Below are 144,179 nucleotides of genomic sequence, written 5' to 3'. Positions count from 1 at the left end.
CGAGGGAGGCAGTCAGATTCCAGAGGGAGATCCAGGGAGAAGTGAGACGCACAGCTCACTTTCAGGGCGACAGAGGGTAGGTACACCATTGAGAAACTAAGTTCCCGCAAGGATCCTTGGGTCCACTGGTTTTTATGCTGCTTGTCTGATTAGACCCAGGTGCGCTGATAGCAGATTGTCTCCGGCTGCGGCGACGCGTGGGCACGGTCTGTGCGGCAAGCGCGGGGGCGTGTCCTGTGGAGCTCACGGCAGAGCCTCTCGGTGCTCCCGCAGATGAGGGAGAAACAGACTGCGTGTGCGCCGTAACAGGGTGTATATTGTAGCGTCCCGGAAGAGTTAGTGCTGCAAGGGGTTCTGGGTATTTGTTCTGTTGTGTTTATGTTGTGTTACGGTGCGGATGTTCTCCCGAAATGTGTGTGTCATTCTTGTTTGGTGTGGGTTCACAGTGTAACTAAAAATCAATTGCAATTAATCGCAGATACATATATTTTTTAGTCATAACAATTAACATAATTTTAAAGTTTTTATTACCATAACTGGACAATTTGTTTGCCTTAATGAAATAATTTTACATTACGATTTTTTTTAAACAGCTCAACACAAAAAGGACATAAAAGTCCCTAATTTTGCAACAAGACATTTTGGATTCATATTTTTTTATTTTCTTTGCTCATATCCAGTGTTGGGCGTTACTGTAACGCTGTTATTTTAGGTGGTAACTAGTAATCTAACGCGTTATTTTTTATATTCAATAACTCAGTTACCGTTACTACATGATGCGTTACTGCGTTATTTTACGTTATTTTTTATGTAGAATCGACTAGAAACAGAAGATCTGAGTGTGTTTTATTGGAGCGCTGCCGTGTCGTCCTTCTGTGTCACAAGGAAAAGAAAAGGCGTGCTTTGTGTGGGTGGGGGCCGGGTGGGGGCTCCCAGACCGTAGTTGAGGGTCGCAGGGGAGACGTTCCTACAGGGCCTATGTACTTCGGGCTAACAACCTTCACTTTACCTGGAAGTGGGTCTTTACTGCTGAGGGTGAATGACGAGGCCGGCGTTTTTTTGCAACTTTGTGACTTTATTGGACGCAGCCATCCACCAAGCTAGAGCACCTGCAAGCACTCACTGTTGCCGCTCCCTCACCTCCTTCGCCCACTCACTCACTGACGTCACTCACCTCACATGCTGTCATATTTTAAAGGGCCACACACACACACACATACGCTGCTACTCATAACAACTAACAAAACATCATGGCAAAGCCAGAAGTCGAGTTTCTTAACATGGAGACATTCTCAATACTTTTCTTTTGTCGAGCACAAAGAAAATAACATTTTAGTTAAATGTAAGTTGTGTCTTGGAACAAAGATCCTATCTACTTAAAGTTAAAGTGCCATTATGTTGCAGCTATTTAAAATAGTTTTGTCATATTGTTCTGGCCTGAAACAAATTGGCCCTTTGACACATGTCTTTGTATTTGTGTGTTGTATGTAGACCACATTGCTTTCTGAGTTCAGTGATGCAAATGCATGTCAAGTTGATCAACAGATTGTATTATTCTCCAGTGCAATAACAGTACTGAAATGAAGGTTAAAAGGGCATTAATGGGAGCCTTAAAAAAAAAAGAAGTAACTAAATAGTTACTTTTCACAGTAACGCATTACTTTTTGGTGTAAGTAACTGAGTTAGTAACTGAGTTACTTTTGAAATAAAGTAAGTAGTAACTGTAACTAGTTACTGGTTTTCAGTAACTAACTCTCAATCACGGTGGCAGAGGGTTTAGTGCGTCTGCCTCACAATACGAAGGTCCTGGGTTCGATCCTGCGCTCGGGATCTTTCTGTGTGGAGTTTGCATGTTCTCCCCGTGACTGTGTGGGTTCCCTCCGGGTACTCCGGCTTCCTCCCACTTCCAAAAACATGCACCTGGGGATAGGTTGATTGGCAACACTAAATTGGCCCTAGTGTGTGAATGTGAGTGTGAATATTGTCTGTCTATCTATGTTGATAAGGTGGCGACTTGTCCAGGGTGTACCCCGCCTTCCGCCTGATTGTAGCTGAGATAGGCTCCAGCGCCCCCCCGTGACCCCGAAGGGAATAAGCGGTAGAAAATGGATGGATGTATAACTCTCAATCAACATTCAGGCCAAAACAAAATACTAGGACTGGCCATGATTAAAACATCACGATTAATCACAGTTTGTTCATAGTTAACTCAAATTAATCGCAGATGAATGTAATTTTTTATTATAATAAGTGCACCTTAGACAGATAATTTTAAAGTTTTTATTACCGTTACTGGACAATTAGTATGCTTTACTGAAATATATTTAAACATTGTTTTTTTAAACAGCTAAACACAAAAAGGACGTAAAAAAAAAAAGGCTTTCAATGACAATAAAAAAAAATGACCTGCAGTGCGTTGGTGTTTTGCCATATTTTGTAGGAATACAGGAGTTTGTGTTCCTGTTGTAAGAGCACTTGCTTTCAGAAGAGGAGCTAAACTTCCATGTTTAGATACCAGTTTCATCCATTAATAACACAAAATGGGTAATGGAAATTGTGATATTTCTACCTGAAAGAATGCTTCTGATATTCTGTACGTTACATGTTTTACAAGTTAATTGTATTTTTATCTCTGCATTACAATGTTTTAACCTTCTCTATTTATTAATAAAATGTAATAGCACGGTGGTTAGTACGTGTGCCTCACAATACGAAGGTCCTGGGTTCGATCCTGAGCTCGGCTCTTTCTGTGTGGAGTTTCCATGTTCTCCCCGTGATTGCGTGGATTCCCTCCGGGTACTCCGGCTTCCTCCCACCTCCAAAGAGAAGCACCTGGGGACAGGTTGATTGGCAACCCTAAATTGGCCCTAGTGAATGAATCTGAGTGTGAATGTTGTCTATCTATCTGTGTTGGCCCTGTGATGTGGTGGAGACTTGTCCAGGGTGTACGCCGCCTTCCGCCCATGTGCAGCTGGGAAAGGCTCCAGCACCCCCCACGACCCCATAAGGGACAAGCGGTAGAAAATGGATGGATGGATGCATTCCACCTGCTAAGCATTCTGTAATTGAGGACTATCAAGCAGAACAGGTTATAAAAGAATGTTGACTTTATTTCAATCTGCCATAAAACCTTTATTTAGGTAGAAATATCACAGAATTACATTACAAAACATCATTGACAAAGCATGATCATATCGTGAGCAGATTTTTCATTGTTTTGTTATTCAGACCATATGTGCCCCATAGCGCTATTATTGTGAAGCCAGAAGTACGTGATTGGTATGAGAAGGTGTCTGGACATGTTTTGCTGAAAATTTCTGATAAAAATGACTCTAGACTTCCTCTCTACCATCTTTTTTCTGTCGAGCTTTTATTCCAGTTTCCTAAAGCAGTTAGTATAACAATCTACATTTTATGTTGTTAATGCACTCAACTGTAATATAAACACGTACGTGAAGCTCTTCCTCTCTACAAGCGGTTGGTGTGCACCCGCAGGCCTTTGCTTTGATAAAAAATAGTCTTGTGTTGTCGGGAGGACAACTTGCCATGGCTTTGGATCTGAGATTTGTGCATTTCTGCTTGCTATTTTTGAACTTGTGGCTTAACAGTAACTGGATGTCATCACAATTCCCCAATCTACGGAACGGGCCGAGGGTCAAAAAGGAGTCAGGACGACTTAAAGTTAAGGCTGTTAAAGCGTTAACTGTGAGTTTCTTTTTTATTATGTTAACTTTGACAGCCCGCAAAAAATACCAGACTTAATCTTTTTTTTTCTTTCATTAAAACCCTTTTAAACTTTTGTCACAGTAAATTATAAATGTTATCAATTTTAACCTGAGACAATATCTGATCAAAAGCATTTTATAAAGTCAACATTTTTTGGAATACAGAGAGAAATTGAGAAATGTGAGCAAAAAAGTAATTTAAAAAATCCTAGATGTTTTTACGCCCTTCAAAAACGTAAGGATTTTATGTCCTGTTTGGCTTTGACAATAAATAAAATCGAAATAAGGGTTAGAAGTTTAAATACCCCATATTGTAATATTTTTAAAATACTTTTATGTAAATCACCCCATATACCATAGAGCAGTGGTCCCCAACCACCGGGCTGTGGCCCGATTGGTACCGGGTCGCACAAGAAATTAAAAAAATTAAAATTTTTTTTTTTTTTTTATTTTTTTATTAAATCAACATAAAAAACACAATATATACATTGTATATCGATCAATACAGTCTGCAGGGATACAGTCCGTAAGCACACATGATTGTATTTCTTTATGACAAAAAAAAATAAAAATAAAATATATATATATACAATTTATTTCCGCATACGAAAGAGGCCTGGGTCGGATAGAAAAAATTCGGAATTGCAATGTTCACACTGACTTGATAAAATCCGATACATGTTGCATGAGGGCAAAAAAATCGGAATTGACCTGCAGTCTGAACAAGGCCATAGTGTAGAGATCGACAGATTATCAGCGCCGATATTTGGCATTTTGACGAATATTGGTTGTTTTGGGGCCGGGGGGTTTTACAACTACATCAGCAGATACAATATATACACATGTGACACCAGTATTTAGTACTTAAATGTTAGCGGTAGATAGTAAAAACCACTGCTCAAACACCATGCATGAGAAAAGTTCCCTTTTTGCTGGACCCCAATTCAAGAATAAGTTCAGTTTTTGTATCTGAGAGAGCATTTATTTGATTTCTAGCGAGAATTATTATCCGATCTGCTCAGCTGTTTTCATGGTGAGCCCTAACCCTAACCCCCTTTTCTCCTTCTAATGCAGTGCTGGTCTCTGACAGCACGTCTCCTCTGCTTAGGTCAAAACATTCTTTTTTTTTGCCGTGAAAACCAGTTTTTGTCCTTATTTTCTGGTGTATTCCCAGTCCCTTGTCGCTCCCCAAGCCTCCGTACGCAACACTCGGAGCGTGCAGAGTTTCAGGTTCCGTGATTTAATCAAATAAGGCGACTTAGATGGACATGAAGACGACAGAAAAGCTGTCTGCCAAAAACCCAAACTTTGTGTCAATCCATCCATTTTCTATATCCTGGCAACTAAGAGATGTATTACATCATTAAAGAAGAGCAGACAGCAGTTGACACATTCTCATACTTTCTGTAACATCCAGGAAGAAATGTCAGCCATCTTGAAAAATGCCTCATCTATAAGCTACTACGTGAAGGAGCCTACAATTGTTTAGTTTTTTTTAAATGTTCACAATATTTCAGGGTTCTTCAAGAGGAAACCTTGCAATGTGTTAAATCCACGAACTGCGATAATAATGATTGGCTTGCAAGTTTTTGGGATGTAGGGAAAGCTCATATTTATATGAATTTTTCCAGGAAATGTTCTATATTTTGAAATGCAGATGCTCTACTTAGACTCACGTAATAAGAAAAAAATGTCCCCCAATGTTTTTTTTTTGGTGCTTAATCAACAACATTAGAGCTGCATAAATCATTATGTCACCACAGGTCTAACATTTCCTAAAAAAAAAAAAATCAACTTAAAGCCTTGTCCAGCTGTTTACTGACACATTATTCATGTTAGCTAACTTTTACTGTGAAGAATCTCAGCTCCAAATATCGGTTATCGGTCTCCTTGACTACTAATAATTGATATCGCTCTTGAACCTGAAAAAAATCATATCAGTCAATCTTTAACATATTGTTGGAAATCAGCATCATTATCTTAATCCTATGAATCTTATATCTTGAAATGGCGTTTTTGTTTTGTTGTATTTTCTACACATGATGCAATCGTTTGTGCAATATGGAATATTTATTTTTTATTACTCATTTCCGCTTTTTCCTTGACTTTTGGAGTTGTATGTAGAAATGGCATCGCTGAAGTGGCAGCCGTTTGCATCAGCTCTGTGCTCTTTTAATGTATTTTATTGATGTCCTCTGTGTTCCTCTTATTTTAATGTGTTTTTTGTAACTTATTTTTTGTAGGCGTTTTGAATCAGCATTGCAACCACATAATTTCCCCATTGTGGGATATATAAAAGTCTAGCCTATCTTTAATAAAGTCCGATACAGCTCTTAAGTTAAAGCTAGCACCAACTTCCAAAGTCACGTAAAAGTCATCTTAATGGCAGCGACGCCGTGAGAGCGCTCTAAATTTACACAGCAGTAATCAATCCTCTTTCATACAGAGGAGGACCGACCAATGAAAGCCATCTTGTCAACTAAAACAAGTTAATGCCAAAGAAGTTGCTAATGACTACTTTGTGCACAAGTGTCTAAAAAAGAGATACGACAGCTGACTGAAGCGTTGGTGATAAAACGCAGCTGCTCGCTACGTCAAAAGCATCGCCTAAATTAGCTCTGAACAGCTGACTTGAGAAGAAACTGCATGTTAACGTGAATAAAGATGCATCATGGTCATTCTTTTGACGCCACAGTTTAATATGAAGGATTTAAATCACGGCTGTGCTGAGTTTAGGAGGGGGAGGGGGCGGGCCTTCAGCGCAAAAGGGACAGACAGGGTGTATTTTTGTAAACCATGTGCTCTCCTTCACACCTGTCAGTCATATAGCACTCAGTGAGCTGCTCTCTTCACACACTACACAACCAAGAAGACTACCAAGATGATGTCACGGCTCGTCCTGCTGGCAAACTCTCTTCTCGGGCTCCTGAATGCATCCCTCGTGTTTGGAACCAACCTCACGGGTAGACTTCTGGCCAGCGAGGCATTCAGAAGACATTTCCACCTACTGCTCTCCACTTTGGTTCTGGTCGGGCCCGTGCTGAGTTTGTGGGTGTCCAAGTACAGCGTCTTTGCAAACGGCAACCACTATCTTTACAGGTAAATCACTTTGGTACTACTAGAAGGTCATCACTTTCTATTTAAATAGAAGCTTAGCAGCACGATATATTTGTGTGTGTGTGTGTGTGTGTGTGTGTGTGTGTGTGTGTGTGTGTGTGTGTGTGTGTATATATATATATATATATATATATATATATATATATATATATATATATACACATATATATATATATATATACAGTGAAAATGTGTATATATGTAAATTATATACACTAGCGTTCAAAAATTTGGGGTCACCCAAACAATTTTGTGGAATAGCCTTCATTTCTAAGAACAAGAATAGACTGTCGAGTTTCAGGTGAAAGTTCTCTTTTTCTGGCAATTTTGAGCGTTTAATTGACCCCACAAATGTGATGCTCCAGAAACTCAATCTGCTCAAAGGAAGGTCAGTTTTATAGCTTCTGTAACGAGCTAAACTGTTTTCAGATGCGTGTTAACATGATTGCACAAGGGTTTTCTAATCATCAATTAGCCTTCTGAGCCAATGAGCAAACACATTGTACCATTAGAACACTGGAGTGATAGTTGCTGGAAATGGGCCTCTATACACCTATGTAGATATTGCACCAAAAACCAGACATTTGCAGCTAGAATAGTCATTTACCACATTAGCAATGTATAGAGTGTATTTATTTAAAGTTAAGACTAGTTTAAAGTTATCTTCATTGAAAAGTACAGTGCTTTTCCTTCAAAAATAAGGACATTTTAATGTGACCCCAAACTTTTGAACGGTAGTGTATATATGAATATACATATTTATTTATTTTTACCATAAATATAGTGAAAATTATATAAATGTACATTATATATATATATATATATATATATATATATATATATATATATATATATATCTTCACTATGTAATATATATGTATTGTTATTACTATATGTAGTAAATATATTTCACAAGTATGCTCTTTTCACCTCTCCTGTGGACCATTATGTCATAATAAACCTCAGCAAAGGGTTATAATAGACTAACATTTTCCTAACTCCAAAAATGAGGAAAAAATGTGCTCCTGGTATAAAAATGTTGGTCAAATAAATGTTATATGTACATTATTGTTACTGGTCAGTGCTGGTTGGGTGAGACATATCATGTGGTTTATTTCAACTCAAGTTACCAAATATGGTCACATCCGTCCATCCATGCAGTTTTCCACAGGTCATCCTGTTTAGGCACGCGGGGTGAGCTGGAGTCTATCTCAGTTGACTTGAGGGGAGGTTCAACTTTGGACAAGTAGCCTACAATGTACTGTTTTTTTCTAACTGAACAAACTATTAAAATAAAAACAAAATAAGGAACTTTCAATACAAATCAAACATTTACATCAGGCTGAACATCTTATACAAAACAAAACAATCAACATACAAACAAAAGTTTAAAAAAATATAGAGACAATACATCCATCCATTTTTTACCGCTTGTCCCTTTTGGGGTCGCGGGGGGTGCTGGAGCCTATCTCGGCTGCAATCAGGCGGAAGGCGGATTACACCCTGGACAAGTCGCCACCTCATCACAGGGCCAACACAGATAGACAGACAACATTCACACTCACATTCACACACTAGGGCCAATTTAGTGTTGCCAATCAACCTATCCCCAGGTGCATGTTTTTGGAGGTGGGAGGAAGCTGGAGTACCCGTAGGGAACCCAATACCAAATAAAAGACACTAATGACCTAACAAAGTGATCTAAAAAAGAAATGTAATTTATTCGACATGGTGTATTTTTGGCTAATTCAATTTTCTAGATGAAAATTGTAAAACATAAAATATTTGGTATTATATTTTGAAATACAAAAATTTAAATGAAAAACACAATTTTTTGTGTCGAAAAACAGTAACTAGATCAAAACATTTTTTTCATTATATATTTACTAAAGGCCTACTGAAATGATATGTTTTTATTTAAACGGGGATAGCAGATCCATTCTATGTGTCATACATGATCATTTCGCGATATTGCCATATTTTTGCTGAAAGGATTTAGTAGAGAACATTGACGATAAAGTTCGCAACTTTTGGTCGCTGATAAAAAAAGCCTTGCCTGTACCGGAAGTAGCGTGATGTCACAGGTTGAAGGGCTCCTCACATTTCCCCATTGATTACAATGCAGCGAGAGCGATTCGGACCAAGAAAGCGACGATTACCCCATTAATTTGAGCGAGGATGAAAGATTTGTGGATGAGGAATGTGAGAGTGAAGGACTAGAGTGCAGTGCAGGACGTATCTTTTTTCGCTCTGACCGTAACTTAGGTACAAGGGCTCATTGGATTCCACACTTTCTCCTTTTTCTATTGTGGATCACGGATTTGTATTTTAAACCACCTCGGATACTATATCCTCTTAAAAATGAGAGTCGAGAACGCGAAATGGACATTCACAGTGACTTTTATCTCCACGACAATACATCGGCAAAGCTCTTTAGCTACGGCGCTAACGTGATAGCATCGGGCTTAAATGCAGATAGAAACAAAAGAAATAAACCCCTGACTAGAAGGATAGACAGAAAATCAACAATACTATTAAACCAGGGACATGTAAATACACGGTTAATGCTTTCCAGCCTGGCGAAGCTTAACAATGCTGTTGCTAACGACGCCATTGAAGCTAACTTAGCTACGGGATCTCACAGAGCTATGCTAAAAACATTAGCTATCCACCTACGCCAGCCAGCCATCATCTGCTCATCAACACCCGTGCTCACCTGCGTTCCAGCGATCGACGGAGCGACGAAGGACTTCACCCGATCATAGATGCGGTCGGCGGCCCGGAGACGGAGGAAGTCAAGGTGAGGTCGGCGGCTAGCGCGTCTGCTATCCATCTCAAAGTCCTCCTGGTTGTGTTGCTGTAGTCCGCCGCTAATACACCGATCCCACCTACAGCTTTCTTCTTTGCAGTCTCCATTGTTCATTAAACAAATTGCAAAAGATTCACCAACACAGATGTCCAGAAGACTGTGGAATTATGTGGTGAAAACAGAGCTTTTTGTATTGGATCCAATGTGTCCGAATACTTCCGTTTCAACCATTCACGTCACGCGCATACGTCATCATACATAGACGTTTTCAACTGGAAGTTGAGGGAAATTTAAAATTGCACTTTATAAGTTAACCCGGCCGTATTGGCATGTGTTGCAATGTTAAGATTTCATCATTGATGTATAAACTATCAGACTGCGTGGTCGGTAGCATAGGTGGATTAATGACCGGGCCTACCGGGCCCAGGCCCAGGGGGCCAGAGGCCCCAAGGGGCCAGGCCAACTTGGCCCCGCGGCCGCGACCCAAGCAAAACTACTTTTGCAAAAATAATAATCTTAAGCCCCAAGGGGCCAGGCCAACTTGGCCCCGCGGCCATGATCCATAGAGGGTAAGAGGCCCCAAGGGGCCAGGTCAACTTGGCCCCGCGGCCGCGACCCACAGAGGGCCAGAGGCCCCAAGGGGCCAGGCCAACATGGCCCCGCGGCCATGATCCATAGACGGTCAGAGGCCCCAAGGGGCCAGGCCAACTTGGCCCCGCGGCCACGATCCATAGAGGGTCAGAGGCCCCAGGGGGCCAGGTCAACTTGGCCCCGCGGCCACGATCCATAGACGGTCAGAGGCCCCAAGGGGCCAGGCCAACTTGGCCCCGCGGCCACGACCCACAGAAGGCCAGAGGCCCCAAAGGGCCAGGCCAACTTGGCCCCGCGGCCGCGAGCCACAGAAGGCCAGAGGCCCCAAGGGGCCAGGTCAACTTGGCCCCGCGGCCACGATCCATAGAGGGTAAGAGGCCCCAAGGGGCCAGGTCAACTTGGCCCCGCGGCCGCGACCCACAGAGGGCCTGAGGTCCTAAGGGGTCAGGCCAACTTGGCCCCGCGGCCATGATCCATAGAGGGCCAGAGGCCCCGAGGGGTCAGGCCAACTTGGCCCCGATCCATAGAGGGTCAGAGGCCCCAAGGGGCCAGGCCAACTTGGCCCCGCGGCCACGACCCACAGAGGCCCCAAGGGGCCAGGCAAAATTGGCCCCGCGGCCATGATCCACAGAGGGCCAGAGGCTCTCAATCATTATTATCAAAGCTAATTCTCAAATTGGATGGATCACACAACCTCACTCACATATTCTTTATCAATTATTAAAGGTTGTTTCTGAATTTTGATCACAGAACTTAATGCAAATATTCTTGATTGATTGACAAAGCTCATTCTCAAATTTTGATTACACAACCTTACTCTGACAAATTATCATTATCAAAAAGCTCTATCTCGAATTTGGATCACAGAATCTCACTCAAGTATTCTTAGCTGTGCCCCTCCCCCATCAAGTCTTTCATAAACCGGTCTGTTCTTTTAGAATCTCCTCATTTGGTATTTTGAACTCGTGAGAGACTGCTCAAAATTTGGTTTCCTTTCCCTCAGTTCAGACTCAGAGATAATTTGAAATCATTCAACAAGAAGTTTAACGCGCGCACACACACACACACACACACACACACACTTGAGTTGAGCATTACTTGGAAATTCTTATATTTTCCATTTTGCTGTTATTATCAGCATCTTCCCATTTTGTCCTTTTCTTTCGAGAAAGTTTACAGTCTGACATTTGTCACTGCTGTCAGTTAATAACTTTTTGGTCTTTGACCCATTTTGTCATTTTCTCGATTCGATCGTCACTGACCACTCTCTCCTGTCTGGCAGACATCGTTGCTGCCATCATAGCTAGCAAGCTGCCTGCAGCGGGTCATCCCTATGTTCCCCGTCCCTATGTTACCCGGGTCCTATGTTCCCCTCTACCGGGGAACTAAGGACCCTTTTTAAAAAAAAGGGTTCTATGTTCCCCGCTGCGGGGAACGTACAACACTTTTTCCAGAAAAGGGTTCTATGTTCCCCGCTGCTTCCAATGCGCGACTAAGTAAGACGCACGCAGACACGCATGACAGAGACGCGTTTAAGTTGTCGAAGGAAGGAAGTTCGCGTTTGAGTTGCTCTATCTGCTGCCGCACGCCCTGTGACAGGTTAGGTTTAGGGATGGTTTTGGTCAGGGCACAATTTCGCCAAAAAAGTGCTCCACAACGCCCTGTGACAGGTTAGGTTTAGGGATAGTTTTGGTCAGGGCACAATTTCGCCAAAAAAAAGTGCTCCACAACGCCCTGTGACAGGTTAGGTTTAGGGATGGTTTTGGTCAGGGCACAATTTCGCAATTTCGCCAGATACAATGCAGGGAACATAGGACCCTTTTTTAGAAAAAGGGTCCTAAGTTCCCCGGTCGCATACAAAGACCCAGGAACAACCGGGGAACATAGGACCCGGGGAACATAGGACCCGGGGAACATAGGCACGCTCCCGCCTGCAGATAGCAACATTTTGGTGTCCTTTGGGAAAATATTTAGAAAGAAGACAAAAGTACACACAGTTGTACAACTATTATCTTTATGATCTTTTTTTTTGTTAGTTTCTCTGTTACTGTGTGTGGCCAATTAAGCGACTTTTGGCCATACCTGGCTGGTGACATTTAGCGACTTTCTGGTTGATGTTAAGATTAATAATAGCAACAGTTCTCTTCATCTTAATGCAATTTATTGTGTCTGTCTCTCCACATTTTGCCATTAGGTACTTTGAGCTCTTGTTGGTCAGTCACTCTAAGGTACATTGTTGCTGCCATCATAGCTAGCAAGCTGCCTGCAGATAGCGACATTTTGGTGTCCTTTGAGAAATATTAAGAAAGAAGACAAAAGTACAAGACATTGTACGATTACTATCTTTTTAAAATTATTTGTTTCACTGTGTGATTGACCGACTTTGCCGCTAGATTTCGCGTCTTTTGGCCATACCTGGCTAGCGACTAAAAACATCATTTAGCGACTTTTTGGTTGTGAAGATAAGTGGTAAAAGCAGATCTTCCTGTTGGTCTTCCCACATTTTGCCATTTGGTACTTTGCACTCTTCTTGGTCACTCCAAGGCATTTGTCCCTGCCTTCAGCTAGTCACTTGGCTCTTTTGGAATATATTTCACTGTAATTGGCTCTCTCTCTCTCTTTCTCCTCAGTACAAATCAGCCTGTTCCCTTGCCATTCATCACTGACCACTCTGCTCTCCTGTCTGTCAGACATTATTGCTGCTTGCAGATAGCTTGGGGTCCTTAGAGAAAATATCAGAAGAGAAAAGTACACAATTATCTTAATTATCTTTTTTATTCAGTCAGTCCTTCAGTGAGTCCCAGTGTGTTGGCGATTAAGCAACGTTGGCATTCAATTAGCGACTTTTGGCCATACATGGCTGGCGACTCAAAAAACTAGAAAAAAAGTACAAAAAGTTGTACAATTAATATCTTTATTATCCTTAATTCCCCTGAATCCTAGAGTGTGTTGCAATTAAGCAACTTTGCTGCTAGGTTTAGCGACTCTTGTTTTGGGCATACCTGGCTAGCGACTACAAACATTATTCAGCAACTTTTTGGCTGTTAAGATTAACGTTAATAAATTAAATCCTAATACAATTTATTGTGTTGGTCTCGCCATCTTGCTATTAGGTACTTTGAATTCTTGTTGGTCTCTGCTAAGGTATCTGGCTGTTGTCTTTGCCTTCAGTTAGTCACTTGGCTCTGGAATATATTTAACTGTACTTGGCTCTCTCTTTCTCCTCAGTACAAATCAGTCTGTTCCCTTGCCATTTAGACATTTCTTGATTGGATCATCACTGACCACTCTGCTCTCCTGCTGTCTATCAGACATTGTTGCTCCCATCATAGCTAGCAAGCTGCCTTGGTGTCCTTTGTGAAAATATTTAGATAGAAGACTAAAGTGCACAAAGGTGTACAATTATTATCTTTTCAAAATATTTGTTTCACTGTCAGTGTGATTGACCGACTTTGCCGCTAGATTTCGCGTCTTTTGGCCATACCTGGCTAGCGACTGAAAACATAATTTAGCAACTTTTTGGTTGTGAAGATAAGAGGTAAAAGCAGATCTGCCTGTTGGTCTTTCCACATTTTGCCATTTGGTACTTTGCACTCTTGTTGGTCACTCCAAGGCATTTGTCCCTGCCTTCAGCTAGTCACTTGGCTCTTTTGGAATATATTTCACTGTAATTGGCTCTCTCTCTCTTTCTCCTCAGTACAAATCAGTCTGTTCCCTTGCCATTTAGACATTTTCTTGATTCGATCATCACTGACCACTCTGCTCTCCTGCTGTCTATCAGACGAATCAGTTGATTCTCTGCTCTCAATTGTCTATGCTAGTAAGCTGTTATTCTCTGCTTTGGAGTGTTGATGCTGGGTTGCTAGTTTTCTAAATCACCTCACACACTTGAAGGAAGCAGCACCGATCATAAACACACAAACAAACTCACACACACACACACACACACACACACACACACACACACACACACACACACACACACACACACACACACACACATAGTTGGTTTATCTGTTGTGATAGGCAAAGAGCCAATGTGCAAAGAAAGAAGGGAAATATGGATCATAAACGTTTAAGTGGAGGAGCTAGAAAAAAAATTCAGCAAGAAAAGAAAAAAAAGGAATCAGTTTTACTTGAGAGTGTTCCAAATATCTCCAGCTTCTTCAGTACAAAGACATCTGCTGAAAGCAATTCTATAAATGCTACTGCAAATTCAGCTAAGGTTAGCAATGCACCTGAGCTAGCATGTAGCTCCCAAGATCCTGAGACCACTACAAGTGTAGACACTGAACCAAATGCTTCTGATGCTTATGATTCAACCAATTCAGCAGTAGCCAGTTGCTCGGATGAATGTGAGGTCACTGCACCTCTGGACAGCATAGAAAATGAGCTGAATCTTTCTTCAACACCATCTACAGTGACAACTCTACCTAGTGATCCCGCTAAATGGGCTGAGACCCTCACTGAGTCAATGAAGGAAGTTCTTATTCAAAGAGGTGCAAAATCATTTCACAACCGTCACAGCCATTATCCAGCTTCTGTGAGGAACAGTGGGCTAGGAGGCAAAACCCGATGCCTAAACAATGAACATTTTACTTCACACTTGCCCAATGGACAATGAGTACAAAGAGAGTGGCTGATGTACTCTCCCTCTACTGGTAATGTTTACTGCTTTGCATGCAAACTGTTTTCCCCAAAAACGCATTCTTTTGTGACAGGCTATTGTGATTGGAAACACTCAGAAAGATTTGGTGAACATGAGCGAAGTGCTGAGCACATAACCTGCATGCAAGCAGTCTTGAACCGCGCCAAAGGTGCCACAGTTGATGCAGACCTGTTCAAACAGTTTCAGGCAGAGAGCAGCTATTGGAGGCAGGTGTTACAAAGAGTTGTTGCAGTCATTAAATTCCTTGCAGAAAGGGGCCTTGCATTTAGGGGTAAAAATGAATCGTTAGGGTCTCCTCTCAATGGGAACTACCTTGGTATTCTGGAGGTCCTGGCTGAATTTGATCCCTTTCTAAAGGATCACATCAGAAAGTTTGGGCAGATGGGTCGAGGTAATACCTCATATCTGTCCTCCACCATTTGTGAGGAATTCATTGAATTGATGGGTGCAAAAACCAAACAGGCTATAGCAGATGAACTGCAAGCAAGCAAATACTACTCTATCATTGTGGATTCAACCCCAGATTTATCTCATGTGGACCAATTGACATTCATATTCCGTTTTGTTAGCAAAGAGGGCAGTGTTGTTGAACGCTTTGTGGGTTTTGAGCCCATTACTAGCCATACAGGTGAAAGTTTGGCTAACTGTGTCATGTCTGTGTTGGAAAATCTAGGGTTAGAGCTGTCAAATTGCAGGGGGCAGGCTTATGATAATGCCAGCAACATGTCAGGGAGGTATAATGGGTTGCAGGCTCACTTAAAGAAAAGCAACCCATTAATACACTATATTCCATGTGCAGCTCACTCTTTGAATTTGGTGGGAGTCAACAGCATTGACAGATGTGGAAATGAAGTCTCTAAGTATTTTGACTTGATTCAGTCTATTTACAACTTCACAACTGCATCCACACACCGATGGGACAGGGTATTTGGCAATTCCAACATAGATCTCACACTTAAAGCTTTATCCAACACGCGTTGGAGTTGCCGTGCAGAATCTACCAAAGCACTGTGGCAGAACTACAGTAAAATAAAAGCAGCACTACAGGTTATTTCCACTGATGACACAGAGAAACGAGACACACGAACTGAAGCTGACAGTCTAGTGCGGAAGCTGGATTCACTTGAGATGGCCTTCATGGCAGGCTTTTGGGACACTGTTCTGTCCAGATTTCAGGCCACAAGTCTGCAACTTCAAAAAGCAGACATGGACCTTGGTACAGCAGTTAGATTGCTGGAATCTCTGCGCACCTTTGTTCTCTCCCAAAGAGATCTATTTGATCATTTTGAGCAGAAAGCCTTAAACATGTTGGGTGGCACCCCATCTTACAGGGCTGAACGGACGAGGAAACGTAAAAAGTTTGCTGATGAATCAGCATCCCCAGATGTTGTGCTTGAGGGAAGGCAACTGTTTCAAATGGAGACATTTATTGCCTCTATTGATCAACTGAGTTCAAGCCTTAATCACCGTCTGGAGGCCTACAAACATCTGAACAATTTGTTCAGTGTCCTTTTCTCTTTGGATACAGAGTCCAATGCTTCAGTCCTTCACAAGGCCAAGATTCTCACTGAATCATACCCATCTGACCTCAATGAAAGTCTTGGACAGGAGCTTATACAGTTCAAATCTTTTATACAGCTCAACAACACTGATGAGGAGAGGACCCCTTCAGGACTGCTCAAAACAATAATACATTTTGGACTACAGCCTACGTTTCCTAATACATACATTGCGCTACAGATTTTTCTCACTCTACCGGTCAGTAACTGTGAGGGAGAACGCTCATTCTCTCTTTTGTCAAGAGTAAAAAATGAGCTGCGCACAAGAATGACTCAGAAAAGATTAAATGCGTTATCTCTAATGGCAATTGAGAGTGAGCTGACAAGAGAGTTGGACTTCAATGATGTGGTGGATGATTTTGCAAAATTGAAAGCACGAAAGAAACCCCTTGCTTAAAGGTGCATTGTGTAAGATTTTTAGGTTATTTCCAGAATTCACCCATTCACTAATGTTAGGCTACCTGTTTTCATGAATACTTACCACCACCATAAAATTCTAAGTATCCATTATGACTTGGAGAATTGCACTTTTGCCATTTCTGGGAAGTGTCACCTGGATTGTGAAGATAGGATTGACTTTAGGCAGAAGCTTGGTGCTTTCTCTGGCAAACTGAACCTCAAGCTTCATTCTCTGCAGCTTTGCATTCTTGTGCAGACTTTCATCCACAAGGAACTTTTCAACTTCCCCACTATCGTGAAGGGGCCATCAAAAGATTTCAGTGTGTCCAGCATGTCTAGTCTCTTACTCTCCTTTCTTTGAGCCATCTCTTGTTTCTCATCTGCCCTACTCTCGAATTTTGCCTTCATGAATTTACTCCAGTTGAGTTCAACCTCCCTTTTTGCTTGTGCTGCTGCCTTGAAACCTCTGAAGCTCCTGGCTCTTCTGTAAAATTATTGACCTATTGACTGCGTTCAGTGTGCCCAACTTCTTCAGTTTGTAGTCCACCTTGCCACATTGTCTCTCCATCCCAATGTTGTGCACAGGGGTGCCATCAATGTTACTAGCCTGTTCACTGACAGGGTCCATTGGGAAGGTCTCCTCATCCATCCTCTGCCTGGCCAGGACAGTCTTCAGATGGGGCAGCATGAGATCTGTCAGCTGCTTCACTTCATCCAAGTATTCGGCAGCCACGTCTGACACTGAGTTCAGGACATGTCCAGTGCCTGTCCAGCCACTATAGCATTCTTGGAAATGGGCTATCTTGACCTGCATGCAGCCCTTGTACCATGAACTGGCCTACACCTTTCTTTGTGGTGCTCTCCGATGCATGTTATCATTTTACCTTTCTCCTTCTCCTCAAGCTTAACCACAAATAGATACAGACTTTGAGCCTCAATTTGCTGCACAGCTGCCGTTATGCCAATGTGTTTTCCTAAGATATTATTTTATTTTTAATGATAGAAGGGAGGAAAAGGGGGCAAAAATCATGTCCGATTTAGTTTTTTGGGTGGGTTGGGGGGTTTATTTCATGATAGCTACCAACTTCCAATACATAATATCTCTCAAATGACCCAATGCACCATCACTGAAGTGGGCGTAATCATTTTCAAAAATGTTTATTTTTAGGCCATTTATCCCCTCCCCCTGTGTCTGTGTGAAACCTGTGCTTGTCAGTGTCTGTGTGGTATACCTAATAGTGTGTGTGCAGTATGTGCACTCTTCTGTACAGTACAGTGTGCATGTCTGTTCACAGTATACAGTATTTCTTGCATAGTGCGTGCGTGTGTGTGCGCCCACACGCGCGGGGGGTTGAGGGGCCAAGACCATGTCAGGCCCAGGGGGCCAAAATTTCTTAATCCGCCCCTGGTCGGTAGTAGTGGGTTTCAGTAGGCCTTTAATATAACAAAAATGAGAATATTTACAGTGCAGGCTGGCCTGTATGAGGAAAAACAGTGTTTTGTTGTATCCTGCGTTTATAAGAACATATTGATCCTTGAAACATACCACACTAGTTGTGTTAAATGAAATATAAAATTAAAAATAAAAACATTTTGCTCTTTGACACTGGAAAAACTAAAACATTTGTTTTTCACTCGTATTTTTTCCCCTAAATGAACCAATAATAAATCAATCGTTTTTTGTTTTTCAATTGCCATTTATGTAAAGAAAATGTACTGAGCGATGCATACACTAACCACCTTCCTATCATGTGAAATGTTTGTTTTAACTTGTCATGACTGGGTTCTTGGGTTTTGCTTCTCCGGAAGGCAAAGGAAAATTGGCGCGTGCAAGACGTGAATTTAAATACATGATTTAATTTTAACAAATAAAAAAACTACAAAAAAAAGGGAAGCAAAAAAAAGGCGCGCACAAAGGCGGAAATACAAACTTGACTATGAAACAAAAGACATGCACGTGGGCACAAAAACTATGAACAATAAACAAAAACAGTAACTGTGGCATAAATGAACAAAACTTACTTGGCAAAGAACTGTGACACGACATGAAGCAGAGTGACGAAATAGTGTGAGGACGCCAGGACGAACAACAGAAACAGACAGATTTAAATAGTGACGTGATCAGTGAAAACAGGTGCGTGACATGACAGGTGAAAACTAATGGGTGACCATGGAAACCAAACCAAACAAGGAAGTGCAACCAGGAACTAAAAAGAGTCCAAAAAACAAACACATGGCCAAAACAAAAACATGAACAGACATGACGCATGACCAAAACAAAAACATGAACAGACATGACATAACTAATGATTAATCCAGTGAGGAAAATTAGGCGTCACTTAATAATTTACTTTTGTGTATGAAAAATTATTCTCGCAACAAAATAATATTAACAACCATTTATAACTTGCTGTATTTTATAAATATGCCAAATGTAATATCTGCTATAGTGTCAAAGCCTTCAATGTGTTCCGAGGTACAATTTTGTTTTTGCTTTGATGTTTGTCCATGTATGGTGCAATTGTGTGTGCGCAACATGTATTTCTTATTTTTTAATGCTCATTGTTTGTGTTTTTATCTTATTTTTGTGGACCTTTTGAATTTGCATTGCAATGACGTCTATCCTATTTTATGTGCTGGTATTTGGACCGAAAATGTGTTTCCGCTCACACTCGTACACTACAAGTCCCAGAATGCATCACAACAACTGCCGTCTCTTTACGTCGATTTTTTTTTTTTTTTCAGTAATGCTCCTGAATTTGCACTTATTGGTAATTGTCTGACACCAGTCTAATTGTGCCTTTTACTCATTTCAACCAAATGTCAGCGAGCATATTTGTTATTTTAAATTGTGTAGCTGGTTAGCCTTGATAATATTCCCTCCAGATTCCTCAGGGACTCTGCCTCCATCATTGCCCCGATCATCACGCACATAATAAACCTATCAATTACACAAGGCCAAGTACCAAAAGATTTTAAGATAGCAAGAGTAACTCCCCTCTTTAAAAAAGGAAGCAAATTGGAACCTGGCAACTACCGACCTGTTTCTATTCTCAGCTCCATTTAGAAAATAATGGAGAAAATAGTTTATGAACAGGTCGATAGTTACCTTGCCACTAATAAACTCATGTACAAATTCCAATCCGGCTTCAGAACTAACCACTCCACTGACACATGCCTTCTCTATCTGACCGACCACATCAAACATGAGGTGGACGTGGGCAAATACTGCGGCATGGTCATGCTGGACCTTCAGAAGGCCTTTGACACCGTTAACCACGCTATACTGTTGGATAAGCTCAGAGCAATCGGATTTAACAAAACCTCTTGGAGCTGGATGCAATCTTACTTGGAGGGGAGGGAGCAGGTGGTAGAGGTGAACGGCACCGTGCCCCCCCCCCCCCCCCAACTCGGTGAGCTGTGGAGTCCCCCAAGGCAGTATATTTGGACCTTTACTGTTCCTAATATACATAAACGACATGTCATCGGCATGCGACTGTGAATTGTTTTTGTTTGCGGATGACTCTGCCCTGCTGGTATCCGGCAAGGACAAGTCACAGGTGGAGAAAATCCTCAGTGCTGAGCTCTGTAGAACTTGCACCTGGCTCGCTGACAACAAGCTATCCATACACTTGGGTAAAACAGAATCCATCCTGTTTGGGTCCCACATCAAACTTAAGAGAGTCAATGACTTCACCATAAAAGTAGGTGACAGTGTCATCACCAGGAAAGATGAGGTCACCTACCTAGGTTCCATTCTAGAGGCTAACCTTTCCTGTGATATAATGGCAACCAAGGTAATCAAAAAGGTTAACCAACGAACGAGATTTCTCTACAGAATTTCCTCTCTGGTCAACAAAAGCACCTTGAGGATTCTGGCGGGAACTCTCGTTCAACCCTTTTTCGATTACGCATGCACCTCCTGGTACCCTAGCACCTCCAAAACCCTCAAATCTAAACTCCAAACATCTCAGAACAAGCTAGTCAGGTTACTTCTAGACCTCCACCCCAGATCCCACCTCACTCCTACCCACTTCTCTAAAGTGGGCTGGCTCAAGGTGGAGGACAGAGTTAAACAACTTGCACTGAGCCTAGTCTATAAAATCCGCTACACCTCCCTGATACCGAAGTACATGTCAAACTACTTCCTTAACGTAAATGACCGCCATAACCACAACACCAGGGGGTGCTCCACTAACCACGTTAAACCCAGATTCCGAACTAACAAAGGTCTTAACTCATTCTCTTTCTATGCCACATCAATGTGGAATGCGCTCCCAACAGGTATAAAAGAAAGGGCATCTCTATCCTCCTTCAAAACCGCAATAAAAGTTCACCTCCAGGCAGCTACAACCCTAAACTAACACCCTCCCCGGATTGCTAATAATCAAATGTAAACAATCAAATGCAGATACTTTTTCTTTTTCTTATGCCTTCTGATCTCTCTCTCTCTCTCTATGTCCACTACTTGATGTCCATATCCCCCCCCCACCCCCACCCCTGATTGTAAATAATGTAAATAATTCAATGTGATTATCTTGTGTGATGACTGTATTATGATGATAGTATATATGATAGTATATATCTGTATCACGAATCAATTTAAGTGGACCCCGACTTAAACAAGTTGAAAAACTTATTCGGGTGTTACCATTTAGTGGTCAATTGTACAGAATATGTACTTCACTGTGCAACCTACTAATAAAAGTCTTAATCAATCAATCAAAGCTTGCGGTGCTAGTCACTTCCGTATGTATGGCGGCGTATGATGGTCAAAAAGGGTTTGATTAAAAAGTCATTACACTAATCGCTTTTTTCTTTCCACACATTTTGCGGTACAAAAACTGTTTCCTAATTTAGAACGTTGCATCATTATCACTGCATGATGATGTATTGTATCCATGCATTTTCTACCGCTTGTATTTATTTATAAAATGTGTTAATTTCTACACATAATACTGTCTGCCCCACAGGAAGTTTCTCAATTCAACTTGGGGTTGGACGTGCACCCTGACAAGTTCCTTCATCATCCTCCTCTCCCTATCGGCACGTCACCCAGCCTCCCTCTGCCTTCGCCATCTCTCCCGACTGGGCCTCTCGGGCCTGATTTGGTGGGGCTGCCAGCGCCTCCTCACCCTGCTGGAGGACGCGGCCGGGACCTGCTACGAGCCCGTCCTCCATGGCCAGGAGAGCGCTGCCTCTTCTGCACAGCCTCTGCTGCTCCTCCATGAAGACCAGACCAAAGCGTCGTGCCTGAGCAGCAGAATGCAATGGCGGGGCTATGAAGTCTCCCAGGACGTGCTCATCCTCTGCTTGTGCTGCCTCTTGCTCGTGGAGGAGCTGTCCGTCTTTGGACGCCACCTCCACCAAAAGGCCCCCGACGGAGCCCCGCTGAGGTTCATTTTCCTACTGTGTGTGCTTCTTCTCGCCGTCTGGGTGTTCCTGCTCCTGTGTGTGTTGGCGCACTTCCCAAAGTTCCCAGCACAGCAGCTAGGAGGAGCTCTGGGCTATCTGGGATGGAGAGGCCTCTATCAGGGATGGTTCCGCCTCAAACCGAGTTGGCACTGTCCGGGTCTGCCAGGGGACCAACTTTTAACAACAAAAGTAGAATAAAAGTCCGGTAGACGTGTAACAGTGTATCCCAGCAGGCATGCTACAATTGTTTTTGACTGACCACAGACTGCAAGAAATCTTTGTTTTATTTTGTAAAGTGTTGCAAAAGACAAACAAAAAAAGCTGAGGCGCTCAATGGCAGTGTAGCCCCTTTTTGTACTTCATTGACCTGGCATGGCAGGTTGTCTTAGTAGATAAGAGCCTTGCAGTCCCCTCGGGGCCTCTTAATCTTGCCGTAGTTTTTGATGATGATGTCATGGAGCGCCGCCTACGAGAGGAACGCAAGCATCAGAGAGAGAGATGGAGGCAGAAAGGGTATATAGAAGATCTTTGACTAGCTATAGTCTATAATACATAGCATCTTTGGCTAATATTTTTGCAGTAGGTCCTTTAAAACAGCAAAGCTCTCCTGACATTTAGAGGATCTTTGACTATAGCTATTTTGCAATAAAGCATAGCTCTTTTATATAGACTGTAAAAATCCAAGTCAAAGATCCTTTATAACAGTGGTCCCCAACCTTTTTGTAACTGCGGTCCGGTCAACACTTGAAAATTTGTCCCACGGGGGGGATTTTTTTTTTTGTCATAAAGAAATACAATCATGTGTGCTTACGGACTGTATCCCTGCAGACTGTATTTATCTATATTGATATATAATGTAGGAACCAGAAATATTAATAACAAAAAGAAACAACCCTTTTGTGTGAATGAGTGTAAATGGGGGAGGGAGGTTTTTTGGGTTGGTGCACTAATTGTAAATGTATCTTGTGTTTTTTTTAAATTTATTTTAAAAAAAACAACAACAAAAAACTTTTTTTTTTTTTTTTTTATATTCTTGTGCGGCCCGGTTCTTGGGGACCACTGCTTTATAATACAGAGGATCCTCAAATAGTCTTTCATATAGAAGACCTTTGGCTAACCTTTTTTGTAGTAGGTCCTCAAAAACAGCAAAGCTCTTATTTTATTAAGAAGATCTTTGACATAGCTATTTTGTAATACAACATAGCTCTCCTATAATGTCAACTGTTACAATATTAGTCAAAGATCCTCCTATAATACATAGAATATTTGGCTTACATTTTTGCAGTCGGTCCTTAGGCCAACTATGCTACTGTATTTTTAATGTTGGTCATTATTGTGGTACTTGGAGAGCCAAGTGTTTTCTGAGGTGGTATTGGTAAAAAAAAGTTTGAGAAGCTGGGATAGGTTTCAGCCACCCCCCGCGACTCCTAGAGCAGTGGTTCTTAACCTGGGTTCGATCGAACCCTAGGGGTTCGGTGAGTATGGCTCAGGGGTTCGGCGGAGGTCAAGACACACCCGACTCATCGTGTAAATAAAAACTTCTCCCTATCGGCGTATTATGGATAGGGCAACAGCAGAAGTCACATTGATTTGCAGGTGTGTAATTTGTTGTGAGTTTATGCACCGTGTTGGTTTTGTTCTTTGAACAAGGTGATGTTCATGCACGGTTCATTTTGTGCACCAGTAAAAAAACATGGTAACACTTTAGTATGGGGAACATATTCACCATTAATTAGTTGCTTATTAACATGCAAATTAGTAACATGTTGGCTCTTATTAATGCCTTATTATAACCCTAACCCTTTAACCCTGGCCCTAACCAAATAACTCTAAATTAAGTCTTTGTTACTTAAAATATGTTCCCCTAGTGTCCAAAAAACTCTAAATTAAGTCTTTGTTATTTAGAATATGTTCCCCTAGTGTCCAAAAAACTCTAAATTAAATCTTTATTTAGAATATGTTCCCCTAGTGTCCAAAAAACTCTAAATTAAGTCTTTGTTACTTAGAATATGTTCCCCTAGTGTCCAAAAAACTCTAAATTAAGTCTTTGTTACTTAGAATATGTTCCCCTAGTGTCCAAAAAACTCTAAATTAAATCTTTATTTAGAATATGTTCCCCTAGTGTCCAAAAAACTCTAAATTAAGTCTTTGTTACTTAGATTATGTTGCCCTAGTGTCCAAAAAACTCTAAATTAAGTCTTTGTTACTTAGAATATGTTCCCCTAGTGTCCAAAAAACTCTAAATTAAGTCTTTGTTACTTAGAATATGTTCCCCTAGTGTCCAAAAAACTCTAAATTAAATTTGTATTTAGAATATGTTCCCCTAGTGTCCAAAAAACTCTAAATTAAGTCTTTGTTACTTAGATTATGTTCCCCTAGTGTCCAAATAACTCTAAATTAAGTCTTTGTTACTTAGAATATGTTCCCCATACTAAAGTGTTATCAAAAACATATAACTTTGTCTTGAATTTGAAAAAAAACCCCAAACATTTTATTTTTCACTAAAGAAGGGTTCGGTGAATGCGCATATGAAACTGGTGGGGTTCGGTACCTCCAACAAGGTTAAGAACCACTGTCCTAGAGGGACAAGCGGTAGAAAATGGATGGATGAATTACTGCTCTATAATGAGGATCTTTGGCTAAAAGTTTTGCAGTAGGTCCTTAAACAGCAAAGCTCTCCTGACATATAGGAGCTCTTTGGCAAGCCTTTTCGTAGTAGACCACTAAAAAGAGCAGAGGGCTCGTGTAGCATAGAGGATCTTTGGGTGGTGTCAACATATTGCTTGTTTAAGTTCATGAGTTGCTCTATTAGAGCTGCAACGATTAATCCATCAAATTGATTAGAAAAGAGCTTCAATTAATATTCTGTTCCTTTGATTGATTTAGTGTAATTAATAAAAATTTATCAAATCCGGAACACAAAGGGTGCCGGGAAGTTTAAATGCGCGGAAATAGTTTTTGCATGGCTGCTGTGGTGTGTGGGTGCCGTTATGTGTGGCGGGGAACAGCGGAGATTTTTATTACATTTTTTTAATACACACACGTAAAAGAGCAAGTTAAATGTTGATGTGCATTTAATTGAAAAAAATAAAATAATTTAAACTGTTATCCCCAAAATATGCACTGAGGCATGTGTTTATCCCATGACAAATTAATTGATAAATAACTAAAATAATTTGGTGAGCTAACATGTGAGGGCATAGCACAGCCTTTCATAGAAACACAAATATTTTTGTTTGAGCTTTTTTTGATGCCACCAGAGAGTGAGGAAAAAGGTGTTGATAACCCTAGAACTGTTCATTTGTCTTTACTGCAAGAGGCTAATTACAATATAAGGTATGCAGCTGATGAAATATCTATTACATACACAAATTACACATTAATTTCAGCAATAACTAGGGACAAGCGGTAGAAAATGGATGGATGTACTTTATACCGCCACCAAGTTACAGTATTGCTCTGAAACTACATCCTATTCCTGTCTTCAAAAGGTGAGTAGCTTTGCTTTATTTTAGTTTCACTTTACAGTGATTCACTTCTATCCACACTTGGAATGTTGGGGTATAATTTAAATCCTGTTGAATGTTTAATATTTCCAATGGAAATGTGTTAAAAAGAAGCTTCGGATGCTCTTTCCTGCAATAACGTCTTAGTCATTGAACTTTCTATTGGTCATTGTGGTTGCAGTTTGCACTTCTTTCATGTTGCTAAATAAGGTAACAGCGCTCAGTGTGTTCCACTCCCTAGTTCTAAAACCGTATCTACAGATTTACTGGCATGTGCGCATGAAAGCGCTCGTTAATAGAAGGCAGCAGGAGCACTTACATATGTGGCACAGATGTCCAGCACCATGAGGCGCAGCTCAAAGTACTGAGTCTCGTCCAGCTGGTGAACCAGCTCCCTGAAGTCTCCCTGCAAGATGCAGACAGCAGTGTTATAGAATATGGAGAATGTATTAACTGGGTGAATACAGTACAATCTGCTGACCACGTGGGCGGTCTTTGATGCTTTGGCTACTGCGTCACCTCTCTCGCTGTAGTATCTGACAAACAAAACATGCAATAAGCAGGAAGCACAATATTCTGCTTTAGAGGGGCTCTTACTTTGAAATCTGAGTCTGGAATCCCTCGATTTTAGTGCGTGCACTTGTCAATATCTCAAACACTTTTTCCTATTGATAAATGAAAAATAATGTTTAAAAAATGTCATTGGAAGAAAAAGAAAAAAAAAACGTGACTCACTTGCACTGCTACTCCGAAGTTGTTACCATCTTCAATTGTGGGTATTTGGAGTTGTAGCCACATAGAAACCTGCAAGAAACATTCATTATTCCATTTAGAACGTATTAAATATAATTTACTGTCGAACCACTCTTTCAATTTCAAAATCATTTCAAATGTTTTTCCCCCCCAAAGGAAATTAATGACAGTACAGTACAGGCCATATTTAATGAATTTTAACTACTCCAGGCCTAAAGTAACCACTGTATAATCAAATGTAAAGTAAATCTACTCTATGGTTATCACTCTTCATTAACTTCCTGTTCTATTGTTATCATCACTCTTCTATTGAACTTCCTGTTCTACGGTTATCACTTGTCTTCAACTTCCTGTTCTATGGTTATCATCACTCTTCATTAACTTCCTGTTCTATGGTTATCACTTTTCTTCAACTTCCTGTTCTATAGTTATCAACACTCGTCTTCAACTTCCAAATCTATAGTTATCAACACTCTTCCTGTTGTATGATTATCAATACTCCTCTATTCGACTTCCTGTTCTATGGTTATCACTTGGCTTCAACATCCTGTTCTATGGTTATCACTCTTTTTCAACTTCCTGTTCTATGGTTATCACTCTTCTTCAACTTCCCGTTCTAAGGTTATCACCTTTCTTCAGGTTCCTGTTCTATAGGTATCAACACTCAACTTCAACTTCCTGTTGTATGATTATCATCACTCTTCTATTCAACTTCTTGTCCTATGGTTATCACTCTTTTTAAACTTTCTGTTCTTTGGTCATCAATCAATCAATGTTTATTTATATAACCCTAAATCACAAATGTCTCAAAGGGCCCTTCCTGTGCTATGGTTATCACTCTTTTTCATCTTCCTGTTCTATGGTTTTCATCACTCTTCATTAACTTCCTGTAAAATGGTTACCATCCCTCTTCAACTTCCTGTTCTATGGTAATCATCACATTTTAACTTCCTGTTCTATGGTTATTATCACTTATAGAACCTTTATTTAACCAGATAAGAAAACCCATTGAGATCAAGATCTCTTTCACAAGGGTGACCTGGCCAAGAGGTCAACAGCACAAGTCACAGAGCAGTTTCAAAATAAATACATTAAGACACACATTTTAAAATACATAAGAGAACTGTAAAACAACAGAGATTTACATCTTTAAAAACACAGGCACTGTGCAAACGTCTCTCGCTGTTTGTCCCTCAGGACAGAACGGAAGGCTCCAAATGGAAGTAGTTCTGTAAGTTTCAGTTTCGTCTGCAATTCATTCCATGCCATAGGGGCACCAATGCCAAAAGCTCTTTTGCCAAATTCAGTCCGTACATGAGGAACAGTTAAAACATACAAATTGTTAGAACGTAACGCGTAAGAGCTGCTTTTTCTTTGTAACAGAGTACACAAGTATGGAGGTATTAAACCTAAAAGAGCCTTATAAATTAAAGTCAGCCAATGTGTGTATCTGCGTGCACTCAATGAAGATAAGTCTGACTTCATATACAGTTGACAATGGTGGGTGAGACTACGACAGCCAGTAACAAATCTTAGTGCTGAATGAAAAACAGTGTCCAAGGACTGGAGGCATTTAGATGAAGCACTCAAATAAAGCACGTCTCTATAATCAATTACAGGCAAGATAGTTGCTGTCACCAATTTCTTTCTGACTTTAAGAGAGAAGCAGTTTTTATTTCTAAAAAAGAAACCAAGCTTTACCCTAAGCTTAGAGACCAAGTTGTTAATATGGGCTTCAAATGAAAGCTCCTGATCAAGAGTAAAACCCAAGTACTTGTAATTTAAGACCTGCTCTATAGGGTTTCCATTTGATGTTACAATATTTGGAATATTTTCCAGTAGCACCCTTGAATGAGAGAAAACCATTACCTTGCTTTTATCTGTATTTAAAACCAATTTAAGATCAAATAAGCGAGCCTGGATGACATCAAAACCAGCTTGTAAAAACTCAAAAGCCTGAGTGATGGAGGTTGAACAGCAATAAATAATGGTGTCGTCTGCATAAAAATGGTACATTGCATTTGACAAATTATTACAAAGATTATTTATGTAGATAGAAAATAAAATCATCAACTTCCTGTTCTATGCTTATCATCACTCTTTGTCAACTTCCTGTTTTATGGGTATCATCAATCTATGTCAACTTCCTGTTGTATTTGTATCATCAATAGTCAACTTCCTGTACTATGGTTGTCACTCTTCTATTCAATTTCCTGTTCTATGGTTATCATCACTCTCCTCCCAAAGTTGAGTTCCAGCAAAGTGAACATCTTTTGGGGGTGTTTGGCTTAATAAGTTCCATTGTAATGATGGCTCTTCTTGTGTCCTTTCAAAATAATGCACATTATTAATGGAGTGGAAGAGTCCTTGTTTTTTTCTCATCCATCCAGGACAGGCAGACAGACAGACAGACAAACTACTAAACATTAAGACCAACCGTGTTGAGCTTCTCCTTTAGTGTTTGAATCTGAGGCTTGACCTCCCGCAGGAGCGTCTCCACTCGCTCGTTGCAGCAGATAGGACCACAAGGAGGGCCTAGTGCATGAAAATTATATATTATATTGAATAACCTATTACAAATTACGAGCAAGAGCTTGTTTACACTACAATACTTTATTTCTATTGTTACTAATAATAGCAGTAACCAGTTAGTCACTTATTTACTGGAATCATGCAGTGACATCAGTCATAAATTCCCAGCGTGACATTATTCACCTGAATCTTCCTCCTCCTCCTCCTTCTTCTTCTTCTCGTCTTTCTTGCCCTCCTTCTGTAACAAAAGGCAAAGTGTTTGCAGCTCTGATTCTCCCGGCGGCTCCTTTATTGATAGCCACTAAACAAGAGTTTGTCGTGGCCCCATTTTGGTCTTTAATAATATTTTAGGTTTTTGTTATCAGACTCCAGCCCAATACCCAACGTCGCCGCCTCACATACACGCCATAAAAAACAAATGAATGCCCTAATTCTGTTGAAACTAGCTTTTTAAAACACATGTATAAACCTTATCTAGGTTTTTGGATGCAACTCGTAATGTTTTCAAGATTTTTTATGGGAAAAAAACTAAAGTTTTGGACCTTTTATTAATTACCATATCTAGATGAAGTGAAAGTAAACCGGTTTGTCTTGCCATCCATTAATCCATTAAGCATTGTATCCGGCATACTACATCCCAAAGTGATACAGTCGATGGTGCACTCCAATGATCAGAAAGCCCACAATTTTTTTGAATCATTTATGTTTATGCTTCATCATTAATGTTTTTCATCAAGTGTTCAAACTAGTGGCATCATTAACCCTTTTTACGGGGGTTTAAATGCTCCCTAAAATATCCTTAAACCCCCTCGTATTATTTGGTGTTATTTTTTTTTAACACAATAGTCCTGACATAATTCATATTAAGTAGCTGGAGTGTGAGTTTCAATATAAATACAACTTTTCATTATACAATTTATGTTAAGTTTTCCTTTACTTCATAGTGCAAGATAGCAATTAGCTGATTTATGTAAGATTAGCAATAGTGCATATTATAAATATACATCATTATTATTAATACATCTACTGAGGGTTAAGCCTAGTCGTTCATCTGTTTTGAACTCTAATGAAGGTTACTTGAACGCACCAAAATTATGTGCTATGAGATGCAAAATTTAAACATAACGTTGTACAATGCTGCCATAAAGAGATTTATTATATTTGTACCTTTCTTACCTGATCCTAAATCCCAAATGTGTGAATGCATAAATGTTAGCTTTGATAACATCTGTGTTGAGTGAACAGTGAAAGAACTCACCCTTTTGTATTTTTTGCAAGTGTGTGTGTGTGTTTTGTGACACATTCCCTAATTTGATTGATTGAACAAACTTCTTATTTAACTTTGACAGCAGACTTGATTTTATCTTTACTTTTAAGGAGGTCGTCTTTTATAACTAAATGAAAAAATAAATCTTCAAATCTTTACAAAAGCCTAGGCCATGATCATGTGGCGCTCCCTAGTGGTTGAGGCCCTAAACAACCGGTCCTGGATGTTGCCAATGCCCAAACATTTCCATACCTCCTCCTTCTCCTCCTTCTTCTTGCGTTTGGCCTCCTCCTTGACAGGATCCGGTATTGGGATGTCCAGCGGTGCCTTCAGGGATGTCAGGTCATTGCAACTGAAATGAGTCTGAAGGCAAAACTAATTTGCAATGTGCCCCATTTTATTTTTTTTGATATCATATTCAACCATTTAAACACTAACCTTCAGTAGCACCTGCAGCTCTTCAATCTTCTGGGGGAAAAATTTTGAGACCAGTCCTTCTGCCTTTTTTCCCCCGGGAAACAGAAAAATATTATCCAAATCAAAAAGACTGACGGATTATTTTACAATACTACTCAAAAATATAACCATGAAGTAAACAATATTTTATGACATTGTTGTGTTCTGGTGTTTTTTAACATTTAAAAAAATGTTACATTTTTAAATGCTCAGTCGCCAACATTTTACTGTAAAAATAAAAGTGGTAACGTTTTTCAATTTACAGTCAGGGACTGTAAAAACAACTGTTGATTTTGTTAAAATAAAAACTGGCAACTGAACCGTTTTTTCAACTAACTTTAAAAATAATTCAATTTACAGGAATTTAGTGTAATAATCACCGTTAATTTTACGGGGAAATTCTGATGAGTGAACTCTCTAAAATGATTAATGATTATTAATCCAAAAATTGGCAATGTCATGTAAAAAAAAAAAGTATTTATTTTGAGATCATATTTGTTTTTCTAGCTAAAATATACCTATTCAACTATTTGTTTTGACAATTTTGAATAAACGTTAAGCACTATTTCAAAACTATATTAAAAACTGGCAGCTTAATCACAAGAATTTTACTGCAAAAATAACAATTGTAGCGTTTCTCAATTTATAGTAATTCAGTGTAAAAAACACTATAATTTTACGGTAAAATTCTGGACACTGAACTTTTTAAAATTAAAATGAAAAAAAAAGTAATAACTTCTCTCCTGACCTTATTGTGGTAGAGGAGTTTTAGTGTCCCAATGATCCAGGGAGCTATGTTGTCTGGGGTCTCCTATGCCCCCTGGTAGGGTCTCCCAAGACAAACAAGTCCTAGGTAAGTGACCAGACAAAGACCAGCTCGAAGACCTCTATGGAAAGATGCAATCAAGAACCCAGAATTCCCTCGCTTGGACGCGGGTCACCGGGGCCCCCCTTTGGAGCCAGGCCGGGACTTGGGGCTTAATGGCGAGCATCTGGTGTCCCTATGGGGCCTGGTCAGGCACAGCCCGAAGAGGCAACGTGGGCCCCCTGTCCAATGGGCTCACCACTCATAGGACGGGGCTTTGAGGTCAGATGCAGTGTGAGCTGGGCAGCAGCCAAAGAATGGGGCCCTAAGCGGTCCGATCTTCGGCTACAGAAGCTAACTCTTGGGATGTGGAATGACACCTAGCTGGGGCGTAAGGAGCCTGAGCTGGTGCTCGAGGTGGAGAAGTTCCAGCTGGATCTTGTCCAACTTACTTCGACATGCAGCAATGGCTCTGAAACCAGTCCTCTGGAGAGGGGCTGGACTCTCTTCCACTCTGGGGTGGGGAGGAAATACATGTTGCCCCACGGCTTAGAGCATTTACGTTGGGAATTTAACCCAGTAGACGAAAGGGTAGATTCCCTTCGCCTCCGGGTGGTGGTACGGGTCCTGACTGTTGTTTTTTCTTACGCACCAAACAGCAGCTCAGAGTACCCACCCTTTTTGGATTCCCTCGAGGGATTATTGGAAAATGCTCCCCCAGGTGATTCCCTTGTTTTGCTGCAGGACTTCAACGCTCACTTTGGCAACAACAGTGAAACCTGGAGGGGTGTGATTGGGAGGAACGGCCGCCCAAATCTAAACTTGAGTGGTGTTTTGTTATTGGACGTTTGTGCTCGTAGTAGATTATCCATAACAAACACAATGTTCAAACATAAGGGTGTCTATTATGTGCACTTGGCACCAGGATACCCTAGGCCGCAGTTCGACTTTGTGGTTGTGTCATCGGATTTGCAGTCTCATGTTTTGGACACTTGGGTGACGAGGCCGAGCTTTCCACTGATCGCCACCTGGTGGTGAGTTGGCTACGATGGTAGGGAAGATGCCGGACAGACCTGGCAGGCTCTAACACATTGTGAGGGTCTGCTGGGAACGTCTGGCAGAGTCTCCTGTCAGAATGAGTTTTATTTACCACCTCTAGAAGAACTTTGAGCATGTTACGAGGGAGGCGCTGGACATTGAGTCCGAGTGGACCATGTTCGGTACCTCTTTTGATGAGGCGGCCGATCAGAGAAGTAGCTGCAAGGTGGTTGGTGCCAGCCGTGGCGGTAATGTCAGAACCGGCTGGTGTCAGTGAGGGATGCTGTCAAGATGAAGAAGGAGTCGTATCGGGTTATTTTGACTCATGGGGCTCCGGAGGCAGCGGATAAGTACCGACAGGCCAAGCGGTGTGCGGCTTCGGCGGTCGCACAGGCAAAAACTCGGACATAGGAGGAGTTTGGAGAAGCTATGGATAAAGACTTCCAGACGGCTTGGAAATTATTCTGGACCACTATTCGCCCACTCAGGAGGTGGAAACAGTGCACTGTCAACACCGCATAGGGTGGGGACGGTGTGCAGCTCACCTTCACTCAGGATGTTGTGGATCGGTGGAGGGAATACTTCACTGCTTCCTCATAGGAAGCAGTGCCTGGGGAATCTGTGGTGGACTCTCCAATTTCTGGGGCTGAAGTTGCTGAGGTGGTTAAAAAGCTCTTCTGTGGCAGTGGGGGGTGAATGAGATCCGCCCGGAGTTCCTTAAGGCTCTGGATGATGTGGAGCTGTCTTTGTTGACAAGACTCTGCAGCATTGCGTGACATCGTGGGTGGTGCCTCCGGATTGGCAGACGGGGTGGTGGTTCCCCTCTTTAAAAAGAGGAACCGGAGGGTATGTTCCAACTATTGTGGGTACACACTTCTCAGGCTTCCCGGTAAGGTCTATTCAGATGTACTGGAGAGGAAGCAAACCCGGATAGTCGAACCTCGGATTCAGGAGGACCAGTGTGGTTTTTGTCTTGGTCATGAAACTGTGGACCAGCTCTACACTCTCGGCAGGATCCTCAAGGGTGCATGGGCGTTTGCCCAACCAGTCTCCATGTTTTGTGGACTTGGAAAAGGCCGTTTCCCTCTAGAAGTCCTGTGAGGAGTGCTTAATATGTGACAGTATATTCCCTGTATGATCGGTTCCATAGCTTGGTCCGCCTTGCCTGCAGTAAATCAAACCCTTTTGCAGTAAGGGGTTGGACATCGCCATGGCTGCCCTTTGTCACTCAATACTTCAATGGACAGAATTTCTAGGCGCAGTCAAGGCGTTGAGGGGATCCGGTTTGGTGGCTACAGGATTAGGTCTCTGCTTTTTGCGGATGATGTGGTCCTGCTGGCTTCATCTGGCCAGGATCTTCAGCTCTCACTGGATCGGTTTGCAGCCGAGTGTGAAGCGACTGGGATAAGAATCAGCACCTGCAAGTCTAAGTCCATGGTTCTCGCCCGGAAATGGGCAGAGGAGATCTTGCCCCAGGAGGAGGAGTTCAAGTACCTTGGAGTCTTGTTCACGAGTGAGGGATGAGTGGATCGTGAGATTGACAGGCAGATCGGTGCAGCGTCTGCAGTGATGCGGACCCTGTATCGATTCGTCGTGGTATAGGAGGAGCTTAGCCGGAAAGCAAAGCTCTCAATTTACCGGTTGATCTACATCTGATTGACGATCTATTTGGGTCGTAACTGAAAGGACAAGATCATGGGTACAAGTGGCCGAAATTAGTTTCCTCCGTCAGGTGGCGGGGCTCTCCCTTAGAGATGAGATGAGAGGAGCTCAGAGTAAAGCAGCTGCTCCTCCACATCGAGAGGAGCCAGATGAGCCAGGAAAACCCTTCCTGGGGAGGTGTTTAGGGCACGTCCGACCGGTAGGAGGCCACGGGGAAGACCCAGGACACGTTGGGGGGGACTATGTGTCCCAGTTGGCCTGGGAACGCCTCGGGATCCCCCGGGAGGAGCTGGACGAAGAAGCTGGGGAGAGGGACGTCTAGGCTTCTCTGCTTAGGCTGCTGCCCCCGTGACATGACCTCAGATAAGCGGAAGAAGATGAATGGATGGATGGATTGATGAATGTAATAAAGTAATGTTTTTTTATTATTTTGGGGTTATTTTATTATAACTAAAATATACCTATATTAAAAACATGTGGCTTGGTCGCCAGAGTTTTACCGTAAATATAACAATTGCAACGTTTTTCAATTTACATTAATTCAGTGTAAAAACCACCATAAATTTTATACAAAAATTCTGGCGACTGAACTTTTTAAAATTTTAAATTAATATAAAAATAATAATGTAACGTAAAAAAAATTTGGCGATTCTGCGGTGATTTGTTTTTTAGTTGAAATCTACTTATTCAACAATTTAACAATTTTTAATAAACATGAGCACCATTATAAAGGATATAAATCTCTGCTAGCACAAGCTAATACACTTTAGTACGAGGAAATAATATAAATAAATGATGATTATTTTAAATTAAGGAATACACAATTTGGCCATGTTCTGGCAATGTTGTGGTTTAAGTGTAAGTAAGAGTAAATATACAATTCATAATGATGATTTACAATGATGTGTTTCTTCTTCGTTTCCTCCTATTTTTGCAGCAAGTGCGCTCCTTAGTGGCGACATATCGGCTAGTACTGCCTTGTTCATTTATTTGGAGATATAGTTTCGCTTTGTCTAGAATACCAAACCATGCAAAAAAAGAAGGAATATGTTTTCAAACAGGTCCATTACCTCCTTGGTGAGCTTCTTGGAGAAGTCCTCCACCTGCAAAGAGGTAAGACTAGGTAATTTAGTAGATTTGTTGTGTCATCGTGTGGCTCACATTACTCAACTCAACAGGTCAGCTTACAGCACTTACTGTGTAACTATGTATCAACTTTAAACAGAAACTTGGCTCAACTGTCGAATCACTTTTAGTTAAAACATTTTAAAAGCATCTTAATATCCCTCACTATTTATATAATCGACATATTTAGATCGCTCACCTGCTGCTTCGCCTCGACGCAAATATCCATATCGGACATGACGCCTGTCAACTGAAAGAAACTGATTCAATGTTGTTATTAAAACGTATATGTTCAAAGTGAGCGTTGTGAGAGAGATTAATTATCCTCACCCGTCGTTGTAATTCAACGCCACGAAAAAGGAAAGCCCCAGTTACTCAGCAGTAAAACTGAAAACGAAAGTTTTTGAGCAAATAAGTACTTCCGTACAGTCTGTATCCCGCGGTGCATTTTGGGATTTGTAGTTTTAGTTTTTTTTGTTAGGGGCGTGGTTAAGAGGAGAGTATATTTACAGCTAGAATTCACCAATATATATATATATATATATATATATATATATATATATATATATATATATATATATATATATATATATATATATATATATATATATATGTACAGGGGCGTCACTAGCTTTTAAGGACAGGGGGGGCTTAGCCCCCAGAAAGATGCAGGATGCGAGCGAACGTAGCGCACGAGCACAAAACTTCACAAACGGCTAACAAAGACTTAGAAATTATTCTTTGTTATTATTATTATTTCAGTCGGTTTAGTTTCAATCTGTGTTCAGTACAACAACAAACGGGTTTGCACAGTGACATTTTGTTTACAGCATCAACAAGAAACAATTACTTGCATGATCCTTCAAGATACACTGAAACACAATGAAAGTCGTGGCATTAGCCTCTGTGTTATTCATTCACAACATAGAGGCTAATGCCACAACTTTCGCTCACAATACAATAATTGTTTGTTCCCAAATATTTTGAAGTTGCACAGATTACATTTTGGGCACATATGTGACTAAAATTGTTGTAAATTCAAGCCCTGGAAATATTACTTAATTACTTGAATTAAAGTAATATCTGGAACTGGATAATTTGGCTTGTATATAATATATGTATATATATATATATTATGGCAAGCCGTTAAGGAAATTAAATATATATGGAAGTATGAATAGAAATGAGAAACTTTTATATATACTGTAAATAAGAAAGACTTAGTCTGCTGATCTGAAAAAGAGCCAAACCTGTCAAAGAGCTGAGGGACCATCTTCAAAGTGCTATGCTGAAACAAATAATGCAAACAATAAAATGTAACTTCCAGGGCTTGAGATTAACGTAGTCCTGTCGTCCCGGGGACGGTAAAAAAAATGCACGGGACGAAATTAAATGCTCCCCGGGATGATGGCTTTTAACCATTTTTTTTCTTTTTCTTTTTATGTATTTATTCATTTTACATTTTATATTAAATGTCTTGGTTTTTCCACCCTCTGAAAATCCTATGAAATGTTTAACAAGCCATCCTATAATAATACAACAGCTATTAATGTAACAATACAATAAAACAAATATATTTAATGATGTTGTTTTCATTATTTTAACAATAGGCTAATGTATATTACTTTATATAGATTCTACAAGAAACACAAAACTTAAAAACTAAATTATTTACAATTGCAGACACAAGGTTCTTGTTCTGCAGTGCTGTGTGCTAATGTGCTTCGTACACCTGCAGGACCGCAAGCAAGGTCGCAGAGAAAATGCGGACTGGATTTTGAGTGATGTGGGCATTTTCTATATGAACAAGTGGAATGGATTGGATACCGACGCACTAAAGGGGCTCTCTACCTTACACTATGAAGTGAGGGGAAACTGAGTGAATAATGACAGGTTATATGATTATTTATTTAAACTCATATTCGGGCCACTTTATAATGAATATGTCGGCATGTATTTGTAAAAAAAAAAAAAAAAGATTTTTTTATTCTTTTTTTTTTTTTAACACCAAAATGGGAGGGTTGGCAAGTATGGGCGTGTCTGTGTTTACTAACAAGACATCATGCCGAAGCCGAGTTTCTTAACATGGAGATATTCTCACTACTTTTCTTTTGTCGAGCACAAAGAAAATAACATTTTAGTTAAATGTGAGTTGTGTCTTGGATCAAAGGTCCTATCTACTGCCCAAAACAGCAATTCAAATCGGCTGAAACAGCTACAAAAGCAACATGCTTCGATGAAGCTAGTAAAGAAAGACACATTTCACCTCCTAAGCAACAGCGGCTGGATTTTAACGAGGCACTGCTAGCCAGGACAACATTGATAGAGCCATTGCAGCGTGTGTGCTAGAAGACATGCAGGCTATTTCTACAGTGGAGTCACCCGCTTTCAGGCAGCTAATTAGCATGATACCGGGCATCAAATGGTACCTGGACAGTGAGTACATAAAAATGGAAAGCGAGCTAAAGAAAACACTCCAAACTCTGCCTCTGCTAATCATTCAGCACTGAAGGTACACACACTCTGTCAATTCTCTTATATACTGTTGCTCTTTCATTCTAGACTTCTAGAGTGTTGGATTATCACATCACTCTAAATGTATAGACTATAAAGTTCACAAACATAAATAGGGATGCTAGTGGGCCAGGCCAATCTTTCCTTATCTCTAAACTAAAATTGGGGAAATGTGTAGAGTGTTCTGGGCTTCAGACATGATCCATTCATCCATCCATTTTCTACCGCTTATTCCCTTCGGGATCGCGGGGGGCGCTGGAGCCTATCTCAGCTACAATCGGGCGGAAGGCAGGGTACACCCTGGACAAGTCGCCACCTCATCGCAGCTTCAGACATGATGTTATTTCAGAATTCCTTGAGAGAAAAAAACGTCTGGTTAGGCTTTGTGTATGTAGTGTGTGCCTTCCTCGGTTTACAGCTATGTTGTTATTATGCTGTTTGTTACTTACGTATGTTATGTTGCAGCTATTTAAAATAGTTTTGTCAATTTGTTCTGGCCTGAAACAAATTGGCCCTTTGAAACATATCTTTGTCTTTGTGTGTTGTATGTAGACCACATTGCTTAGCAGAGTTCAGTGATGCAAACGCATGTCAGGTTTATGGGGCCCCATAAACCTGACTTTAATTTTTCGAATTAGTGATTGTACTTCAAAAAAAAAAAAAAAGTGGATTACTCCCTGTAAGTGTATATGTACAGTATGTATGTATATATGTTTATATGTATGTATGTATGTGTGTGTATGTATGTATGTATGTATGTATGTATGTATATATATATATATATATATATATATATATATATATATATATATATATATATATATATATATATATATATATATATATATATATATATATATATATATATATATATATATATGTATGTATCTGTTTATATTTTATTTTATTTGTGATTATTATTATTATTAATGTATTATTCTCTTTTATTTTTTATTTTTTTTCTCTGTTTATTTAACCGATGTATTTGTAGATATTACTTTGTTTTTGTTGTTTCTTTCTTTTTTTAGGGGGGTGGGAGGGTGGTATGGATGGGATATAAACAAAAATATTTTGACATTTAGGGCAGACAATAGATATATGATTTATGTGAATATGATGTAATGGATAGGAATGTCTGATGCTGGATGTCAATAAAAAAAAAAATATTAAAATTAAAAAAAAAAGCAAATGCATGTCAAGTTGATCAACAGATTGTATTATTTTCCAGTGCAATAACAGTACTGAAATGAAGGCTAAAAGGGCATTAAATGGGGCCTTAAAAATATATTTAAAAAACATAAGTAAATAAATAGTTACTTTTCACAGTAACACATTACTTTTTGGTGTAAGTAACTGAGTTAGTAACTGAGTTACATTTGAAATAAAGTACCTAGTAACTGTGACTAGTTACTGGTTTTCAGTAACTAACCCAACACTGGTCCAATAATACCTTAATTTTTGACAAAAGAAGGAAGAGTGAATTTCAGAAAACTACACTATTATTCTTATTTTAAATATGATCTCTTCTGTGGGCACTTAATTATGCATGAATACAAATATAAACACAATGTAATGCCTCTGAGTCATGTGACCACAGTGTGTGTGGATTGTCTTTCTGCCACAGCTTAAAACAGACAAAGACAACAAAACAAAAAAGATGTCAGCACCTTCAATTATAGCACTTAGCACATGCAAAGTACCCTAAATGCTGACATCCACCCATAACTTCATCACAAATTGCAGTTTTTATTATAATATTTAGGTTAATAATAGTTATATTCTCTGCAAATCATTAAAAGACAAGCTTAACTTAAAATGTTTGTGCACACGTACGACTCCTCAATAAGTCACGTATTAAATGTGTGTTATTATTCATGTTTGGACCCAAAGGGCAAAGGTAAAGTGCTTGTTTACACTGAGAGGAGAGGACCATTAGTTGTTGATTCTTTGATTTGATTGAATGCCTGATTTATAACAACAAAACATTGTAGCCTATTTGTTGCACGTAGCGCTGCTGAGCTCAAAGGTCACACACAGTGGGACATTTCACCCCTCACCACGCCAAATAACAAAGACGTGCAAAGTAGCCCTGGTATTATTTGGGATAGCACATGCCGAGCAGAACATCATGTGCAGTTTGTGCTCGTCATGTTTTTATTGCTTTGGTTGCTTTCTTTTGTAATTATTTTGTAACCATATTTTATTTTATTTTGTCAATTGATTTGTTTATTGTCAATTGATTTGTTTATTTATTTTCTAATCTCGCTTTATACAATATTTGGACTAACTACATGCCACACTAGCATTACAAGCAGCACTAGTCATTTTTCATTGGTCAGTCTACATGCCAATTGTCACAGGTTTAACTGCTGTGACTATACTGTCATTGGTTGTTTTGTATTGCACACAAGCATTACATGTGACACAAGTGATTACATGATGTGTCACCCACTTTTCGTTGGTCAGTCTCCACATCAATCGTCACAGGAGACAGTGACTTTATACAGCCATCGGCCGATTCGCAATTAATACAAGCATTTCACACAGCAGTAGTAAATGCGTCGCTCATTCTATACATTTATTGGCCGGTCTCGTGGTTAGAGGATGTGTCACCCACTCTTCATTGGTCAGTCCACATGCCAATTGCCACCGGGGGGCACTGACTTTTTACAGTCATTGGCCGATCTACATTGCGCACAAGCATTACAAGCCGTACTTGTGATTACATGATGTGTCATTACCTCTTCATTGGTCAGTCTACACGCCAGTCATCACAGGTTTAACAGCACTGAGTGTATGCAGTCATTGGCTGTTCTAGATTGCACACAAGCGTTACATGCGACACAAGTGATTAGATAATGCAGAACCCACTCTTCACCACGGTAGGCTTTGACTTTGTACAGTCATTGGCCAATCTACATTGCACACATGCATTACAAGCCGCACTCATGATTACATGATGTAACCTCACTTTGCGTCGGTTGGGCTACATGCCAATCGTCATAGGAGGCCCTAACTTTGTACAGTCATTGGCCGATCTACATTGCATACAAGTATTACATGCAACACTATTGATTAGATGATGCGTTACCCACTCTTCATTGATCACACTATTGAATACAGTGTGTGCCACTCACTCTTCTACATGCCAATCGTCACAGGTTTGACTGCAGTGACTTTACACAGTCATTGATTGTTCTGTATTCATACAAGCATTACATGCAACACCAGCGTTTAGATGGCACGTCACCCACTCTTCATTGGTCAGTCTACACACCATTTGTCTCAGGAGGCACTGACTTTGTACAGTTATAGAGTGATCTACAATGCATACAAGCACTTCAAGCCACACTCATGATTACATGATGTGTCACTCACCTCTCATTGGTCAGTCTACATAGCCAATCGTCACAGCTTTAATGGCAGTGACTGTATAGTCATTGGTTGTCCTAGACACAAGTGATTAGGCAGTTTACACGGCGATCACCACGAGGCTTTGACTTTGTACAGTCATTGGCCGATCTGCATTGCACACATGCATTACAAGCCGCACTCATGATTACATGATGTAACCTCATTTTGCGTCGGTTAGGCTTCATGCCAATCGTCATAGAAGGCACTAACTTTCTACAGTCATTGGCCGATCTACATTGCATGCAAGCATTACAAACTGCACTCATGATTACATGATGTGTCACTCACCTCTCATTGGTCAGTCTACATTGTCAATTGTCACAGGAGGCACTGACTTCATACGGTCATTGTTTGTTCTACATTGCGTGTCAGCATTTCATGCAACACCAGTGATGCAACACTCTACATTTGTGAGTCTACATGCCAATCATCGCAAAGTATCAAAGTAAAAGTCGTTGACTATGTTCTCGGTGAGGCCGAAGACACAAAATAAATAATTAAGATTTGTCACTTACAGCCATTTAAGCACCGTTTGCTGACTTTACAGAGCAGAGAACATGAAGTTTGACCAGACTTGCTGCATGCTTATCTCTTATCTATTGTACATATTCTTCTGTCTGACCCCCACCCATACACTTCCTCTCGCTCCTGCACGTGCGGCTCACTAACAAGTGGCAGCCTCACAATAAGAACATAAGACATTAGGAATCATTTGACAGCTTCATACATCATTTGAGAAATCCTCCAAAATCACTTTTGATGGCGTTTTTTTCCAATCTCACGTTTCTATACAAGCCTGCCCCTGAGGTATTAAAAACAGGCGGTTTGGCTCTTTTTTAGTCAAATACTGTTTAACTGAAACAATATAATCTGTTTTAGCAGCAGTATTTTATAAGTGTTCAATTCAGACAATATTTAATGAAACATTACTACAAAATAGCATACATACAACAACCACACTGCTCCCTAATTAAAGTACATTTTAAATGTTGCCAGTCTAGTGGTTAGAGTGTCCGCCCTGAGATCGGTAGGTTGGAGTTCAAATCCCAGCCGAGTCATACCAAAGACTATAAAAATGGGACCCGTTTTCTTCCCTGCTTGGCACTCAGCATCAAGGGTTGGAGTTGGGGGTTAAATCACCAAAATGATTCCCGGGCGCGGCGCCGCTGCTGCCCACTGCTCCCCAAGGGGATGGGTCAAATGCAGAGGACAAATTTCACCACATCTAGTGTGGGTGTGACAATCATTGGTACTTTAATCTTAAACTTTAATCATATAAATAAAACACAAAATCCTTTATTTGTGTCAAAGTATCTTATATTGTGATTAAAAACCTGCATTTGAAAGAAATGCAGACTGAAATATAAAGATTCAGATGAACATATTTTTTTAATGTATAATGTGAGTTATGGTTACCAACATTTTTTTCTGGCAAAACAAGTTTATTCCCTTTGTTTGGGTTGAAATAAGCTACGAAAATAAATGTTACAAAAGAGTTAGTCACTCTTGGCCAAAGTAGCTCTTGAAACGTTGTGGCATCCTTTTCTGTTCAGGGGTCCTTGAACGCACCGTCAAAACACCTCTGTCTTGTATTCCCCTGGTCTAGAAGTTATTCCATTATTCTACTTTCAAAATGTAAACAAACTCTCATGGTCAATTTAACAAGTAACCGTGACAATTTGTAATATAAGACGTTTAACAAAAACATAATTGAAAAAATATATTTATATAAAAACAGGGTTTTAAAAGGACATTTTTGCAGTGGTAAGGAACAGAACATAATTAATATGTAAATGTACAGGGATGAGAGTAACAAAATGGGATTATATTGTTGAAACTGATTGAAAATAATAAGTAGAGAGAACATTTGTTAAACTTTTTCAATTAAAACTTACTGAATTGAGACAAAATGGAGTGTACTTTTCATTTTCCACCATCAGAGGCGCTGTGACACACCAGTTTTGAATCTGAAGAAGAACAAACCCTTAAAAAAACAATTGATATTGATACCTACATGCCGCCTTCCTTCTTGTCAGGTATGTCATCACGGCCGCCATTTTAAGCAGGAGCTTTGAACCGTGTCGACAAGCAGTCAGAATGCTGTTTGACTAGAAGCCAGACTTTTTTGCGGCTTACCATTGTTCAGAATCAGAATCAGAAGAGTTTTTATTGCCATTGTTTGAGAATGGGTTCACAAACTAGGAATTTTACTTGGCGCAATCATGCAACATAAAACACATATAACACAGAATAGAATAACATGAGTTCCCATAACAAAAACACCAAAACAAAAAAAGAGGAATTAGATACATTCCACAAGTAAGAAGTTGTTACATATAATGTAACCGTTATGAACGTGTCGAATTTGATGTATATTTGTAACGGAGGCCAGCCCATGTGGCGGTGCCATGTGTTAATATTTCACTAAAACCACATTTCCCTCTAAATGATGATAAAATATACTATTCGAAATTATGCCTTTTGAATTTATTCTCATATAGACCTTTAAGTATGTAGTTATTGTCACTAAGTTATAAATAACAGTGCATGTGTGAGTTATTCTAAAATACCTGAAAAATACCTATAAGTTGTGTCATTTGTGAAGTAAATCATATTTATATAGTGCTTTTTTCTCCAGAGCTTCAAAGCGCTTTACATAGTGAAACCCATTATCTCGATGATAAAGCTACATTTAAACCAGTGTGTCTTGCCAAAAGACACAACAGAAGTGACAAGGATGGCGGAAGCAGGAATCGAACCTCGAACCCTCAAGTTGCTGATATAGCCACGTTGCCCCACGCCACCAATACAATTGTTATAAGTACACCTTTGCATAACATTGTATCCTTGTTAACAATAAAGAAAACGAAAAACAAAAGAAAAAAAATATAGATCCACTTACAACAAAGAATAACTTCATTAACATGTGTTTTCTTCTGTAGCAGAATATATTTTAAGTACATCAATCTGCCTGAAAACCCCCCCCAAAAAAACTCATTTTTAAACTACAAACATTTTTGACCAACCTAAACCATTTGATACTGAAAAATAAAATTAAATAAACTCAATAAATAGTGATAAGTTCAAATTGATCCGCAATGTTAACTCAGTAGCACAATATATAAAATACCAACCTACAGAACAAAAATAATTTGTGCTGATTTTTTTTAAAATCAAAACAAGACAGTCAAAAAATAGTGGCTACAATGAGCATGTTTTATGTTTTATGGTGCACAGCTTTTCCAAGCGGGTTTGAAGCATAATTCCGATAAAGCATGTTCCGCAGGGTCACACGTGCCCCCCCTGCATCGCACCCACCGCACTGTTAGAGAAGAACTGTACTGTATTATTATATTTAGTACTTATTAGCGGTATAAATAGAACCTCACTATTGTGTTATTTTACGCATACACTTCATTTAACCATCTTGTTTAACTTATTTTTTATTTTTATATAACATGTATTGCTATTGAAATAGTTTGCTATTAAATATATTTGTTATTATTACAGTATGCATTATTCCATTTTGATATGCAAACAAATAGCAAGTTTTCAATAATATTGCATGCTGCCTCAAACTGTCTCTTTATTTTGGTATGAAACCCTACATTTTTAGTTTAATCACAATGTATTGTATGACAAGTTTGTCTCTGAAATGTATAATAAACCAAACGGCTTGAAAATGTATTGGGTTATGGTGATTTTAATCATTGATAGACTTCTGCCTCAATTGACTAATGCAGTCATTAGGCGTGTTCAACTCGTTCTCTTGTAACAGTGAATAATATGCAGTATGAACTCGGAATATAAACAATGATATTATTACACAATTGCCTATGCATTTGATTATTATGTATTTGTACACTGTAAAAATCTGCAAATTTTGCGGTCAAAAACTGGCAACTCAGTCGCCAGAATTTTTATCGTAAAGTCTACGGGTGTTGTTTTTACAGTGTATTGCTGTAATTGGAAAAATGGTACCACTGTTTTTTAAAGTAAAATTTTAGCAACTGAGCTGCCAGTTTTTACCTTAAAACTTGTTATTTGTGCATTGTATTACTGCAAATGGTACCATTGTTTTTTAAAGTCAATTACAGGTGACTGACCTGCCATTTTTTACAGTAAAATCTATTGTCATTTTTACCGTGTACAATTGGATGGATAACTTGCTTTGAAATCATAAGTCAATCAGATAATTGAGAATTTATTTTCATTTTAAGAAAAACATTTTTGAATGTAAGATAATAGAATAGTGGTTATATTATTAGATAATTTTTATATTTAAAAGATATGTAATTGCATGCTGTACATCAGAATCAGCTTTATTGGCCAAGGAATTTGACTTGGTAAACTGTTCTTTCTTTGTTAAATGTAAGAAACAAAGAAAAACGCATCAAGAATGAGAAAGCACAGTACCGTGGCGGCCTTTCACGGCGCCATCTTGGTATGACAACAAGAGGGAAATATTTTGTAAGTACGTGACAGTGGGTCGCTGACATACTTCTCTCCATTGCAGTATTATCATTGAATGTAAGATAATAGAAAAGTGGTTATATTATTAGATAATTTGTATATCTAAAAGATATGTAATTGCATGCTGTACATCAGAATCAGCTTTATTGGCCAAGGAATTCGACTTGGTAAACTGTTCTTTCTTTGTTAAATGTAAGAAACAAAGAAAAACGCATCAAGAATGAGAAAGCACAGTACCGTGGCGGCCTTTCACGGCGCCATCTTGGTATGACAACAAGAGGGAAATATTTTGTAAGTACGTGACAGTGGGTCGCTGACATACTTCTCTCCATTGCAGTGGCGCTTGTGACCACGCGATTCGAGGTGTTTTGTGACATGCGTCATTATTTACTCCATGTGGTGTTATTCCTGGACCAATTTACGAGCACATTTGTTGATGACGTAGTTCACATTTCCCAGAAGCGCTTCGACATCGAAACTATCAGGTCCGATATAAAGAAATTTTAAAAATGTGTGAAATTTTATGTCTTAAGATTGTACAAAATTATACCCTGAGGCAAGTTTGAATCTCTTTACTTATAGTTTCTAACTTTTGTATAAGTATTTGTCCTGACAATCCTGAAATATAAAGTCAGTCTGTGCATCCGATCGTGGTTTTTGAGCGTCTATGCTGAACAAAGTTATATTGCTCAGTGGCCTAGTGGTTCAGAGTCCACCCTGAGATCGGTAGGTCGTGAGTTAAAACCCCGGCCGAGTCATACCACAAGACTATAAAAATGGGACCCATTACCTCCCTGTTTGGCACTCAGCATCAAGGGTTGGAATTGGGGGTTAAATCACCAAAAATGATTCACAGCTGCTGCTCACTGCTCCCCTCACATCCCAGGGGGTGAGGGTGAATGGTCAAATGCAGAGGATAATCTCACCACACCTAGTGTGTGTGTGTGTGTGTGTGTGTGTGTGTGACAATCATTGGTATTTTAACTTTTTATATGATTTGTGGCTTTATTATTTTGTAAAACGGACCAAACTCACCACAAAATTAACTACAAGATTGATTTTTCAAAAATTGTTTTAAAGATTGAAAGTTGCCATCCATCCCACGTGGGTGCTCGGTATTGTCGGCGCCTATGTACGGTGTATGAATGGGTGAATGTGGTAGTGTCAAAGCGCTTTGACTACCTTGAAGATAAAAAATCGCTATACAAGTATAACCCATTTAGTAAGAAAGATTGTGTAACTTATTGGTGCATATTATTGCCCCGCGGGCTTTGAGCTTCACTCCTACTTAAGATGGCGGCCGTGATGACGCGTCGTTGCTATGGACAGCAGCGTCGGAGGCGGCATTTACATAGTAATTTTTACGTCAAAAACTAAGTTAGTATTACTAACAGTGACGTGCGTTGAACTAAACACCAGGTGAGGCATAGATACTTTTGGAGTTTTTTTTCTTCTTTTTTTTTTACTTAAATTCATATGTGCAGCTCTAATCATTGTTGATTTAAGTTGCACATTAGAGTAACAGGAAAAAGAAGGGAGTTATTTGCTTTCATAAAAACGATAACATAATGATATTATGATATGACAAATGGGTCCAAAAAGTATTTCATAAAGTTGTTATTAAATACTTTTTGGTCCCATTTGCTTTTAACAAAATAAATCAAGTATTGTGAGTGTATCTTACCTTTCTGTATTTGTATCTGAAGTAGCAATAGCTATCCTCCATGAAAACATACTTTGTATGATTACATTCATGTTGTCTTTAAAGTCCAGTTTAGAGAAGTATTTAATCTTGGATACAGTATATAATCCTCTATATAGGCAGACACATTCATTTAATTCAATTTCATTCCAAGCAATAAAACAATATTTTTGCATCTGACAAAAAACACCCACAAACGCTGGCTTACTCTAAAAAAAATGCCATGTTTGTTATAAATACAGTTTAAAAAAAAAAGGCTGGCTTCCGTTGGAGAGACATGTGTCTGCTTGCTTGAGCGTCCCCACTTCTCACAGTGTGGCGAGTCAGAGTACTGCTGAGGCATTGAAGTGCAAGTTGACAATATATCGCCCCCTACCTTGAGGCAGAGGTACTTGCTGCCTCATGGCCTACCTTTTCCCCGTGGCAACGAGCACGCGCCCCCTCGCACGCACACGCTCAATACACTTTAGATGTGTCCCAATTCAGGGTCTGCATCTTCGGACGACCCGGCCTACGCAGCCTCAGAAGGCTGGACCTTTGGAGGCACCTCCGAAGGATGCTTCACCCGTTGTTAAATAGGACAGTCTAGTCTGCGGAGGATACTTACATTTGAAAGTGTATTCGCTGCCGCTGCCGCTGCTTGTATTTGCCACCATCGGCAAAAAGATCCGGGTTGAACAAAGGCACGCAAAGCATCTTGGGATATGGGAGGCCACCAAGGATAGTCGCGGAACATCTTCCGAAAACAGGGAAAAGGAGGGCGCATTCGTCGCCTGCATTTGGAGGAGCCTTCGAATTTGAATGAATTGGGACAGCCTTCGTGCAGCGTTGTGATGCAAGTGGCCTTCAAATTCGCCCTTCAAAGGATGCAGACCCTGAATTGAGACACAGCTTACAAGTGTAGCCGTGGAAGCACCACCTGTGTCTGCCTCGCTTCCCGTCTGCCGCGTTATTTTGATCAGGAAACACGGAATTTTCGCGATTTTGACCATGAAAATTATCTAAATATACAGGAACCACACCAAAATCACATAGAAAGCTTAGACCCAAAGATAAATATTCAAACTTATTTTATTACTTCGTTTTTGAACATCTCATAGTTGGCAAGGTGAGGCACTGCCTCACTTGCCTCCCCTGAGAGCATGTCACAGGTTAGTTAAGGAAGTGTATTCCAATGACAAAACTATTCTGTGTGAACGTCATTATTGTCATTAAAAAAACATTTTTGTATACTTCATTGTTCAGACTTATAATTGGAATGCGAGCAACCGTTTCAAGTTTGTTTTTTGGCGTTTAATTTCGCTTCATTTACGTGGTGTTTTAAAAGCGCGTCATTCGTCTATTTCCGGGTTCGACCTCCACGCTGTCTGCGAGGTCTTCCTATACATTTTTACTGCCCCTGCTGCTGTAGGACCTCTGGAAACTTGCGTCAGCCGCCACTGCTTTGCAGAACAATGGGGATACAACTTACATGGAAGTAAAGTGTTTGTGGATATATTCCGTGAAGGACGTCATCCGGGTGCATGTTTTACGAAAGAGAGCCGGTGCGTTGAAAGGTCTTTTCTTACGTGGGGAGGTTATTTGTTAATCGACCCATCTATTTTTTTTTTTTGCAGGGTTGACATTAACGTCCAGTGTGCTGCTGCCATCAAGTTGTCCGTGCGAATGTTCACGCTGAACAAAGTGCAAGGTCCTCTCCGAGTTGAGATATGAACCGTGACTCTCTCTAAACTGTTGAACTTTTCAGCTAGCGTTCACTTTTGACTCATTAGTTAGTTTTACTCTACTTTTTTTTGGCACCGAGAATGGCTTGTCTTATCCTGGGAGCTATACGAAGGTAAGCGAATGTATATGTGTAGTATGTTTATAACATTTTTGTACCTCTAATTTTCACAAACTTGCCTTTTGATTCATTCAATAGTGACTGTGTATTCAGATTATATAGAATAATACCCTGAACGCTCGACTCTCACTGCTCATATTTAATAACTTTGTTTTATATTTCACGGAATTTCTAAAATATAATGCAAATTTAATAAAACATTTTTACATATTATTTATATTTGAAAATATATATTCAGCATGTATATCTCTTTAATTACTTATTATCAAATACTTTACTTCATTACTAGTCAACTAAATTTTACCAAAGCTAAAAGCCCAGACTGAACTTCTACCTCTCGGTTGTTACTTACCGGTAGTGTATAATGTCAATGTAAGCATTGGTCATGTCTTTATATAGCTAAAAAAGTCATGTATTAGCGGTCCACCCGGGGTCGGGACCCCGGGTGGACCGCTAGCCTGTGCATCGGTTGGGGACATCTCTGCGCTGCTGACCCGTCTCCGCTCGGGACGGTTTCCTGCTGGCACCACTATGGACTGGACTTTCGCTGATGTGTTGGATCTACTGTGGACTGGACTTTCACAATATTATGTCAGACCCACTTGACATCCATTGCTTTCGGTCTCCCCTAGAGGAGGGGTTACCCACATATGCGGTCCTCTTCAAGGTTTCTCATAGTCATTCACATTGACATCACACTGGGGTGACTTTTTCCTTGCCCGTATGTGGGCTCTGTACCGAGGATGTCGTTGTGGCTTGGGCAGCCCTTTGAGACACTTGTGATTTAGGGCTATATAAATAAACATTGATTGATTGATTGATTGATGTATTTAACATAAGCAATATGTCACAACAGGGTTATGTTTAAGAAACACTGCTCCATACGACAGGGTGTGTTTTGGACATTTTGCGCATCCCGGCTGCCGGCAGGACTTGTGGGATTCGTTCCTGGGTGTGATTTTAGAAAATGTTTGGACTTTTGGTTTCTTTTTTACTTTTCTTCCCCGCCTTCCTGTGCAAATTGTATGGGTGTGTTTTGGAGCACTGCTGTAAAGCAGCAACAATCAATCAATTATAAAAGAGAGTCACAATTTATATTTTGTCGCTTCAATTAATCGTGCAGTGAATGTGAGCGATAAAAATATCTAAAATTCGTAATGTATAAAGTGCTCGAAACTTTAAATACGCTGACATATTTTCCACTTGGCCTTTGCAATTGAGTGCAGACTAGAGTGGTGGTGTGTGAGTGCCGTGAAATGCATGACAGCGAACAGCGGAAATTATTATGTATTTTTTTATAAATGCATACATTTCAGAAGTTCAATTTCCATTTGGATGATGTGCATTTATTAGGAAAACACAATGAAGCTTATGGCAAACAGAAACATTTTTTATTACTTAGCATTGCGGCTATAAAGTGATTTATTTGATTATTCGATTAATCGAGCAAAAATAATCAAATACTAGAATAATCGATAGCTGCAACCCTACCCTGCTGTTCTTAAGAACCTACTGCCAAAACACTAGCCAAAGATGGACATTTTAATCATAGAGGTATGTTAAAAATGTCCATATCTCGACTGTCTTCATTCTTTCTCTTTGCTTATTCTTCCTTTCAGGCTTTGTGATGACTCTAAAGTGATCATTTGGAGGAAATGTGAGCTGTTTGTGTGTGTGTGTGTGTGTTTAATGTCAGGAAGCTCATGATGTTCCTGTGTCATTATTTTGTTTGTGTTTCTGCATGAGGAGTTGTTGTCACTGCCCTATTTGTTCTGTGCAGTGAAGATTGTGCCTGATTGATCGTAGATCAATGAAGTGTGCTGAGCAACCAATGTCTTCCTTGAGGTTGGCGAATGGTGACCTTTTTGTTGTTGTTTTTTTGGTAATGTTGTCCGATAACTGAGATTCTTTTGTCTCATCATGTTTTGTTAAGCCACTTGTCGCTAGGCACAATTAGACCCAAAATAATTTTCACTTGCTTGCATTGTAATAAGGGGTTGTCCCGATCCGATCACCCCTACAGTATATCAGCAAAAAACTATGGGATTGAGGGACGTAACAATTAACGGTATTGAATGTTAGTATAACCGTTTTAGATTCAAATGATCAAAAAACTGCGATTGATAACTGCACTTTGATAAACTCATGGACTGACGGGCGCTAGCTTAAATGCTAATATGAAAACAAAAGACCTTGATTACTTTCGCCATTAAGAAACATACCCCAATCTAAATTTATATAAACACATTACTGTCTGAGCAACAATTAAGATACTTAATTTTGCACATTGAACCTACTAACTTTGCTGTAATAACGCATAATGATCATTATAAACCCAAGAGTAATACAAAACCTATATGTTTTTACGGTGCGTTCAGGACTGCTGAACAGAGTAGGGTGCCACAATGCCAGCCAGGAATAATAAATGATAATGGATTTTAATTGTTGGGCACTTTTAAGTGAAATAAATCTTGAACCACTACAGTACAAACCAATATTTAAAACAATAAAAGCTTAGTCATTAAACTAGATAAAATGCTAAGACTAAAACACTATCAGTGACGCATAAGAAACACAAAACATTATTCATTCTAGTTATTTACAAAATACTTAGTAAAAATATTTCAGTGTGTATACAAATACTTTTTGAGCACATTCAACAATACCGCGATAATAATAACCGTGATAGTTTTGGTCACAGCAACTGTGATATGAAATTTTTACATCATTACATCCTAATCGTATTATATCTGCTTGCATCTAAAATCTCCGATATAAACACTCCGTTTGCCTGTAACATCTCATTGTCTTCCAATAAGCACACCAGGTTGGTCTTTTGTTGTTGAAGTTATTTACATAAGGTAAACATGGTCGGTTATAGGATACTATGAGTGAGCAGCTATACAACAGCTAAGCACACAATAGCACACAAGCTAGACATACGTAATAAGTCTCTTAATTGAACAATATTGCAGGCTAACACCACATTTGTCAATACAAACAAGTATCTAATAGTTACTGTTGCATATTACTTACAGACACAAAGCTCTAACCTTCAACCTAAAGACAGTATGAGTCCATTCCGGGCAGTTAATAATAAATAAGTGTGTTTCATACCCACCGTTGTTCTCTGTTTAAGTCATTCCACTTGATCAAACATTTTCTAACATTTCACATGACAAAATATTACATGTACGATTTGTGCTGATATTGTATCAGATCAATATCAATATTGGCCAATACTCCAGCAATTGGAAGAAAGTAAAAGTAAAAAAAAAGTTGTATCGGGACACTTCTACTGAGCCATTTCTGGCTCTACGGTTATCGTCACACTCCTTTCTCTCACGAGGTTTGTTGATGTCACATGTGATGCTGGTTTAAACGTAATACAAAATAATAATAAATTGGACCCTTCCTGATGCAACCTATGTTTTAGTTATTTCCAACATTTCCTCAGCAGCAACCTTCTGCACTAGGGACTCTGCTGTGCCGCGGCTGCTGTGACTTTGGCTCATGGGTCATGTGGCCGTGTGCCCTGGGCCAGAGTCGTTGCGGTTGTGGCCCTTCATCATGCAGCTCCTGGTGCACTCGGCTCCCTAAGATAGTGTTTGCTCACCTGGTTCCTCCGTGCTCAGCCACATATGTTTTTACATTACTTTTATTGTGTTTGTGTGTCACGGAGGGAAATGGGAGTTTGGGGATCGGATTGAGTGACTGGGGCTAGAATTGTTTTATTTTTTTTAATGTAAATCTATTTGCTACATTTTATATGTAGAAAAAGTGCTGTATAGGTATAATTTGATTGATTGAGCCTTTTAAATGTTTTGTCGTGATTCAGTCAGATAGCAGTCATGTGACGAGTTACCGCCATAAGTGGCCGATTGTTAGCAGTGATAATTGATTTATTGTGTGCACAAAGTTTAAGTGTTTAATCTGATTAGACAAGGGTTATACCAGGATGCTTTTGCACAGAAACACGTGATGTAGTCTTCTGTTCAGCGAGTTCACACACTCTAGTTTTTAGTATGTAAATGCACAATTTGATTCATGTATATAATTCAATTCAATTACTGTATAAAATGTGTAAAACATGCAAATATAATGTATGCAAAGATAAAACACATACATAATATCCCCGCCATTTGTTTTTGTTCTTTTTACATACATTTTTAAATGAAACTTCCCAACAATGTAAAAAATTAACAGAAAAATAATGATATCAGTTACTTTATTTCGACACGGTCTACATTAGGTTTTAATTTAAGGTTAAAAATGCAATTATATTGACAATATACTGTATAATAAAATATTTAAATGCAAAAGATGTTGCCTTTAAATGTGATAACTAACTCTTTAGGTACCTATCGATTTAATTACAATTCAGGGGCTACAAATCGATTGTTAATCGATTTTTGGTGCATTTTTAAAACATTTTTTTATTTGATGTCTATACTGAGAGAGAGCAAATAGATTTTGTTGTTGTTACTAGTCTACTTCATATTCAAGCTATCTTAGAGGTTAGCATGGCTTCTCGGCTACCCCTGCTCGTGCCGCATTTTAGTACCGTTTGTATGACTTTATTTAACATAAATAAATGATATTTGAACGTTTGTCCATCGATTTAGAATCGTCCATGTATAGTTTGTGATAAATCTAAGAATTGATCACTTCCCCCACCCCTAATGATTAACATTTAAATGAGTATTAAATATTATAGAGAAAACAACATATAACAATATGATATTTCAATATAAAACATATAAAAACATAAGCAATGTTAAGTAGGGCTGCAACTAACAACTAATTTGATAATAGATTAATCTGTTAATCTGATTAATCTGTTAATCGATCAATACTTCGATTAATCGATTAATAATCGGATAAAAAAGACAAACTACATTTCTATCCTTTCCAGTATTTTATTGAAAAAAACAGCATACTTGCATCATACTTATTTTGATTATTGTTTCTCAGCTGTTTGTAAATGTTGCAATTTATAAATAAAGTTTTATAAAAATAAAGTAGCCTCTGCGCATAGCATAGATCTAACGAATCGATGACTAAATTAATCGCCAACTATTTTTAAAATAGATTTTAATCGATTACTTGTTGCAGCCCTAATGTTAAGTAATTTAATTGATTAAATCTCACAAACATGGCTGAGTACGAGCCTAAATATATCCATCCATCCATTTTCTACCGCTTATTCCCTTCGGGGTAACGGGGGGCGCTGGAGCCTATCTCAGCTACAATCGGGCGGAAGGCAGGGTACACCCTGGACAAGTCGCCAACTCATCGCAGGGCCAACACAGATAGACAGACAACATTCACACTCACATTCACACAAGTTAAAATTGTTATTAACATCAGAGTAGTTTTATTTAGGACTTTCCATGCTTTATTCTTCATTTGCGTGTATTTTTTGATGGAGTTTAGTTTGGCTTTGACAGGAGTTCACTGTATAAACACAGAATAACCTGCTCTTCAAGCTGCAGCAAAAACAAGCCCTAAAAAAATAGAAAAGGCTGTTACTTTATTCTCTCCTTTTTTTTGCACTGGTTTCAAGATAAAAGCGCGCTCATCAATTTTTAAACACGCGGCATGTTGACAGTCACCTGTTCAAAGGTAGTTTGAACCCAGGGGCCACCATTCAACTCTTTTTGTCTCGTGCAGGGCGGCATATGCTTTCCCTTTCACAGCTTCCAGTTTTCTTTTGAAATATATTTAGGACAAGATGCCCTAAAGTGATGGAAGTAAAAGCTATATTTCCCTTACTGAATAATTGAATAAATATGGTAAAAGCATCCACAATATTAGTTTTAAAAAAAAACATCGATAATAATAGTAGTATATCAGCAGAAAAAAAATTGCCCTTTGGGATTTTAATTGCAAAAATGCAATTAAATTGATAAACAAATCCTATTGAAACCTCACAGGCAAGAAACAGTCTACATGATTTGTTGGGGAAAATTCACAGCTGAAAAAACAAACACACTTGCAACATAAAAAAAAACGAATGATTAAAATTTGCCTTCATGAATAGAATTATGTAAATATAAATTACAATTAAAAATAAAATATTTTAAACTGCGCAGGCAACACAATTTAAAAAAATAAAACAATTACATATTAGCCTGCCAGCAAAAGAAAATATATAAATTAAATATATTTTTCAGTTTGTAAAAAACATAATGGTAAGAAAATCACAACTTGATTTTCAAAATGTTTTAATACTGGGATTAATTTCTGTCATGTCACTTTTGTAGCCATTTGTTGCTAGGCAGAATTTGTTTGCAAGGCCCTGCTCTCATGCGCCACACAGCAGAAAGGGCAGGGATAACTGGCATGAGGACAAACAGCATATCCATCCATCCATTTTCTACCGCTTGTCCCTTTCGAGGTCGCTGGAGCCTATCTCAGCTGCATTCGGGCGGAAGGCAGGGTACACCCTGGACAAGTCGCCACCTCATCGCAGGGCCAACACAGACAGCATATACTGTATATTATTTCCTGTATGTATGCATTGAGATATAGATTATATATATATATATATATATATATATATATATATATATATATATATATATATATATATATATATATATATATATATATATATATATATATATATATATATATATATATATATATATATATTAGTTTGTGATAGCCATTGTCGGTTAATGCTTTTTAATGCCGGACATAAGCAACCATCATTTCTTGCTGACACTTTATTTTTAGTACCCTGACTCATCAGCAACTACCAGAAAATTATTTGTCTACATGTACAGTGTGGAGGCCCCCCCCCCACCCCCCTCAAAAAAAAACCCCATTAGTAATCACCTCCATTACGGAAAATAAGATGCATTTATTAGTATCTTAAGTATCATTATCAAGTAGGACGAGGCTTAACATGTTACACACCGAGAGCAAGTCTGAAGTAGGAATGCTAATAGCTTAGCTTGCTTTATACAACATAAGAAATAAGTGCTAAGTAGAAAGTATGCAGTTATTACCAGGAAATTAAAAAGTAGATGAATAAGAGTCTCGAGAGAGGATCATTTAACAACAACTTTTAGCGTGTCAGCATTGTCACAGTCAGTACACCACATGTAAGAGGAGGGCGAATCGATCCATAAATTGGTGGTGTTGATACCAAGGATAGTATATGGTTGATACCAAAGTGATTCGGTCGATATTTATAATTTGTCAGTCATTTTTCTTGACATTTGTGTTAGCTTTTACAAAAACGAGGAACATTCTCTGGACACAGAACTTTGAGGGCAAAAACCAAAGTATTTAAAAGAGTAATATATAGTAGTTTTTACTTTGTTAATTATTTGTATACTATTGACTTTGTTTTTCTAAAACAATATGTAAGAAAAGAGAGTAAGGAATTACTTAAAATATTGAGTCGATATTGTTCAACTGTCAATAGCACCCACAATGAATACTTAAAAAAATGTAGTGTTTGTTATCATAATTGGTATCGGCCGATCTCACTAATAAATGATGGGAATCGGCAGCATAAAACCCTGTTTGGAACATCCTTATTTTTATGTGGGGAAAAAAGGGAAATCTGTCTTTTAAGTTGAATGAACCCTGATTCTATTGCAACATACACAGACACACATTTGTTGTGCTGCTCCCAACAGAGAAAAGGTCCTCCCTCTGCTTGCCTCTTTATTGTATAGAATGTGTCACACTCTGCTCTGCATTAACCACAAACACACAGCATGGACACCTTTTGGAGCGCTTGCCTGTTTTTGGTTGTGATGCGCATCGTTCTGCATTCAAACTGTGACCAGTATTAACACCCCATTGTGACTTTATTGGGTGACATTTTGCAACCCAGAAGATTTGTAATTATTGTGCATGCTAATATGTATGCAACATTTTTATTTATTTGATCTTTGTCATTCTTGTATAATGGCCAAAAATACCAAAATGATTCCTCCCACCTACAAACATTGTAACCCAGAGGTCTACAACAGGGGTCCACAGAGGTACTGCAAGGGGGTCATGACATTTCCCGTTGATTTGACTTTTTTATAATATTTGTTTTAGAGATGTCCGATAATGTCGGTCTGCCGATATTATCGGCCGATAAATGCGTTAAAATGTAATATCGGAAATTATCGGTATCGGTTTTTTTATTATCAGAATCGTTTTTTTTTTTTTTTTAATTTATTTTATTAAATCCACATAAAAAACACAAGATACACTTACAATTAGTGCACCAACCCAAATAACCTCCCTCCCCCATTTACACTCATTCACACAAAAGGGTTGTTTCTTTCTGTTATTAATATTCTGGGGCCGTACTTATCAAGCTTCTTAGAGTGCCATTTTACACTTAAGTCCTGAGAATTTGCGAAATTTAGTCCTACTCTCAAACTTAAGAATAAAAGCTTTTTATCAACGTTCTTAAGTCTAAGAATCACTCCTACTCTCCACGATATTTAAGAGACCTTCAGAGGTGTCTTAAGTGGTTAGGAGTTGCCAGCAGGGGATGGCACTGAGGCGAGAGAGACGTGCGCGAACGTTCAGGGAACGGAACAATGTTTTTTTTTTTTTGATGACGAGCAGCTGATCAAACGGTATCGTTTAGACAGAGCGGATATTATTTTTGTCACAGATTTAATACTTTTCCATTCCTTGTTGATTTCTGCATGTGTCTGCAGTGGGCTAGTATATATAGAGCCACCCACACCAGTTTCAAATTAGTTGCCTAATTAATGAATTGGAAAGAAAATGTTATGACAGTAGCGTATGTGTGTGGCCGTGAGGTGAGTGACGTCAGTGAGTGTGTGGGCGATAGAAGAGAGGGAGCGGTAGCGTGAGTGCCGGCGGGGACTTGTTTGTTTTGTATTATTTTGCAGTTTATTGTCAAAATATACACTCCCATTGTCCACTTAAATATTTCCAAGATATTTCTTTATTCTTAGACAACGGATTCCCTTCCGTGATTGGTCATTTCTATGGACACAGAAATGACGTCACCTAAAATTCCGTTTACGGCACATAGTAATGTCGTAATTCAGCTCTGAGTGTGACACTTAAGATTCAGTCCTACACTTCGCTGAAAGTGTGAGTAAGACGCTTGATAACTAACTTTTAAGTGCAGTTTTCAGCGAAGAATTTATTTACTCTTAAGTCAACTCTTAGCAGACTTCTTAGGAGTAATTCTAAGAAGCTTGATAAGTACGGCCCCTGGTTCCTACATTATATATCAATATATATCAATACAGTCTGCAAGGGATACAGTCCGTAAGCACACATGATTGTGCGTGCTGCTGGTCCACTAATAATACTAACCTTTAACAGTTAATTTGACAAATTTTCATTAATTACTAGTTTCTATGTAACTGTTTTTATATTGTTTTACTTTCTTTTTTTATTCAAGAAAATGTTTTTAATTTATTTATCTTATTTTATTTGATTCATTTTTTTAAAAAGTACCTTATCTTCACCATACCTGGTTGTCCAAATTACGCATAATAATGTGTTAATTCCACGACTGTATATATCGGTTGATATCGGTATCGGTTGATATCGGTATCAGTAATTAAAGAGTTGGACAATATCGGCATATCGGATATCGGCAAAAAGCCATTATCGGACATCCCTAATTTGTTTATATTCTCCATGCAATTTTTCCGCTAATTGAAATGTCTTTAAATATACATAAACACTCCAACACTGTAGTGTAGCTTGAAAATAGCAGTGGAATGTCCACCCTACTCCTTTACCTTGAAGTTTTCTACTAAAACCTGGAATAAAAAAAATATTTTTTTAAATTGAAAATTTAGGATTGCTTTCGATTAGCGCGCTCATGGTCAGTTTGGGATTAGCGTGCTCATTGTTAGCTAGAGATTAGCGTGCCATTTGTCAACTAGCAATTAGCAAAACAGTTGTCCGCTGGATTAACACGCTCATTCTCGGCTAGCAATTAGCGTGCTGGTTGTCAACCAGCAATTAGTGCACCAGTTGTGAGCTTTATTAGCATGGCAGTTGTCCGCTAGCAATTAGCGCACCAGTTATCAGTTAGCAATCAGTGCGCTAGACGTTAGCTAGCAAATAGCACGCTAGTTGTCAGCGAGTCATTAGTGCGCCAGTTGTCAGCTACCAATGAGCGCTCAAATAGTCAGCTAGCGATTAGCACGCCAATAGTCAGCTAGCGATTAGCGCATCAGTTATCAGCTAGCAATGAGGGCACCAAAAGTTAACTAGTGATTGGTGCGGCAGTTTTTAACTAGTATTTAGGGCACCAGATGTCAGCTTTATTAATGCGGCAGTTGCCAGCTAGTGATTAGCGCTGCAGTTGTCAGCTAGTAATTAGCACGTTAGCTGTCAGCGAGCAGGTAGTCATCTACCGACTGGCGCACTACTTGCTAGTTGTCAGCTAGCGATTAATGCACCACTTGTCAGCTAAAGATTAGCGCTGAACTTGTCAGCTAGCAAATACAATGAATGCACCTATTGTCAGTTAACAATTAGCACACCAGTTTTCAGCTAGGGATTAGTGCGCGAGTTGCCAGTGACACTATACTTTATAATTTTGTTATCTTAGTATTGCATAATAACAAAGTACCTTTAGAACCAGTTTACTTTTATAAGATAATTCGTTACAAGACATGTACTGTAATTTCCAGACTATAGAGCTATATAAGCCGCGCCCACTAAATTTTAGGGGGGAAAAATATTTCCATATATTAGCTGCACCGGACTATAAGTCATATATATATATATATATATATATATATATATATATATATATATATATATATATATATATATATATATATATATATATATATATATATATATATATATATATATATATATATATATATATACATGTTGTGAAATGAGTTATTTTCACAGAAGTATTCTGTAAATGTTTATTTACATACCTTAATTGTTCAGAAGTAAAACGGCTGATACAACAAAACCGAAGTCATCGTCATGGCCCCACTAGCTGCGGAATGTAGATCTCCAATCAGCTAAACCAACTCAATAACTTCACGGCGAGGTTTTGGTGAATTGAATTGAAACAATAATAAAAGAATGTCCTAAGTTAATAATTTTAACACAGACACTCGTAAACGTTTAAGCATATTAGCTAATGCTAACGACGCTCTCCTGATTACATCACAATAGCGCGTACAAATGTGCACGAAAACACTCCTACAGACATCACACATGGGATGGTTTAGTAAGTATGAATTGTTTTAGTGATGCTGTAAAACTTACAAATGTTGCTTTCGGTGATGAATGAAGAATTTATATGTGTAAAAACGCTATGGACGGCTGGAAGACGGAACGGCACTTCTACTTCCAGTTGAAAGCACTTCATGGAAGGACACTGCAGCACCTGCAGTGAGCGGACTCGACCAAAAGATGGAGCCATAGCGCAAACAATAACACACCTTTTTAGTGTCTTTGCTTGTTTTTTTGGTAATTTTTTAACTATTTGCATTTTGGCCGACAGCAAATAAAAAAATGTTGATTAGCTGCACCATTTACTAAGCTGCAGGGTGCCAAGTGTCGCAAAAAAGTAGCGTCTTATAGTCCGGAATTTACGGTAAGTAGTTGGTACCCGCTCCAACTGTCCATCAGTTTGGGGTCCTTGGCTTTGAAAACGTTTAAGACCACTGTTCTTACCCATATGTTGTCTTTTCAGAAGGGGGGCCATCGGGGTCCGGTCCCTGTCCTCCATCCCCTCATTGCCCCCTGCCGTGGCAGAATTTGTCAAGGGTGCGGCGGACGAGTGCAAGCCCAGCGGTATCCATGTGGTGACGGGGACGCCGGAGGAGACGGCCACCATCTTGGCAGGCCTGGAAAAGGAAGGGATGGTCAAGAGGCTTCCTAAATATGACAATTGGTAATTCCCGTTTTTATTTATATGTTGCTATTGTGAGCACACGGCTCATGCAGTGTCTTGACAGTTGGTTGGCGCGCACGGACCCGAAGGACGTGGCCCGAGTGGAGAGCAAGACGGTGATCGTGACCAAGAACCAGAGGGACACCATCCCGATTCCTGCCGGAGGGGTGAAGAGCCAATTGGGCAGCTGGATGAGCGAGTCGGACTGGCAGAGGGCGAGAGAAGAGCGCTTCCCAGGATGCATGGCGGGTACGTTGGAAAGCGCACATCTCTACACCTGCGTGAAAACATACTGGAAATGTGGGGACCAGGGGTGTGAAGTTAAACATGGACTCACTTCTCCTGTCCAGTTGTCTTGTCAATTGATGGAGATTCTAGTACAGGAGTGCCCAAAGTGTGGCCATTTGCATCCCGCAGCTAATTTTTTAATGGCCACAGTCTAAAAATACTATTAAAAAAAAACAAAAACAGTGGAATAAAAGAGCAAACCGCTGAAAATGTATTGACAAAAAGTTGCAATGTTGACTATAATAACACAAAGCTGCGATGCAGACTTTTTTCTTTAAAGCTGCCGTTACTCAAAAATAATAATGAATCAAAATCAATGTTGTAATCGTTTTCAAATCAAATATTCCACTTTGAAATATTTGGTGGGGAAATATTGCATAATTTGTGTGTTTGACAAACATAGCATAAAAGAAAAATGTATTTAAAAACATATAACGGACAGATCTGATTGTTAAGCGTTGAAAGTAAAAAAAATCAAAAATCAATGACATTTTTATGAGTAGAGCCTTTTTGGATCCCCAACAATTTTAGTGGGATTTCTTTTTTTAGAAACTGTCATTGCTCCGAAAACAATCCATCCATCCACTTTCTACCGCTTGTCCCTCTCGGGGTTGTAGGGGTGCTGGAGCCTATCCCAGCTGCAGTGGGGCGGAAGGCTGGGTACATCCTGAAAAAGTTGCCACCTCATCGCAGGGCCAACACAGATAGACAGACAACATTCACACTAATAATGAATCAATGTTGTTATGAATTATTGACCTATTTAAGGCTCCAATTCCTTCATGTCAAATATTGAACTTTGAAAGTCTTTTAGGGAAAATATTGCATATTTTTGCCATTAAAAGCAGGGTTTTGACAAAAAGGGCATAAAACATAAAAATACAAATAAAAAAAATAACTTCATATGGGCAGATAGACTTGCAGTTGATCTAAATATTTAGGCATTGTATTAAAAAAAAACATATGACTTATTTTTAACATTGTTATGACTGAGACCCTTGTAGGTCCCTGGGACCAAAGTTGTGGAGAGCCCTAAAGCAATGGTTCTCAAACTTTTTTCACCAAGTACCACCTTAGAAAATACTTGGCTCTCCAAGTACCACCATAATGACGAAATGTAAAATACATTAGCATGGTAGGCCTAAGTATTCATAAAAAAACAAGGCATAGATTTTATTTAACAAGTATATTTAATATTTTGGCCACTGTGACATTACACACAGTTTGAACAGTCATTGTGTTTGAATGTGGGAAAATAAAACACAGTACTGTAATCAAGTGTTTCTTTGGCATACCACAAGATGGAAGGCTGTGTAACACAGTTTGAGAATTACTGCTGTAAAGGTTAAAAAAAATCTTTATATTGTATTGGTTTAAAAAAAAAAAAGTATCAAAATGATTTTTCAGTACACGGCCTTAGTGGAAAAAGTTTGGACACCCCTCTTCTAGTCGCAGCAACGCCACACATTCAGTGTACAAGACGGGAATAGCCCATCCATCCATCCATCCATTTTCTACCGCTTGTCCTTTTTGGGGTCGCGGGGGGTGCTGGAGCCTATCTCAGCTGCATTCGGGCGGAAAGCGGGGTACACCCTGGACAAGTCGCCACCTCATCGCAGGGCCAACACAGATAGACAGACAACATTCACGCTCACATTCACACACTAGGGACAATTTTTAGTGTTGCCAATAGCCAGTGCAGAAAAGTGTGCAGATTTAAAGAAATATTATGTAATTTAAAAAAAAAATCTGTTATGTGTGTAAAAGGCATCTACCATATAAATCTATTTTAATGTTGTTATTTTTGGTTCTCTTTCTCCGCTCTCCAGGTCGCACCATGTATGTCATTCCTTTCAGTATGGGTCCAGTGGGTTCCACTCTTGCCAAGTATGGCGTCCAGGTAGACTATACATTCACAGCCACATTTTTTTTGACTGTGCAATAAATATATGACCTGACTCTCGCCAAATCCTTGTAGTTCGCTGAGCTCCACACAAGGATCTTGTCTCGACGGCAATGCAAACTCCTTCAAGATAGCAAAAAATAATGAACCAATCAGGATCGCCGGGCGGGATTTCATAGATGTGACGTAGTGCCAAAGCGACTGTTTGATTCAAACAACAATGGCGGCACGCAGCGAGGAGTCCTGTGCTGACATTGATTGACTGTTTTGTCAAATCTATTGCTGCGTTGTTTCAGTAAAATTTCTCTAACTTTACGCTCTGTCGTTATCCAATATGTCGGCTGTTCTGTTTTGGATTTACCAGCGTTGCTCTTATCAGCATCACGGGTTGATTTGGATGTGAGTGGTTGAAGTAGCACGTCATTCAAGATAACGGACAAGTGGTTTATCCAATCACATACAATGATTTTTTTTACAAGGCCCCGCCCTCTGAAATACATCTCCTATTGAGAAGTCCCAGATCCTTGTGTGGAGCTCAGCGAACTACAAGGATCTGGCGATAGTCAGGTTAGTAAATATATGCCTTGCCCTCTTTACAGGTGACGGACTCGCCGTATGTTGTGGCCAGTATGGGCATCATGACTCGTATGGGCACACCTGTTCTCAATAAGCTGGCAGAGGGAGAGGAGTTTGTCCGTTGTCAGCACTCTTTGGGACGACCTCTTCCCCTGAAAGGTACACATTATAACACATGACATGTCTAAAGTGTTAATTTCCCTCATCTGTTTGTGCTCAATGCAGAGATGAATATCAGTGAAACGTCTACATTTGTAGCTATATTTAAAATACGCATTCTTGATTTTGAAAATTCTATTTCATTGACTTTTACACATGCACTTTGTGCTCAAAACAGATAAATAATTTAAATGTCTAAATATATGGCTTTATTTGTTGTGTACAGTCTTTGATGTGTAATTTTAATTGGATTGGCTTTTATGGTCCTCCTCAGTTTGTGCTCAGTTAAGTGATGGACACAAGTGAAACGTCTAAGTTTTGTAACATTATCCATGATGGAGTTTGTGCAATCTTGATATTCACTTCAAATTGAAGGACCTTTGTAAATGCAATTTACATATTCCTGTCATTTTGTGCGCAGTTCAGAGATGGATGTCAATGAAAAGTCTAAATTTCATTATGTAGTTTGTGCAATCTTTTTATTTACTTCAATTGAAGGAAACTTTATACATTCAATTGACATGTTCCTTGTCATCGTGTGCACAGTTTAGAGAGGGATATAAAGGAAGTCTAAAAGTTTGGCCTCATTCATTAAGTGCAGTCTTTGATTTAGTTTGATTGACTTTTATTCATGCAGTCGACATAGTTTTCCTGAGTTTACGCTGAGTTAAGGGATTGATTAAATTGAAATTTGTGTTCGTTTTGTGCAGACATAAGGCAGAAAAGTCTAAATGTGTGTGCTTAAAGTAGATATACAAGTAAGGGGTCTGAACCTGTGGTCTTTATTTACTATGTGCAGTACTGATGTTTAATGTCATTTGACTTTTATAGATGCAGTTGACATGCTGTCTCTCATTTTGCTGTTAATGTACGGATTTATAGTAAATGAGTGAAATGTCTAAACGTGTGGCCTTGTTCATTTAAATGGTTTAAATTTACATTAACTTGATTAACCTTTATACATGCAGTTGACAAGCTCTTTGTCATTTTGTGTTCAGTTCAGTGTCACGTAAAAGGGAAATGTCTAAATTTGTGGCCTCATTCATGATGTGTAATCTTTCACTTAGTTTGTTGGCTTTTCTTCATGCAGTTGGCGTGTTGTTGTTTGTCATGTCAAATACAAGTGAAAAATCAAATAAGTGACATGTCTAAATTTGTGTGCCCAGTGACATACTGAATAAGTGGTCAATATTGGTGTTTAAATCAATTGGATGGACTTCTGTACATGGAGTTGGCGTGTTTCTCCTCAGTTTGAGGTTAAATATAAAAATATTTGACCGTATTTAATTTATGTTGTCGTCTGTGCAATCTTTATATATACTTTTAATTTGAATGACCCTCATACATGTCCCAGCAGGCACAAAACATTGATAGAACGTTAATTGTACATGTCCTTTTAAAACTGACTTTGTGCAAAATAGTTGTATTTTTTTAAATTGAGGTAATGTTGATGTCCAACATTGGATCCACGTTATTGTTTGGGAAATTACCCAATTTCAATGGTCAAATCAACGCCACAACCTGACATTGAATAAACGTCGTCAAAAAGTATGTATTTGTATTTGTGTTGTAGAATATTGGTTGGGAAATGACTAAATTTCATTGGTCAAATCAACGTCAGAACCCAACATTGATTAAACATTGTCAAAGAGCATGTTGTTCCAACGATATGTGTAAGTTGCTCAACGTCAGGACCTAATTCAACAAGTTCTCAACGTCGTTTCAATGTCTTGTGCCTGCTGGGTTACTTTATACACTCAATATAGAGAAATAAGTGACATGTCTGTATGGGTGTACTCAACAGAGATATCTAATATTTGCAGTCTTTATATAGTGTTTGATTGTATTCTAGGACTTTTGAATTATTTTTCCTCATGTTGTCCCATTTGCAGCCCCTCTAGTCAACGCATGGCCCTGCAATCCGGATAAAGTTCTGATCTCCCACCTGCCCGACACCCGGCAGATCCTGTCATTCGGCAGCGGCTACGGGGGAAACTCCTTGCTGGGGAAGAAGTGCTTCGCCCTGCGCATCGCCTCCCGCATTGCCAAGGATGAAGGCTGGCTGGCGGAGCACATGCTGGTGAGGATGGCAACTATAAAATTTAAACTGAGACGAACGTTAACTTTAAAATGTTCCCTCCTCAGATCCTGGGCATCACCAACCCTCAGGGAGTGAAACGTTACGTAGCGGCGGCGTTCCCTAGCGCCTGCGGGAAAACCAACCTGGCCATGATGAAGCCATCTCTGCCGGGCTGGAAGGTGGAGTGCGTGGGCGACGACATCGCTTGGATGAAATTCGACAATCAAGGTGAGAAGGTTCAACTTTTCTCCACATGGCGACTTGATCTCACTCCTGTTTATTTTTTCTATTTGCCGCAGGGAAGCTTAGAGCCATCAATCCCGAGAACGGTTTCTTTGGCGTGGCTCCGGGAACCTCAGACAAGACCAACCCGTACGCCATGAGCACTATCGCCAAAAACACAGTGTTTACTAATGTTGGGGAGACCAGTGATGGAGGCGTGTGGTGGGAGGGTTTGGACCCCCCTGCTGCTGGCGTCACTTTGACGGACTGGCACGGAAAAGCCTGGAACAAAGGTATCCTCTGTCTTTGTCATAAGGACACAGAAAATGTGTTAGTATTTTTTTTTGTAATCCGGTCCAGAAAGTCAATGAAACCAAAGCAAATTTTGCCCTTAAGAATTAATTAATACATAAATGAATCCGTTCCAAACAACCAAAACTAATTGTAGAAAACGATGTGAAATACATAAAATGATGAATGAAACATTTAACCATTTCATCTTCATTTAAGACTCATTTTGGCGCTGTTGAGTCATTAACAAATGAGACTCCAGTATGTGGATTTTGTACAGTATCTGGCCAAATATGTTTTTTTCCATCAAAAACTGAATCATAAAAGAAGTGGGGCTTTGAAAAACTGAGGTACCTCTTTATTTTCAAAAATGAAGTGCGAAGTAGAATATTTGAGATGAGGTTATTCAAGCTTTGACTGGATAAGTAATTGATGGTTGATTTTGATGAATGAATAATTTTGCAGCCAAAGAAAGTGGGGGTTTCCCGATACGAGACTTTCTCACTTCTGATATGATACCAATATAGGAGCTTTGAGTATGTTGATCTAATACGATATGAGCACAAATCACATGTGCTTTTGTTATTTTGCAGTGTGGAATGTTCGAAAAAGCTTTGTCAAGTAAAATTAGTCAATGATAGGTATGAAAAACTAACCTATATATATATATATATATACCCTATGTGTATATATATATATATATATATATATATATATATATATATATATATATATATATATATATATATACACAGTATGTATATATACACAGTATGTATGTGTATATGTATATATATATATATATATATATATATATATATACACAGTATGTATATATACACAGTATGTATGTGTATATGTATTTTGAAAGTTCTTAAATTGAAATATTTTAACAAAGTTTTTTTTTTTAATTAAAAAAACACAAACAACACATTTAAAATGATTTGCAGAAGAAACATTATTGTAGATAAAAACATTGTTTCATGTACCTCAAGTAGAAATTAAATGTGCACACGAAAACAACACAAGCATTGTAAACAAAGTAACATGGCAGAAAAAAAAAATATATATATATATATAAATAAAAATACATGTGAAAATTATGCAAGATAGCACTTTATGAACATGGGAGATAAAAAAAATAAATGTAACAATTTTGCAAGTTAGCACCTGATGGCCATAAGACGTAACTGCACTTTTTGTCCATATAGATAAAACTAGTGTTCATGTATGAGATTAGACCTAGCACAGGGGTCGGCAACCTTTACCACTCAAAGATCCATTTTGGCAAGTTTCACAAATTAAAGAAAATAATGGGAGCCACGAAAAAAATGTTAAAATTTAAAAGGAAAAACACCGCATACAAAGCTTAAATTGCTTTGTGCTATGTTAACCAGGGGTCTCAGACACACGCACCGGCACGCACTTTAATATGGAAACTTGATGTTAATGGGGCCCGCGAGTTTTGAATGAATGGCGCTTGATAGCGTCATACTTGCCAACCCTCTCATTATTTCCGGGAGACTCCCGAATATCAGGGCGTGATGGCACTGCTTTTGGTGCACTCTACAGCCTGCCCAAACAGTGTACCTGCTTGACCACATGTAGAATGCAGCTTCAGCTTGCTCACGTAAGTGACAGCAAGGCGTACTAGGTCAGCAGCCACACAGCTTACACTGACGGTAGACGTATAAAACAACTTTAACACTGTTACGTTACAAATATGCGCCACACTTTGAACCCACACCAAAAAAGAATGACGAACACATTTCTGGAAAACATCTGCACTGTAACACAACATAAACACAACACAACAAATACCCAGAATCCCATGCAGCACTAACTCTTCCGCTCAACCGACGCAGGGGGGGGGGGGTTGATGTGTGGGGGGGTTTGGTGGTAGCGGGGGTGTATAATCTAGACCGGAAGAGTTAGGGCTGCATGGGATTCTGGGTATTGGTTGTGTTGTGTTTATGTTGTGTTACGGTGGGATGTTCTCCAGAAATGTGTTTTTCATTCTTTTTTGGTGTGGGTTCACAGTGTGGCGCATATTTGTAACGTAACAGTGTTAAAGTTGTTTTATACGTCTACCGTCAGTGTAAGCTGTGTGGCTGATGACTAAGTATGCTTTGCTGTCTCCTACGTGTGCAAGTAAAAGCTACATACAACATGTGGCCGGGCTGGCACGCTGTTTGTAAATGCTATAGAGGACAATTACTGCAGTGCAATTAGGGCACGCCCTTAATTTAGTAATTAGAGTGAAAATAGGATTATATTTGCCCTGGGAGTTATCTAGGAGAGGCACTGAGATCCATAAGTAATCAGGGGGGGGGGGGGGGGGGGGGCAAGTATGCAGCTGAGCCGCATCAGAGTGGTCAAAGAGCCGCATGCGGCTCCGGAGCCGCGGGTTGCCGACCCCTGACCTAGCATGTTTACCTTTTGTAAATAACCAAGAAAAGAGCAACTTTTTGTGCTTATGGGAAGACATTTAGATGTTAGCTGGCGGTCCAGCTATGCACAAGTAAACACGCTGCAGGACTACTTGTATTAGAGCACTTACGTTGGATGTTTTTTTTTCTCTCCGGCCCCCAAACATTCCCTCTCATGAAAGTGTTATACAATATAATATACACAAATATAAAGTATAAAAAGTTTTAAATTTCACCACATCAGATCTGTTTAACAAAAATCATGCCTGAACCTATTTGTAATTTGTTTACAATTTATATAAGCTGCAAATATGCACTTACTACAGTTAGCCCGTTAATGTTTAAATCATTTTCTTTAACAAAGACCTTGAACCCATCTTCATTGTTTTGTGCACAACCTGTAAAGTTTGACAGAATGACGCAAATTTGATGTTTGCTCAAGCTCCAATGTCCAATGTTGAAATGACACTGTACAAACATGCAATAGAACAAACACAGGCCAGTAGATTGCAAGCAGGTAAACTAAACCCTAAAATATGTCTCCTTAATTGTTTTTAAACACATTTTTTTGATTGATTGAGAAATGATCACAAACATACAATATTGTGCATACAACATCACGTCGTGTCAAAGCATCTTCCTGCTGGAAAATGTTGAGTAAATGGACGAGTGAAGCTGGATTCATAGCAGCAACACTTTTATTCCCCCCTGCGGATAGCGCCATCATCACATTACCATTGAAGGTACATTTTAAAGCAGCATTTGCTGTAGTTGAACAACATTCCCTTCAGTAAATGTTCTCTACAAGTTTCTTCTGCAAAACAATGATGTGTTGTCTGTCCCCCCACCCCCATTGTTACCAGGAAGCGGCACTCCTTGCGCCCACCCCAACTCACGCTTCTGTGCTCCGGCCGATCAGTGCCCCATCATCGACCCACTCTGGGAGAGCGAACAGGGCGTTCCCATCGACGCCATCATCTTCGGCGGTCGCAGGCCGCAAGGTTGGTGCGGCTCTTTGTTGGCATTGTGCCATCGCGTCCGGAAAACATAAGTGGGGTTTGAAAAACTAAAATGTCAGCTTCCCCAAAACTGGTGTAAAAATATACGTAGTGGTACCTCAACTTAAAAGGGCTTTGAGGTAAGCTAATTGTTATGGGTTGAGTTGCAAGTACAAATTTGAGGATCTCCGCCATGAGTTGGAGTAGCAAATGTCACAGTGAACCCAGTTAGAGCCGACCAAAACATCTGCTCTTACTCGCTAGCATGTGCTTATAGCTAGAAAGGATATAACTTTGTTTTCCAAGCATTGAAAGGAAGAGAATCACTGTGAAGGACAGTGCTGAGAAGAAAAGGATGCTATTCATTGAATTAAATAAAGAAATGATCAAAAACATAATGGCGTCGGCAACTTGGAGAAGCAATTGGAGCGTATCTCTGCTAGTCTGCACCATATTGAAGCAGAATGAGTGGATAACGCCAGTCAGGGATGGTAAAATAATATCGGCAGTCATATATCCATGAAAATATGGAACAGCTGCTGATGGTGTGTTTGACGAAAAAGCAGCTCTAAGGAGATACTATAAAAGTTCACTCTCTGAAGAAATGCTGTACATTATTATTACGTTACCACATACAACTGCTGTAGTTGTACCACATTCTATTGTAGTGCTTTATACAATATTTGTTATTAAGAGTTTGTTTTTCTTTTTTAAAGGCATGCTACATGAGCACCAGTTAAATTGATATCAATTAATAGATAGGTAGACTTTGATTTGAGATACAAGTGTTTTGAGTTAAGAGCTCCGTCACAGATCCAATTAAGCTTGTAAATTGAGGTACTACTGTAAAAAAAAGTCCTACTTAATGTAATTCATGTTTATTATGTATATTTCAGACTAAAGTAGTCTTAAAAACATGACTCATTTTAAGTTTTTTTAACCTTTAAAGACTACTATGTTAACATAACTCCATGCTTTGTTCATGTTATTAAATTATCCATTTTAATTCATATTAATTAAATTACAATTAAATACAATAAATTAAATGTATTCAAATTAATATTTGGATTTGTTGCATTTATTTTCTTATTACTATTAATTATTTTATTATTTTTTAAATTCTTAAATATAACTTATAGGTCCTGTAATACATGCACAATAATTGGCAGCAACATTGAATTAATTATTTTTAAATGTTTTCAGTTTTCTTGAGTGTCAAATTTTAAAACTCAGTCACCAAATTATATTATATTATAGTTTTAGGACTACTTCAGTTTAAAATGTACATATTAAACATGAACATATTTGTGTTTTAACCCTTTAAAGACCAGCATGTTAACATAACTCCATTTTTTTCTTAATATTATCTAACAAATATGAAATTATTAGAAAATAAATACATGTAATATTTTTTTTACATTATATTTATTGAATTGTGTTATTATTATTACATTTTTGTTATTTTTATTTTTTTTACAACACATTTTAATAGGCCCTGAAATAGAGTCAATGATTGGCAGCTACATTGATTTTAATATATCATTGTTTTCCCAGTTTTGTTTAGTTTTAATGTCAAATTTAAAACTCACACTTGGTGTACTCAAAAAGCCAGCTTACTAAAAACAAGATATTTTATATTAGTCAGGCATTTAAGATTATTTCATTTTGAAATATATGTATTAAACATGAATTATATTTTTCAATACTTTAAATACCAGCATGTTTACACAACTCCATTTCATTATTCATATATATATATATATATATATATATATATATATATATATATATATATATATATATATATATATATATATATATATATATATATATATATATATATATATATATATATATATATATATATATATATTTAACACTAATTCATATTACCATTGAATTAAATAAATGCATTGAAATGAATTACTCATTTATAATATATTTACTTTATTTAGATTTTTTTTATTAAAATTTTCGTTAAATATTCTTGAGAGGCCTTGAAATAGTCAATGATTGGCAGCTGCATTGATTTTAATGCATTATTTTTTGGTGTCAAGTTTAAAATTCACAGTCAAGGTCCTCAAAAACTGCTGCAAAGACATGAAATATTTTAATAATTTTTTTGCCCACTTTAAACAAATCATTCTTTTTAAACGACTTTAACCAGAGACATATTCAAAATAAATCATCTTTTAGATTTTTCGACCCTTTAAAATTCAACATGTTTACATTACTGAACTGTTTTCGTATTAGGGGAAAAAGCAAAAAACTGATTGATTTTTTTTTTTTTTATCCAACATTGATAGTGACACACACACACACACACACACACACACACACACACGCATACTGACTAAAATTGTTCATATTTATTCAACACAGTGAACTTTTCACAATTATACATTGCTGTCGGAAAGAAAGAATGCAAGCCGTACACAGACTTCTTTAAAATAATTGTTTTTCTACACTAGCCTTTAGAAGACATGGTGGTATGTTTATAATGTGATCCAATGATGATGTCATCAGGAGTTCCTTTGGTGTACGAGTCGTTCAGCTGGCAGCACGGCGTGTTTGTTGGCGCTGCAATGAGGTCAGAGGCCACAGCAGCTGCTGAGCATCAAGGTACAGATGCACTTTTTTAAAATTGTTTGTTTTTTCTATCTGAGGCTGTCAAGATGTCCCCCCTCCCCCCCAGGCAAGGTGATAATGCACGACCCCTTCGCCATGCGTCCATTCTTCGGCTACAACTTTGGCGACTACCTCTCTCACTGGCTGAGCATGGAGAGCCGAGAGGCCCCCACTCACCTGCCCAAGATCTTCCACGTCAACTGGTTCCGGAAGGACCCCGCCAGCGGCGCCTTCCTCTGGCCGGGCTTCGGCGAGAACGCCCGCGTGCTGGAATGGATCTTCAAACGCTGCGGGCGCGCGCGGGACGATGAGGCCGCCAAGAAGAGCACGATCGGCTGGCTGCCGGTGGACGGCGCCATCGACACCAAGGGCCTGGGCGGCGGCGTGGACATGGGCGCCCTGTTCGACGTGCCCAAGCATTTCTGGCAGAACGAGACCAAGGAGCTGAGGGCGTACTTCAGCCAGCAGGTGGGGGCGGACCTTCCAGACAAGGTGGAGGCGGAGCTTAAGGCTTTGGAGGACAGAGTGCACAACTAATAGCCTGACATGATATTCACCTGGTGCTATCACAGCCACTGAGGGAACTCACGCACACACACACTCACACACACAATATTTATTAATATTAATACATACTGTAAAAATATGTGTTAATATTAATAGTTATGTAATAATTAATAGTTGTCAGGGACAATGCGCATTATCAACGTTTTGATATTTCAGTGTTTTCATATTACAATACACCTTTTTTTCGTTTTCGAACTACAGTACTGTAACTACATTTTTACAATATCGAGCGGGCCAATAAAAAATGGCCATCATTTAAACTAATAATCACACACACCAATGAATTGATTGATTGATTCATGCGTGTGTACCTAGTGGGGATTTGCCGATCAATATCGTGCAGTTTTTGTAAAAAAAAGTATGTGAATGCCATCGCAAATCCCCTCTTTAGTCCCCTGATTAAATGTCTTCATACACAGTGTGGAGCCGCTCCTCTAAGATAATAATAATCACCTTCATGATGGCAAATGCATTGCTTTTCTTAGTATCTTAAATTTCATTACCAAGTACTATTATCACTGGTGGACAAGACTGAACATGTTACACACAGAGGAAGCCAATAAGGAACTAGTTTAAATAGTGTGTTGATATTGTTAAACTGTCAATAGCACTCACCATAAATACATGGAAAAATGGGCAGTTAATACATGTGATTGCTATCTGCCAATCTGACTCGTAGATGATCGTTATCGGAATCGCCAGCATAAAACCCTAATCTGAATATCCGTATAACTAACAACGTTATTGTAGGAATTTGTACCCAAAAAAAAGCACAGCGTTATCCAAAGTGCGACTTGCGGGTTTTTATTATATGAACAAAATACTGTAAAAAAATTAAGTAACTCACTTTGTCACCTATATAATATTTTTAAACTAAATTAAAAAATATAAAAATGGACGATTGCGTTGCACTGGTTGGCTGACTAGAGCTGTGTGTTTGTGTGTGCGTGTATGAAAACAGACTTACAGTAGTAGCTGTGGCTCTCACCATTTCAGGGCCATATGGCTAATAATCAACAATGCAATTCCTACCTTGTGTACTTGATTGTGTACTTGATAGTGTACTTGATAGTATTTGCGACGTCTGTGCAGGATGTTAGCGAATGACATTCAGATGCTGCAGACCGCACCGACGATGCTAACGTTTACACGCTGGAGCCAAAAGAGCATCTATTTTCTATAGCTACCCTTTTATCACGTAATTATTTTTAACGCCGACGTTTGGGTTCAAACATGCGCCACCTTGCGTTATTTGATTTTTTTCCATCTTTAAGTAATTTCAGGTAATATTTCTGTGCAAAAATGTGAAATGTTGGACCAATAACAATTTTTTCAGTTTTTTTTTTTTTACAGTGCAATGAATGAATAACTTGAAGTGCCTCTTTTTAGCTCATTTTTTTCCTGATCATGCAAAAGAAATGAGTCATATAATAAAAAAAACATTTTTACATGATACTGTTGCTGTATGTGCAGGGTTCTTAATAGGGTTTTTTTTTGTGTATTGGCTTGTTGAAACTTTCCATATATTACAAAAACATCAATGATGGCTCTAAATGCCTTAACTATACATATACCACTATTAATATGCCCTATTTAAATCACTTATAATATATATAGTGCATTAGCATAACACATTTAAAAAAATTTAAATGGTACAAACGTTTCCTTAATATCACCCTGTACCCTTTTTGGTGGTATAAAAGTGTGCTTCTGGCCTGTATTGTACTTCAAATATTCATTGGCCCCTCTCAAACACTTTTTTGTGAAAGGCTCCCAAGCTGAAGATGACACATTTTAGAAACAGGACCGAAAGTAACAGGAGTGAGTTTTTAGCATAGAATTACATGAAATATAGCAGTTTTTGCTAATAGCATGTTGACACTCAACAGTGATTCAACAAGAAATTATGTTTTTTTTAAATAAAGATTGACAAAATATATAGGCGACATGACTGTGCTGAGATTTTAACCAACCCAGCTGCAGTGAAATATAATATATTGAATGACTGAACCTTTCATAACCGGCAGAGGATATGAATGATCCAACGTCTTGTAGAATATTGTGTTAGGGCAGAGGCGTCAAACTTATTTTAGTTGAGGGCCACATCGCAATCATGGTGTCCCTCAGAGGGCCGTTTGTAAAGGTGAATATACGTATAGGAATACAAACCTATAATAGCCCTGTTACATAATTTGCTTGGGCATCTATTTTTAAAGGATAACTTGCATTGAAATCGTAAGTCAAGGTGACGACGTATTTATTTTGACAACCCAGAAATAATTAAATGAAATGTAATTAATTCATATTAAAGTTTAAACGATTTAGCAGGCCAATTTAAATAAAGTGGCGGAGTACATAAATTATGTGGCAGGCCATATCAAGTATTGTGACAGACTATGTTAAATGATGTGACAGACTATGTTTAATAACAAGGCTCGCCTGTTCATAAATTAATGTGACAGACCACATAAATGAAGTGGCCTGGCTGTAAAATAATGTGGTGGATCACATAAAATAATTTGTCGGACCACATAAATGATGTAGCAGGGCACATTAAATATTGTGGAAGACTATGTTAAATGAAGTGGCAGGTCACATTTAATAAGACTCGCCACACAAAATAAAGTGTCGGACCACATAAATGATGTGGCAGGCCGCATAAAAAATATGGTAGGCCACATAAATTATGTGGCTGACCACATTACAAAACAAGGCAGGCCACATAAAATAAAGTGAAAATAAATGAAGTGGCCTGCTCTTAAAATAAAGTGGCGGAACACGTGTGTTAGGGTAACAGGACTTGGGGAAAACCCAGACCCACAACAAAAGTTAATTTTCATTTGAGAAAATAAACCATATTCGAGATAAGGAGTAACACAAACATGTAAAACAAATATACAACTATGACATTAATAGTAATGATAAATTAACATAACATGAATCCAAATATATTTAAATTATATTTCATGGCAAAGTTTAATTTTAGGGAGCGGGGACAGGCAACAAATGACATTTTTCCAGTCTTTAGGAAATATTTATTTGCAGCTGGCTTTGGAGCAGCTTCTTTCACAGCATCTTCAGAGGCTTTCAAAACACTGTCTAAGCGATGCTGGCGGCTGACGAGGTTTGATGTGTTGAAGCTTACCGGTAATCGTTTTTTTCCCCTCCTCGCAGAATGTTTGCAGAACATTTGGCGCAAACAGCGAGTGAAATATATCTTCCTGTAAAACAGTGGAGAAGCCCTACCTGATTGACGCAAAGTTAGTTGACACTAGTGAGCTCAAGGGAAGTTGGTGACAGCTGGTCCAGGTAGGAGAAAAGGAGCGCTTGATTTGGTCACCCTAACCTGTGGGTAATCTTGCCTCATTGGAGCGTTTTTTGAGCAAAGTTTATTTTGAACATTTAGATTTATGATGTCATAATTCTTCATATCAACCCAATAATTATTTGTGTAATAATTTTGTTTACATGCACTCCTACTTTTTGGAGTAAAAAAACAAGTACAAAAGCAATCAACACCGCAGCTTTCAAAGCAGTTAATAATGCTAGAGTTTATACAATAATCTGACCTTGTGTATGATTAATAATTCCGAAAATTCAAAGTACTGTATGACAATTTAACCCCACAACGGCAAACAGCTGATATGTACAATGTAATGGCAACATCAATACTTTAGTACTCTCTTGTCTAAAACCACAATTTAAGAGTTTGTGTGCGGCTTTGGCTTCACAGCATTTGTCTGTTTTTTTTCTCATAAAATAAGACACTTTTATGACCCTTTATGCATTCTTGGGGTTTGCTGGGGATGTCTCCAAACGCCCACCTTCTCTGTGAATAGGACAAAGATTGCTGTCAAGTTTGGAGCTCACCAATTTATGTTGCATTTGTCCTTTGTCAAAGGTTACTCTTCAAACGGGTTTCTTTTGGGATTGTGACTGCTTGTGCGATGCTTAATCAAAACATTTCTGGTTTTGTGCTAATATTACAATCAGATAAAGTGTGCTCTGCTCATCTTCCTACTCCTCCCAGGGTGAGACGCTGTAGCTCCGACCCCACTAACCAAAATCTATTAGGTTCTGGAAGAGTTCTTTGCCTCCCACTCTTGTTTCTTTTTGTAGCAGCGTTGACCTTCTCCTTTGTAATCTGATGTTATTTGAGTACTCAAATAGTTACTTCAAAAGATCTTAATTGTCTCTGGACATTAGTTTATTCCAAAACAATGTCTAATACAATCTTTCCACATAACTACCATTTTTTCATATAATGCATTTAACAGGTATCAACTACGTCGCTTCAGTTTTAGGTTTTTGGAATAAGTATTCAAATCATAACAAGCTTTGACGACTATAAGTTTAGTCATGTGATTTGTACATATTTTCAAATAAGACAAAATTGACCAAACCCACAAGTATTGTAATTGAATTCATATTTGATCATGTATTCAAAACACTACCCTGTCTTACTTGTTGGTAGCAGAGAACATATTTTAGTTGACTAACGCTCTTTGTTTAAAATAAATATAGGACTTTGTCTATAACTTACATTGCTGTATTTGTCAAAATAGCAACACAAGAAGCACCTAAATCTAATAATTTGAATGAAATGATACAAAACTCCTTTAATACTTTTATTCCAAAACAGATTTACATCACCCTTTAAACATGAGCTAAAAAGAAAAAAGTCAAGCGTTGTCATTTTGGGCCGATAAACATCAACATTTGTTATATTTCATTTGCCTTTTTTAAATTTGCCCCCTGCTCCTCCGGTCTTCATTTTCTTTTTAGCCGATCCTTTCACCTCAGGTTCCTACAAGGGAGATGACAATTATTTAAATATTAGACTGTACAGTTGGAGTTTTATGATTGGGGAAATTACATTTCAAACTTTTGGATCTTAGAGGTTTCAGGAGCCGCACTATTCTGCTGGATGTACTTTACCTTCCGCTTGGATGACAGAGACCCGGTGACGGAGAAGAACGAGTCCAGTCGTCCCTGCGTGCTCCCCTGACGACTTTTCACGATCTTCTTACACCCGTTGCGGATCCTGTCCTCGCTGCAGGAAAGCGCGATTATTTCATCAGGACGAGGATCCGACAGTAAGATGACGTAGGACGTTTGTGTCGTACCTGAATTGTTTCTCCTCACACATGAACCGCACCAGCCCGTCCTCGTCCGGCTCGTTCCACTTCAGCTCCACTGTAGAACAATCCACCACGTCTGGCTTCAAGAACAGCTCCCTGGCCTCCTTGAACAGCCAGTCCTCCGGAGCCGGGTGCTTCTACGTGCAGGCGGAAGAACGCATCAGACACAAACTATCTTTTTTGGTCCAGATTCAGCGGGCTTACATTGGAGTCGATGTTATCCAAGATCTCCTCGATGCTGCCGTGCTGCTTGATCAGGTCGATGGCTCGCTTGGGGCCGATCCCCTTGATGGTGCCGCAGTAGTCGCAGCCCAGAAGGATACACAGGTCGATAAACTTGAAGGGAAACAACAAGGTATGAAGAAGGTCTCATAGTGGGAAATTCGGATATAAGCCAAAAGACTTTACCTGTTCGTTGGTCAAGTTGATGTCCTGCAGGATGCGAGTGAAGTGAAACTCTTGGACTGGAAGCTTCCTATGAACATTTCATTATTTTCATTGCATTAAATACAATATTGAATTGCTGTTTACCTGAATATAAGACAGCTGAGTCTCAAGAACTGTCATGCATGCTAATAGATAAATACAAAATTGTATTTGTTTTTTTCTTAAAGCTTGACTTTAAAAAAGAGGGGTTGTCTTATATTCGGGTTACTACTGTACTTCCACTGCATTAATATTCAATTAAATCCTTTATAAACACCACAATTAACCTTTTACACCTTGTCTACATCAGGGGTTTTTAACCTCAGTGCCCAACTTTTCCACTACGGAGGGGCCCACTCAAATATTAATAGCCTACTGAAACCCACTACTACCGACCACGCAGTCTGATAGTTTATATATCAATGATGAAATCTTAACATTGCAACACATGCCAATACGGCCGGGTTAGATTAGTAAAGTGCAATTTTAAATTTCCCGCGAAATATTCTGCTGAAAACGTCTCGGTATGATGACGTTTGCGCGTGACGTCACGGGTTGTGCGGACATATTGGGACACCATTGTGGCCAGCTATTAAGTCGTCCGTTTTCATCGCAAAATTCCACAGTATTCTGGACATCTGTGTTGGTGAATCTTTTGCAATTTGTTTAATGAACAATGAAGACAGCAAAGAAGAAAGCTGTAGGTGGGATCGGTGTATTAGCGGCTGGCTGCAGCAACACAACCAGGAGGACTTTGAGTTGGATAGCAGACGCGCTACCGTGAGTACAGCTTTGGCTTCCAAACATTTGATCGCTTGCCCGTCCGTGCGTGCCGCTATGTGCATGTCACGTACGTAACTTTGGGGAAATATATGTGCTGTATGAACTTTACGGAGGTGAACGGTACTTTGGGCTGTGGGATTGAGTGTGTTGTGCGGGGGTTTGATTTGTATTGGTGGGTTATATGGACGGGAGGGGGGAGGTGTTTGTTATGCGGATTAATTTGTGGCATGTTAAATATAAGCCTGGTTGTGTTGTGGCTAATAGAGTATATATATGTCTTGTGTTTATTTACTGTTTTAGTCATTCCCAGCTGAATATCAGGTCCCACCCGCCTCTCACAGCATCTTCCCTATCTGAATCGCTTCCACTGCCCTCTAATCCTTCACTCTCACTTTCCTCATCCACAAATCTTTCATCCTCGCTCAAATTAATGGGGTAATCGTCGTTTTCTCGGTCCGAATCGCTCTCGCTGCTGCTGGCCATGATTGTAAACAATGTGCAGATGTGAGGCGCTCCACAACCTGTGACGTCACGCGCATATCGTCTGCTACTTCCGGTACAGGCAAAGCTTTTTTATCAGCGACCAAAAGTTGCGCACTTTATCGTCGATGTTCTCTACTAAATCCTTTCAGCAAAAATATGGCAATATCGCGAAATGATCAAGTATGACACATAGAATGGACCTGCTATCCCCGTTTAAATAAGAAAATTTCATTTCAGTAGGCCTTTAACACTGACTTAGTAACCTAATGCTAATCGCACTCAACAGTTATAGTTAACCTACTTACAGTTTACAACATTCTCAAATGATATGAAACCATGTGTTCATCACAAAGATTATTATTTATTTAACCATAGGTTTATGTGAAGAATAAGTACTAAACAAATATACTGCATAAAAAGGGACTTATAAATAACTGATGAAAAATAAATGTACAATTATGTTGTGCTAAAATAAACTAAATAATTAATGAATGTTTCTAAGACTGTCAATAAAATTAGCATGCAAAAGAAAATACAGCCTCACCACTTTAGTTAAACTTCTCTGACAAGGTCCAGACTTTGTCTAGTTTGATATTGTCATTACTGCCACAATTGGTGGAAAAGTGTTTTACAACAAAGAACCGCTGCAGCTCATATGGACCACAGCTGAGAAACATATTTTTTTGCCAGCCCTCTAGGTAGCACTCACGGCCCAACAATGTGGCCCCTATGGTTATAAAACACTGGCCTAGAGTTTGGTGATACCTCGTTTTTTGTTAGTAATCCGACTAAGAAGATCAGATCAATTTTCCCGCAAAAAATCGAGAATAATTCATTTCATATGCAAAAAAAATTGAACTCATTGTATGAACTTTTTGATTTACGAACTAGACCAGATAAAAATATGTTTGGGTATACAAACCTTGTCTCAGAGTATCAACGTTTCATCCACCCATTTTGTGCCCTGCAGCACATGCATTGCGGGCGGGTTTATCAATCTCTGGTGCTCAGTACAGCAGTGCTGTTGTTTCATACACATTTGTGTGCTTTTAAAGCATTTTTAACCTTTTTAAAGCATTTTTTTTTCTAGTTTTGCTAGCTCAATATGAGTTCAAATAAAGTAATGGACAAACAATGTGTGGTTTGAAACATTGTCAACATTTCTTCTTATCTCTCCCCTCTGCCGCACACGAAGAAGATTAAATAAGGTTTTATGCTTATCATTGTATTGACGTGGCTGTTAATTGGTAATTTTAAACTGAGTGGTACACAGGGCTAGTGACTCTGTGTGTGTGTGTCTCGGCAGGGCGGCTACAATGAGGACAGTTCCGCCCATTGTTGTTTTGGCTTTGTTAATAAATAGAATAGTGATGAATCACCCCCTTGTTATATTGGTTTGATATTGTGCTTTATATTGTGATCAAAATGTATAAACTTTTTCAAAAATATGGGATTTTGTCATGGCTGGTACCAATACTCAGGTTTACATTGTTTTTTATGGAGAAATATACAAACTTTTTATTTATGAACCCTGTTTAAGAACCAATTAAGTATGTCAATCGAGGTTCCACTCTAGATATAAATGACGTACTAATCAGTTTGACCTTTACTGAAAACTTTTGTTGGCGAAGAGGAGAAGGGGTGGGGAGATAGCCACCTTTGTACTTTGCTTCAAGTGCTGTCACTCGCAATTTTCTTTGGTCCCATATTTTGTGGTCGTACTCAAACAAAGCACCGAGATTGAGGAACCGACACGTGGGATTTTTTTTCCGGTAACTTGCTTCCCCGTAATGATACGTGATCACATGGACTAGTTTGTCACACACAATGTTTGGCCTTACGTCAACTGAGACGATACACAAAAAACTTTGTAAACTTTAGGCAAAAATGTTTACCCAATCCCCCAAAAATGGGTTGTACAAAAACCGAGGTACCATTGGCATTATTTTGAATAGTTAAAAAAAACTTGATCATTTACGATATAGACCCCCCTACTTTTTCCATTTGTGTGTGTACCGCTACAAATCCTACAAATGTATGTGCTAAATATTCAGAGCACTTGTGTATTCTTCATCCAAAATAGCACATTTACTATACTAGCATTACAATGTAAGTACAATCATGTTTTGAAAGATTCCACCACCAGAATGTGCCTAAAGAGGATGCGTGTAACGACATTACTTGGCTTCGCTGGCAGTGAGGTGTCTCAGCAGAACGTTTGTTCCGAAAGTCAGGCAGTCCATGTCCTCCGTCGCCGTGGCAAAGACCTTGCCCGCTTTGACCAGAGCGGCACAGCTGGCCTCGGCCTCGCACGGGGCCTGCAAACATAAGGTTGTACTTTAGCCGAGGGCCCAAAGATCTTCTAGATCAGGGATGAGGACAAAAATCTATTCCCAAACTGGCAAAATAATGGCATAATAACTTAAAAAAAAGACAACTTCAGATTTTTTATTTTTTTTACTTTGGCCAAAAATAGAACAAGCACATTCTGAAAATGTACATATCCCAAATAATGCTCTTGACAAAACCCTTCAAGTTAATTGAAAAATCTGAGGGGAAAAATGGTGCAGTTTTAAAAACAGAATGAATTTAGCCATTAAATTTTAAGGCACAGTCCTTCCTGGGATTGAGCAAAATACAAAATAGATAATAGATAGATAAAAACTCTTCTAGGTATCAAATACCTCATTTTTCATGTCCACTTATTAATCCTGTGCTAACTCAACTAACCATAAAAAACTATTCAAGGGGGTTTAGTTACATTGTGCGGTCACTTTTCTCATTTTTTGACAAAGACATTTTGGGGCAATGAGGGTGCCAAAGAACGATGTGTTCAAAGCAGAAGACGTAAAACGGCATGTTTTACGTTTTATTTAGGTCGAGGGGGAGGAACCGCTGCCACGTTTTACTGTGTACCTCTTGTTTGCTTTCCTAACAGATTTGCTATTGTGAAATCCAGTGGACACATTTAGAACAGCAGTTTCTTTCATTAAAAAAATTCAGCTCATAGCAAACTCATCTCGAGGGCCCAGTTTGTGGGCCTGATTCGGCCCGCGGGCCGTACGTTTGAAACCCTTGCTTTAGATCATTTATTCTTAAACCAAATTTGGCCTGTTGTGTCATTTTGTTTGGACCGCAAAAGGGTGGCCACCAAATGTCATACATATTCATACTGACCTCTTTCAAACTGCACAATCATTGTTGGTATGTCTTCAAGCCTACACTGTGAAAAAGTCAGTAGATTTTACGGTAAAAACTTGGCAGTTCACTCGGCGAAATTTACAGTGAAATATTCAAACAACAAGGAACGTAGATTTTAAAGGTAAAAAAGTAGCAGCTCGGTCGCCATTATTCTGTGGTAAAAACAGTGGCACTGTTTTTTTCACTTTACAGTCATTTTAAAAACTAAAGTTCTGGTGACTGACTGAGCTGTCAGTTTTTACCGTAAAATCTATAGATTGTTTTACAGGCTATCTAGCTGCCATCTACTGAACCTGACAACCTCTACTGCCTTAAATTTATATATGGCGGTATGAGGCTAAATTCTTCACTCGTGGCGGTGTATGGTATACATTGCTGTGTTTGGTCCACCGATCAATGGCACATTTTCGCATTGACTCTTGGAGGCAAAACGTTTAGGCACTCCAGCTCAAGACGCTCTCTGTAAAGACCTACTGCAAAGTTTCTTGCCAAAGACCATCTATATAACAGGACCTGGACCAGGATGCTGTTTTTAAGAACAGAGTGCCAACAATGATAGCCACACAAAAATTCTGATTTACTAAAGGTTTGCGTGTACTAAAAACATGTGCAAACATGATAGCACACGCAAAGCTGATCTACTAAATGTGTGCAAAGTGGATTGCGTCTGTTAAGTGTACGCAGAATAAGCATGATGACATGAATGCGAAGAAAATGATCAAGTGTCTCTGTGGTAAAAGCCTTGTATGCACGCAAAATCCTCATTTAAATGAGGCTCTCTGCACCATTTTTTAATAGCACACACAGTCTTAGTAGATCACACACAACACGCCCACTCATAGTGCATGCCATCTTATTTTTTGCACACGCTGGTTAGAGCGTGGTATTTGGATCTTAGTAAATCAGGCCCTAAGACAGCTCTGGTGTCTTAAAGGAAAAATGTGAACGTTGATAAAGCAAAGCCAACCTCAACGTATGGCACTCCCATCAGGGTCAGCAGCTTCTTGCATTCGTCGTTGTGATGCTTGGTGACTTTGACCAGACGCTTTGTGAGTTTGTCAATGTTCTCTTGTTCTCCTATCAACACAAGATTCAATCAATGTTTATTTATACAGCCCTTAATCTCAAATGTCTCAAAAGGCTGCACAAACCACAACAACATCCTCTAACTACATCAGGGCAAGAACACATTGTTACTCTTAAAGAGGAATACAGCGGAATTAGCTTATGTTCAGTGTGTTGACATGCTTTTCCTCCATTTGTGCATGTTTTTATTGTGACTTTTCTGAAATGGAGTTATGTGTGTGTGGTTCTGAGCTGTGATTCAAGGGTTTGTCTTACAGAGGGCGGTGGCCTGCTAATTAGAGTTAGACCAAGAAGGAGAAGAGTTGGTGAGCTACTTTGAAACGAGGAGCGGGTCTTACTGTTCAATTCAGTTCAGTTTATTTCGAACATGCATACAATACAATTACAATGTAATGCGTCACATATTCCCAGTTGTTTCATTACAGCACGTCCGAAAATGAGCAGGAAGAAGCAGTGCTTATTTAACCCTAGCCCTTTTCATATCATAGCAGTTTTATCCCATTTATTTGTTCTCTGTTTGTAACATACATAACAAATAAATAAATATACCATACGTAAACAAATATTAAATACATAAATAATCATTTTAAGAAATAGTTGTTTCGTAGATGCTTATCCTGCCTCATTACAACATTTTTCATTGTACATATCAAATGTTGACTAGAACCTTAATAAACATTTCTTACATGCAATGTTCCCTCTAATTTTTAATGTGTGTGAGCAAACGCAAAAACTCCCTGAGCATTCAGTGGAGCCCATGTGAGCAACATCAGACGTGTACACTGTGGCTACACCAGCAGCACACCTGTCCCAAACCTGACTAAATAAGTTAAATCTCCATCCATCCATCCATTTTCTACCGATTGACCCTTTCGGGGTCGCGGGGGGTGCTGGAGCCTATCTCAGCTGCATTCGGGCGGAAGGCGGGGTACACCCTGGACAAGTCCCCACCTCATCGCAGGGCCAACACAGATAGAGAGACAACATTCTCTTATTATTATAATCAAATGACCAGTCATTTCCATGAGGTTATTTTCTAATATAAGTGTTTAGGCCCACTTACAATGACAATAACAAAAAATATTGTTTTTCATGAACTGTGTACTTGTATTGTTTGTCTGGGTGGAGGTCCTGCTTTGGAAATAATTTGTACCCCTTTCAGACATTGCATTTAGTTCCCATTAAAACCTTCACATGTTGCACAATGAGATGTAAGCAGGGGATCATGTGTACATTCCTGCAACTTCCTGTTTGTAAAAAATATATTTGTATTAGTATTTATTTAATATACTAACAGCATTTCATGATTAATATTTATAAATTAAGATTCCTAAAAAATGACACTAGAATAAGCACACAATTGATTGGTAAATCATAGTGTAACGACTTGGAATTACACTTTATGTGTGGTGTTAGAGTTGTCCGACTTTTTGTGTGGCCGTAAACGCATCACTGGCTAAGTGCCATATGTGCATGTGTTGGCGCAAGTGAGAAAGAGCGAGCGGCTGCTGTTGATATAACAAAGTTGCTTTTGGTCTGGTTTGTACGGCAGAAAATGACCAGTTTTGCTAGATAAAATTTTTTTTACTAATGTTTCGGTGATGTGTTTATGGCCGACAATAAAGAGTTTTACTCAGTAAAGTGATCGATGGAATTCATGTCCTCAAAGCGTCTCGACAGACATTACAATATTTGAACAATGATGACGAAAACGGTTTTCTCGGCCGTGTCCGTGTCGTGTCGAAAATTGTTATGCGCTTATTTTTTTATTTGATTTTGTGCGTGGCATAGATTTGCCGTGCGCATAGGACGCTTGAGCAGTGCGCAATTGCACAGGCGCACACCTTAGAGGGAACATTTCTTACATGCACAAATCTTTATTTCGGCAAAAAAAAAAAAATCAATGGGTGTACTGCCATGCTTTAATTTTGTCACTTATTTTGCACTGAACAGGAAGTCACTGCACATTTTAATGCTTAGTAAAAAAAAGCAAAGTTAACAATACACCTGGGCGAATAAATTTTGCTGGAAGATATATTGTCCCACAAATTATTACCAATAAAAAATATTGTCAGCATTATTTTAATGCCAATTAAAACATTAATGTGATCATCACACATAATAATGCAAATAACCTTTTTAAATGCAATATACATTTACTTCTCATTGGTATTTTTTGTAAACATAAAATGGACTCTCAATCTCTCAACAAAAATGTACCATCTTGAAGTGAATTCCTCCCCACTAGTTGGAAAAACTGGTTCAAGTGTTCTGTTCTGTTTTTTTGTTGCCATTACTTTCCAACAAATTTGCTTGTTCGTCCGTGTTCATGCAGCTCTTTTGGTTTGAAGCCAAAATATTTCCCACAACTGGACATTTGGCTTTGCAATCATCTTTTTTCATTCTTATTGATAATTAGCCCAGGATTAGATGATAGTATTAGAACGGAACACTTCTCACAGAAATGAGCGCTCTGGTTTTCAAATGTTATGGTTATAGTGTGTTTATTCCAAACATACATACAATTATAATATGATACACCACATATTTACAGTTTCTTAAAACAGCATGACCAAAAAGGAGTAACAGGAAGCAGAGCGTATTTAATCTTACCCCTTTTTGTATCACATTTTTTATTACTCATTATGTAACACAACAATGAATAAATAAATAAATCAGTAAATAAACATACAATGAATAAGTAAATAATTATCAAATACCAATAAATTAAGTTGTCATAAATAAATAGTTAAGTAATTTATGGTTCACATTATGAGCTGAATAAGATTATCCCATTTTTAATAAGGTGCAATATTTTTATCAGGATTGTTCTTCTTTGTACTTTTTGAACACTTTGAGTTTGAACAGTTTACTAAAGTAGATAATATTATTACTTTGTTTGACTTTTTTTTGGCTTATTCCATTTCATAATTTAATTTCACATACTGATATGCTAAAGGTCGTAAGTGTTGAAAGTGCGTACAAATGTCTTAAATTAGATTATCTTTTTTTGAGATGAATTGCTGTACATTCTTGGCTAGCAGGTTATAGTTTGACTGGTACCCAATCATTTACTTAATGTCGAGGAAAGCGGTCGATGGTGCATGTAGGTATTAACAATAACACTGTGGACCGGTTGGCGACATATGCGGGATACAATGTGTCAATATTTATGTGAAAATATGAATTTGTATGAATGTACCCATTTCCTGGGCTTGTGCGAGCATCTTCTCAGCTTCGGCTCTCCTCTCCCCTCTCTTCTCCAGCTGAGGCCAAAAAAAAGTTAAATCCTTTTTAGCATTGAATAACGTTATGATTACTTTGGGTGTCTTTTCTGGTTCCTGGTCATAACAAAAAACAATGGCGCCGCCCACTAACCTCTCCGGACTTGAGCTGGGGAGGTTTACCGTCAAACACGTAAACAGGCTTAATTCCGTGTTCCAGCATGCGGATCGTCCGGTAGAACATTCCCATGAGGTGGCTGCAAGTTGCAGCACACACACACACACACACAAAAGTGAGAAATGTAGGAGTTGTTGTTATTGGAGGCCATACCTAGTAGTCTCGCCATCCTCGTTCTGCAGCGCGTTTCCATCCTGTCGCACAGCAATCAGGAACTGGTAGATGCACATGGAGGCATCAATAGCAATTTTCCTGCCTGGAAGAAAACAATGACGCTTCTTAATGCATCGTCTTAATGTGCGTCCTTATGATTACAGTATATCAATGATGCTTAATAGGTTTACCAAAGTAGTTTTTGATATCTTGCTCTTTTATGGCACCAGGAGCCTGGTCTGCTATCACCTTGGCAAGTCCGTGAATTCCCATAGTGGACCAATGGAAAACTCTATAAAACACAATGAATGAATTATATGGTTGCTGCCATTTTTAACAGTACTGTCAACACTACTACTACTACTACTACTACTACTACTACTGTTTTTGGACCTCGGGAAAGCATTTGATACAGTAAATCATTCTGTTCTTCTTACCAACCTCTCAAAATGTAACTTCTCTCAAAATGCTGTGAGCTGGATTGAATTGTATCTGCATGATCGAACACAATCTGTATCAGTTAACAACTGCAGATCTGACTCTCTTAGGCTAACCTCCGGAGTCCCTCAGGGGTCAATACTAGGCCCCTTTTTATTTAGCCTCTATATTAATGATTTGCCCACTGTTTGTCCTGAAGCTGAATGCTTAATGTATGCAGACGACACGGTTTTCTTCCTTCATGGTCACACCAAATACATTGTTGCTGCTAAACTCACTAAAACAATGTCCTATGTTACAACTTGGTTGCAGGAGTGCAAACGTTTCTAAAACTGAAGGCATGTATGTAACTAAAACAAAAAAAGGATAATCTGACCCCGACATACATATTAATGGAGAAAGAATACAAATTGTCAGCCAATATAAATATCTTGGGTTAATAATAGATTCAGAGCTTTCCTTTAAAGCCCATATTGGCAAATTGTGTAAAATAATCAAGTTTAATCTCGCAAATTTTCGTGCAATTTGAAATGAAATGTCAACTGAAGCTGCAAAATTGTATTTGCATTTGATGATTTTCAGCCACTTCAACTATTGCCTTACCAGCTGGTCTCAGGCTGGTCAGAGTTAAAAAAAAACAAACATTGGAAATCTTGTCAAGCAATTAAGGTTATGGATTTAAAAAATCTAGGCACTATCATCACTGTGCCAATTTAAAAAATACAGTATTTTAAACTGGGACAGTCTTCACACATTTGCAGACTTAAAACTGACCTATAAAGTACTGCATGAATTGGCTCGATCCTCTGGCAGAGTTCATCAGCCAAAGAAACAGCCGTGAGAGTGTCACTCGAGGCTCTGTCAGAGGTGACTGTTATATTCCTCTGTGCAGGAGGTCAGTAAGGAGTGCAAATGTGTGGTCACAACTTACAAGGCCTTCACACAAATTTTTTAAAATGTGGCTTATCAACGCCTACAGCTGCGAGTACTAAAAGATGAGCCTGTTTTGATGCTAAGATAAATGTTATGTTGTAATGTTGTATTTAAAAAAAAATCATATTGTATGCTTTTTTTATTTTTCTCTCTCTCTTTTAAATTGTAGTTTTACTGCCTTTTGTACATCATGGCCAGGGGACTACAGATGAAAACTAATTCTGGCTTTTTTAACCATGTGTAGTCATGTGTTTTATGAAATTGCATTGTCCCCTTTGATATAAACTAATCTAATTTAACAAGTGGTAATGTGATGCTAGCTTGCAGAGTGTTCCACTCATAAACGCATGCTTGAGGCTTTCCATGTCCGATTAATGGAGTGAATAATGCGCGTTGCCGTATCAATCTCATTTATTATGTAACATATTTTGCACGTAGAGTTGCGTTCAATTGTACGTCGTGCTAGCTAGCTAACACGTCGTTCGGCAAAAGTATCCGTTAGCACGGCAGCAAAACATGCATCGCACTCCGCAGCGTGGACACGAATCGACAGCCTCAAAATCATCCGAATAATGAAGTCGTATTGTTTACAAAGTACTTACAGTCGCGGCGTCTGCCAAGTTGTGCTGCGAGGACTTGCGTCTGTTTCGCGCGGAATGAACTCAAAGACATCACTAATCTATCCATCAAGCGCGCTACCAGTAAAACGGGCGATGCGTTTTCTGTCGATGCTTTAAATTCGATTAAGCAGGGCTTTTTTTCTAGCCAGGATCCTGATTGGTTCGCTGCGGTTTCACGGATATCCGGTCAACACACTAGCAAATATTTGACTCTGGTTCGTTATTGTGCTTGAATTTTTTATTTATTTTGATAGCATATAACTAATACATGCTCATGTATTTGTCCAATGCTGTGTATTGGGACGTTTTATTGGCAATAAGCAAGATGAGCACAACGGAGGCGTGTTGTGTTTCTCCGCCCACCCCGGAAAACTGAGGGGAGCTTCGGATATTTTTCTTTTTGAGGTGACGTGGAGTCAATCAAGACATCTATTTGGTAGATGTTAGTTAACGTACTCAATGCTAGAGTTCCTACGACTGTTTAACAAGTGATATTTGCTTAAAAACAAAAGAATGTCGAGAATTCGCATCGAAGTATCGAAGCAAAGAGGAGTCGGACGGGGCCTGGAGGAGTCTGGCAGAGAAACAGGTTTGTTGGGCGAGCAGCACTCATCCGTCACACTCAAAGATCAAATACATTGATATGTAATTTCATAACGAGAACTATACATAGACGAAGTTGCAACGCTCCCATTTCGTGTATTTGATTTGCGTTTTTCACAGCCCTGTCCTCAAAAACAGCAAATATCAATCAATCAAAGTTATTATTATTATTAGCCCTAAATCACAAGTGTCTCAAAGGGCTGCACAAGCCACAACGACATCCTCAGATCCCACATCAGGGCAAGGAACAACTCAACCCAATGGGCTATATATATAGCCTTTACAACTCCTGGAATAAAAATATATAATCACCAGTTGGAGGGTGTTCATTCAGTTGTTTAATTTTGTAGAACAAAAAGAGATAAGACATGACACAAAACTATAGCCATTTCAAATGACAACTTCCTGGCTTTAAGACACACTAAAATAAATCAAGAAAATATATTGTGGTCGTCTGTAACGGTTTCATTTTTAGATCAAGATCAAGTTCCACCACCTCTTGCTTTTATATCTGTTTGCAGTCTCCGAGGCATGAACTTTTAACTAGGACTCTTCATCAATCTTGCTCCAACTTTCTCTGATTGCTGTTGTCAGATCAGCTTTGCAGGTTGGAGTAACGTCACCGACCAACCATCCATCCATCTTCAACCGCTTATCCGGAATCGGGTTGCGGGGACAACAGATCCAGCAGAGAACCTCAGACTTCCCTCTACAGAGCAACATTAGCAACTTTCTCCTGGGGGAATCCCGAAGCATTCCCAGGCCAGAGAGGAGATGTAATCCCCCCATCTGGTCCTTGGCCTGCCCCAGGATCTCCTCCCAGTGGGACGTGCAACGAGGACCTCCCTAGGGAGACGCTTGTGAGGCATCCGTACGAGATGCCCGAACCAGCTAAGCTGGCTCCTTTCCAAGCAAAGGAGGCGGCTCTACTCAGAGTTTCTTTCGGGTGACTGAACTTCTCACCCTATCTCTAAGGGAGATGCCAGCCACCCTTCTGAGGAAACTCATTTCGGCCGCTTGTATCCGCAATCTTATTCTCTCGGTCATGACCCACACTTCATGACCATAGGTGAGAGTAGGAATGTAGATAGCTCAGTAGGCCGAGAGCTTTGCCTTCTGGCTCAGCTCTTGTTTCGTCATAACAGTGCGGCAGGTTGGGGAGGAGACCCTGCCCCAAATGGAGGAGTTTAAGTACCTCGGAGTCTTGTTCACGAGTGAGGGAAGAGTGGATCATGAGATCGACAGGCGGATTGGTGTGGCGTCTTCAGTAATGCGGACGCTGTATCGATCCGTTGTGGTGAAGAAGGAGCTGAGCCGGAAGGCAAAGCTCTCAATTTACCGGTCGATCTACGTTCCCATCCTCACCTATGGTCATGAGCTTTGGGTTATGACTGAAAGGACAAGATCACGGGTACAAGCGGCCGATATAAGTTTCCTCCGCCGGGTGGCAGGGCTCTCCCTTGGAGATAGGGTGAGAAGTTCTAACATCCGGGGGGAGCTCAAAGTAAAGCCGCTGCTCCTCCACATCGAGAGGAGCCAGATGAGGTGGTTCAGGCATCTGGTCAAGATGCCACCCGAACGCCTCCCTAGGGAGGTGCACGTCCGACCGGTAGGAGGCCACGGGGAAGACCCAGGACACGTTGGGAAGACTATGTCTCCCGGCTGACCTGGGAACACTTCGGGATCCCCCGGGAAGAGCAGAGCGAAGTGGCTGGGGAGAGGGAAGTCTGGGCTTCCCTGCTTAGGCTGCTGCCCCCGCGACCCGACCTCGGATAAGCGGAAGAAGATGGATGGATGGATGGATGGATCCTGAAAAACAGCATATAGACCACAGGGGCCGTGCAAATGTATTTCTTCTCTTCTTTTTGACAGAATAATGTACCGTATGTACTGCATTAACTTGCATAACTGTTAAACTTTCATATTATTTGATCATGCAACAGTTATTATCTTATGCTGTTTAATATATTTGTTGGTAAGGCAAGGCAAGGCAAGGCAAGGCAACTTTATTTGTATAGCGCTTTTCATACACAAGGCAGACTCAAAGTGCTTCACAGACAACAAAGTGAAATGAAAGAAAATAAAAGCAAAATTTAAATGCAGACAATAAAAATAAAAACAGTGCGGACGTTAAAAGTTAAAAGATTAAAATATTTCGCTGAAAGCTAAGGTGAACATAAAAGTCTTCAGTCTAGTTTTAAAAGTAGTCAGAGTTGGGGAAAGTCTGACATCTTCAGGAAGTTTATTCCAGCTATTTGTTGCTATAGTGACTGAATGATGCTCTCCCTTGATTTGAGTTTACTCTTGGAACCGCTAACAGATTGGTCTCAGAAGATCTTAGTGATCTAGAGGGCTTATATAGTGGGAGCATATCAGTGATATACTTGGGCCCTAGACCATGTAGTGATTTATATGTGAGCAGGAGAATTTTGAAATCAATTCTCTGATGTACAGGGAGCCAATGTAAGGATTTAAGAATTGGTGTAATGTGCTCACATTTTTTGGTCTTTGTTAGAACTATAGCAGCAGCGTTCTGAACAAGCTGTAGCTGCCTGACAGTTTTTTGGGAAGACCTGCAAGGAGACCATTACAATAGTCTAGCCTACTGGTAATAAAGGCATGTACAAGTTTTTCAAAGTCTTGAGCTGACATGAGCCTTCTAAGTCTTTTTACATTTTTGAGGTGATAGTAGGCCGATTTTGTTACTGATTTGATGTGACTGTCGAAATGTAAATCAGAATCTAAAATAACCCCAAGATTTCTGGCTTTATTTGAGGTTTTCAGGGACAGTGATTGAAGGTGTTGGACGACTTTAAACCTTTCTTTTTTAGCACCAAAAACAATTATCTCAGTTTTATCTTCATTTAGTTGTAGGAAATTTTGGCACATCCAGTGTTTGACTTGCTCAATGCACTGGCACAGAAGATCTATGGGGCGATAGTCATTTGGTGATAGCGCTACATAGATTTGGGTGTCATCGACATAGCAATGATGGTCAATGTTATTATTTTGCATGATTTGTCCTAGTGGGAGCATATAGATGTTAAATAAAGTCGGCCCCAAGATTGAACCTTGGGGGACTCCACACGTTACGTTGGTTGGTTCTGATACAAAGTCACCAATGGAAACAAAATAGTTCCTATCTTGTAGATATGACTTGAACCAGCTTAAAACTGTGCCTGAGATCCCCACCCAGTTTTCCAACCTGTCCAAAAGTATTGAGTGGTCGACAGTGTCAAATGCAGCACTGAGGTCCAAAAGCATTAATACTGAAGTTTTGCCAGAGTCTATGTTTAGACGGATGTCATTTATAACTTTAAGAAGGGCCGTCTCTGTGCTAAGAAGAGGTCGAAATCCTGACTGGAAGTTGTTGTGGCAGCCAGTAGAAGCCAAGAAGTGATTTAGTTGTTGGAGGACAACTTTCTCAATTATTTTACTTATGAATGGTAGATTTGAAATTGGTCTGTAGTTGTTGATAACAGAGGCATCTAGGCTCTGCTTTTTTAGAAGAGGTTTAATGACTGCAGTTTTGAAAGCCTTCGGGAAATTGCCCGATTGAATAGAAATATTAACTATTTGCAAGACGTCTGTTGATAGGCAGTCAAAAACATTCTTAAAGAAGTTGGTAGGTAAAACATCAAGGCAGCAGGTGGATGACTTTAGAGCTGTCACCGTTTCCACTAGAGTTTTAGAGTCTATGGCATTAAAGCTTGCCATCATTGCTGTGTTACTTTTGCCTAAATGGGTTGGTGATCCAACTTTTTTACTTGAGATATTACTGATGCCTTCAATTTTATCAGTATAAAAGAATGCAAACTCATTGCATTTCTGCGTGGAATGGAGTTCGGCTGGTATTTGTGTTGGGGGTTTAGTCAGTCTGTCAACGGTTGCGAATAGGGTTTTGGCCTTATTTGTGTTGCTGTTTATGATATTGGAGAAGAATGTTTCTCTAGCACTTTTTAAGACTAAATTGTAGGCCTGGAGGCTCTCTTTATAGATGTCATGGTGAATATGAAGTTTTGTATTCCGCCAGATTCGTTCAGCCTTCCTGCACTCTCTTCTCTGGGCTGTTACAGCAGCAGATTTTCTCCAGGGTGCCTTTTGCTTGCCAGAAATCGTTTTAACTGTAACAGGTGCAATGATATCTATGATATTCACAATTTTGGAATTAAAGTTGCTTACAAGATCATCAGCATGACATGGGTTTAGAGGTGGTAGTGAGGAGATGGCGTTTTTAAAGAGGACATTAGCATGTTCATTTATGTACCGCTTTTTGACATTCTTTGATTCTGTTTGTGTGTCCGGAATTACAGAAATATTAAAGAAAACACAGAAATTATCAGACAATGAAGGATCAATCACAAGACCATCAGAAACATTGAGACCTTTTGTGATAATCAGGTCCAGAGTGTGTCCCTTACAATGAGTAGCCTCTTTCACATGTTGAGACAGTTCAAATGTGTCTAAAATAGTAAAAAGTTATTTTGCGCCCTTGTCATTTAAATCATCAATATGAAAATTAAAATCACCAGTTATAACCAGGCAGTCAAAGTCAGTGGAGATGCTAAACAATAATTCAGTAAAATCATCGAAAACATTTGCAGAATATTTAGGTGGCCTGTAGATAATTAACAAGAGAATTTTGGGAGAGCATTTCAACACAGCACACAGGTATTCAAATGATGTAAAATCACCAAGTGACATCTGTTTCCCCCGAAACATGTTTTTAAATATAGCAGCAACCCCTCCACCTCTTTTCCCCGATCTACATATATCAATTAAGTTATAGTTGGGGGGTGCTGTCTCGATCAGAATGCTTGCACTGTTATTTTGTTCCAGCCATGTTTCAGTTAAAAACATAAAGTCAAGTTTAGAAGTGGTAATAAAATCATTGACTAAAAATGATTTGCTATTCAGTGACCTGACATTGAGCAGACCCATCCTGATGGTGTTATTGACAGGCTTCGATGTTAGCTTTGATTTGGAGAGAATAGGAATGAGATTGTTTAGGTTAGCAGGGTGGCTAAGTTTCCCAATGTTTACTCTCTTGGTAGTCCCAACAGGAATGTAGAAGGTGCCATGATTTGATGTAGGCAACCTTAGGCCCAGCTGATAATGTGGTCTACTGCTGAACCCTTTTCTGTATCAGAAATATTCAGGACGGCTGTCAGGGCGAGGCGGGGTTTGCCGTAAGGGGGAGGGGTAGTGAGCAGCGTCAGAGCTGGGACGAACTACTGAAGGTGGACGTTGAGGGCGTGTAAGGGGTTGGCGTGAGAAGGGTGAAGTATGGCTGGGGGGTTGTGGAGCACGCCTTCGTGGAAGGGGTGGTGGAGGTGAGCGATGATCTAGGGGGGTAAAAATCGGAGTAGGGCGGGGCGTGAGTGGGGGTAGCTCCCGGAACTCCAAGGGGGAAAAGGGGGGAGAAAGGTCTACTTGAGGGAGGGAGAAAGATGGAGACGTGGATGGCTTGGGGGATGTGGGGGAGGGATCTTCACACGCATTCAGAATGGAGGGAGGGGCGGTAGAGGAGGATAGACACCTCTCCTCTTTGCTCTGGTGTATCTCATGGTCGACGTTCTCCTTTTGCAATGGCGGTCCTCCTTCGACGTTCCTGATAGGCTGTGTTGTGTCTTCCTTCCTCGGTGGCTCCTCTTGTCTCTTGTCCTTGGCAGTGATGATAGATGCAAGATGCAGGAAGTAAAACATGTTGTTCATGAATAGCTTTACTCCCATCTTATTTAGGCAAAGTCCGTCTGCCTTAAAAAGATGCCTGCGGTCCCAGAAAAAGCTAAAATTGTCAATAAAATGCATTGAACGAGCAAGAAGTGCACTTGATAGCCACTCATTCAGCGAGTAAAGTCTACTGAATCTCTCAGCTCCTCTCCTGATTGGGGGTAGAGGACCACTGATAAAAACGTCAGCATTCACAGCACTGACTGTTTCAAAGAGTTTATTGAAGTGCTCTTTCAGCTCTCTTGATTGTTGTTTTACAATGTCATTAAAACCAATGTGCAGGATGATATTTTTCACATTTGGGTGTGCAGCGACAATTTCCAGGATTCTTTTTTCCATGTCAGATACCATATCCTTCGGAAAGCAGAGTACTTTGGTGTTATTATTGCTTTTCATATCTTTTACAGAAAAGTCCCCCACAATCAGATTTTCAGGAGCTCTCGTTAGCTTTCTCTGTGGTGTAAAGTTAGCAGGTCTTACCCTTCTGCGTGGTGATTGATGGTGGGTTATTCAGGCAATCAGAGGGGGATCCATTGTCCATCAACAGTGGGGCAAACCTGTTCTTTAGTTGGACACTTGCTTGCTGGGGAGGTTTATTGGTAGTTCTCCTCTTCTCAGCTGTCCGCTGCTGTGTCCTACCTGGCAGTGGAGTTGATGACGCAGTATGCCTGGCTGAAGATGCTAGCGCAGGCCAGCCGGTCAGATCAGAGATATCGGGGCGCTGGGTCCTGCCAGATATCCATTCTCCCTTGTCGCAGGGAGGTGGTCTTCTCTTTGGCTTCGCACCAAGTGTGTTCCAGGGAGGATTTTCGCTGGTAGATTTATTACCCTCTACAGCAGGGGTCACCAACCTTTTTGAAACCAAGGGCTACTTCTTGGGTACTGATTAATGCGAAGGGCTACCAGTTAGATACACACTTAAATAAATTGCCAGAAGTAGCCAATTTGCTCAATTTACCTTTAACTCTGTTATTATTAATAATTAATGATATTTATCTTTGTGGAAACACTGATCATCTTAATGATTTCTCACAATAAATATATATAGAAACAGATAAATATCAATATGCAACACTTTATTTTTATATTTTCTCTAAGTGCACATTTTTCAAATTGAACATTTTCAAATGATCACTTCTAAGACAGTCTTGTGAAATCACAATATCCCATTTTAACTAGCTAGCCACTAACATTTTTTAACAAATCATGAATTACTTTGCACCATGTTTGTACAAATAATAACTCATGTAAAATAAAAAAGTAAACTCTCAAATTTTTAAATCATGTCACACTTTGAACTGGACACCAAATCTGTTATCTGTTTCTTTGTCAGTTAGTGGGAAGCCTGGCATTGCATGCTGTTAACTAGTGTATTGTACTCTGGTGTGTAACTTGACACTGCAACTCTGAGTGAGTCTTGCAGATGTGCATCAGTGAGGCGTGTTCTGTGTTTGTTCTTGATGAAGTTCATGTCAGAAAAGGCTGATTCACAAAGATAAGATTTTTCCTCATTGTTTGCGGAACCTTCTTAATCTTTTGGACATATTTTCACAGCAATCTGGCCTTAAGCTTAATTATGATAAATGTAAAATGTTAAGGATCGGAAATCTAAAGGGAACGTCCTTTTGAATGTAATGCAAAGTGCCTGTTTTGTGGACAGATGGACCAGTTAACATACTTGGTGTTGTTGTCCCAGAAAATCTGGAAGATCTAGGCTCAGTAAATTATGATAATCGACTAAGAAAGCTGGACAAAATTATGCAATTATGGAAAGGGAAATCCCTAACCTTGTATGATAAAATGTCTATTGCCAACTCGTTAATTATTCCTCAATTTATTTATTTGTTTTTGTCATTACCAGCTCCATCACAAAACTTTTTTAAGATTTATGAGCGGAGGGTCTTCGATTTTGTCTGGAACGGCAAACCAGAAAAGATTAAAAGAAAGGTTTTGTACAAAGAGTATGAATATGGGGGCCTGAAACTTCTCAACCTGGAAGCTATGTGTCTGTCTTTAAAAGCATCAATTGTTCCAAAGATGTATTTAAACATTGAGTGGTACACAAATGTCCTGTTGGACAAAAAACATGTACTGTATCAAAAGAAATTGTATCCTTTTTTACAAGTGATCCCCTCCCAGAGAGTCTGCTGGGAAACATGGCGGGGTTCATAAAGGAAACAATCCACTCATAGTGGTGTTTTCAATTTTATGTGCCAGAAAAAGGAGACGATATTTTGCAGCAGTTAATATGGATGAACTCTAATATTGTAATGGATGGAAAGCCTTTCTTTTGGAAAAATATGTTTGAAAGAGGAATCATTTTTGTCAATGATATTATCAATGAGAATGGTAAAATTATGAAGTATGATGAATTTAGAGCTATGTATGGTGATGCTTGCTCAAGCTTTTCATTTTATCAACTAACTGGAGTAATTGGGAACAGATGGAAACAAATACTAAATTATTAGTTTGTAAACCTCTAATAAGATATTCTAGTTGGCAAAAAGGAACTAAAATAAATAGAAAAATATATAATTTTTATTTAATAAAGAAATATTTGAAGGCTGCCTCATACAACACAAATGGAAAATGGGAGGACTTTTTTGACTGCCCGTTGCCATGGGATGCCATATTCAAACTAATCTATAAAACCACTATCGATGTGCAAAATCGTTATTTTCAAATTAAAATTATTTATAACTTCTTACCCACAGGGAAAATGTTAAATTTATGGAATATGACAGAGTCAGATGATTGCCGATTTTGTTGTCAGGAGCCTGAATCCACCCTGCATTTGTTTTGGTATTGTCATATTGTGTCTTTGTTTTGGGTGGAAGTTGAAAAAATGTGTTTAAGGATTGGTTTGTTTATGAAGCTTAATGTGGTTTTTGTTATTTTAGGAGAGTTCATTGACAATCATGATTTAGTCAATTTAATTAAAGTACTCGGTAAAATGTTTATTTTTAAGGCCAAAAACAGATATTCACTTAGTATTACTTTCTTTAAAACATTTATTCAGTATTTTCTAACTTTAGAAAGTTACATGGTTGAAAACGATAATGATGCCAAAAAACATTTAAAAAAAAGATGAGAAGTCCTCAAAGGCTTATTTTGAAAGTATAATTATGTTTATAGATTATATGATATCTGTTGTAGTGTTCCCTAATTTGAGTGACCTGGACATAATCTGGACTGTACATAAATGCTTATTTTGAAAATGTAATTTTGTTTATAAATTATATGCAATCTGTTGTGTTCCCTAATTTTTTTCTGTGTACATGAATGAAGGTGTGTGTTGCTGAGTCCGACTTGGACATTATCTGGACTGGGCCTGGTTTAAAAAACCCTTTAAACAAATCTAATTTCATTGACATCCTGGTCTGTTGAAGATAAGGCCCTTTTTTAAAAAATAAAATAAAATAAGATAAATAAATAAAAAACATTTTCTTGGATAAAAAAGAAAGTAAAACAATATAAAAATAATTACATAAAAAATAGTAATTAATGAAAATGTTAGTGGACCAGCAGCCTGTACAATCATGTGTGCTTCAGGGACTGTGTCCCTTGCAGATGTGTTGTCTATATGGTGGGAACCAGAATATTGGTAGCAGAAAGAAATAACCCCTTTTGTGTGAGTGGGTGTGGATGAGTGTGCATGGGGGAGGTTGTTTGGGTTGATGCACTGATTGAAAGTGTATCTTGTGTTTTTTCTATGTAGATTTAATTTAAAAAAAAAAAAAATTAAATTTAAATTAAATTTTTTAAATTTTTTTATTTTTTTTAGAACAGGCCCGCGGGCGACTCATCTGGTCCTTCCGGGCGACCTGGTGCCCGCGGGCACCGCGTTGGTGACCCCTGCTCTACAGGGACCACCCGTTTCTTCGTAGCTTCATTGTTGCTAGTTAGCTGGGTTGTAGCATGGTGCTGTCCAGTGTTTTCAGTCGACAGGAGTGCTAGAGTGGTGTTGTTTCCACATTGTCCATTCACTTCTAAATTCACTTCCAACCGATTCATTTTTATTTCTAACAGTAAAATCTTCTGTAGCATCCATCCATCCATCCATTTTCTACCGCTTATTCCCTTCGGGGTCGCGGGGGGCGCTGGAGCCTATCTCAGCTACAATCGGGCAGAAGGCGGGGTACACCCTGGACAAGTCGCCACCTCATCGCAGGGCCAACACAGATAGACAGACAACATTCACACTCACATTCACACACTAGGGCCAATTTAGTGTTGCCAATCAACCTATCCCCAGGTGCATGTCTTTGGAGGTGGGAGGAAGCCGGAGTACCCGGAGGGAACCCACGCAGTCACGGGGAGAACATGCAAACTCCACACAGAAAGATCCCGAGGCCGGGATTGAACTCACGACTACTCAGGACCTTCGTATTGTGAGGCAGACGCACTAACCCCTCTGCCACCGTGCTTCTGTAGCAGTTTGTGGTAATCTTCCGTAGAGAAAGGAGGCATCTTCTGCTGATTACCTTTAGCACTGTAGCACAGGCTCGGGCTCAGGCTTATCTTGAATGGTAGGCCTCCTCGCGTAGTGTTGAGGACGCCGTAAAAATATTGAAAAATGCCTCTGTTATCTAAAAGAAAATATAGTCCCACTGGTTTTGTAAGTATCCAAGAGCTGTTGCTCTTTGTGTAAGAAAATAGCAGCAGATAGTAGCAAAAAAAATGCAAGCAGAAGCGAGAGCAAGCGAGAGCAAGCAGAAAAGCGTCCGTCCAGCGCAGAGGACGGAATATAAGCCGTCCTCTGATTAAATATCTGCTGGTCACCTTGACACAGGATTTCAAAGCAAGTTATTCTTCAATTTGCACGTAAACAAAATGCAATAATTGAATGCGTAGGGAATTGTGTAATATTATCATGAGGCGACTGTACATTTATTTTGATATATTATTCACTGTTACAAGTGGCCCTCTTAAGGCAGCCCTAACGATGATGTGGCCCTCAATGAAAACGAGTTTAACAACTCTCATAGGATCTTTGACTTGTGTTTTTTGCAGTAGGTCCTTAAAAACAATAAGATATGTGATTATAATTATTATTAATTTTAAATCAAATTGAAATCCATCCATTCAGTAAACAATGTGTTTGCTTTTATTTACACTATTTTACATTGACGTCACCTCAGTCACAAAACCAAATTCAATTGACACGACGGCGTCTACTTAAAATGAGGTTTTGTCACTTACACTGCCAAACTGCTTTTGAAGTATGTTTAGTCATTTTGGTGGACGTCCTAAACGACACACCCAGTATAAACATAATGAGTGCTGTCAAGGTTTAAAGATATATGCACGTTCATTGACGTGGCATTGCAATGCATACAGTAAGTGACAGAAGTTCAAAATAACAACATTTGTAACATTTGTGTTTGCACCAGGCCTTTTTCACTGTGGAAGAAGACACCTGCCTGGGCCCTGCTGGATGACGACGATGAGCCTGCACTGCGTCTTGATCCTGGGCTTCTTCCCAGGTGGGACACTGGGCTACAAGCAGGGGGACAACGTGACCCTGTACGTCAACAAAGTGGGTCCTTATCATAACCCCCAGGAGACGTATCACTACTACACACTGCCTGTTTGCAGGCCGGACAAGGTCAGTCTTTGTCAGAGCAACACACTTGCAGCCATCATTTTACACAAAAAAATGTTGTGATCATTTCAGATTGCTGCAGGCCATGGCATGCATGTATTAAAGGGGCTGTTTGCAACATTTACACAAATGACTGGAGGGAGCTAACTTTCCAATGTATTTTACACAGTATAAACCGCCCTTTTACGGCTTCTCGTACAAAAAGACGTAATTTAGGTATGTACGTAACACATTAGCTTTAGGTGTTGTTGGCTACTAATAGCAATTTGGATAGCTAGCGTTAGCTGTCATTGAATATACATTCTATCATAACAGCAACATGACTGCAAATTGTTTGTTGCTTCTTTTGGACTGCTTTTGTATGTGTGCACGCGCTCCCTGCGCGTAGGTGTTGACGAGACCGAGTGAGTGACCGCCGTAAACACCAATCATTTTATTCGGGCCGGTAAAAAAAATATTACATAAACTTTGCAATTGTGAAAAATATAGACAATTGTCAAGCAAATCTGTGCTGTTAAACCTCTAATGGTAACATAAGATAGCCGGTGGTGTTCTTGTTATATTTTTTGCTTTGAAAAATGTAACCTCGAGGAAGTTGCAAAGGACACCTTTAATTACACAAAAAGCGGGTAATACCCAATCAATTTGACTTAATCACTTAAATATGGGTTAATACTTATGTTGTGCTCGTAAGGTTTAATTGTCGAAGTTCACACGATGAATACTGCATATTCCAAAATAGTTTTTATTATGATTTTTATTTGATTTCCTACTAATTTTCTGGTTGGAAATACCATAAAACAATAACGGAAGTCAGTATTTTCCCCACAGGACTGGATAGTACAGTATCTGTAGTGGTGGTTTGCAGGGGAGGTCCAAATTAATTTTTGAAACATAAATGAATGTATGGAAAACATAGTAACTTTCTGGAAATAGTTAAACGTGTTTTTAGTAGAAACGTACTCATATTGGCCCATTTTCAGCACAATCACAAACTAAATGCTAGTATATTTTGAATACTTTTTTAAAAATTGAGATTTCATTGTATCATGTAAACATTTTATGCCAAAAGATTGGGACACTTATTGTAATCATGGAATTGTTCATTTTTGTTTTTATTTTTGGGAAAAAGAACCCTCTTTTACTGAGTACCTTTTTAGATGGAGCCTGTGTACCACCAGTGGTAATGATACCACAGCTTGAAAATTAACAAATTATTTAACTTTTGAATGTTGAAGTGTACACTATTAAACAGACTTTTAAACTATTGTTCTTTTTTTAAAAAAATGCCTAATTGTCCTCCAGGTGCATCACAAGTCCTTGAGTCTGGGAGAGGTGCTGGATGGTGACAGAATGGCCGAATCGTTGTATCACATTCGCTTCAGAGAAAACGTCGAGATGAAAACCCTTTGCCAGCTCACATTGTCGGAGGAGCAGGTATGCTCAGGAACATTTTTCAATGCACTGATTGACAAACAGTTTTTTTTTCTTGACATTAACAAGTACAATCAGTGTAGTTTTACATGGAGAACATGACAGCGACAATCAGTACATTTACATGCACTAAGATGCTAAAACCAATCCACTGTAGGTTAAATACCTCACTTGTAATGTGTACTGTGTGTGTTGGGGTCAACGGGTTCATAGCTGTACTCACATCAAATCCAAACTTTGTTGTGCTTTACAGCAGTTTAAAAGGGGGGGAAAAGAACACACGCACGCGCACACTCCACCATTGACAATAACCATACATAGCATGGCACTGAGGTTTGAAGAAAATGCCACATTTGAGGCGTTCACACTGAAGAATACCTCAAAATTACCGTTACTTAATAAAATAATGTAAGAAGTATTTTAAAAGATATATAAAATGTAAATTAACATTTAAATACTAAGAATGATAGTAGTAATAATAGAAATAAATCAAATTTAAAAATTAAAAACCTAAGAAGAGTTTCCAATGTTCAGTAAAAAGCCCAAAATAAAAAGATGGGCCTTTACAATTTTTCTTTTTAAATATCAACAGTCCTGAGGTTCTCTGCCAAGTTGTTCCACAGGTTGGGGCCATAGTAGCTAAATCTGTTCTGGTATTTGGACCAAGGCTTGATATCGTTAAAGCAGGCGCAAGGCCATTAAGACATTTAAAACTAATAACAGATCTTTAAAATTGACTTTGAAGCGAACAGGGAGCTAATGCAGCAACTTTAAAACTGGTGTAATGTGGTCCCGCCCTCTGGTCCTCGTCAGCACACGTGCAGCAGAGTTTTGTGCTACTTGTAGATTTATAATATTCTTTTTGGGAAGACCAGAGGGCAGGGCATTACAATACAATTCTCAAACTTTTTTCACCAAGTACCACCTCGGAAAAAACTTGGCTTTCCAAGTACCACCATAATGACCAACATTAAAATACAGTATAGCGACGTACTCACAAGTATTCATTAAAAACGAGGCGAGGTATAGTTATTATTTTTGGACTCTGTAACATTACACACAGTTTGAACAGTAACACTATCTTTGAATATAGGTAGTGCTCGTGCTTAACAGCAAGAAGGTCCTGGGTTCGATTCCCGGGCTCGCGGTCTTTCTGTGTGAAGTTTGCATGTTCTCCCTGTGACTGCGTGGGTTCTCTACAGGTATTCCGGCTTCCTCCCACCTCCGAAGACATGCTCCTGGGGAAAGGTTGATTGGGAACACTAAATTGGCCCTAGTGTGTGAATGTGAATGTTGTCTATGTGTGGTGGCCCTGCGATGAATTGGCGACCTGTGCAGGGTGTACCCCTCCTTCCGCCCGAGTGCAGCTGGGATAGGCTTCAGCGCCCCCAAGAGGGATAAGCGGTAGAACATGGATGAATGGATGGATTACTCTAAAGCCACTGTTTTGTCTTGGTTGAGATGCTGGAAATTCACTGACACTCATGACTTAATGTCAAAAACAGTGTTTCTTAAACTTATTGTTGGGCTGCCAGCGCCCCGTATAGGGCCGCCAAAAAATATCTGTTTCTCAGCTGTGGTCCGTATGGGCTGCAGCGGTACTCAGTTGCAATTCAGACATGACGACGGATGGAATTTTTTTAATGCATTCTAAATATTAATTACATGCGATCAAAAGTCTGCTTACGATGGAGCCTATGGGAGCCGCGCAATTACGCCTACAAAGCCCTTAAAAAAACATCCAAACACCTCCATTGAGGTTTTATATACATGATGTAAGTATACTGTATATGTAATGTAGTAACGGGCACATTTATAATAACATTTAACATTTAAGTATTTTGATCATTTTAAGCAAACGTAGCATATTAATTTCAAAAACGCATCACAACGTCTGCTTTTTTTTCTCTTCATCACTGATTTCTGCTCACTGCAGACTTTATTAGAGCCAACAAACATAATAAAACATCACTTACGGTCTGCTGTCATTAGGATGCCGACTGCTAGGATGTTCATATATTCCCATTTAGATGAAGAGTGACCATAATCCTCACAAATAAAACAGGGTGGAGCGGGGGGGCAAGCGTCTTTTCGTGTCATCCTCGCCAGTTTTGGGTCCTAAATGGCTGTCAAAGTGTAAAAACTTGTCGGAATACCTACTTAGACTTCTTCTGTCCAGGTGAGAGGCATGATTTATGATCTACAATAAACTTACAGGGAGCAGGGAAGCAGCAGACCACTCGATTATGTGAACATAGGGACACACTGTAAATAGTTTGTCCTTGTTGGTGCTTTTAATAACAATATCACTAATACTTAGTTAATATTCTAGTCACAAAATGTAAATGGAGTATTGTTGGTGCTTTTTGAATGGTTATTTATTAGATTTTATGGGCAAAATAGACGAGCTCTCATTGGCTCTGCTGTAAGCAGACGTTTATTTAACATTTAGAATGCATTTCAAAAATCCATCCGTCGATAGGCATAATTCCCCAAAAAAGTGCAGTTCCACTTGAAGCGCAAAAATTAAAACTAAAGTGGTGAAGCTGCATTTTCATTTACACTTTAATTGTATTAACAGTTTATTTTAAACACATATTATTAATGTTTATGATTGATTTATTCAAAATGTATTCATTTTAGCGCATACATTAAATTGCTACAGTTTGATCTTTTTTCACAGCTTTTGTTTCTATTTGGTCAGATTGATAGAAGATTCCAGTATGTAAAAAAAAAATGCATCAGTTTTCATGAGGCCCTTCCTTTTAGTATATTTGATTAGTATTTGTTTTTGTAATTAGCCTGGCGTAAGCACTGATAATAATCGTTGCGATCAACACATGGTTTGTCATTTGACAAGGTTTATCCTGTTAACATATAAGTAGGTTAGATATAGTCATTGAATACGATTAAAATCAATAGTAAGTATACTAATTAATATTTGAGTGTTGAGGAAAATTTGGATGTTAAGAAATGTTAAGAACCCCTGGTCTAAAAGGCAGTTAAAAAAAGGTTATCAGGGTTTCTGTCCTCAAGAGGCAGCATGTTGTGATCAAAGTGGACCTATGATGATTTCAATTAACATTTTAAAACACTTTTTTGTGGTCTAAATATGTATTAGATATGCTTTAGTGTACATTTTGTGTCAAGGTTGCTCCACAGTCACATTTATATCCTCTTCTTTGAGTCTGTCTGCAAGATGTTCGTTTGTGAAGGTGTTCCCAGATTGCAAACGAAACCACGCCCCCACCCTCTCCAAAAGTATCATAATTTATCTGAAAATGTACATTGTTAAATCTATATCTCAAAGTCATAAACACAATTTTTTCCAATACACGTTCGAAGATAAACCTCATAAACATTATATGGTCACAACATTAGGTACACCTGCACTCTCTGATTGATTCAGACTCAGCATAGGAAACATCTGCTTTTTGCAGCATTTATGTCGCTGCATTACGCACGCACGTGTTACTATGATAGATAAAAATAATACTTTATCCTACATGTTTTGTTTTTCCTCGCAGCCTGAATGAAGCATAGAGGGAGGACCTCCTCAACCTCTGGCTGAGAGCTCGACTTAATGTCCAAATAAGAACGTCCACCTCGCTGTTACGTCACAACATAGCCAGACTGCAAAACCCCGTAAACCAAAACTGCACGCAAGCTAATGGTTTGAGGCTTTGGCCTTGTTTTAAACGATTATCCAACATGGTAACATTTGTAAGTCAGAAAAGAAAAAAATCCTCATCGGTGCCCAAAATTGAGCCTTGGGGTACCCCACACCTTATTCCATGCATTCCTGTGGAACGTATATCTATACTAACATAAAAAAATTGGTTTGTGAGAAAAGAGTGGAACCATTAAAAAAAAGAGCCAGAAAGGCTGACAGTCTATTATTGTATCAAAAGCGGTGCTCAAATCCAGCAGAACCAACTCTGATATTTTTATTATCTAAATATTGGTTAAAACCTTCAAAACACTATCTCAGTATTGAGGTTCATCCTAAAACCAGACTGATATATTTCAAAAATGTTATTTAAAAAGTCAGTGGCTTGTTTTCTACTTAAAAATTCTTACAATCATAATCTATGTAAAATTTTGACCAAAGAACCATCATTACATGTTATGTAGACCACAAGGAAGTGTTTTAAATGTAGAAAAAGAGCTGAATATGACCCCTTGAAGAACTGTAATTTGGATGGGGCCTCAATACCGCTCTTTTAAAAGTAGCAGGGAAGACCCATGACTAAAGAGAGCAATTCATAATCCTTGAAGATTTTTCCACAAATAAATCCATTAAATTATTTTAAAATTGTTGTGAACCTCAAGCTCCGTATGGAAAAATCCAAATACTGTACATGTACTGTTGCACTCCTGCATTGATCAGCGAGCTGGCTTCTACCAGCAGCAGTTAGCAATTAGTATGTAGCATTCTCTCCCTTCCAGAACACTATAGCAGGAATCCAAATAATGTTTGTATGCAACGTGATGTGATGATTCTTTTTGTTACGTAAAAGGCTTTTGGGAGTTTGGGGAATCAGTGTTCAAATGATCTGTACAATATGTGTCTGTTTAGAAGTAAAGTAAGCATTCCTTATATGACTTACGATGCTGAATGTGTGTTTTTTTTAGGTGGACCAGCTTCACAAGGCCATCGAAGAGCTCTACTACTTTGAATTTGTCCTGGATAAAATTCCAATCTGGGGCTTTATGGGGTACATCGAGGAGAGTGGCTTCCTGCCTCACAGCCACAAAGTATGACGTCTTTCGTGTCCTTCTGAGGGTTCGTGGGAAGATATTTTTTTTAAAGCGAGCTACCTTGTCGTTACTCTCATTAGGTCGGCCTATGGACTCACCTCGACTTCAACATTGACTACAATGGCGACTCCATCACGCTCGCCAGCGTCTCCGTAAAGGACGTCAAGCCCGTGCCCTTGGAGGAAGGGAGCGGAGGCCTGAAGGTCACCCACACGTACAGCGTGCGCTGGTTCGATTCTCTCCCGCTGAACCCCGAGCATGTCCGAAACAACTCGTTTTTCCCCAAAACACTGGAGATCCACTGGCTGTCCATCATCAACTCCCTGGTGCTGGTGGTACTACTGCTTGGCTTCGTCATCATCATCCTCATGAGGGTCCTCAGAAACGACTTTGCCAGGTAGGTTGAAAGATTCTACTATTACTATTATTACTACTACTACCACTGCTAATACTACTATTACTAATAATACTACTACTACTATTACTTCTACTACTACTACTACTACTACTGCTAATACTACTATTACAAATAATACTACTACTGTACTACTAAGTTTGCACGAACGAGCATCTCATGGTTTGATTTTAAAGCCGCTACCTGCATTGGAACATCTTTAATTAAAAAGTTATAATGGTATATATGGTAACATTAGTGTATGGTGTAATGTGTGTACATCCATCCGTCCATTTTCTACAGCTTGTCCCTCTCGGGCTGTGGGGGGTGCTGGAGCCAATCCCAGCTGCACTCAGGCAGAAGGCGGGGTATACCCTAGACAAGTCGCCACCTCAATTATATTTAATATATGATGGTATAGAACAAGTTTAATTGTTTATGCTTTATGGCATACATATACAGATGATGATATAATGGTATGATGTGATGAGATACTGGTATTAACTGGTATATGGTGTATATGTACTGTATATAATAGTATAACAGGCGTGCGTGCGTATATACTGTATACACTGTGTGACTGTGTATGTTTATATACTGTGTATATACAGTATATATTTATATACTCTGTATATACAATGTGTGTATATATATATACGGTATATATATATATATATATATATATATATATATATATATATATATATATATATATATATATATATATATATATACATACATACATACATAAATACACACACACAGTATATGTATATATAAAGATCAATGTTCTTGCCAGGTTTCTACTAAAATAAGAATGTGTTGCATTTGTCTGCATCCATATTTGACTACCTCTATTTTTGGCAGTAGACTCCATCCCTCCATCCATTTTCTACCGCTTGTCCTGTTCGGGGTCGCAGACTCCTAATATTTAAATGAATTCAACCAAGATCTGACCTGGCTCTAGATGCATCAAGAGTACTGATTTTATTTAAAGCAAGGCATGGATTCAGTTTCACATTACCTGATAGCAGGATTAAAATCCATACTGTATGAAGATGTTTATTGCCTGATAACCCAATGAGTATAGTTCCAGTAGTAGTAGAGCATCTTTTTAACACAGAAATACACCAAATAAGTTGGGTACCATTATTCAACACTGTAAAAGAAAATTCAGTAGTTTCTGAGGACCAGTTGATCATTATTGTGTTTGGCAGAGTCAAAGATTGGTTGGGAAGTAGGTCAGGTCCGCCACCACAATTGCGAAAGAAGCATGAAAACTAAGAAAAGTGCTTGTGTAAAAAAAACTTCTTAAATTGTCGAATCCAGAGGCCCAGGCTGCACCAGGTTGAAAGCTAAGATAAAGCTAGCAAAAATCCAGCCAGTGGGAGGCCAGGCTGAGGCTAGTGGAGGCCCAAGCTGTAGCAAGTAGAACGCAATAAGACAGCTCTTTTTTTGGAAGTCAACCTTTTTTCATCAACTGTTTAGCTTGGAAACATCTTAAAATGATTGCAACACAAAGTAAAAGCAAACCAACAAAGGATAGTGCTGGCTGCCATCTTGGATCCTAAGGCTTTGGTATGTTTAATGTAATGTAATTGTTTAGCAGGTTAAATAGTATAATTCAGGGCTACTCAACTGAACCCCTTTAGTTCAGTTAAAAACTTAGGAGACAAACCGTTTTGCAGCAAATTCCTTAAAAGACTGGGGTGCTCTTGTTGTAGAGAGAAACTTGGACCATGTAAACACATTGGCAGATCCTTGCATTGACATTTTAACCTTGCTAGCAAACACTGAGGCCTAAGCTTGTAATTTACATAACAGAGGCGATCCTCAAGGCACCGGTTTTAGTCTTTACCTTTTTGGCAGTTATGTCATAATGTGATTTATGTAACTGTAGCGTTGCTGTACGTTGTTTGCTTCAGATGCAGTCAGTAATTATTTGTTCAACTTCTTTGTTTACTGTATACTAGTGGTGTTCCTCAAAGTTCCATCTTAGGTCCTCTCTTTTTCCTCATTTGGCTCGCGAGTTCAGTTAAAAAAACTTGTGAGGGATTTACATTTTTGCAGCAGATTCTTAAAAACATGAGAGTTCTGTCATAGAGATGATCTTTGACTAGCTTTTTTGCACAAGGTCCTTAAAAAGAGCAGTACTGCTGTACAATAGTGTATATATACTATAATGTAACGGTATACATATGATGATATAACAGGTATAATGCGACGGAGGAGGCGGGCTGTGACGACCTAGACCAAGGAGACAACGGCTGGAAGATCATACACACTGACGTCTTCAGGTTTCCTCCTTACAAAAGCCTACTCTGTGCCATTCTCGGAGTGGGGGCTCAATTCCTTACCCTCGGCACAGGTGGTTATCACTTCTTAACCACACACACGCACACTCTATGATCAGTCATCAAATACAGGCGTGTACTGCTTCCGTGTTACAGGAATCATCGTCATGGCGCTCATGGGGATGTTCAAAGTTCACCACCATGGTGCCATCAACTCGACGGCCATCGTCTTGTACGCCCTGACAAGCTGCGTGTCGGGCTATGTGTCGTGTAGGTTTTACACGCAGATGAACGGCAAGCGATGGGTGTGGAACATCGTCCTCGCCTCATCTCTCTTCTCAGGTAAAAATATTCATCTTTGATAGTAATAAAATCTTTGTATGATTATTTATTTATTTTAATCACTGCAGTGATAGTGATACTATAGTTTTACGAATGGCTGAACTGGAACATCTTCATCCCTCAGCTCCTCTGTTCCTGACCTGGAGCGTGGTCAACTCCATCCACTGGTGTAGCGGCTCCACTCAGGCCCTGCCGGCCACCACCGTGCTCCTCCTGCTGGGCGCCTGGGTGCTGGTGGGGTTCCCCCTTACCGTCATCGGCGGCATCGTGGGCAAGAACCGAGCGGGCAGCTTCCAGGCCCCTTGCCGCACGCGCAACATCCGCCGCCAGATCCCCACCCAGCCTTGGTACAAACACACGGTCGTGCACATGGCCATCGGGGGCTTCCTGCCGTTCAGGTGAGATCCCGGCATACCTGCCTGTCGTTTTTCCCCGGTAAACGGCAACATTTCTTGTTTATTTTTAGTGCCATCTCTGTGGAGCTGTACTACATCTTCACCACCGTCTGGGGCAGAGAGCACTACACGCTCTACGGCATTCTGCTGTGTGTCTTCGTCATCCTCCTCTCGGTGGGGGCGTGCATCTCCGTGGCGCTCACCTACTTCCTGCTGTCCGGCGAGGACTACCGGTGGTGGTGGCGGAGTGTGCTGAGCACCGGCTCCACGGGCCTCTTCATCTTCGTCTACTCCGTCTTCTACTACACGAACAGGTCGTCCATGAGCGGCCTGGTGCAGAGCACGGAGTTCTTCGGCTACTCCCTGCTCACGGCGCTGGTCTTCTCGCTAATGCTGGGCAGCGTGTCCTTCTGGGCCTCGCTGGCTTTTATTCGCTACATCTATCGCAGCCTCAAGATGGACTAGGTGTGCTGTGTGCATTCTGGAGGTTATCTTGGAGTAATGGGAGGACGGGGCCTCCCATGGTGGAAGCTGGTATAGCATAACGGGATATTACAGTGGATACGGAAAGTATTCAGACCCCTTTAAATGTTTCAATCTTCAGCCATTTTCTAAAATCAAAAATGTTAATTTTATTTTGTATTAATGTACACTCAGCACCCCATCTTGACAAAAACAGAAATGTAGATATTTTTGCAAATGTATTAAAAAACTCAAAAATCACATGTAGATAATTATTCAGACCCTTTGCTCAATACTTTGTTGATGTACCTTTGGCAGAAATTATAGCCTCAAGTCTTTTTGAATACGATGCCACAAGCTTGGCACACCTATCTTTGGGCAGTTTTGACCGTTCCTCTTTGCAGCACCTCTCGAGTTCCATCATTTTGGATGGGAACTGTTGGTTTTCATCCAGCATGTGTATATCGCTGCATTCATCTTTCCTGACTAGTTTCCCAATTGCTGCCGCTAAAAACCATCCCCACAGCATGATGCTGCCACCACCATGCTTCACTGTAGGGATGGTATTGGCCTGGTGATGAGCGGTGCCTGGTTTCCTCCAAACATGATGTCTAGCGTTAACTCCAAAAACTTAAATCTTTGTTTCATCAGACCAGATAATTACGTTTCTCTTGGTCAGAGTTTTTCAGGTGCATTTTGGCAAACTTTTTACTAAGAAATGGCTTCTGTCTGGCCACTATATCATACAGGCCTGGTTAGTGGTTTGCTGCAGAGATGGTTGTCCTTCTGGAGGGTTCTACTCTCTCCATAAAGGAATAATGTAGCTCTGACAGAGTGACCATCGGACTCTTGGTCACCTCCCTGACTAGACTAAGATGAATGCACCAATGTACATCCCGGATGAAAACCAGCAATTCCCATCCAATCTGATGGAGCTTGAGAAGTGCTGCAAAGAGGAACGGTCAAAACTGCTCAAAGATAGGTGTGCCAGGTTTGTGGCGTCGTATTCAAAAAGACTACATCAACAAAGTATTGAGCAAAGGGTCTGAATACTTACATGTGATTTTTCAGTTTTTGATTTTTAATAAATTTGCAAAAATATCTACATTTATTTTTTTGGGGTGCTGAGTGTACATTGATAAATAAAATTGGCTTTTTTGATTTTCGCAAGTAGCTGCAATGAAACAAAGAGTGAAACATTTAAAGGGGTCTGAATACTTTCTGTACCCACTGTATGAAGGGATGAGACCCATCAGGAGTGAACCTTCTGTGTTTGGTTCTTTCTACTTTTGTCAGCATCTGTCTTGTGATGAGAAGCAAATGAGATTAGATGCCTTGTAGAGGTGACAGGGGAGCAATATTGACTGTGATGTAAATACTTTTTTCAATAAAATAACATTAGTAATAACTGGCCTTGGTGGTTTATTTGGCTGCCAATCTGTCATGATAGACTCTTAGGTAGGGCTGCACAATTAATTGACATTGAGGTTTTAATTTGTGCGATAAGTAATAGTAGAATTGACCAAACACAGTGAGCCTTCAGTCATTCACAATCTTTGTCTGAGCGGAGCGCCAGCTTTACAAACAAAGGAAGTATGTACAGTCAACCTCCCTACTCGCCAGTGAGAAATGTCAGTTAGGAGAAAAAAATTAGGAGAGAAAAAATATGATTACAAAGCCATATGCCCCGTTGTGGGAATATTTCAGCTTCAAGTTGGATGGGCAATATGAGCCCATCAACACGGACGAACAAGCGAGAATGACGTGATCATGTGACGAAATAAAAGACAACATCCGACCTCGTGTTTCCAACCGGGAAAAAATGCACATTAAAATATTTTAATTAAAATTTTGATTACAGAAATTATCCCATTTAATTTTTTTGTTTATCTAGGATAAAGTCATTTACCTTCCAATTACAGTACAATGGTAAACAATTCGACAATGAGAAATAAGTCGATATTTTTAAATGGTTTCCTGCATTAATATAGATTAAATTATACTCACTGTATAGTGTTTATCAATTATTTCTTCAGTTTAAACACCTAATGTAGACAAAACCTCTGAGTCTGTCTGCATAAAGACAAATATTTCTTTAAGTCAAATATTGCATTTTTTTCTTTGTGGCACCTTTATACCAGAATGTTGAATGACAGTTTAAAAGTAACATGCCTTCCTTCACTCGTTTATGCATTTTATGAAAACAATATAAAAATCGCAAATTGAACCACAATGGCAATTTTGGAGAAAGAAATCGCAAATAGGTTTTTGTCAAAATCATGCAGCACTACTCTTAGGGTAAGGAACTTACATTGCTTATAATTGAAACCACAATTATTTTTGCATTTGCATGTCTGGTTTTGTTTTAAAGAAATCAGTTCTTTGACTCCCATGGTTGTGTTCTGTTTTAAAGAAACATCCTTTTGACCTTCTTCATGGGAATACTTTTCAAATAGTATCAAGACAAAAAGACTACTTGCTTCACAGTGGTTTTCTCACATGTTGAGTTGTATAAATCAATCAATCAATCAATGTTTATTTATATAGCCCTAAATCACAAGTGTCTCAAAGGGCTGTAAAAAACACTCATCCAATTGTTAAATAGCAAAGTTTACATTTTTGTGCAGCTCCAAAAACTAAGATATTTTAAAAAATCTGCATCAAAGGCATAAAATAAAAAAGACACTGACATCAAGATTGGTTTTAAACTTTTTTTTTTCCCGCAAATGTCACCAGTACTATATTTACAAAGTTAAAAATACCAAAAGATAGACAAGCCATTCTACAAGTTACTGTGTTTTTATAGAAAACTGTGTGGATCTATCTCTTAAAAAAAAAAAAAACATGCTGTATTACAAAGCAGAAAAGGACACACTAACAAGTACTAAGTAGTTGTGTAAAGAAAACATGGTGGTACAAAAAAAAAAAAAAGTTATTGAACAATGTACACCCACTCTGAAAAAAAAAAATCTAATTACAGTCAGAATTTTTACATGGTCGTGTAAACAGTGCCTCCTCTTGGCTTTTATGTACAGTGACTATTTAAAAGTATTCTGCTGGTAACAGGGTCTACTCCATCTTTGGCATCAAAGTGGTCGTCAGGCTCGACGTTAACAGTCGAGTGGAAACCGTTGGGGTTGTATTCGTATTGGTTGACGCCCGGAGGCATGGACCAGGCGGTGGGCATGGCAGCTTGCCCGGGAATCCAGGAGGGGTAACCTGCACCAGCCCCGTTGGTGTTGCCCATGGAGGCCAGATAGAAGGACAAGTTCTGGGGGGTGGTCGTCTTAAAGACTGCGTCCGCCACGGGGTGAGTGTAGCGCTCCTTCACAGGTGGTCTTTCGCTCTCAGGAGGATACTGGAAGGCAAGACAAGAAGTAGAAGTCAGAATGATATTTGTCTTCTTTCTGTTTGGATGTTGTTACATCTCGCCTTTAAGGTCTGAACCAAACTATAGTTAGACCTCCATTATGGATGTGTTGTTTTTTGTCTAAGCCATTGCTTCTCTGTTATGAGCAAACAGGAAATTAGACAGGACAACTGCTAATAAATGTGCTTACAGGTTGACCGTGGCTGACTGAAGCTGAGCGGCGACCCTTGTTGGCATAACGTTCTGACACCCAGCTGTCCTTCTGGTGCCTCCTCAGCTTCATCCGTCTGTTTTGGAACCAAGTCTTCACCTGTCGAGCGAGAAGAATATAAAATGACACGTAGTTATTTTGTAGTCCCAATATATGCACACCACTCACCTGTTTGTAGGTAAGCCCCGTCAGCTCAGCCAGGTTCTTCATCTCGGCTGGGGTGAGGTATCTCTGCACGCTGAAGCGCTGGACTAGAGCGTTCATCTGGCTTTCCGAGAAGGCCGCGCGCACCTTGCATTTGGGCTTCTCGCTGGGAGTGCTTCCTTTCTTCGGTGTGGTTAAGGGCACTTGTACAGGGAAGGTGTCACAGCTCGGGTTGCCAATGTTGGTGTAAGACGATGGCTCCCCCATGAGCGAACTGGAAACATCTCCGGTGTCCGGACTCCTGCTGTCTGCCTCGGCGCAGAGTTCTTTCTTTGCCCATTTGGTGGGATCTGTCTGCGGGAGACTTCCCTCTCGGTTGCAGCCGAAACTCCATGAATCTGAAAGTTAGGATACCATAAAATATAATGGTTCTTATAATGCTATGGCAGCTATTAAAATCCCAAGATCCATAAACACTTTATAGGGCTTAATTAGCCCTAATATGCAAAACCAACTTTTCCTACCTGTTAGTACCTCTTGTGTATTTGGGATCACCATTGGTCATGAAAATGTTAAATCAAACCATGGAGGCATGGCGGAGATATCTTGCCTTCTTCCAAACTTCTTACAAAAAATATATGGCATCCATCCATTTTCTACCACCTGTCCCTTTTGGGGTTGCTGGAGCCTATCTCAGCTGCATTCGGGCGGAAGGCGGGTACACCCTGGACAAGTCACCACCTCATCGCAGGGCCAACACAGATAGACAGACAACATTCACACTCACATTCACACACTAGGGCCAATTTAGTGTTGCCAATCAACCTATATGGCATAATAGGCATATTTTGCCTTAGTTACCTCAGCGAATATCTCCATGTATGCTATGGACAGTCAGAAAACAGCTTGAAGATGTCTGTAAATCATAGTCCATGCATGGTTTTGACCAGAAAGCCACTGTTACATGTTACGTAGACCACAAGAAAGTGTTTCAAATGTAGGAGTAATAAAAGTCATAATATGATCCCTTTACGAGGATGTATATGAAATAGGGAAGTAAACCTCACATTTGAATCCATATTCTTGGGGTGACGATTCGATTTATAATTGATTCTTGATTCAACACAATAGTTGCAATATGATAAAATCTTAAAGCAGGTTACAAAAGCTCTTCTTGGCTGTTGACGTATGACATATACATGTAGCAAGCAAGCGTGGGGGTGGCCTAAAACCTATTTTCCTAAAAATGTAAATCTTTTTTTAATTTATTATTTTTATTCAAAAGATAATAGATTTTTGAATTTCCTTTTTTTTTTTTAAATTACATTGAAATTAAAATTATATATATATATATATATATATATATATATATATATATATATACACACACACACATATATATAACATTTAAATTAAAAAATCGATTATCTTTTAAACAAAAATTATAATTTAAAAATTTACAACATTTTTAAGAAAGTAGGTTTTAGGCCACCCCCACGCAATTTTTTTTATTTATTATTCTTATTTTTTTTTTTTTAAAGTTTTTTTAATTACATTGAAATTAAAATATTATATATATATATATATATATATATAATAGTTAATAGTTTTCAACATTCGATGAAAAAAAAAAAATATATATATATATATATATATATATATATATATATATATATATATATATATTTTTTTTTATTTATTATTTTTTTTTTCATCGAATCTTGAAAACTATTAATTGCTTTACAATCGGTATGAATAAGAATCGTGCTTTGGATGTGAATCTATTTTTTGAGCACCCCTAATATGAGACATGTAGCTTTCATAGAAGTTTATGTTAATCAAAACCAGGGCTGCTACAAATAAACCGATTAGAAAAAAGCTTTAATTGATATTCTGTTGCTTCGATTAATCGTTTAATAACTTGTTAAAAAATAGAAAAAAATGGTGCTCGACACTAAATACGTGGACATAGTTTTATATAATTTTTTTCTTCTTATAAATGCACATAAACGTTGATATGGCACTTTTAACATGCGTGCATTGATTAAAAAAATGCTGCAAATAGAGCGCACATGACAATCGCGGTGTGTAGCGGAAATGGCGGTAATTTTTTTATGTAATGTTTTAATTCTTTCACACATGTTAAAAATGCAACTACAGTGTGTATGTGTATATATGGAAAAAATACGTTTACGGCAAGCAGAAAAATATTATATACATATAAGATTTATATACTTTTCCCCCGCTTATTTGATTAATCGGACAAACTAATGTATTACTGATTATTAAATTATGAGATAGTTGCGGCCCTAATCAAAACGACTGCATGGATGTTTAAAAAATATACCATGCCTAGAGATAGGCTACAGCAACCCCCACGAGGAGAAGGGACAAGCGGTAGGAAATGGATGGATGGATGATAACCGAGTCTAAACTAGTCATAAAAATGGCAGTCAAAGATTGTATATTGTGTTGAATGGCACTGCACTGCTGCAGTTCCACATCACGTCGAAAGATGTCGTCCACGGTCCAGATTAGGGAAGTTCCCCAAAAAGCTCCCCCAAATAACACTAAAATGTACAATCCTTGTTGTCCAATTGTAACTTCCCGGAAACTTGTGAAAACGCTGGCAAGATAAGCTAAGTTTAGTGTCGCTGCTAGCCGTAGCTGTGCTAACATACCTGGTGAGGCGTGAGCTTCTGAGTCACTGGTGGAGTCGCTCCCCGCCCTCCTGCTCTCCTCCGCCGGCGTATCACACACAGCTCGGTGGGGTCCAGCCAGGAGGAGGCGGCTCGCTTGGCTTTCCCCGAAGTAGACGACCGCGGAGCTCTGGTAGTGGCAATGGCCGTTGGCGACGTGTTGCTCCGGACTGTGAGGCGGAGACTCTTCGCGGGTCCTGGCGCTGGCGGCGTAGTAGACCTGTGTCATCCCGGGGGAAAAGTTGCTGTATTCGGCGGGGGCGGCGTCGCCCCAGCCGGGGTGGTTCTGCTCGGGTCCGGGCTGGTAGACGAGGCCGTAGGCATAAGCATGGAAGGACGGGTTGTAATTGTAGCTTATTTGTGTTTTCCAGTCTGCCATTTTTTCTTAGTTCAATTTTTAAAAGAATGTTTAAAAAGTTAAAATATCTCAAATCCGCGACCCAGCCTGCAAGGCCAAACTACTTTCGTAAATCGCGCCACCTTGTTGGCTGCTGTTTTTAAGGAGGTGCCTCGGAGGTGGACAGGTGTAGAGGCGGGTGTTCAAATTCCAACCAATCAGCTGCCTTCATTTTTTCACGGACGCTCTCTCATTGGCTCACTCCTTCACAAGGTAAAGTAGTTCAACATGAAACTAATCAAACACTTTACAGTCACATACTATGTTTGTAAATTATAATCACGAGAGCTTTTTAATTTTTTTTAAACATAATAGAACAATTACATATTTCATTCTAAAAATATATTCCATCCTTCCATCCATTTTACCTGCTTATTCTCACTAGGGTCAAAATGATATACAATATATACAAAAATAATAATTACACATATGTTATAATTCATTAGAAATGTTTGTGACTGTTTTTCCCTTTTCAATGACGTTTTAAACTACACGTCCATCCATTTTCTACCGCTTATTCCCTTCGGGGTCGCGGGGGGCGCTGGAGCCTATCTCAGCTACAATCGGGCGGAAGGCGGGGTACACCCTGGACAAGTCGCCACCTTAAAATTACTTTATTGCAGTGGTTTCACAAAATTATACAATGTTGTGCTTCTGTTTTTTTTTTTAAATAAACAATAATTACAGTGAATAACATATATTAAAAAACTAAATAAAGAGAAAACATTTATACATAAAGGGAGGAATACATAAAAGTGAAAATAATCATAATTTAGAAGAAACAATCAATCGGTTCGCAGCCGAGTGTGAAACGACTGGGATGATAGATAGTACTTTATTGATTCCTTCAGGAGAGTTCCCTCAGGAAAATTAGAATTTTAGAATTTAGAATCAGCACCTCCAAGTCCGAGTACATGGTTCTCGCCCGTGAAGGGTGGAGTGCCATCTCCGAGTTGGGGAAGAGATCTTGCCCCCTGTGGAGGAGTTCAAGTACCTCTGAGTCTTGTTCACGAGTGGGGGAAGAGTGGATCGTGAGATCGACAGGCGGATCTGTGCGGCGTCTTCAGTAATGCGGACGCTGTATCGATCCGTTGTGGTGAAGAAGGAGCTGAGCCCGAAGGCAAAGCTCTCAATTTACCGCTCGATCTACGTTCCCATCCTCACCTATGGTCATGAGCTTTGGGTTATGACCGAAAGGACAAGATCACGGGTACAAGCGGCTGAAATGAGTTTCCTCCGCCAGGTGGCGGGGCTCTCCCTTAGAGATAGGGTGAGAAGCTCTGTCATCCCGGAGGAGCTCTAAGTAAAGCCGCTGCTCCTCCACATCGAGAGGAGCCAGATGAGGTGGTTCGGGCATCCGTTCAGGATGCCACCTGAACGCCTCCCTAGGGAAGTGTTTAGGGCACGTCTGACCAGGCCACAGGGAAGACCCAGGTCAAGACTATGTCTCCCGGCTGGCCTGGGAACGCCTCGGGAGAGGGAAGTCTGGGCTTCTCTGCTTAGGCTGCTGCTCCCGCGACCCGACCTCGGATAAGCGGAAGAAAAATGGATGGAAGGATCGAAGAAACAAACTCTCATCTCGACATACTCTTATCCATACATACAGAAAATCATTTGTAAGGCATGTCATGTCATGCTCATTATTTCATTAATAAGTAGAGATGGCGAGAATTTTCTTTTGCAATTTGGCAGATTATTTTGCTGATTCTCAGTAATATATACCATATTTTATTGCACATTAAATAAAATAAAAATAAAACATGTTTTTTAGGCCCACACTCTGTTTTGTGTTGTTTTGAGGTGGACAACTGACCTTTGACCTCCCCCAGAGCAAAACAAAGTATTTTGGTCTGTTAAGGCAGTGGTTCTCAAATGGGGGTATGCGTACCCCTGGGGGTACTTGAAGGTATGCCAAGGGGTGAAGTGAAGTGAATTATATTTATATAGCGCTTTTCTCTAGTGACTCAAAGCGCTTTACATAGTGAAACCCAATATCTAAGTTACATTTAAACCAGTGTGGGTGGCACTGGGAGCAGGTGGGTAAAGTGTCTTGCCCAAGGACACAACGGCAGTGACTAGGATGGCGGAAGCGAGGATCGAACCTGCAACCCTCAGGTTGATGGCACGGCCGCTCTACCAACCGAGCTATACCGTGAGATTTTTTTAAAATATTCTAAAAATAGCAACAATTCAAAAATCCTTCATAAATATAAATAAAAACCTATCTTTTTTTCCAAATAGTTTAAGAAAGACCACTACAAATGAGCAATATTTTGCACTGTTATACAATTTAACAAATCAGAAACTGATGACATAGTGCTGTATTTTACTTCTTTATCTCTTTTTTTTTCAACCAAAAATGCTTTGCTCTGATTAGGGGGTACTTGAATTAAAAGAAAATTCACAGGGGGCACATCACTGAAAAAAGGTTGAGAACCACTGTGTTAAGGTACGCTTTCAAGTTCTTTATGTTTCAAGATATATACTTTTCCCCCTCAAATACACGCTGTAGCGCCTTCAAATATCCCTAAGGACACTACAGTATTACTCCGATTTGAGAACCTTTGCGATAGATGATCAATGTGATCAAATGTCTGACTTATGTTGTTTCCCCACCTAGAAAAATTAATTTACTAGAGCTCTTAGTGTATGCATTTTAAGTGTGTGAGCGCCTTTACCGTTGTTGTCTAATTTTGTTTCACATTATACAGTTAAAAAAAGTAAAAATAGCAGTTTTAAGCATCTTTCCTTGTGACATAATGACTTGTTTTTCATGAGTCCATTCACACAAACAACACCGCCCCACTTTGAACTTGTCGACACAAACTGCAAATGAAGACAGACCTCATTTGCAATTCCTTTTCATAAAGATGATTTAGATTAGGCGGTACGTTTCCATCAAAGTTGATGTTTGTGTTGCTCCCGACTTGGTGCTATTGATGTGGTAATGATTCATTTAGAGGTGACATGATGAGCCTGATGGCCCCATCAACATTTAGAATCTGTGACGAGACAGAATGTGTTTTTGTGTGTGATTGACATTAGCATTTGAATGTGCTCAGAAGACCCCTTTGTCTCAAACCAGCCTGTAGTTTTTAAAAGATTGCATTTGTATTTATAGTTTACCGTCTACTTCTAATTTTTCTAATTCAAACAAGAAACGTATAAAAACATGCTGAATGGTTTGGTTTAAAATATATGGAACAACACTGCATCATACCAAAACATTTTTGTTTTGATGACTTAATTCAGTTTTTACCTACTCAGTGGCCTAGTGGTTAGAGTGTCCGCCTTGAGATCGGTAGGTTGTGAGTTCAAACCCCGGGCCGAGTCATACCAAAGACTATAAAAATGGGACCCATTACCTCCCTGTGTGACACTCAGCATCAAGGGTTGGAATTGGGGGTTCCCCTCACCTCCCAGGGGGTGAACAAGGGGATGGGTGAAATGCAGAGGACACATTTCACCACACCTAGTGTGTGTGTGACAATCATTGGTACTTTAACTTTATTGTGGTTTTTTATAATTTAAATTTTCTGGGGTTTCAAAACAGGTGACCATTTGGGGATCATACATTACATTCTAACAATACAATTAAACAAGACAACTAAAACAGGGGGAAAAAACCAGTAATTTTATGAGATTAAAGTAAAAATAGAAACACTTGTAATATTAGAAGAAAAAAAAGAAAAAAATATGTTATTTTGTAAATAATATTATGATAAACAAACAAAAAAAGTAATACGGTTCCAATTGGTGTGAAAAAAAAGGTTTTGAAAACGTTGGGACATTGTGGGAATAAAGTTCAAATTTAATGGGAATAAAGTCATGATATTATGAAAAAATACAAGTTTAAATGTTTGGCAAAAACAACAACAGCTAAAATAATTTTTTTTATATTTTTATGAGCTATAATAATAAGAGAAAAAAGTCAGATATTATGTAATATTATGAGAAAATAATGTAATTTTGAACACATAAAGTTGAAATATAAAGCACTTAAAGAATATTATGTGAAACTAAACTGTTTGTAATGTTTTAATGGCTTTTTTTTTGTTTTCATTGTGTGTTTTTTAGGATTTAAATTCTCAAGGATGTCCAAAGTCCAGCAGACGGCCATTTTGAGGGTCATTGTAACAATTAAAAAAGGGAACACCGCAGTAATTTTATAAGAATGAAGTCGTAATATTAACAGAAAAAAAGTTGCAATTTTAGGAGAAAACATATTTTTATAACATTATGAGGAAATTAATGTCATTTTGGAAGTATAAATATCCATCCATCCATTTTCTACTGCTTGTCCCTCTTGGGGTATAACAATACGTTGTTTGGTAGCTATTATTATGAGAAACAAACACAACAAAATAATACATTTGTACTCTTTTGATTATTAAGGTTGGGAAGAAGTAAGGATATTTTGGTAATAAAATCCAAGTAGTATGGGAACAATAATATCATGATTAAAAAAAATTCACACACTGGATTTAAAAAAAACAACCAAAAATGGACAAAACAGCATTATTTTTTATTAGAACAGACTCAGAATAATAAGGGAAACAAGTTAAAATGTTATGAGTTAAAATTTTGTGAGGATACAATTGTAATATTTTGAGGAAAACATTTAATATTAAAAGCATATAGTTGAAATATTAAAGGAATAACATGATATTATGAGAAACAATCAAACAAAGATTAAACCGACTACAAATAATAAAGTTGCATTTCATCGTTAAATAGGTTGGGAAAAGGTCAAAGTCTGCTATTTAACTTATACCACAAAGTTGAGATACAGGCAGTTTGTTCTTAAAAATAGAAATACTGTACAATTTCTCAGCATTTCTACGTGGTTTACAAATTCCTTTGATTTTTCTGTAGGCCCTCAGTGGAAAATCTTTTGACACTCCTATTTACCTTCTGCTTTTTTGTGTGCAAAACATGAGACTCCCTCCCCTTTAAAAAGTAACTTTTAGTACATTTTAAAAAATACTTGCTATTTTTACTTTAACTTGAGTAGATTTTAGCTGTGTACTTTTTACTTGAGTAAAACTTCTGCACGCTTTGCTTTTACATGAGTAGAATGTTTTAGCACTCTTTCACATAAACACTTAAAACACATAAACATTATAAATCAGGATGATATGGTGGACAAACTTTGTATTCAGATGAATATTAATACAAAAAAAGTACATACATAATTAAAATCTGATAAAAATGCAAATTAAACAATTGATTTTTTAAATTGAACAACAAACATACATTTATAATGCACACAAATGTCAAGGCACTATCAACATCAGCGAAACATGTAAAGTAAAGAAAACAAAAGCAAATACAGATAGAGTATTAAATAATAACAATACAAATATGAAGAGGGGCTACCTAAATCACTTTAAAAGTTTTAACAAAGATATCAATTTAAGGGGTTTTGTACTCTTAATCATCCTCCAAGATTTGATTGATAATGTAAAAGAAACAAAAATTAAATAAAGTAGCGGTTGATATTGTTGTACATAGAACTCCAATCCAGCTGGGGGGCGCTGTTCAGTTCTATGCGTGTAACAAAGCCTCCTGTCCCTTTAACGCCGCTCACGTTGCACTGCAGGTTGGGTCTTCCCTGCATGCTGTCAGCTGAGGCTAAAGCTTTGCTAACATCGCTTCCTAACTTGTCAAACTCACTTTTTTAACACCGCAAATTCATTGAAATCCGCCTAAAAACGAACAGAGTAACAGCCAAGTGATACAAACCCATATTTTCCTTTGATAGCTTGTAGCTACTGGAGACTCGCCTCTGTGAGCCACACCAAGAGAACATAACTTAAGTATATTTAGTATTATTACAAATATTTTTTGCTTTTTGAGGGTATTCGACCCAACGTCCAGTTTTGACAATGACCGAAGAACTTGAGCAGATCCTCCTACAAATGACACAGCCTGACAATGCCGTTATTCAGCAGGTAAGACATAGAAGTCTTACTTTTACAAATGGCTAACATAAGCTAGCTTCATACATACATATACATACATACACACACATATATGTATATACATACATACATATATATATATATTTATATATACACATACATATGTATGCTTTCCTTTGTATGCATTGATCTGTGTTGTTTACACCCTTTTTTAGGCCACAATCAAGCTGAAGCATGCCTTTAAAGACCCAGCCATCATCCCTGCCCTTTGTGCTGTCATGAGTGGCTCCCAAAACCCTCAGGTATGCGCTGGAAAGTATTTATAACAAGTGGCACGTATGTGCCATGTCCAAAATATGTCTTTCATCATCATTTGCCTCACCTAGGTCCGTCAGTCGGCTGCGGTGATGCTGAGGCTGAGAGTGAAGAAACGGTGGATAAAGATAAGCCCTGCCGACAGAGAAAGGTCAGCTGGAAAGACTGTTGTTGATTTTAAGATGAGTTGGTGACACATTTGTCTACTTTCTCTACGCAGCCTCAAGGCGGTGGTGTTGCAGGCGTTCATGCAAGAGTCAGAGTAAGCTACCAAACATTTCATATACAGGAATGGACACTTCATTGGGTACACTTGCACCCACAAGATGATCACACTTCCCTTTCAGTATTGTTGTGACATTTGGACAATAGCTTCTGTTAGAAGTGTGGCTATGTTGTGGTCGTCTGAGGCATAAGATCTGGATTTAACAGTTACACAAACACTTGGAGTCATATTATCATTGTTCCTACATTTAAAGCAGCACCAAGTAACTTTTCAACTTTCATAAAATATTTGCATAACATGTGGGATGATACATGGACTTACAACTATTTGAATGACACGACACCTCTGTCATGGCCAGAAGGGGTCTATAGCACTTTTACTGGCACTAAGCAATTTTGAGGAGTGCAACCGTGCCACACAAAAAACTACAAAATGTGCTCACTTGCTTTACGGCATACGTCACTCACCCCTTTACCAATTCGTTCCAAAGACGGAAGTCGATGCGAACGCCTACGTGCAAATACTGCTCCAGTGGCAAAAGCTGCAAAACAACAACAAAAAAACCGACAAGTTTTGTCTAACGAGACAAAAAAGAAAAAGGAGGCAACCCGGAAAAAAGGGACAGTCAAGGATCAACATTGGCCCTGCTTTCCCTCGCTGGCGTCAGCTCAAAGACGAGGATGGATTTTAAGACTGATGCTGCCTTGGCTCTGTTCCCACTTTACTAAATCAAAATGATCATGCTAATGTTAGCTATCGGAAATTTGTGTGGTAGCAATAAATCTACACCAGCTTGATAGTTCGCAGTTCCACACTGACACGACCAGCCACGCAACAAACTCAAAAGCACTGTATAAAAGGAAAAACAATGCGATGACTGCAAGCGGCAAATATTAAATTTTAGTAAATTATGTAGGTTCCTACTGAGGAAATATCTGTCATACTGACTTATTGGGGTATTATCGTGTCAGTTTGTATGTAGGTGACAGTAGTTTCTGACGATTTACGACGCTATGCGCTGGTTTGTTCATCATGGGAAATCTGGTCTTCCTGCGGGCAAAACATTGCCGCCAAAATCAACCAAAACTGAAAGTTCCTAAGTGGGGCTTTAAAACACTTCCTTGGGTTCTACATAACATGTAATATTGTTTTTTTGGTAAAACTTTTGCATAGATTATGTTTTACAGACCATTTTCAAGCTGCTTTCTGACAGTCTCCTCAATCAATCAATCAATGTTTACTTATGTAGCCCTAAATCACGAGTGTCCCAAAGGGCTGCAGAAGCCACAATGACATCCGCGGCTCAGATCCCACATCAGGGCTAGAAAAAACTCAACCCAGTGGGATGACAATGAGAAACCTTGGGTCTTGGGCGCAGTTGGGTGTTCCAGTAGGACAATGATCCCAAACACACGTCAAAAGTGGTAAAAGAATGGCTAAATCAGGCTAGAATTAAGGTTTTAGAATGGCCTTCCCAAAGTCCTGACTTAAACGTGTGGACAATGCTGAAGAAACAAGTCCATGTCAGAAAAGCAACAAATTTAGCTGAACTGCACCAATTTTGTCAAAAGGAGTGGTCAAAAATTCAACCAGAAGCTTGCCAGAAGCTTGTGGATGGCTACCAAAATCGCTTATTGCAGGGAAACTTGCCAAGGGACATGTAACCAAATATTAACATTGCTGTATGTATACTTTTGACCCAGCAGATTTGGTCACATTTTCAGTAGACCCATAATAAATTCATAAAAGAACCAAACTTCATGAATGTATTTTGTGACCAACAAGTATGTGCTCCAATCACTCTATCACAAAACAATAAGAGTTGTAGAAATTATTGGAAACTCAAGACAACCATGACAATATGTTCTTTACAAGTGTACGTAAACTTTTGACCACGACTGTATATACTTACATCATATATATAAAACCTTAATGGAGGCGTTTGGATGTTTTTTAGGGGCTCTAAAGGCAGAATTGAAAGTCTCCCATAAGCTCCATTGTAAGCGGACTTTGGATCACATTTATTTAATATTTACAATGCATTAAGAAAAATCCATCCGTCGTCATGTCTTTCATAATGATTGTGTATCATAGGCAAAATTTTAAAAAAAGCGCAGTTCCCCTTTATTGCAATAAAGTAGAAGGGTCATTTGCATGTCACTCCCCAAAAAACATTTGATAAGAAAAATGCCACTAAAAATTGCCCTTAAAAGCATAAAACCGTTGATTGTCATTTAACTCTTAACGTTTTGTGTTGCAGACACACAGTACAGCACTCGCTGTCTCAATTGTGCGCGGTAATGGTCAAACACGAGACGCCCGACAGCTGGCCCGCCCTGCTGGAGCTCCTCAATCAATCTACCAAGAGTGTTGACCCGCATGACAGACAGGTTCAGCACCATTCTGACAAAACCTCTAAAAACACATGGTTCAGGTACAAGACAAAAACGCCCCTCCTTCGCATGCAGGTCGGACTCCTGCTTCTTAACAAGGTGATCGAGTCCAACCCTGAGCCTTTCCAGCCTCACTACTGCCAGCTGCTGAAGCTCTTCAGCACCGTGCTGAAGGACCACAACAATCCCACTGCCCTGTACTACTGCATCCTCACCCTCACCGCCATAACGACCTACACGGGCACCGAACACATGGTGAGACTATGTTGTGTTTTTAGTACACAACATTACGTGTAATATTGTATTGGGATTAACATTTTGTGTGTGGAAACTTACTTATTTTTTATTTTTTTAAAGATTTTTACAGTAAGAGAAGAACAATGATTGTCCTTATTTTTGGATTAATGTATGCTATTTTATATCCGTTTTTTTTATTTTATTTCAATGTTATTCTTATTGTTTTTTAATTAATTAATACAAATTTGTGATGAATACTGAATAATGCACTATCATTATTTTTTAAATATTTATTGCTATTACTAAAATAGAATAAAACAAACTATTGTAATTTGATTTAATATACATTTTACTTTATTTTAGTTTCTATTGTATTTTAATTTAATCAAATATTTACTTGTCATCTGTAAAATAAAATAAAACAAATTCAATTTATCATAATTGAATTTTATTTCAATATATTTTCGTTTCAGTGTTTTTTTTGTGATGAAGACTGAATAATAGCATCATCAGAATTCAAAAACATGAAATCGTCTTTAACTAAATAGAATACAACAAACTGCTACAGTTCAATATAAATTGTATTTTATTTTACTTCAGTTTTTTATTTTATGTAAATTGTATTTTATTTTTTAAATAAATTTAAATTTGTGATGACTGACTAATAGCATTATCAGAATTCCAAAATAGTTGTCATTACTAAAATGCCATCCATCCATCCATTTTCTACCGCTTATTCCCTTCAAATTCAATTTATTTAAATTTTATTTTAATTTAATTATATTTCAGGTTTTATTTGTCCATTTAATTTTTACTTAAAAAAATAAATAAAACAATTTTGATTCTAAAATATTGTGTTCATGTCATTATAAAATAAAATTAAAATATGTGTGATAAAGACTGACTATAGCCATTTAAAAAAATACAACTTAGGAACAATAGAACTATCTTTTTTCATTGAAACTCAATTCAATGGCTTAATCTGCTATTATTTTCCGTCTGCTTGAAATTCTGTTAATTTTAGTAATAATGCATAATAACTTGACTGCAACTTAGATGCCCTTTGTATGTACAGCATATGTTTCAAACAACAGTTCTGTAACACATTTTCCATACAGCTCTTGTATATGATTATCATTCGAATAATGTTTGTGGTTATAAATAATAAATGCAATTTGGTTTTTTTTCAGAACCAAATGCGCGCCATCATCCCCAGTGTGATCGTGGCTCTAAAACATCTCATTAAAGCCGATCAGGTATAGTCGTTAATGCTGTGTGTGTCTTTTTATTGGCGTTTCTTTACCACGGCAGTGCTGTGTGTACTGCATTCCCTTAGAGCCAAGCCAGCGACGCCATGGAGGTGTTCAACGAGCTGATGGAGAGCGAGGTGTCCATCATTGTGCCTCACGTTGCAGACGTGGTTCGCTTCTGCTTAGAAGTAAGCACTTTGTCTTCATTTGCAGGAATTTGAGGCTTGACTTTGAATGTGTTTTCCTTGCAAGGTGGGCAGTGACCCCACACTGACTGACTCCCTGCGAGTTAAAGCTCTCTCTTGCATTGCCTTCCTCATCAAGTTAAAGAGCAAGGTTAGGTCAGACGTCAACTGCAACGATGCTTATATGAATTTGTTAAAAATTGTTTTGTGTATATTTTTCCTCGCTGTAGGCGGTGCTGAAGCAGAAGCTGCTGCTACCAATTCTGCAGGTCATCTTCCCCGTTTTGACTGCAGCGCCACCGCCTGGTGAGGAGGACCCGGAAGATGCGGAAGATGAAGATGGAGACGGCACAGACAATGACAATCCCAAACATTGTGCTGCTCAGGTTTGAAAAGTGTATGTGTTGCTACCAAGTCTATTTTAATAAAACATATTAATGTTTTCATTTGTTTCTGTCAATTCATAGATTATTGACACTATGGCGCTCCGTATGCCTCCAGAGAAGCTCTTCCAACATCTGGTAGGTGATCCTGAATATATTTCTGATGTCTTCATTAGAACAGAATAAAATATGTATTTTTATCTAGAAAACAATCTGAACATTATATATATTTGGGATTTAGGGGTTTAAACAGGCAAATCTACAGGCCATTGCACTTTTTCTCTTATACATTTGTGATTTTTACCTGCTTTTTGCTGAAATGTTAGAGCAAAAGAATGGTTGTTGTATTTGGCTTTGAGAAGTTTATACATGCAAACCAACAGACTGACAGCACCTTTTCTTTGTTTATGTTGAAAAATATTATCTATCTTATATTTAGGGTCTAGAAAGTCATTGCTGTGCCAAGACAGTGATTTCTCTTATATATTTATCATTATTGTCAGCTCTTTGCTATAATTTTAGAGGAAAATATTTGTCCCCTTATATTTGGCTTTTAGAGGTTTATACATGCACACCAGAAGGTCATTGCAGTGCCAAGACAGTGACTTTTCTCTTATATATTGGGGATTTTCTCTGCTCTTTTCTGTAATTAAACAGGCTGTTGTTTTGCAGAAATAGCGACTTTTCTTTTTTTATACTTGCCATTTCCTCATGTTCTTTGCTGTAATTTTACACAAAAAGTGGGGCCGTCTTATATTTGGGGTCTAGAAGTTTATACGCGCAAACCAGAAGGTCAAATGTTGTACCTACACAATTAAATGGTAAATGGGTATAGCACTTTACTATCTTCAAGGTACTCAAAGCGCTTTGACAGTATTTCCACATTCACCCATTCACACACACATTCACACACTGACGACGTGAACGGCCATACAAGGCCCTAACCATGACCCATCAGGAGCAAGGGTGATGTGTCATGCTCAAGGACACAATGGACGTGACTCGGATGGTGAAAGCCCGGGATCGAACCAGGAACTCTCAGCTTGCTGGCACGGAAGCTCTGCTTTTCTGTGTGCTCTTTGCTGTATCTTATGAGAAAAATAGTGGTTGTCTTGTATGTGGGTCAATACGGTTGTTTGATACTAACTTGTTTCATTCATAGATGCCGCTGACTCAGACCTGCTTTGCCAGTGATGATCCCTATCAGAGGAAGGGGGGCCTCATGTGTCTCGCTGTGCTGGCTGAAGGATGTGCAGATCATATACGCACCAAGTAGGACTATTTCTCTTAAATATAAGTTTATGAGGGATGGTATATTAGACATATTGTGAATGCATGTACTTGTGTGTTAATATCAATGCTATTGCAGGATGCTGTCGTCAGTGCTGCATACGGTTTGCCAAAGTCTTTCTGATAATAATCAGGTGGTGCGCAGCGCCGCCCTCTTTGCCTTGGGACAGTTCTCTGAACATTTACAGGTGATGCATTTAATTTAGAGCACCATTAACTATTTTTAAAAAACAGTTTTAATATGTTAGTGTTTTAACATGTTTCTCTTTTTATCAGCCAGAGGTTAGTAAATATTGTGAGGAGTTGATGCCTTTGCTGCTGGGCTACCTTTCCTCCTTGAACCAGGCCAAGGTTGGCCATGTCACTAAGGCCTTTTACGCGCTGGAGAACTTCTTGGAGAACTTGGGTAAGCTAGAAAAAAAACAAAAAACTTTCCACCATGTTGATCAACCTGTTATTAACTTTTACATATGCCGAATTGGGCGTAAAGTGCTGAGAATTTCAAAGAGGGGCCCTTAGATATAGGAAATTATTTTATGAAAAGATTTACAGTATTTAATATTTTTGTGTGCGCGTGAACCAGGAGCAGAAATTGAGCCCTACCTTCCCACACTGATGGACACGATGTTGTCTGCCCTCAACAGCTCGGACAGCTTGAAAATCAAAGAGCTCACTGTGTCTGCCATTGGCGCCATAGGTGAGTTTACTGAATAAAATACAAAAACTTTGAAGGCAGAGTATTCCCTTTCATTCATCCATCCATTTTTACCGCTTTTCCCTTACGGGGTCGAGGGGGGAGCTGGAGCCTATACCAACTGCACACGGGCGGAAGCTGGGGTACACCCTGGACATGCAAAAAAAAAATCACATTGTGGCACATATACTGTAAAATACTGCCCAATATTGTACAGCTGAATAAGGGATTATTTAGAAACTTTTTATTAGGTAAAAAAAACAAAACATTAAAACTCTAAAACAATATGCTTTGAAGTTCCAGAAAAAATAACATCCACATTTCAACCTTTTAGTCCATACATTAAAAGGGAACTGGATTTATTTTATTTTATTTTGCCTATCGTTCACAATTATTATGAAAGACATGACGACAGTTTTTTGGTTTTTTTTGCATTCAAAATATTAAATAAATGCGATCAAAAGTCTGTTTACAATGGAGCCTATGGGAGCTGTACAAGTCTGCCTACAAAGCCCTTAAAAAACATCCAAACACCTCCATTAAGGTTTTATATACATGTTGTAAATGTACATGAAATGTAGTAACAGGCACATTTATTATAACATTTAATATTTACGTATTTTGATAATTTTAAGGATGCGCAGCGCATTAATTTGAAAACGCATCACAATGTTTGCTTTTTTTTCACCACTGATTATCACTCACTGCATACTTTATGAGAGCCAACAAACATAATAAAACATCACTTACTGTACAATGTCTGCTGTCATTATGATGCCGACTGCTACAATGTTCATATGTTCCCCTTGAGATGATGAATGACTCATAAGCCACACAAAGAAAAGGGAGGGGGGACCAAGCGTCTTCTCGTGTCGTCCTCGTCAGTTTTGGGTCTAAAATAGCTGTCAAAAGTGTACTAACTTGTCGGAATACCTACTCAGACTTCTTCTGTGCAGGTGAGAGGCATGATTTATGATCTACAATAAACTTAAAGAGAGCAAGGAAGCGAGGAAACAGCAGACCACTCGATGATGTAAACATAGGGAGACACGGAAGTAAACACGGCGCCGCTATAGTTTGTCTGCCTTAATGCCTATAATAACAACATCACTAATACTTAGTTAATATTCAAGTCATGAAATGTAAATGGAGTATTGTTTGTGCTTTTTGAATGGTTATTTATTACATTTTTGTGGAATAGTGCAGCTCCCATTGGTTCTGCTGTAAGCAGACTTTTATTTACTATTATTTAATATTTATAATGCAATAAACAAAAATCCATCGTTGTCATGTCTTTCATAATGATTGTGAACGATAGGCAAAATTCCCAAAAAAGTGCAATTCCCATTTAAGCCTTTTTGCATTTTTTCCCCATTTTAGTTTTTTTTTGTAAATTTATTTTTAGAATTAACCAAAAGATTGGCAGTGGGTCACAACTGGCCCCCGGCGTGCACTTTGGACACCCAGTATTAGTAGTTTGATGATGATTATGAAGCTAATTATTTTGTATTTGAAACTTTTTTACTATAATTTCCTGACTTTAGAGCACACCTAAATTATAAGTCTCACCCACTTAATTTTTGGCCAAATTTGTGAACATATAGGCCGCACATGTCTATAGGCTGCAGGTGTACACATTTAAACATTTAATATTTACACAGGCGCTTGTGTTCATTCACAAATTTAACGAAAAATTGAAAATTGAAAATTACTGTAACATAGCATACAGTCTTTTTCATCCTCATCCTCCTCTTCCTGTGTTCTGAAACCCACAGGACTGCATTATATATGTGGCGGTGGGTTGATGCATGGTATTATGTCATAGGGTAATTTGCATAGTATGCATTGACACATGTGCATGTAATTTTTATGGATTTTATAGGGGACAAAAAGTGGGCAAAATAGTGAAAAACAGGTGGGCAGCATCAGCTGCTTGTTGAGAAGAGTGAGACTTCTTCCATGTTGAAGTCTCCAATAACCAGAACAAGTCGCTGGATTTGTCACTAGTCGCTTTTTTGGAAAAACAGAATAGTCGCTGAATATAAGCTAAGCTAAGTTGGGAGCACTGATTCCTCCTGCAATGTTTTTTTTATGCTCTGGCAGACCAGGTGCTTATAAGGTGTGTTTAGAAGCAGAGTACTTCTGTACAGAGTTGTAACAACAAGCTACATTAAGAAACCATCCCATTAAATGTGTCTACAAGCAAGGGTAAACCGGTAGTAAAATAATTAGTAGCGGGCCGCTAAAAATAAACTAATGTATGGGGAGAACTAAAGCTCTTTGGTGTTCACCTAACATTTTGTTTCTCACTAGCCAATGCTGCCAAGGAGCTGCTGGTTCCTTACTTCCCTCCAGTGATTGAAAGCCTAAAGGGCTTCCTGACCACCACCACAGAGGAAATGAGGGCTCTGCAAACCCAGTCTTTGGGTAGGTGGACTCCACAATAGCGGTATTCACTTTTTATTTGCATTTATTAGTATTTTGTTGTTTGTAGACACTCTCTCTGTGCTTGCTCGGACCATTGGCAAAGATGTCTTCAGCCCTCTTGCTGCTGAGTGCGTTCAACTGGGCCTGAAACTCACAGACTCTATAGATGACCCCGACCTAAGACGCTGCACGTACGTTACTGTTATTGCTTAATGCCCTCTCCCAGTTTCAAACATTGGACATTATAGACTTCTTGTCTCCATCAGGTACAGTCTGTATTCAGCTGTGTCTACAGTCAGCCCAGAGTGTTTAACTCCTCACCTCCCTCCCATTACAACCATCATGCTACTTGCCCTCAAGTCCAATGAAGGCATCACAGTATGAAGCGTCCAACATAATACATGTTGTAAAAGCTGAATCTGAGATTACAGTTTGCTGTTTGCAGGCACACATCGGGGAGGACAAGACGTTTGTCCTACTGGACGACGACGATGACGACGATGACAAGGAAGAGGAAAAAGAAGAATTTCTGGAAGAGGAGCCCCAGACGGATGTCCACGATGTTGCAGGGTACATATTGAGCATAAGTTCTAAAAAATTTATAAAATATCAACAGTTCCTCAGTCTTCTTTTTATGTGCCAGGTTCAGTGTGGAGAACGCTTTCATTGACGAGAAGGAGGATGCCTGTGATGCGCTGGGAGAGCTGGCCTTCAACACCGGGTATGATGTTTAAATTAAACTATAGCACTGACAACATAAATGCAATGTACTGCATTCTAATGTCCTAAAACACTCTAATAGACACCATACATCAATTAATTATTATCCTGTATTATTTATAATAATAATAATAATAATAATGGATTAGATTTATATAGCGCTTTTCTAGGCACTCAAAGCGCTTCACAGAGTGAGAACCCATCATTCATTTTTTACAACTCATTCATTCATCATTCATTCACCGGTGTGAGTGGCACCGGGGGCAAGGGTGAAGTGTCCTGCCCAAGGACACAACGGCAGCGATTTTGGATGGTAAGAGGCGGGGAGCGAACCTGCAACCCTCAGGTTTCTGGCACGGCCGCTCTACCCACTACGCCATACCGCCCCCATTTAAGGAAGTTATTTCACTGACATTGAAAGTATTATGGAAAAAGACTATGCATGTTTTACCAAAATGTATCGCTATTATAGATTAGCTTGAATTTATCAATCTCCAACCTCGACTGCATCCCTAAATGCCACATCTCCAGTTTTGTTTTTTTAATTAATGTTGAGGTTTTCCTTTTAAGTCTTGCTTTCCAGCCCTTCCTGGAGTCGAGCTTTCAGCAAGTTTTCGAGTTGAGAGACGTAAGTGCCAAATGCAGTGTCACCTCCTACTTGTGTGAACTTGAACTATTCATTCATTCTTTTAAAAATACCTATCTTGTCAAGTATCCACATGAGGATGTTCGCCGAGCAGCGTTTGGGGCCCTGGGCCAGTTCTGCAGAGCACAACACAAAGTGTGGAAAGAGAATCCCAGTGAATTGAACCAACAAGGTACCACATGTGCATACTACTCATACAGTAGACCATAAAGCTGGAAAAAGTGCCAAGAAAGCGACTATTTAAAAATCACATCGTTTTATCAAGCTTTACTGAAGATGCTAGATGTGGTGCTGCCATGCTTCTTGGAGACGGTGCGCTCAGAGCCCGAGCGCCAGGTTGTGATGGCAATCCTGGAAACTATGAATGCTGTCCTAAAGGCCTGCAAGGAGGAGGCTTTCAAGGACCCCACGCGCCTCAAGGAGATCAGCCATGTTATCCGCGATGTACTCAAGAAGAAGGTGAGGAGAAGACTGCCATCAGTAAATTGCACAAGATCAAGTTATTGTGCTGCAATATCAATTATACATATTATTTTTCATTTCTGTACAGACAGCATGTCAGGACAGTGATGATGCTGATGATGAAGAGCAACAGGTTGACCACATATCCACTCATAACATCTAACTAAGGCTGCAGCTAACGATTATTTTTCTATCGATTAATCTATAGATTATTTTTTCGATTAATCGGTTAATCTATAGATTATTTTTTCGATTCGTCTATAGATTATTTTTCCTTTTACCGATTATTTTTTATTTTATTTTATTTAAAATGAAGATGAAAAAATAAAAGTAGGCCAGTTTTTTCAAAAGGCATGGCTTTTATTTACAAAAAAAAAAAAGTATGGCCACTCAGTCAACATTGACAACAACACGACAAAATATTCTGTAACAATGTAAACATTTAAAACTTTTAACATTTAACAAAATTAAAAGTAGCTTATTTGCTTTTTAATGTGCAAATATAAAAGTAAACATCCAGTGCAAATCTTAATATTCTGCAATAGTATAAGCATTTCAAAAGTAAAAGTATTGCTTATTTTGCTTTAAAATGTGCAAAAATAAAGATAAACATCCAATACAAAAAAGTGCAAAACGAAATATTCTGTAACAAAAGTGTAAACATTTCAACAAAAGTGAAAGTATTGCTTATTTGCTAAAATGTGCAAAAATAAAGATAAACATCAATACAAAAAAGTGCCAATCTAAATATTCTGGAGGACTGTAAACATTAAGTATTGCTTTTAAAATGTGCAAAATAAACATCCAGTCCAACACAGTACACAATAACCAATTCTACTCATTCCAGTGAGTGACTAACAGTTGTAATGAAGAAAGGTTAGCATGTCTACTTGCTTTGCTTCTTTTCTTGTTTACAATATTCCCAGCAGCTGAAAATAGGCGCTCAGAAGGGGTCGATGTGGCTGGAACTGAGAGCTAATTAGCCTTCACCTCAAGCCAGGACTGCGAGTGAGCTGAGCTGCAGTTTAAGTTTCTAGAAGGTCAACGGGCTCATAGTGATGTTACTAGTAGTTGACTGGGAGGTGTTTATTATCATTTGGGGAGAGTCCGCTGCCTGATGCTCACCTGCTAAACACCTATCTGCTCCACGCTGAAGCGCTGACTACATGCGCTCTGAATACGCACTGCTGATTGGCTGATAATGCTTCGTGTGTACCAATCAGATGGTTGTGTGGGTGGGACAATGCTGCGTGTGTACCAATCAGATGGTTGTATGGGTGGGACAATGCTGCGTGTGTACCAATCAGATGGTTGTATGGGTGGGACAATGCTGCGTGCTGAGACAGAGGCAGCCGCAGAAGGAGCAAAGCAACTTGTTAAGACTTTAGCAGCTAAAGTTAGCTTTAGCTTAGAAACTCGTTCGGTACACCCCCGTACCGAACCGAAAGCCCCGTACCGAAACGGTTCAATACAAAACACATACCGTTACACCCCTAGCAGATACAAATGACACATTCATGTTTTTGTGTAATGATGACAACGTATGCTAACGCGGACGATTGACAAGTTGATGGTTTTCTTTTCAAATGTTCGTTCATAGCCGTTGTGCTGCTATGATAGGCCATTTACGCTCGACACAGTGTGCATACAACAACATTATTAGGCTGTGTATTGAAATACTCCCACACTTTTGACGACTTTTGGCGTGCGTTTTTCCCCTCGCTCGCACAGTCTGCTTTGCGCTCCGCCATGACGGTAGTGTGACGTAATTATGCGACGCGTCGACGCACAAAAACGGCGTCGACGTATTTACATAACCGATGACGTCGACTACGTCGACGCGTCGTTTCAGCCTTACATCTAACCCAATGGTTCTCAAACTTTTTTCACCAATTACCACCTCAGAAAACACTTGGTTCTCCAAGTACCACCATAATGACCAACATTGAAACCCAGGAACGTAGTAGGCCTAAATATTCATTAAAAATAAAGCAGAGTGTTTTTTTGCCGCTGTAACATTACACACTGTTTGAACAGTAACACTGTGTTTGATTATTTAATTAAGTGATTATTTGGCGTACCACTAGATGGAGCCCGTACCACAGTTTAAGGATCGCTGATCTAACCTTTTAGTATAATCTAACTTAACACTTCCTGCTGATGTGACTAATCTGTTCATGTGCTACCTGGCTCAGGCGGAGTACGACGCCATGCTCCAAGAGTTTGCGGGTGAAGGCATCCCCATACTGGCCGCCTCCGTGCCCGCGGACAGCTTCGCTCCTTTCCTCAATGACCTGCTGCCTCTCATCATGAGCAAAACTGTGAGTCTGGACTGACTTTTTTTGTAATGCCAACACAGAAGGGTAAGGGGATGGCAAAGATGAAAACTGTGATGATAACCATAGAATCAGAATTGCAACATTTGGCTACTTAATGCTAGGGAAGGGTACTGAATTTGGTACTTTTATGGTTTCCAGCCGAAGTTTGTCGGTAGGAGCGGGAAACGATTAATGTAGAATCAAACAATGCTGCATTTCAATACATTATGTTACCCATGATGTCACGTCCAGTTGCAAACCCCGCAGCGACTCAAGGACCTGTCTGGGAAACAAGCAGACATGCTGAAGATTAACATCAGCTGTTTTACATGGCGATTTTAACACCTCCAAATTTGCTAACTACAATTAAGATTGACATTACAATCCAAAAGCTTGTGTGTAATAAGTACAATATTTAAAGTATTAACACTTTATAGGGCTTAACAAAGGAAAAGACTGGCACATTCAATTTAATGGCAAAGACTACTTCCTGGCCAAGGCAACACGCCATAAACTATATACTATTGTTATCTCATACATTGGAATTCCAACTACATGTAAAGACTTCTATATATAATACTACAGTATTTGCAAATGAGAAATGTGTAAGAAAACAAGATGAAAACTGGACAGCTAATTGTTACTTTAAAAAAAAATATATATATATATGTATATTAACACATTTAAACACACCCAAAAGTATAGAATATTTGTATTGATTCCCAGGTAGCGGGGATTGGTACTGTATCAATTCAAATGTGAAAGTTACCCATCCCTACTCCATACAATATAATAAATCAATATTTAATTACATGTTCAAATCAATTTTACTGCTAATTTAAATTGTGTATACGCTTTTTGCTTGTTCTTCAAAGAAAGCATCATGTACCGTGGCAGAAAAGTCCTTCTCTATCGGCACACTTGGGGAAATTCTGCAGGCTCTTATCAGCTCTCCTGGAGGTCAAGGACTGGCTGGCAGACTCCCCAAAAGACTTCTCCCAGTCTTTGTAGCCGGAGTGAAGGACGGCGACGCGGAGGTCCGCAACAACAGCGTGTTCGGACTGGGATGTCTTGCCCAAGCAGGTGGTCCTACCGTCGTCCCGTATCCTTTTTTTGATTGGTGCATGGTTAGGTGCAATGTTATATCCTCTGAAAGTGTCTTCCTTAGTGGGGTCTTCCTCAGGGATTACCCCATGATGCTGTCGGTCTTTTCCAACCTGCTGTCCAAAGAGTCCGACCGCAGGGTGATCGACAACTTGTGTGCTGCCCTTTGCAGGATGATCCTCAGCAACGTGGACATAGTCCCGCTGGAGCAGGTGACGTTGCATCTCAAGCTTAGCCTCTAGACTGGAGCAACTACTATTTTTACATTATAATATTTATATAAAATTTGACTTGCATGTTTGCAGTACAAAATATATTTGTGGGGCTTAAGCTCCAAGACCCTCTAGAAATGGCAAAAAAAATGCCAATAATGGAGGCACCCTGAATACATCTAGCAAATGCAAATTTTTTATTCTCTAAATCCTATGTTATTAGTCGCAGTTTTATTAAATGCTTTTAACAAACAACTACAGGCATACAGTAATGCAGTACAGTAGTAACTAAACTTACGAGCGTAATTAGTTCTGTGACAGAGCTCTTAACTCAAAACACTTGTACATCATTCTCCCAATGAAAAACAAAACAGCACTGAACAGCATTAAAAAATTGCATTTTTAACAGGTAACATGCCTTTTAAAAGCAAAACAACCTTTTAAATAATTATTGTATAAAAACAATACAATAAAATGTACCACAAACAACTACAGTAGTTTAAGGAATAAATGTGTTAATAATGTACAGCATTTACCTTGGAGAGTGGACTTCTACGGTTTCTCCTTTCAGCTGCTTCTGCGTCAAACACACCATCAGCAGCTTCTCCATATTTTCATGAATAAATGTCTGCCATTTAGATATTATTTTAACATTCTTGGCTGGCATTAGACTCATTCTGCTTCGGCACAGGGCCGATTAGCAGAGTTATAGTTCGAATGGCTTCGCCAAGTTGGCTCCACGCTCGGTCATATTTTTGATGATTTCTTTCTTTAATTCAATGAATATCATCCACTTTTTTTCCAGCACTGTCCTTTACACTCACTTTCTTCCTTCCCATGGTTGGAAAAACAAAGTTATGTCGCTCTCTAGCTACAGTACAAGCTAGTGCTAGCTAGTAAGACCAGACTACAATTAATGGCGGGGGATGCTTTTAACTAAATGTTTTGCTCGCAACTTGTACATAACAATTAGCCGATAGACAGCTCTTAAAACACTCTCAAGTTGAGGTAAATACAGCGTATTGTGGTAAATATTGAGGGAATTAGATGTGAGACAGCGCCCTCTGCTGGATAACTGCAGCACTTCTATTAACCACCGTCAAACCAATTTAAAGCAGAGAAAATACATCTGCTAGTATGTGGAAGAGCAAATGCCAAACAATAGGCGAGGATCTACTGTTGGTCCTTAAAAACAGTCGAGCAATTTATGATAGTATTTATGACTATAATAGCCAATGTGTTATAAAGTAAGAATAACTATAAATTGATAATTCCAGCTCTCATAGTCCCCCTACTTATGTTCTCGACTTACCTGACTCCCAGTTTTAAATATTAAAATTCTACTCTGTCTTCTCTGACAGGTTGTCCCAGCTCTGGTGGCTCGTCTTCCTCTGAAAGAGGACTTGGAAGAGAACCAGACGGTGTATAGCTGCCTGGCCTTGCTGTACTCACACAGTCCTGCTCTGGTAACGCACGCTCACTTTTTTTTTGCTCCGAATGCTTATTTATTGGGCGAGAAGGTTATTAACTAGCTATAGTTTGGGCATGAATTCCTAATCTTTGGTTCCTTCCAGATGGTGACACTAATGAAACCAATAATCAGCTCAACCTGTCACGTGCTCGGCAACAAGGAGGTTGATGAAGGTAAACGTTGCAGCTGCTTTTGTATGGAGAGACATTTGTGTCTATTTATGCTACGAAACAAAAAACATTCACAACCACAGAAACAAGTTGTGACCAAAAAAATATTTTTTGCAACCATTTTTTTTCTTTTTTGAAAATATTTTTTAAATAACAAATCCTGTTATATTGGTTTCAAATTATTTTTTTGTTGGATTACAACTCAACTTCAATCTTGTGGGGGTGGGGGCATTTTTTGAATTATATATTGCCCGTGATTTTCACAGAAGGTATCACTGTCTGCCATGGTGCATAATCGCCGTGGACCGGCAGCGCCATCTGCTGTCCATTCTGTTACCACTGTCGTTCTGTTACAGCTCTGCCGTGCAGCGAAATAGCACAGACTTTTACGAGATCTTGTGAATCTGGCATAATCATGTGATATAATAAACACTGAAGTAAACGCCAGAGAACGTCTTGAGCTTTGCCATCCCTCACTATCTACAGACAGGCGGGTCTGTGGCGGCCTTGACCTGACTACTGAAAAAGACAACAGTTTACCATTGCAGGACGACAACTTAATTTTTTTTGTAGTTAGCAACAACAAAAAAGTAACATTAATGATTATGATTATTTTAATGATTCTTTAATTTTGGACCTTCAGAATCAGCATTTTGATCAACAAGGTGAAATTAGCTCTGAAAACCTTTGAATAGTTTACTTCATGTGCGTCCTCGCCCATTAGGACGTTTAAAAGTGTAAAATACGATCCACCTTGAAGACAGACTATTTTATTTTGAAAGTAACCGATAAAATGTATTTTGCGCTTGTGCATGACTTCCTATCCCACACAAGCAGATTTTAGCTAAATTAACCCGCCGTGTTGCGGCGAAGAGAAAAAATGGAAGCTCTGCGTATATTTAGCGCATGGATCCGGAACATGGTGGTGCCGTACCGCAGGCTGTGGAAATGGGCACATTGCCTTGAATAAAATCGGAAAGAGTCTGCCGGCGTTGCAATTACACAGTGCAGCCGAGACGTGTCCTGTGGAATCAGGGGTTGCAAGCCTTTTTATTTTTCAGTCTCTAAGAATGACCATATTGGCGAGACTGTTTGCTACTTCCACCCTCAACACAATTAGAGGGAAAATACAAAAGATTAGCAGTGGGTGATACTGGCCAATAAGAAGGTTTCTAACATTTTGTTTCAAAGAGCCACCGTCCAAGAGATGGAAGTTGAGTCGTAACCATTATAAGGGTTTGTAACCAAAAAAAGGATTTGCAAACAAAAAAACTAAAATTTGCAAACAAAAAAACATAGATTTGCAACCCACAAAAAAGGATTTGCAACCCATAGAAAAAGATTTGCAAACCTCAAAAAGAGATTTGAAGCCCCAAAACTGTAGTTTTTTGTTTTAATTGTTTTTTCATGTCCAATTTTTTGTGATTTGAAATCCAATATTTTTGGTTGCAAAAACATATTTTGGTTGCAAATCAATGTTGTTTGGTTGCATAAAAAGACACACAATTATCTCTAAACTTTTGACGCTCTATGGATGCATTTAAAGCTTTCTCAACTCTGGCTCTATTTATCGGGTAGAAACACAGCGAATGCTGGCAGCGTTTTTGAAGCAAATCGCTCAGCAGCACGCAGCGGACTTCCAAGGAGCTGCAACGTCTCTTCCACCAGAGCAGCAGGCTCATCTCAGCGCGGTCATCGGCAGCTCTTGATTCCTACAGTAAAAGTTAACATTTTCAGTTCATTTTATACTAGCGGAAGAACCCCCCTCCCCCAAGTATACAGTATAACTTAAAAACAGAACTTTGTGCCACTAATGTATTTGTTTTATTATGATAAGCATTACCTCTAAACTGTCACATCAGCCACCACAGTTATAAAAAATTATTTAATCAGCTCTGTAAGTGCTATTTAACTACCAAACTGCATTTTCTACAAGGAATACAATGCCCAAATGCCGGGCATGTTTGCTTTTTTATTACATTATATTCTAGTAAATGCAGAAGGCTTGGATATGAATTATGTCACAACATCTCAGATCTTTAGTTCAGTGATAAGGGTCGGATGAGAAAAGAAGCCTCTTCAGTCATAGTGACACATTATGATGTAGATGTCTGAATTAAACCCAACGCCTTGTGTTCCTATTAGTAACATAAATAAACACACATTTTCTCAACATGTGTGATGGTGTTTTGATTGGAAATGGAAGATGATTGCCTCAAACTGTGACCATACTTAAGCTTCTGTGTTTCCAGGGTGAAATAGTCATCACCAGTAGAAGCCATGGTGTGACATCTGACACCATTATTAGACTCATTGTTTGGATGCCCATGTTAGACAAATGGTATCTAAATAAGGGCAAGTTCCGATTGTCGCCAACATGGAGATGTCCCTCTGAAGCTTCTCATGCACAGTCCTGCAAGAAGCCTCAATCTCTGAAAGAAGGTGTGGTTCTTCCTTTTGTTTCTTAATCCCTCGATACCTCACTTACTCAGCCTGCACCCACCTCTGCAGGGTTGATGATTAATATTTTAGCTCCTTTGATGGTTAGTGTGAAGTCCTTGCAGCAGTTATGAGCATGTGTCACATAGGCTACATTCACACCTGTGGTTTAGTAAACAACAAAATAAGATACTTGGGTTCACTTTATACTGGTATTTTTTTCATGGACCCAGATGAAAAAAAAAAAATACACGAAAGGGGACCTATTATGCAAAACCAACTTTTCTTTCCTGTTACCTTTTTTGTGTATTTGGGATTTGCATCATAAATCCTGGAAATGTGAAATCAAACAATGGAAGCATGGCTGAGATATTTATAAAACAATCTTGCCTTCCATCATA

The 144,179-nt window shown here is 39.1% G+C and overlaps 7 protein-coding genes across 8 annotated transcripts; 4 read left to right on the top strand and 3 right to left on the bottom strand.

Annotated features, from left to right (window-relative positions):
* Positions 1 to 6,504: 6,504 nt before the first annotated feature.
* On the top strand, positions 6,505 to 23,260 carry LOC133630024 (fat storage-inducing transmembrane protein 1). Its single transcript, XM_062021241.1, has 2 exons — positions 6,505 to 6,824; positions 21,843 to 23,260. The coding sequence occupies exons 1-2, from the start codon at positions 6,607 to 6,609 to the stop codon at positions 22,480 to 22,482; spliced, it is 858 nt and encodes a 285-aa protein (XP_061877225.1). The 5' UTR covers positions 6,505 to 6,606; the 3' UTR covers positions 22,483 to 23,260.
* psme1 (proteasome activator subunit 1) lies at positions 22,551 to 35,884 on the bottom strand. Of its 2 annotated transcripts, none has more exons than XM_062021242.1 (12): positions 35,759 to 35,884; positions 35,628 to 35,688; positions 35,374 to 35,406; positions 30,781 to 30,843; positions 30,595 to 30,705; positions 29,259 to 29,313; positions 28,981 to 29,078; positions 26,526 to 26,594; positions 26,388 to 26,455; positions 26,272 to 26,326; positions 26,110 to 26,196; positions 22,551 to 22,750 (listed from the first exon to the last, which is right to left on the bottom strand). In XM_062021242.1, the coding sequence occupies exons 2-12, from the start codon at positions 35,664 to 35,666 to the stop codon at positions 22,670 to 22,672; spliced, it is 759 nt and encodes a 252-aa protein (XP_061877226.1). In that variant the 5' UTR covers positions 35,667 to 35,688; positions 35,759 to 35,884; the 3' UTR covers positions 22,551 to 22,669. The 2 variants fall into 2 exon arrangements, with proteins under 2 accessions (XP_061877226.1, XP_061877227.1); XM_062021243.1 differs by having other exon boundaries at positions 35,628 to 35,678; positions 35,759 to 35,859.
* A 13,004-nt stretch (positions 35,885 to 48,888) lies between these two features.
* pck2 (phosphoenolpyruvate carboxykinase 2 (mitochondrial)) lies at positions 48,889 to 74,849 on the top strand. The gene is made up of 12 exons (XM_062021240.1): positions 48,889 to 49,075; positions 49,148 to 49,368; positions 61,061 to 61,261; positions 61,326 to 61,510; positions 63,379 to 63,449; positions 64,052 to 64,187; positions 66,080 to 66,267; positions 66,333 to 66,495; positions 66,567 to 66,782; positions 70,073 to 70,210; positions 72,734 to 72,829; positions 72,903 to 74,849. The coding sequence occupies exons 2-12, from the start codon at positions 49,337 to 49,339 to the stop codon at positions 73,370 to 73,372; spliced, it is 1,896 nt and encodes a 631-aa protein (XP_061877224.1). The 5' UTR covers positions 48,889 to 49,075; positions 49,148 to 49,336; the 3' UTR covers positions 73,373 to 74,849.
* Positions 74,850 to 78,016: 3,167 nt separating this feature from the next.
* On the bottom strand, positions 78,017 to 90,191 carry fen1 (flap structure-specific endonuclease 1). Its single transcript, XM_062021239.1, has 12 exons — positions 90,051 to 90,191; positions 88,269 to 88,369; positions 88,078 to 88,180; positions 87,901 to 88,003; positions 87,725 to 87,788; positions 84,404 to 84,513; positions 82,417 to 82,553; positions 78,952 to 79,018; positions 78,748 to 78,879; positions 78,529 to 78,680; positions 78,341 to 78,455; positions 78,017 to 78,209 (listed from the first exon to the last, which is right to left on the bottom strand). Exons 2-12 carry the CDS (start codon positions 88,348 to 88,350, stop codon positions 78,132 to 78,134), a joined length of 1,143 nt encoding a protein of 380 aa, XP_061877223.1. The 5' UTR covers positions 88,351 to 88,369; positions 90,051 to 90,191; the 3' UTR covers positions 78,017 to 78,131.
* Positions 90,192 to 90,205: 14 nt separating this feature from the next.
* Positions 90,206 to 113,047, top strand: tm9sf1 (transmembrane 9 superfamily member 1). Its single transcript, XM_062021238.1, has 10 exons — positions 90,206 to 90,473; positions 90,581 to 90,657; positions 101,798 to 102,012; positions 103,315 to 103,446; positions 108,079 to 108,201; positions 108,285 to 108,601; positions 110,812 to 110,966; positions 111,049 to 111,234; positions 111,359 to 111,632; positions 111,701 to 113,047. The coding sequence occupies exons 2-10, from the start codon at positions 90,582 to 90,584 to the stop codon at positions 112,092 to 112,094; spliced, it is 1,872 nt and encodes a 623-aa protein (XP_061877222.1). The 5' UTR covers positions 90,206 to 90,473; position 90,581; the 3' UTR covers positions 112,095 to 113,047.
* A 1,612-nt stretch (positions 113,048 to 114,659) lies between these two features.
* nanog (nanog homeobox) lies at positions 114,660 to 119,011 on the bottom strand. Its single transcript, XM_062022044.1, has 4 exons — positions 118,498 to 119,011; positions 115,841 to 116,214; positions 115,652 to 115,771; positions 114,660 to 115,449 (listed from the first exon to the last, which is right to left on the bottom strand). Exons 1-4 carry the CDS (start codon positions 118,892 to 118,894, stop codon positions 115,117 to 115,119), a joined length of 1,224 nt encoding a protein of 407 aa, XP_061878028.1. The 5' UTR covers positions 118,895 to 119,011; the 3' UTR covers positions 114,660 to 115,116.
* A 5,444-nt stretch (positions 119,012 to 124,455) lies between these two features.
* Positions 124,456 to 143,512, top strand: ipo4 (importin 4). The gene is made up of 30 exons (XM_062021236.1): positions 124,456 to 124,866; positions 125,052 to 125,138; positions 125,223 to 125,302; positions 125,372 to 125,413; positions 127,638 to 127,767; positions 127,846 to 128,025; positions 129,198 to 129,263; positions 129,344 to 129,445; positions 129,510 to 129,593; positions 129,673 to 129,828; positions 129,910 to 129,963; positions 130,988 to 131,097; positions 131,195 to 131,303; positions 131,392 to 131,521; positions 131,699 to 131,812; positions 134,123 to 134,236; positions 134,304 to 134,427; positions 134,503 to 134,614; positions 134,682 to 134,806; positions 134,880 to 134,957; positions 135,527 to 135,584; positions 135,669 to 135,774; positions 135,868 to 136,061; positions 136,153 to 136,197; positions 138,260 to 138,385; positions 139,258 to 139,484; positions 139,566 to 139,698; positions 141,060 to 141,164; positions 141,273 to 141,342; positions 142,918 to 143,512. Exons 1-30 carry the CDS (start codon positions 124,801 to 124,803, stop codon positions 143,046 to 143,048), a joined length of 3,258 nt encoding a protein of 1,085 aa, XP_061877220.1. The 5' UTR covers positions 124,456 to 124,800; the 3' UTR covers positions 143,049 to 143,512.
* Positions 143,513 to 144,179: the final 667 nt, after the last annotated feature.

The sequence above is a fragment of the Entelurus aequoreus genome, linkage group LG15 (assembly GCF_033978785.1).
Source record: "Entelurus aequoreus isolate RoL-2023_Sb linkage group LG15, RoL_Eaeq_v1.1, whole genome shotgun sequence".
In the NCBI taxonomy this organism is placed as follows: domain Eukaryota; kingdom Metazoa; phylum Chordata; class Actinopteri; order Syngnathiformes; family Syngnathidae; genus Entelurus; species Entelurus aequoreus.
Note: the sequence above shows the minus strand (reverse complement) of the source record. Positions and strands in the feature narration are given on the sequence as shown.

Bases quoted from the DNA above. Each gene is read 5' to 3' on its own strand.
- LOC133630024 (XM_062021241.1), top strand. From the start codon at position 6,607: ATGATGTCACGGCTCGTCCTGCTGGCAAACTCTCTTCTCGGGCTCCTG. The intron at 6,825-21,842 runs GTAAATCACTTT...TCTGCCCCACAG, and splicing joins GGCAACCACTATCTTTACAG to GAAGTTTCTCAATTCAACTT.
- psme1 (XM_062021242.1), bottom strand. From the start codon at position 35,666: ATGTCCGATATGGATATTTGCGTCGAGGCGAAGCAGCAG. The intron at 30,844-35,373 runs GTAATGGACCTG...GGGGGAAAAAAG, and splicing joins CCAAGAAGCTCACCAAGGAG to GCAGAAGGACTGGTCTCAAA. The intron at 30,706-30,780 runs GTTAGTGTTTAA...TTTTGCCTTCAG, and splicing joins AGCTGCAGGTGCTACTGAAG to ACTCATTTCAGTTGCAATGA.
- pck2 (XM_062021240.1), top strand. From the start codon at position 49,337: ATGGCTTGTCTTATCCTGGGAGCTATACGAAG. The intron at 49,369-61,060 runs GTAAGCGAATGT...TTGTCTTTTCAG, and splicing joins ATCCTGGGAGCTATACGAAG to AAGGGGGGCCATCGGGGTCC. The intron at 64,188-66,079 runs GTACACATTATA...TCCCATTTGCAG, and splicing joins ACGACCTCTTCCCCTGAAAG to CCCCTCTAGTCAACGCATGG.
- fen1 (XM_062021239.1), bottom strand. From the start codon at position 88,350: ATGGGAATTCACGGACTTGCCAAGGTGATAGCAGACCAGGCTCCTGGT. The intron at 84,514-87,724 runs GTACATTCATAC...TTGTGTTGATAG, and splicing joins CGCACAAGCCCAGGAAATGG to GAGAACAAGAGAACATTGAC. The intron at 78,880-78,951 runs GTAAAGTCTTTT...TTTCCCTTCAAG, and splicing joins TCAACTTGACCAACGAACAG to TTTATCGACCTGTGTATCCT.
- tm9sf1 (XM_062021238.1), top strand. From the start codon at position 90,582: ATGTCGAGAATTCGCATCGAAGTATCGAAGCAAAGAGGAGTCGGACGG. The intron at 102,013-103,314 runs GTCAGTCTTTGT...ATTGTCCTCCAG, and splicing joins CTGTTTGCAGGCCGGACAAG to GTGCATCACAAGTCCTTGAG. The intron at 103,447-108,078 runs GTATGCTCAGGA...TGTTTTTTTTAG, and splicing joins TCACATTGTCGGAGGAGCAG to GTGGACCAGCTTCACAAGGC.
- nanog (XM_062022044.1), bottom strand. From the start codon at position 118,894: ATGGCAGACTGGAAAACACAAATAAGCTACAATTACAACCCGTCCTTC. The intron at 116,215-118,497 runs GTATGTTAGCAC...CCTAACTTTCAG, and splicing joins AGAAGCTCACGCCTCACCAG to ATTCATGGAGTTTCGGCTGC. The intron at 115,772-115,840 runs GTGAGTGGTGTG...CTCGCTCGACAG, and splicing joins CGGGGCTTACCTACAAACAG to GTGAAGACTTGGTTCCAAAA.
- ipo4 (XM_062021236.1), top strand. From the start codon at position 124,801: ATGACCGAAGAACTTGAGCAGATCCTCCTACAAATGACACAGCCTGAC. The intron at 124,867-125,051 runs GTAAGACATAGA...ACCCTTTTTTAG, and splicing joins ACAATGCCGTTATTCAGCAG to GCCACAATCAAGCTGAAGCA. The intron at 141,165-141,272 runs GTAACGCACGCT...GGTTCCTTCCAG, and splicing joins ACTCACACAGTCCTGCTCTG to ATGGTGACACTAATGAAACC.